The sequence below is a fragment of the Melospiza georgiana genome, chromosome 4, assembly GCF_028018845.1.
Source record: "Melospiza georgiana isolate bMelGeo1 chromosome 4, bMelGeo1.pri, whole genome shotgun sequence".
NCBI lineage: Eukaryota > Metazoa > Chordata > Aves > Passeriformes > Passerellidae > Melospiza > Melospiza georgiana.
Window position 1 is genome coordinate 52,425,070 of NC_080433.1, and position 144,179 is coordinate 52,569,248.

Below are 144,179 nucleotides of genomic sequence, written 5' to 3' on the forward strand. Positions count from 1 at the left end.
ACATTTTATTTATAATTTACAGAAGACTGCATGGGAAGCATAAAGAGATAAGGAAGAAAGAAATTGCAATAGAGAAAGACAGGGAAAGGTGAGGAAAATACAGAAAGAGAACCATAAGGTGATGAAAATGGCAATAGTGGAAGCTGAATGTGAATGCAGAAGGAATTCAGGATAAAAGGCCAGACACAAGTAAATCCTACACAGGTTTCCAATTGCTGACACACAGCATTCCTAGAGAGACAGAAAAAACTGTGAGTCTTGTAAAAGTGTTAGTTCTTTTGTATAAATGCTACATCCCAATTAAGGGGTCTTTAATTGCTTCCCTAATGTGTCAAGTCCTTTACCTACATTTTCCCTCTTTTTCCAGTATTTCTAGCTGAAATTTGTCTTGACAACTTTGCCTTCAGAAAGTTTCTCTGTTGTCCACTTGCTTAATTTTCAAACGCGTCTATGTTTTCACACACTTCAGTAAAACTCCCCTTGGGCATATTTTGTTCTCGAAATCTCATGATTTCTTGGCAATACATCAGTAATAGCTTTGGCCACTGAGATGCTGACCGGTATAATTTCATTGTCTGCTTGCATTCTGCTCTCTACCTGTGTCTAACTGCTGTCTTTGTTATGTTCTTAGGACATGTGCTCCTTGTTCTGTTTGCACAGCATCCTGCAAAATGGCATCCTCGTCTGTGAGTGGGCTCTGGTGCACCCTGATAATAGAGGTGATAAACACCCGTGTCCTGTCTGAGGTTGCTGTGATGCAGAACCACGCTGTACTTGCAAGCTTTTAAGTGCAAAAGTAGCACCGTGCACACAGGGACAAGGTAACACCTGGTTTTGTATTGGTACCCATGGCGATCTCCCTTGGCCTCAGGCCAACGGGATGCTTTAGAGCAACACTTCTAAGCAGAAGTTCGTATTCAGTTTATTCCCGTTTGTTTCTTACTGTAAATCACGGCCCGGAGCAATTTCTGTGGGAAGAAGCACAAGACAATCTAGAGGCTAACGCGAGCAACCTTGGGCGGTAACAAGGGCGGCTTTAAGGGAAGCGCCTGCAGGCCGGCCGCAGCCGCTCACGCCGCCGCTCTGCCCGGGCCGCCCGGCGCCGCCTCCCCGCCGGGGCCGCCCCCCGGCGCCGGTACCGCCCCCGCTCCGCCCGCCGCCCCCAGCAGCCCCCGCGTTGCCCCGGCCCCGCCGCCGCTCGCAGCGCCCGAGCCGCCGGCGGAGCGAAGGTGCCGCCGTGCGCGGCCCGCCGGGCGCCGCGGCCTGCGGGCGCCGCTGGTTGGCGGCGGCGGGACACGTGAGCGGGGAGGCGGCGGCGGCGGCAGCAGCAGCGGGAGTTTCCCCGACAGCTGGAGGTTGCGGCGGCGGCTCCTCCTCCCCGGGTCCCCGCTAGAGCCCAGAGACCCCCCGCGCTCCTCCTTATTGACAAACGCACAAAGGGCCGCGCCGGGGCCGGGCCGGGACGCGTCTGGAGCCGGCATGGGAGACAAGAAGAGCCCGACCAGGTAGGGGCAGCGGCGGCGCTTTCTCGTTCCCCCGGGCCCTCCGGGGGCGCGGGGCCGGCGGTGGCGGCGGGGGCGCCCCGGGGGCGGCGGGCGCGTCGCGGCCGGTGCTGCCCCTGGCGCGCGTGTGTCTCCGCAGGCCGAAGCGGCAGCCGAAACCCTCCTCGGACGAGGGGTACTGGGACTGCAGCGTCTGCACCTTCCGCAACAGCGCCGAGGCCTTCAAGTGCTTGATGTGCGACGTGAGGAAGGGCACCTCCACACGGTGGGTCGCCGGCGGAGGGGGAGCGGGGGCGGCGGGGGAGCGGCTGCGCGGCCGTGACAGGAATTGGGGCCGGGGAGCCGCGGTGCATCCCCGGGGCGGGAGGGAGGGCGGCGTGACAGGAATCGGGTCTCGTTTATCAGGGGTGGGGGCGGGAACACGCAGCCTCCCCCGGCCGGGGCTCCTCGGTGAACCTGACCCAGCGCTGCGCCGGCGTGTGTAGAAACAGAAATAATAAATACCAGGAAGGGCATAATTGCCTGCACAACGTAACCCTGGAGAGCTTGTGCCCTCTCACGAGAAAGAACTGTGCCCTAGGGTGTGCCTGCTAAGACACTCACCCTTTAAATTATTTTAAAATTTATTTAAAATTCTTTTTCTATGAGTTAAACTTTGCCTCATACATAACCCCTTTGTTTGATTATTATTGGCAGTATTAGTATTATTTTAATTCGATTTTCATCACAGAGCATCACCATGGAGGTTTCTGAGGGCAATAGGGGGTGGATTGTAACCCTTCAGTGTTTAGGGAGAAATTGTTAGCTGAATTGTGCTCTATGGAATTGTCTCCCTGTGTAACCGTGACTTGCCAGGAGGACCTTTTCTCTATACACCAGTCACAAAGCTGGCGGTGGATTAACTGGTTCCTGCGCCTGCCGGTGGCCTGAACATGTGTGCTTGGGGAATGGAGGCTTTTTACAAACCTGAGTGCACTTGTAGCCATACATGCTAAAGGAAGAGAAGGTTGCTCAGGAATCCTTTCTTACCCTTACCATGCCTATGGGTTAATCCCGTCAGCAAGAAAAGTTTAAATGGCAATCAAGTTGCAATCCTATCAAAAGCCACAATTACATTGTAGATATTGGTCAAAGCAGTGCTGAGTATGACTTGCAATAAATGTTACATGTTTGAAATTGTAAGTGCAGGGTTGGGTCCAATTACTTGACAAAAATGATTATTCTTTATTTCAGGAGCTAGTTTCCCTGACTTCTGAAAAACAGAATAAATATTGGAAGGACTTCTCATAGCTTCAGTTGTGAACATTAGTTGAATGCTGTGGTTTGTTTTTTAACAAAGGAAATCAGTAAGGTAAATGTGACAAGAGGGAATTACATCTGTCACATATATTATGGTTTCCAGTTATAACAATGGCATTATATTTATATCACAGAGAGATGTCTACAGATCAGTATTGTTCAGCAAAATAAAACTGATGAATTAATGCAATGACTTTAAAAACATAATGAAAGAAGCCTCTTTAACATCCAGTCAGTTTGATAAGAAAAGTCCGTTTAAAATTATGTTTTATTGCTTTGGAAACTCAGCTGGATAAAAGCATCGTAACTTAACAAACAAACAAAAAATGTAGCTCCTGAGAAACAAATATTTTCATTGTCTTCTAGTTTCCCTACTTGAATATTTCCTCTTTTAAATTATTTTGCAACAAAGTGTCTTTTTTCTTTCTTTGGTTTCCACCTTCTCCCTGACAGTGACCTGGTATGCAAGCTGTAGTTGATAGGTTGATTTTTTTTTCTCTACTTAAACTCTGTAACAATGTGTCCCTGAGTAGGTTCATGGGACTCTTTTTTCACCCCTAAGGTTTAGATGAGTTGCATCTTCATATGACTGCAAAATGCAGGTTTTACACATGACATGAGGTAGATAAAAGTTGAAGTTTTAGGCCAGGCAGCTTTTGTCTGCAGTTCTGATATATGATTTGAGCCAGTAAGTAGACCTTTGTGTCCATGAAGGGAATCATTAGGGTGCCAAAGAAACACAAAAGGCCAGCTGGGTGTTTGTTGTGTTTTTTTTTTTTTCCTAAGGATTTGGAGTCCAAGTGACCAAATTATTACCTTGGTAAAGTATTTGTTGCCTATGGGACAAAATGGTTTTCATCAACATGGGGCAGGATAACAATGCTACCGTGTTTTAATGGCACTGAGAATACATTATTTATTTATTTTAGTCTTCCATTTTGAAGCTTGATGTTAGATTAAGGTGGTGCATCAGCAGGGTTGTTGCTGTGCAATGGTTCTTACTTAAAAGTTTTAACTTTTTTAAGGATTAGAGCTTTGTCTATAAGACATTGTAAAATGCTACTTTTTTTTTTTTAATTTAGAGCAATCTCTTTTCTTGTGTTGAAATGTGTAATACTTGATTCTGCATGTTAAACTTCATTTAGTGTGACCAGAACTGCAGGTGGAAAAACAGCAATTAGATTGAAGCTAAGTGGGTTTGAAGGCCACTGGAAATTAGGTGCAAAGTTGATTAAAACTTTTTTTTTTAATACTTATTATGCACATTTACCTTTACAGAAATATTTTCAGGTATAGGTAGGGTTTGTAGGTGTTTTCACTGTTAAATAATTTCTTCTCTCTGAAAGAGTTATCTTTAGTGCCAGAGGCTAGAAGTGGATTATGTTCTTTAGTAATTGATAGAATTGTTAGGACTAGTGCAAATGTGTACAATTTCCTTATTATATTTTATTTCTAGACTGAATTTTCAAAGCAGATTGTATCATGGAGTTAAATTTACTTTTTGTCTATGGCAGTATTGCATTGAATGGTTAGACTGGGCTGTCCTTGGAGAGGGATGTCCCAAGGGAATTCCTGGATGCCACAGGAAGTGGTGTGACTGTTCCCACCTGGTACTAAAGGAATGGTGCTGGTTAGATGTGCCCCAAGTCAGATGGAAACCTAAGATCCTATCTGCCAGATGGATATCCCTCTACCTTCTACTCTACAGCTCTTGCCAGGCATTAGTTTGGTCATGCCACTGAGGATCTAAACCCTCCACGTACACATGGCTTTAGCATTTACTTTCTAACCTAAATTGTTCTGGTTTGTTGCTTGGCTACTGAGAAATTACTGTGTTCCTCTTGATGGGAGAGGAACTGAGGATAGTAATTTTCTACATGTGACCTTTAAGACATTTTGAAATCTTTCTAGATGAAAGATGTTATATAAGTGTAAGGAACATAGGACTGTAATAAGTACTCCTTTCTTGAACAAATCTCCTGCTGAAGTTCATTAGAAGCACAAGTAAGGAGTACTGAATAGAACCCTAATGTACTGTATTATAGAGGGAGCTAGTAGTGACTGCTATATTTAGATTGCCTAATAGTTTCCATTATAAAGAAACTGCATGACCTTTTTGAGAAGATTTGTTGTTTGCAAAAGCCATTGTAGTTTGGCAAGAGGAAAAAAGTCTTTAGGCTAAATAAGTGGTTTGATTTCCTTGCCCCATGAAATTAAGTTTTGCTGAGACTAAATCACTTGAAAATCTTCATTCCCTCTCTGTCACTCATGCTGTACGGAAAAGTCTGTGCTAGAGCACTAAAAAAGCCCAGACTGGAACTGTGTAAAAGCAACAGAGGCAATGATGGTATGCTGAGAACACAGAATTATATGGCTCCTGGGGAGGTTATAATGGGGTTGCTGGATTTGGGTTGGCTCTCACAGTTACTGCTTTGTCTGCAAAAGACAGTTGCCTCCACTGGCAAGCTACCATTTCTTGTTCTGTTCTCATGGCACTGTCTGAATCAGGAGTGTACCAATACTGGTTGACCTTCAAGAATTGGGCTGGATCCTTGGACAGACCTTATGGCAGCAAGTATTTGCTCCCAGTTTGTCTGTCTTTCAGTAGATGTTTGGATTTTGCTTTCCTTGCCAGCTAACACCATTAGTCACTGTAATTTAGATGTGTTGTAAAGCTGAAGATTAAGAGTTTGTGTTGCTGGGAAGAAGTATATAAGAGGATTGCCATTCCCTCTAAAGGAGTGCATGTTTCCTACTTGCTGCTGCCTTCTAGGAGGCTGCATTACTGCCCTGTTGTCACCTCTCTGCTTCAACTTCCTCAGAAGTGTTATTAAAGCTCTTGTTATTCAGTTAGCAATAGCATCCAGATTGAAAATTACCTGTCACTTTGCTTTCCTTCATGTGTTTTTTATGCATGTGGTGTGATCTCTAGTTGCAGGATCCTATTGTTTTTTCCATGCTGTTACAAACCACTTCTCCTTTCAGTGTGAATGATGAGTATCCAGGGCAGTGTAGTGAGAGCTACAGGAGGAACTGCAAATACTGGCTTTTTAAACTTTGAAGTGCTTGTAATGGTATTCTACTGTGTAAACAAAGCAAAAAAAGGATGCGGGGACATGCGATCAATTTCTCCTTTTCTGACTAGATAACATTCTCTGATTCTTAAATTACAGAAAGGGGTCACAAGTGTGGCTTTAAGGATAAAGGATGTTTTTACTAATAGTGAAAACTCTCTTGGCTAGTAGTAGGGGAAGATTTGTTTATACAAACATACAAACATATTTTATGATTGTTATGTTTTTATTTTCTAGAACCACTTTCATTACTTGCTTTGAATTAAAACAAACCAACTTAATCTTGTCAATGAATCTGAGTCTTAGCGCCTGCTGTTCAAGCTCTTTTTCTTTTGTTTGACTGGGGAAAAGGGAGTGTAAGGAGATGAGACAGGTACAAATGACTTCTGTGAAGTGTTGTGGGGTTTTCCTTTTTTTTTTTTTTTAATTTGGGTTTAGGGTGGTTTTGTAAGAGGTTCCTATTTGTTACACATGTTGAGTGAGCTCTTATATGTAATATCATTCATAAAATAGTCCCTGAAATTTGTAGCCAGAGTGAGAAGGTCTTGTTTAGTAAGGATGAATTTTTGTGGATTTGGGATCTATACCTCTTAATGTCCTTTACTGTTGAATTAGAGATAATATATAACCAGCCAAATGGGGGCATGGCTTCTGTGTCCTATGATCTATTGATCATCAGCACTGAATCATTCCTTTTCTCACAGCCTAAGGTATGAAAAGCCAAATTTAAATCCCATCAGAAACCTAAGAGTGTGAGATATAAGGAACTGGGATAGAATCTTTCTATATTTCCTTGGTATTTGGTCAATGTTCCTTGACTGTGCCTGAGAGTTTGGCCCTCTAATGTATTTTATCATGTCTGATGATCTCCTAAATATGAGATACGGGTCTCTGCTTGGAACTGCCGTGAGTTTGTTTTGTGCTTTGAGACTCATAAATAAAATGTTTAATTTTTTAACTTGGATATCAAGGTCATTTTTCTTCAGAAAACATGTGCAATGTGTTTAGTCATGTACCATCTGGATGTTTATAAGCACAAATCAGTTACATTTAATCAAATCTGGTATTTGTATTTCTGTTGAAGTGCAGTACGGCTGAGGACAGAGAGTTGGTACTTCTCTGGTATATCTGGTTTAACGTGTCTGTTTCACAACAGCTTGTTAAGGACTCTCCTGCCTTCCAGAAGCAGCCTCTGTGTGTGCACATGCGCCTGCGTGTCGGGGGGAAGGTTGGGAAGGAGGAAAAGAGGAAGAGCTGCCTGTCATGCTGATTTCACAAATACATGACTGAATCAAGCTCAACAGACTCAAGGGCTGTTCATTGCTTGTGGTAGTTTAGAGAAGGAAATATTTGTAGGAATGAAGTGAGTGGAAAATTCATACAGAGCTTGGTAAAATATGGGTTGTATATTGCAAGTTTTATGGTTTAGTGTTAATATTAAATTATGAAGAGAAGCAAGAATAAATAGTTCTCTTTTGCTCTGTCGATAGCCGTTGAGTAATCCAGTCATTCTGGACTTCCAGTTTTCTTTTTAAAGAGAGTTTTTTAAACTAACCTTTGAAATTGTTTAGAAATTTATTTTCCCTGAAAAATATAGTGAAACTTAAGAATTCTGCACACATCATTTTCAATGTTGTTATAAAACAGTGAATTAATTTTTATTGATTGGGTGGCTCTGTTAGATGCTCCTTGTAGGTGGAGCTTGTATGGGCGATAGAAAATGCAATGGGCAGCCAACCAAAAGAAAATCATGTCTGTATTTTAGAAAGGAGTAGGGAGAGTGTTGTTGACTTTTTTTTGAGATTAAATCTCATGTTAAATCTTTGTAGTTTTGAACCCAACAGATATTTTGATTTGTTGCTCTAAGAAGCTCATAAAAATTGTAATCTACTTGATTCACTACAGTCTGGTATCCTTTTGTATCTTGTTACTTAAGTAGGGCTTTTTTTCATGTCGTTGTGGGGCCTGCTGTGCTTTGTGCAGTCTTTTTTGGAATTCATAATTTTTAGTTTGAGTCACCTTCATGCAGGATTATCTTGTCAGATAGTTCTCACCACCTCTCAGCTTGATTCTTGTTCTATTCCTTATTCTTTTTCCAAATTATAATTAAAAATATTAAATAGTATCACTGTAGAACCTCACTATAAATGCTACCCCATAGATACATGTATATCTACAGCTGGTTGTTGGGAACTATTAAGCAAGCAGACTCAGATTTTGAACTACATTCTGCACAACTTTGTCCTCGTCATAATTTAGCTTAAGTGGGAGAATATATTTTTACTATGTTTCAAGTCAAGACTGGCAATGTGTGTTTCTTTTCTCCTACTCACCAGGGCTACTAGTCCATTAAAGAAAGAAACTACACTGCCAAGCCATTTGGCTTCATTCTTTATGCTCCCAATTCTTAAAGAGTTTCTTTCTAGTATCTTTCTGAAATTGAATTAGATTGAAATTTTTATTTGCCCATCGTAGGATTTTTTCCCCCTTTTTTTTCTTCTGTGGTACTTGATGACTTCTTTCACATTTCCTATATTCTCGCAACATCTTTTTCTGAGGGTGAATTTCATTAGAGGCTGTTGACTGCCATGACTGCCATAGCTAACATTCAGTGGTCTGTTTCTTTTATTCTAGCTTGAACTCATACTCCCTTGTTTAATTTGGTTATATGGAATTAAACTTTTGTGTGGGTACTGAAGCAAAGAAGTCTTTATGCCATCTGGTATTTGCTTTCTTTCCATGATTAAGTACTTTCCTTTGGGGCATAAGTAGTGTGTGTTTAGATGTATGTCGCTTTGCTTGCTGGTTTTTGTTTTGGTTTTTTGTTTTTTTTTTTTGTTGGAAATGTCATCTTTGTTTTTAGTGCTACCAGTTTTATTTTATGTGTCTTTTATAGGGAAAATGGTCTGTCCTGGACTAAAAGCTACTAGGATTTGAATAAACACCTAAAATAAGATTAGGTATGTTAAAAGAGAAGATTAGCTGGCAAAACGAAAGCTCTTGTATCACTTTTAAAGTGATGAGAATTTGCATTTTCTGCCCCTAACTTTTTATCCAATTTTTCCTTGATTGCTGTGACAGCCCACTCTGCCTGTTCCTGTTTAAAACTTGATAGAAATATCTGTACTTTTCATCTTGAAAGTCAGGTTAGAATGAACAGTATGCTTTGCAGAACATCCTCAGAGTATCAAATGATGTCTTTTCTTGGCTTATACCGTCAGCTACAAGATACTTTTGAAGTAGGCGAGTTAGAACAAAATACTGAGTGTTCAATTTTTATACTTTCACAGAGTGGCTTATCCTGGTTTAAGTAGGACAGAGATCCTGAGGATTGTCGGTTCTCTGAAGCACATTCCACTGGTATGCAGTATGCTGATGTAGAGCAGGCTTGAACTTGGAGAGTTCAGCTGCAGAATGTTGTTGGGAGGCTTTTGGCTGGCAAACTTTCCATCAAAAGTCAGATTGACGGCTAGAAGATATGACCTTGATGTCTACAACAAGTTTTTTCTTGTTTTCTTAGGAATTGAGGAGTGGGGAGGAAACAAGCAATTGAAAATTTTCCTATTCTGACTTACTGAAGATTTGGAACCTATCTTTAAACTTTTCCAAAATGCTTGACTATACTTTCACTGTACCATATAGCTCATATGACAGTGCCTAGTAGAAAAAAAATTGTGTGAATGAGTAGGGGTTTGAAAATTCACTATGGAAATAGAGTTTCCAACTCTAAAACAAAGAAAAAAGTTGGTTTGGCACATGCTGTGAAAGAAAAGTTATTTGTTATAGCTATCATTGAAATCTGTGGTTAGGGTTATGCACTAGAAATTCTGTAATTGAATAAGAAGGATAAAAGAGAATGTGACAACTCATTCTGTGGCATCTTTTTAGATTAATATTAATCCTATTCATGAAGAACATTATGGAGACTTAATTTTTTTAGGGAAAGCGTGTAGCCTTTTCCTCTACTTAAGGAGGGGTGGAGGAAATTTACCTCTTCTAAATCTACTTCAAAAAATCTTTGTGGAGCTGGCTCTGAGTGGAAGAAGTTTCTAGATTGCTGCCAGCTTCTGGGAAGATGACCCTTGCAGTGCAGAACAAATACAATAGGTCAGAAGCAAACTCCTTCCAGTCTGATGACAAAACTAACTGTACCAAGGATTGGCCCTCTCCAGTGCAGCAATGACTATGCTGCTGCATCAGTGTGAACCTCATATTTTGCATGTCTTTTTGCATAGGTGAGAGGTTTCACAGTTTCTGCAGAAAAGGGACAGAGGAGCAGCATGAAGGATCCAATCCTTTGTGGCATCAGCATTTGGAAGAGGTCACTTCCCCATGTATCCCAAGGATCTAGGGGTTTAGGAGACTGTAACCACTCCTTTTTCTGTAGGCTCCCAAATACTGCCTCCTCAGAGGATATTGTTAGAGGACATTGAGCTTCCTGACCCCTGCTCATATGTAACTCATTGTCATCTAGGAAATGTAAATTAGTTGATACCAATGTTTCTCTAGCAGGGTATTTTCAGTGTTGCTGCCACACTGAGCATTGGTGCACCACAGCTTGTGGCATATGGGGAAGAATGCTAACAACAATGTGCAAGAGGTTGGAGCCTTTTAACTGGCTGTTGGAGAAGTAACATTTGATGGCGGCTTTGAAAACTATCCATGAAGATGAACTTTGTCTTTCTAAAGGTCCTGACACAGATACTTCTTAGAGCAGGCTGTTGTGCACTGTACCAGTTGCTTCAGGAGACTTGCTGGCCTCATCTGTTAAATGTCATCTGGAAAATAGGGCATTCCCTTTAAGGGAATGATTAAACAGGGACACTGCCTCAAGGGGTAGTTTTCTGCACATTTTTACAGTGACTGATAAAACCATATGGGTCATGTGAGTCTCTTCTAATTGAATCAGCTTCTATTGAAAGATGGAATTGCTAGAAATGCACTGAATGGATGAATTCCAAGTAAATGATTCACACTGTAAAACAGCTAGGAATATGAAAGCACAAATCAGAGCTGTCTGAAAGTTAGAATTCAAATATACATAGGATGTGTAGAAATTGCATTGCTACTCTGCTATATGCAGATGGATCTGTATCATGTTTTTTCCTACAGACCACTGGCTCCATTGTTTGCACTGTCATAATTATTCACTTGCATTATTTGCAGAGGCAGTGAAATGGCCTGTTAACACTCTAGCATATGACAGAAGTAATGGTAATGAGGAAAAATAATTTTGGATAGCAAAGTGTTGAAGATGCATTTAATCATGAACTGCTTCAATGCAGCAATAAAGACTAGTTTCTCATAAGATGGCTTTGTGTGGTGATTAGTGAGGTCATATTCATGTGACACAGCAGGCTAAATGTAGTTTAATCTGATAGTTTTTATTCTATGAATAGCTTAATAGAGTACTGATGACTAAAGGAGAGTGAGCTGATCTGTGTCAGAACCCAAACACTGCTGTTCCTGGTAGCGATTTAATTTAATTGCTAGCAACTTGTACTTGCATTACAAGAACTTGGCAGTAGGAAATATTTTTTACTTTTCACAGGACTTAAACTGTTAGAAATCAGGAGTGGCATCACAACATGAGCTGCTTGCTTCTGTGTAGAACACAGGTTGCAAGATCCAACTGGCCACAGCATTTGCAATACTACACATTGTCCCTGATGATTTCCTGTTTGCTTTAAATAATATCAATGAGCTGCTTAATAGTCACTGATGTGAGCCTTTTTTATTAGGAGGCAAGTTGTGGCTTACTGGAACTTGATCTCAAAAGCCAGCAATAGTAATGGAACAAAGGTTTGTGCTGGATTTATAGTGAAGTTGAAAAAGCAACTTCCTTTGTTATGGAATAGTTTTGCAGAACCTGAAAGCTATTGTACAAGGTGCTGCAGAAAGAGATTGTAGACTAGATATGATAGTCAATAACAAGTTGCACGTAATTTTGAAAAGCAAATTTTTGCTTTTGTGTCAATTTTTTTGCTTGTGTCAAATCTAGAAGAAAAATTTAAGTTAGTTGAAAAATTGCCTGATAGAAGAAAATAGAGTCTGAAATGCTGTAGCTGCTAGTCTGCAGATATATGGGAGGATATATTAAAAGCTGTTGTACATTTTGTGTGTACAAATGCTTAACAATTCTCTAATTATTTGGGAATTAGTGTTTTACATTTGACAAAAATAGTCCCTCTACTATTGAAGTTTAAAAAACATTGCATGCTTTTAAGTGTTTACTGTCAAACTAACACTGGAAAATTTCATTGTCCTGAAGCACAAAGAAGGATCAGTAAAAAAGGTAGGGAGTTGTTTGCTTGGTTTCTGTGCCAGGCTGCATATACTCACACCTTAATGGTACAGATATAAGCATAAACTGGAATGAATGGCCTAAAATGTAACAGTTAAACTTTTACCTTCTTACTTGGAAGTTTAATAAGATTCTGCCACTCTCTAAATGTCAAATTGGTTGTTGATTGCCAGCATTTTTACTTTAGGACAACCACTGAAGTGCCTGAATACATGTATGCATGTCTTGGTTGTAGTTATTTTTTTTCTGTATTATAAAGAATTCAGGTAACAATTTCTTGACTCCTAGGAAATTCTTTTGCATTTTAAGCCTTGCTAAGATTATCATGCAAAATTTAATTTGGCCCTGTTTGTTTTACTTAATACTGACAATACCGTTTCAATGTCTATACAAATGTAGGCCTCAGCCTTCCAACGTTTTTTGTGAATTCCTAGTATTGAAAAGAAGAGCAGTCTGTTTGAAGTCAAGCTCTTCAGAGGCAGAGGTTAGCTCAAAGCAGGGAAGAGTCAGATAGCTGTGTATATGCTTAATTTTTAGGTGAATGTTTAGGTGAAGTTGCTTATGTTTTTGTCCTTGAAACCAGTTACATTGGGAGGGAAAAGAGACTCTGGAAGAGACATAGATACAAAAATCACTAGTGTTAGTGTACCTGTTTTGCAGAAAGACTTTTTCACTCTGATAAAGAGTGAAGACATGCCTGAGGAATTGGAAATGTTAATTGCTTGCTTGACACAGTAACTTCTTATCAGTATATGAGGGTGGGAGAAGGGAGGTAACCCTGAAAAAACCATGGCTAATGGGTGGGAGGAAAGTTTATTGACTTCTTAGTAAGGTTTACTTCAGGGTAACATGTGACTTGGTGCAGAAACTGAATTTGAAGTATCTTTCTTTTATTCTGGAGCCATCTAGACGTTCTGCCATCTGAATCTACAGCATTGATCCATCATGGCAAGTCACATTCCAAAGGTGCTGGTTGCAAACTGTTCTGTGATATGCTGAGTGAAACACTGTCTGAGCTCTATTACAAAGTTAGAGTTAAATCTTTGTATAATTAATGTCTTTTTGAAAATGCACAGGAAGCTTCATACTCTAAAATTGCTGCAATATTCAACCATAGATGTGCCCTGTAAAAGTTACTGAAATAAATACTGTAAGAATTGCTCAAAACATTCATAGATATGTGAAGGTATTCTAATATGTTACTGCAGTATTCATACCTTAGAAAATCTTCTACTTAAAACCACTTCTTCACATCCTTCAATTTGTTTAAAAAGCTGCTTACTGTACAATCATGCCTTTTTCTGTTTGTCTCCCTTTATATGTCTGCTTGCTTTCAAGATTAGGAACAACCTTTTCCTTTTTAATTAATTGCTCTAGTTACTGTGTTAAGAGATATTTGAGAATGTGGCCCTTAGAGAAATGAGGACGTGCTGGAGGAGTTTTTAGCAGAGACCAGCTAGAATATGATGAGGAAGTAGAAAGTATGTGAAGATAAGCTTTTCTTGACATTCCAGTAATGACTGGAAAAATGGAGATTAGAGTATTACTGTGGATATCAGATTTCTATTAGCCTCTTGAGACATTAATATTTAGGATAGATGTGAGTGGAAAATGATCTTCAAATAAATTATAAGATATTTAAAGTCTGTACATTTGTATTGCAAGATGACCCAGTGTAGTAATGAAAGAACAGAGTAGAATTTGAATGATCAACTTTGTTCTCAACAAGATTTTAATGCCCTTAACTGTATTCTGTTTAGACTTTAACAAGACATGTATGAAACAAACATCAGAAAATCAGGATTTTTATCAGGGTTTGGAATGTTTACAAGGCATTTCTGAAATCACTGCTAGATGAGGAGTAGCAAAAGCTGGTGGAGGAAGAATACAAGTATAAGAATCATGCTGGAATTCAATTTAAAAAAAAAATATTAGCTGAGTCAGCTCAGTTAGAAACAAAGGAGCAGATAGAAAGGAGAAAGACAAATCTGCAGGGCATCTCTTCTATTTACAGAAGGCTGCTTTTAAGCAAATGTCCTTCATAAGTAGTAAATGAAGAGGAAGGTGGGATTCAGGAGCACTTTAGTGGTTAGGAGCTGACTGACTTTCTCTGGAGCCCAGTGAGTAGTTCTAGGTATTTTCCTACAATCTGGTTGACCTTGGTCTTTTATGCTTTGCACAAAGGTACTGAATTGGGAATGCCTGATTGATTTTAGAGTTTCTACTACATTAGAACTATGACAAGTGTTCTAGGTTTAGTCCAAAATGCATCAACATACCCTGTCTACAATGCAGTTTTTGGAATGATCTCCAAGACTTTCCCAAGGATGCACCATAGAAAAAGTCATATGTGGAAATCTAAAGTCAAAAGCATTTCTTTTTTGTACTGATTTTATTACTTAGCAGTCAGCTTCATGAGTTTGACTGAAGATGGCATATATAAATAGATTATTTACCACTTGTGAGACCTCTTGACTGTAGCAATTTTGCTAATTCCTGTAAAATCCAGGAGAGTAAAATTCAGGGTGCTAATTGATTAGACTCCAGGTTTCCAAAGAATGAGTCCTGTCATGCCATGCTGCTGGGAGAGAAGGACACTGATGTTCAGAAACATGCTGAATTCACTGCCTAAGCCCTGTGCAGTGAGGGCCTAAAAGCAGCAAGAAGTTGAGGAGAAGATGTGGGAACTTGCATTTGCTTGGAAATATTTATTTTGTCCTCCTGAATCTCCTGAAAGGGAAGAAAACTTTAAATATAAAGATTTTTCATTTTTGAGGAAATGAGTCTATGACCAAGGGTAAGATGAAATCAGTCAGGTTTCTGTTCCAGATATTTCTAACTTCTCTTTCTTGAGGAATAAATCTGCTGTCTTGAACAAAAAGTCCATGTCTCCTAGCAGGGAAGATAAGTGTAGATAAATGGTACTGCTTAAGGATTAGGAGTGTCTTTGAATAAAACCTCTTTAAATCTCTGAAGCCAGATTTGGTTTGGTGGTAGGGTTTTTTTCTAAGTGGAGAAAAGGATGACAGTCATTTACAAAGTTGGAATTTTGAAATGTGTGTGATACCACAGAGATTCTACATTTATAAATGTGGAAACTTATGAAGAAATATCACAGGCTTTGTTTTTCTTGGGAGCTTTTCTTTTTCTGGGAGGGAAAACATGGTAGGAGATAAGATACTGCTGATCAGTCTTAAACTGTTCTGATGAATAGACAATTCCAGGTATATATAGTAGTTATCCCTTCTGTTTGATAGTATCATCATGGTCATAGAGGTCTTTTCCAACCTAAACAATTCTTTGATTCCATGATGTTACCTCTCTCATTGAGTCCTGCTGTCATCCAGAAGGTAATTGATCAGTATTTGGAAGAGAAATTTGAGTCCATGAATCCAGAATAAATCCATACCATCTTGGGCAGCTAGTACATAACATCCTTCTGTAGGAACAGTGTTTCACAGACAATTTCTTCCTGATTTTTAAGATGGGACAAGTTTAATAGGAAACCAGGAAGTAAGAGGAATTGAAATTGTATCAGATTTTTGATAGCTAAGTAAAACTGGACTAGGTTATTCTCTAGTTATTGGAGGAAAAGTTTGGCAAGTAATTTGACCAGAGCTCAGTAGCAGACCTAAATATCAGGCCTCATGTGCTGTTTTAAGTTTTTAGATAAATTGTGTGTGTCTCTAGCTTTAGAAAACAGATAATTTGCCATTTGAGACAGGATAAGCCTCTGGCCAGAGCTATTGGCCTGAATTGAAGCCAGGGGGTGGCTAGACTTGAGGAAAAGGAAGGAAAGGATCACATTAAAATGGAAGCTCTTCCATTTTAAGCAGAATTGAAGGATTCCAGGTTTTCTGTTGGAGAACATCTTTCATCTTGATTGAATGCTGAGGTGACGGCATTTCTTTAATCTGGATCCATTGTGTTTCAATTGGGAAATTGTAATTTTAATATTTCTGCAGTAGTAAAATATACAAAACAGGAGATAGAGCTTCAGGAAAGAGTGTGCCTTTGAGTAAGTTGCCTGCTCTTCAGCATGTCTGAAGCCTCTGAACTGCACATTATAGATGACAATACACTTCCCTCAACAGGTTGGAAAAAGCACTGGGATTTAATTATAGCATCTAGATTTCTGTGTAGAAAAGTATGGGTTATGTGCACCACTTCAAGTCCAGGGTGGCTCCTCCTAAATCAAAGCGAATGTGTTGGCTGCTCTGTTGGACTGTTGGTGTCTCTGTGCTCTCTGCAGCCTCACTTGCTTGGCAGGACTCTGCTGCTTGGCAGTCTTATTTGGCTGGCTCTGGCCATTCAGGATTTGTGGCACCAAATGGACAAATCAACTCCTGACTTTACATGCAGGGCTGCCTCATGCTAACACAGAACTCTCTTGAGATGTAGGTAGACTTGGGGATGGTTCATGGGAAAATTATCACAGTTGGCACCATCATGCTCCTTGTTTCCAGACTGTGGCAGATGAGCCCTAATGCTGATGGACAGATAAGTAGTTCAGGTCTGTCAGAATTGGAGCTTATACTCTGAGTAGTGCAGAAGACATTAGGTGCTTTGTGGACTTGTAATCGCTGCAGAAGCAGAATTGTGCAAATGTAGTTGTGCTCTATATAAATTAAATTCAGCTGAACACCAAGATACTTCAGCATTAAGCCAGTTTGGTTGTCTGCATGTTTGATGCACAACTCTGGCAACTGAGAGTTTATTGTACTTCTGGTGTCTGTGTTGGTCATCAGTATTGTATAGATATTTTTTGTTTACTTTGGTTCTCAAAATGGATCTGCTTTGCTGTGATGAGACCAAGTTATTCACCGTATCAAATTAGTCAAAATACTGTTAACACAGGCTATCGGTGAATAGTCAGTGAGGGAAGTCAAGGAAGCATTTACTGCTGTGAGATGTCCAAATTTTTTTATATGCATGAAGGTATTGTGTTGAGCTCTGAGTAATGGAAATTACTCAGGGCAACAGTTCCAGATATCATGTGGTCTTCTTGAGAATTTTTAATCTCTAGGCATGTAAATTTCTGTGCTACAAAGTTTTTTTTTTAAAAGAATGTCAGCAATGAAAACCAGTTCACCTTTGCAGTATTAAATATTTTACAATGTCAGTACTGAATGAGTTTCTGCATGGAAATGCTAAAGCAAAGACAAGTTTCTGCAGCCTCTATAAATATGCTTTCTCAACCAGCAGCTAGATCAAACCTGGTAAGATAAAATGTAGTTACATCCTGCAACAAGAAGACTAGAGTTAAAATTATGACATCCTTGTTTTTGAGCATTTATGGGAATTTAAGGGAAGACAAAAACTTTATCCTCGTATGTTTGTCTTAGTGACTGTTGGCTGTTAAAGGACCAAAAATGTTAGTTTTCCTAATTTTTTAAAGGAGACTATGAAGAGCCTGTCAAGTAGGACCTTGATAAAAAAACAGCATTGGAATTAGATAATTAAAAAAGTGTAATGGATGAGATTGGGATAGAAGTGTAGGTAGAAGTATGGCTGATGTCAACTTAGAAGCAAGATAACACTGTCTAAAAAGGAAAACTAGGTAGAGAAGGGGAGTGCAACATTCAGAGATGTGATGTTTAGAGATCTCTTGGAGCTCAGTAAATCAGTTTCTTGATATGGCTACAGTGCTTAAACCATGAAGTTCACCTCTGGAAAGAATTGCTAGTGCTTATCTTCTGTAATAGTGTATGCCTTTCTTAATGTTCTCCTTTGAATGACTGAAGTGGAATTACTAGGCAAAAAATACAAAGCTTTTATGGGCTGACTAAATAATAGGTATTGTTTTTATGAATATTTCTCCTTGTAGTTCTGGATTGTTCAGTTGTGGTGGTCCAATAGTTGTCCAGTGATAGAAGCAAAAATACTTGTAATCTTAATGCAGAAGATTATAGAGCTTCTTTCTAAACACCAGTTAGCTCAGGTGCTCTTGAATATTCCTTAAGAGCAAATGACCATAAATATAAACAAAAGGCCATGTTAACATCAGATCTACTTAATCTGTAGCAGCATATTGCAAGGAGTCTTTAACTGGCTTCAAAAATGACTAATTTAAAATGTTGTATTTTGGCAAATCATCAAAATCAATTTTCCGTTACAGGGATAGTTTCTCTTACTTTTATCTTCTCTAAAATCGCCTTTTTTCTATGAATTTATTCATGCTTGAGTGACATGATTCAGCTACCACTAAGCAGGAGCAATTCTAACAGGTTCAAGCCTCATGGATGTAGTAGCATTATCTCCTGACACCTGCATGGCTTGTGAAGTGCTTGGTTACAGTTCATTAGCTGCTTTTGAGTACCTGGGGAAAAATTGAGCACTTGAAAGGCATTCCTAGTGTTGAGAGATGAATTACTTTTTTTTCTCAATGTTTTTAATATAGCAACCTTGAATGCCTCATTTAATAAATCAGAACTTGAGAAAGCAGATAATAAAATTTAGAACAGAGATGTAACTGATAGCTGTAGAAAAAATTGACAACAAAGATATGGCTCTTTAATGGAAAGAGTCTCCTGTCACAGCAAAGCCACATATAACTTCTTGATTAATTTTTAGTGCATCTTCCAAAATATGATTTCTCTGTATTTTTTTTTTGTCTTTACTGACTTCTGCTCCTTGTTGCAAAGATTTTTTTTCAGTCCCACTCATTTTATGGTATTAGGAAAAAAGTTCTAAGACTAGGACTTAGAACGAAGCTTAATTTCCTATCTGTACTCTAACAGAAATTATCTAGTTTGCCCTCAGGAACTGAAATGGTTATAAATTCAGATCTTATTTGCTACGATTGTTTTTTCTCCTCTACCCCTAACAAGTTTCTGTAATCATGGTGTTGCCCACACTCCTGGGAAACAATTCCTTGTGTGTCGAGTTCACTAGTGTCTTAGTTCCTAAGTAACATGTCTGATCATTCTCTCAGGTCACTGTGTAGTAATGATGGGATTGTCACTTGACTGTCATGACAAACTGTATCCCTATCTCCTGGAGCAATCTTCAATTCAAGACAGATCATCAGTTTTCTGTATATATCACAACTGTCTTCCACCTGAAATTATAAGCTTGTGCATCAATTACACCTTGGTGGTTTTGCTCTGTTATGAAATACTGTGAAAAAAGGTTGAAAAAATTCTGAGGCAAGTTTTCTTAAAAATATCTTATGTACTATGTTAAGCTGCACATTTGTAGTCTATTGAGCCCATTTGAGTTGTTCACTGTGGGCTCACTACAGTGTTCTTTGCAAGGTTCTAGTGCTATAAGCTGGGGAGTTTTCACTAGAGGGATTTGTTCCTGTTCTTCCTCCCTCCATGAGTCAATGGAGGCTCAGTTCATGAGTGAGTAAGAGGTATCTAGTTTTTATCCCAAAGTTCTGTTGTGTTGACAATTTATTAATAGTTATTCTTTAATTTATTTAATTCATTAAGAAATTACTGTGAAGACTCATGAAATCTCAGCTGATTAATATTAACTCTCTTTCCTACACTTTGAGTTCCTGTAATTTGTTTTCAGTCTGTAACTTGAACTATTGCAATCATTACTGAAAATATAACTTGTTAATGGGAGCTGCCTTGATTTCCTGCACTTGTTATTTTTCTCATCTCTTCACCCAAGCAAGAAGTGCCAGTAGTGTGATCCTGTGAGCTGGGATAACTAAGTATGTGTGTGAGCTGATGGCTTCTGTTGCTTTGATAACGGTTTTGTATTTTCAGAGTATCACAGTGCATATAATTTGTGCTTTTTCTATTTTTAAAAGACCTAACATCACAATCCAACTAACAAAACCCAAGAGCTTGGCAGGGTAAGCATTCTTTTGGAGAAGAAATTTACATCTTCGAAGTGTTAATAACAGAAGCTTTTTATATATTGTGACTTGAAATTTCTTAATTCTGAAACTGCAGAACAAGTAAATACGCTTGCAGTGTAATGAGTAAAATGTTTCATTTCCAACTAGGATCATTGAATTCCAATACAAAACAGAATAAAAAATTAATCCACTTCAAAATAATATTTTGGAAAATGTAAAACTAATAAATGGTTGAAATTCTTTTGCCTGCTGTTGCTCTTTTCTCACTGGTTTTTAGTTTGGATCAAAACTCAGAAATGAAACCTGCACTGTGTATACTGATGGAATGTGGTCTTATGTTTCTGTTGACAGCTTTCAAAGTATATGTGTTCTGACAGCTATAGCCTACATACTAATTAGCAGTGTATTTTTTTCCAGTGAACAACATGATAAAAATTATACACAACAGGATTTATTATTGCCTCCAATAAATTTGTTTGAGCTGAAAACACTTGAATTTTATTCTATAAGCCAACAATGGCTTTAGCTCTGATACCTCAAAGGTCAGCCTTTTCCCTTTTGTGATAAGGATTGTCTGCTTCTGTATTGGAGTAGACTCAAACCAGCCCATTCCAACATTTGAAGGCGCTGGGAGTGGGTGGTAATGTAATTTCTGGAAGAATTGTCTTTTGGAGCTCACTCTGAACTCTCTGTCTGGATATGACAGCTGCAAGAAGAGGGTTCATTGCAAATATTGTCTCTAAATGCTGTAAAATAAGAAAAAAGAATCTCACTTGTTCATAATGCAAGTAAGTGAAACAAAAGGCTATACTGGCTTTAAATTTTATATGCTGTCTTAATGAAGTATTAGCAGCAAGATATGTTTAAACACTATTTCTTCTTACAGTGATGGTTAATGTTAATAACTGAAGTGTAGACAGTTTGAGACTTGAAAAGTCTAAGCATTATGCATGTCTGTATATATGTGCACACAGGAAACCTCGGCCTGTCTCTCAGCTGGTTGCACAACAGGTTCCTCAGCAGTTTGTGCCCCCTACACAATCAAAGAAAGAGAAAAAAGACAAAGTAGAAAAGGAAAAAAGTGAAAAGGAAACAACAAGCAAAAAGAACAGTCATAAGAAAACCAGGTAAAAAATTTAGAAACTTTTGCAATATTCGTAAAATGTCATTTACAAACAAAAATAAGAAAGTGTTCTTTGATTTTACTGGTTTCTAAGTGCTGTGGCAAACAGCTAGGTTATGTATTGTTGTGAAGTTTTTTGGTTTAGCCTGTCTATAAAATACGAAGAAGACCTGCAGTGTGTACTTGTGGCCAGAAGATGGAGATCAGCTGAACAGAGAAAGAAAGAAAGACTTTTTAAGGGTTATTTAGTGTATTGTTTTAAGAGTTTATAGAAGTGTTTTGCATACCATACAAAACTGTTGATAGGCAAATTGATGATATTAATATCTGGAAAAAAGAGAGGATGGGAGTGAGTAGTTTTCATGCAAAATAGTAGTGGGAGGAGAGAGAACCAGTACCAGACTACAGATGAGTAGGGAAAATAACTTAGTTATTGATAGCCTTGTAGAACCCTTCAGCTTTGAAGGGCTGAACTAGGGCATAAATTAATGTGACAGGATAAGGTATGTCAATTACCTAGTGATAGAACTCTCTATGCCACATCTGGGATGCTGAAGGACTCTTACAAGTGAAAACATGAAATATTGCAGTACAGACAAGCAACTGTAAAAGCCTTGATCTTGCTGTAAGGAAGGAGGGTGCAAACTGCTAAACAAAAGCAGCAGGTTTAACCCCTAATTCATCATAATCTAAACATAAAATTATTGTGGCAAGAATGCTGTGTCAAAAAAGCTGAAAAGTCTATAAGACATGTAGTCTAAGCAAATGTGGGAGGAACTATTGATTTTTTTTGGAAGCACTCCAAAATAGCCCAGCCAAGAAATATCCTTTGGGATTAGTTATGCAGGGAAGTAGCAGATGCTTCTGTTGTGCCTGAAATAGGATCATTAGGATCAGAACAAGGGAGAGACTGAGAGTCAGTAGAGAGCAGTCATTAGGAAAGTCATGGTTAGGATTAAGGACACTGAGGTGTTATTTCCTTTCATTTTTCTTTTTTAAATACTCAAATCTACAAGCTTACCTCATGCAGCTGAAGTACTTCAATTATGAAGCATTTGATGTTAGCATAGTGAGCTTTAGTTAAGCCAATTGTAAATTGAAATATTGAGTAAATTGCTATAATGCAGTATAAATGCAAAAAGTGAGACAGGGAAAGATGAATGAAATTTGAAAAAGACCTAAAATAAAATCTGGGGCCGAAATACCAGTATGATCTTGCATTAAGAATTGATTTTTTTTTTTTAATTCTTCAAACAGTTAATTTTTTCCAAGAATTGTTTTACTAGGTACAATAGTAAGTTAAGAATGCCTGATTAGTTTAGGCAGATTTCTTCAGTATTTTTTAAAAAAAGGATATCCTTTTCTTTTTGCCTTAAAATGTATATATTATTGCTGGAAACAACTACAAAAATCTTCATGCATACTCGGTATAATTAATAATCTCCAGGTACACAGCACTTGCACAAGTTGATAATTCTGAACTTTTCTCTCTATTCCCATGATGCACATCAGCAGATTTTCAATTTTTTCTGTATAACTTCAGTCATACTGCTTCAGCCTCAGGGGAGCATGATGTCAAAGCCTATCTCAGTTGTAGTGGAGAAAAGACATGAATTGTTTCAGCTGATGTGAATGGGAACAAATTCTACTTCAAACAAAGTTGATGGTAGGGTAGAGGTTAGAGCTGTGCTGTTATCACACCTGCAAACATGTGGTGTCATTATTTTATTGCAGCTTGAGCCAGTGGTAGCTGTGGAGTCAGTTAAATGCACAGATTGTGCTGTTCATAGCTGCTTGTGTGAATTCAGCTGTCTGGTATCAGTTTTTCATGGTGATCATGGGAAAGGACTAAATTGAAAGTATTTTGTGCATGTCACCAGCAAAAATATGATGTCAAAACAGAAGTCAAATTATTCTTTAGTTCTTTTTGTTGTGAAAAATTAAACAATTGAAAGATTGAATGAAGATACTTAGTCTGTCAACACTATGTATCATTCATCTCTGCATAATTTAAAACAGAGACTATACCAGGAATAACAGTTACACTGTGAACACAAAGTCCAGTTCAGATAGTATACTGGTGGTCCTACTGAGGTTTTGAAATGAGGTAACACCTGCCCCAAGTTAACACTGCCTGTGCTGTTGAATTCAAAAGACAGACACCAACATCTTCATTACTGAACATAATTTTCTACTTAGAATTGTTGCTTCAGGCTGCTGCAGGGATGGATGTTTCCCTGGATCAAATTTATATCTTTGCATAGTCACAATAAAGAAAGAATTGGGTTTTATAAGTAAAAACCTTCACATATTGCTGCATAGTGACTTTTTTAAAAATGTCAACTTCTAAATAGTTTTACGAGATGGTAATGTGTTATATTCAACTATTTCAATGTAAAACATACTAAGAAACACTCCACTGTTAATACTTATGGTACTTTGTTTTCCTACATATTATGTGTTGCAAAAAGATATATACACATTTGTTCTCCTGAGCTCCTAAAAAGTAAGAGAGAGACAAGATAATAAGATGGTGTGTGTGCTTTTAATATGATTGTTTCCTTTATTTAGGCCAAGGTTGAAAAATGTGGATCGAAGTAGCGCTCAGCATTTGGAAGTTACCGTTGGAGATCTGACAGTCATTATTACAGACTTTAAGGAGAAAACTAAGTCACCACCTGCTTCCAGTGCTGCTTCTGCAGATCAACACAGTCAGAGTGGTTCTAGCTCTGACAACACAGAGAGGGGAATGTCCAGGTCATCCTCACCCAGAGGAGAAGCGTCGTCACTGAACGGGGAATCTCATTAAGGTGTATTTCCTCCAGTTTCATTAGTCTCTTCAAAACATGCAAATACGTAAGTTCTGTCACCACATTTTCATGACAGATTAGTCATGCATAATTGATATGTTGACTAGAACATAATGCAGTTTAAAAAAAAGAAAGAAAAAAAGTGCAGTGATAGTAACAGCATGAAGCTGAGTCAGGGGAGGTTTAGGTTAGATACCACGAAAGGTTTCTCACCCAGAGGGTGTTTGGGCACTGGAACAGGCTCCCCAGGGAAATGGCCACAGCACCAGCCTGACAGAGCTCAAGAGGAGTTTGGACAATGCTCTCAGGCACAGGGTGTGACTCTTGGGGCTGTCTTGTGCAGGGCCAGAATTTGGACTTGATGATCCTTTTTGGTCCCTTCCAACTCAGCTTATTTTGTGATTCTATAGTAATTTAAATGCTATCAACAAATGCTTATGAAGCATCTTCAGACCAACTTTTTAATCTACATGTGTAAGGGTGCCATGAAAATGTGGTTTGAATGTTCATTATGCAGTGTTATCGGTATGTCCATTTTCACTTTTAGTTTAGTGAATTCTAACACAACTCTTGGAATCTCTACTATTGGCATGTACTGAATTTAAATTTTTATAACATAGTTCAAGCTGCCTAAATATGTATTATTTGAGAATTGTGAAACATAGTTATATGTATGCAAGTCAAAGATCAACTTAATCAATTATTGCTGCAACAGAATTTTCATAATAATTATCTTCTTAAAAACACCTGCTGGTACTTGGTGTGGTTAAATAGGAAAAATGTTATTAAAGAAAACATTTGTATGGATTTTTGCCAATGTTTGACACATTTTACTAGATTACTGTTACTGAATTATGTTGATGGTTTTACCAATATTTTTTGACACTTAAAACACTTATTGTAATGTTTACAAGCAAAATAGAAAACACATTCTAAGCATTGATTAGTTAACCTTGCAATTCAGGTAAAGTACTGCATTGTCGCTGTACACTGGTATTTTGTGTTGTGTAACAAATACTGAACCTCAGATGGTGATGCATTTGGCAAAAACTATTTGGAAATATGAAAGTTTGGAAAAGCTTTAAAAAGAACAGATCTGCAGTTCTCATTTCTGCTTAGTGCTGTTTCCTTGCCCCAGATTTTTCTAGTGTCACATAGTCACTTATCATTTCAGTACAGGAATATCAGATGTTGCACAAGAATAAGGAAATAATAATTCTATTATTTTTTTTGGTCCTGAATCAATTTCTTGAGTATTGAATTGGCCTGTTAGAATATATTATGTCATAAATCATTGGAAAAAGACTCAGTATCCTACCTTATGGCATAAGCTGTCAACATTCATGCACTTAGCAATATACTGATAAAGAGCAAAACTATTTACAATACCACCTGGTATTATGTAAAATCACCAATAAAATATTTTTGTGAATACAGATTTTGCATTTTTGTTTACAACCAATAAGTGTTTTGATACATACATACATACAATTCATGTATAGATTTTAAATTATATAATCTGGTTCAGTACAAAAGTTCATTTAGCTCCTTTAAGTGAGGTAGGGCACTTACACTCCCGTGAGCCTTTTCTTTTTCATTCAAAGTAAAAATTTTTAAGCCTATGTGAAAGTTGGATGGACCTTCTTGGTAGTGAATCCAGCCCCAAATTATTACCTACATATGATATGTCTTCTTAACGGCTTAAAATAATGGATTTTTGTAGCCCCTGACAATTGTGATGTTTGGTGGTTTCTTGTAGTAATGTATTTTTCTGTTTTTAATGCAGTACTTCTACAGGCACAATGGTACTGTTCTATTTTGTAAGATGCTAGTTGTGAAATATAGTTAGTTGCATAAAATGAGAGTCTGATGTGATATCTGAGAACATACATACCTCATTCCTTGGTGTTGCTGTTTAAACTTTTTAGACATCAAATGTTAATTATAGGCTGTTTCAGATGGTTAACTACTGACCTGTTTATTATGTATTCTGCTTTATCTTACTAAAAATAGGATGTCTGTTCATTGCTGTTACCTGGCCAAATTTAGTATCTGTAAAACATGCTTTTTAAGGTTCTTAAATGTTTTTGGGGCCGGGCTAGTGTTCAGAATAGCATACACTAGTTTTTAAAAGAAAAAATACATGCTTTGCAACTTTATTTTTTTATATTTTATTTTTAGATGGGACTATTTGCAGAATATACTGATGTAATGGATTACAAAAGAGCTGAAACTGTTTAAGCAGTTTAAGGATAGTAAATCTCATTGCAAGAAGTTTTATGAAATGTGTTTCTAATTTGAAATGTAATGAATTCTAACACATTTCAGAATTCCTTGCAAAGAAATAGTAATCTATTACCAGTATTTCACTAAATGGGAAATGTATTTTTATTTAAGTTTATGTGAATAAACCACCCAGCACTGCCAACAAAGGGACTCTATATTCAGAATTAAGTAGCTATTTGGTTTGAAGGGAAGGATGGAGTGGATTTTACTATGATTCAACTGTCTCTAGAGAATAATCTCAACAATGTGTTACAAGTATGGTTATCAAAAATAATGCAGAAAGTCTCAGTGTTCATTATGGAACAAGACACTGAAGAGCAATTTCTACAACAGGTGCTGCAGAAGTCAGCTAGGTTCTTAAAAGCTGTGGTGGTTTTAACTGAACAATTAGGTTGCCAGAGTTTTATCGCAATGATGCTCGTTTTAGCATTAAGCAAAGTTGAGTTTTTGCCTGTTGGTGATTAAAAGAATATGACAATACTGACAGCAGAGTAGACAAATTCTAAGCAAAATACTGCATTTGAATCTGTTCATAATATAATTTAAATGAACTTCACTTTCATAATTTCTAAATAATTTTGACTTGTAGTAATCCTAAATCCTTTTTTCTAACTGTAAATATATTTAAAAGCATCTTTACTCCATTTATAAAAAGTGAAAATTTAATGTTGTAATGTGTTCTGATTAGGTATTTTTCTCTGTGATTGCTCTCTGCATAAGAACTGTTATTTGTTAAATCTATATATGCATCAATCTTCAACAGCCATACATCCTGGGATGTTCATGAAATGGTGGCCCCACAAGGACAAGTGTGATAGTGTTCCATGTAAATGAGTTCCTTTATGTGCTGATTGATTGTCTGGTTTCAGAAAGGAAAAGGGGGGAGAAATGGGGGAAAATAAGTATAAATAGTTCATTGATAAAGTGTACAGTAATTCAGTCTCTTATCTTCCTAACTTTGCTATTAATTATCGGTGGTATAAGAAAAAGAACAAATATATAGTTGACTGAACTCTTTTTTTCATGAATTTAAATCTACGTATTGGAGATAAAAATTCTTCTACTCAGTAGCGGGTTGAATTATACCATATAAAATATTGATTCCAACAAAGGAGGTAGTAATAAATAAATTACATTTCAAAATTTAATATTCTTACTATTAAGAGTCAATAATTAAGACTATGACTGAAGTTTTAACCTATTATGTGTTTATCTAGATATTTATGTTTTGGGGCATAGATTGTAAAATCTCAAAAATAGTTTGATTTTATAATTTGTGCACTTTACTTTTTTTAATATTATGAATAACACATTTTAAGTAGCCATGTGAGACAGTACTTTCTATAATTTGTTCAATTGGTTCACTGTAGTGTTTAGGCAGGTCTTCTAAACTTCAGATGTTGCATCTTAAATTCTTTACTTTTTTCCTCTCCTGTCTCAGAAGCCTGACAGTTTCCTATGTTTTGCTGATTGATTTTACTTTGTTAACAGGATTGATTTGCCACGAAGCTGTCTAGAGTGTTTACTTTTTATCCAGGGTTCTTTAACTGTATCTGTTTGGGGTTTTTTTTCTGTAACATGCCTTTATTTGGCTCTTCTCCCTCCTAGGGAGTCTGGGTATAATTCATTCAAAATCAGAAACTGTAGGGAAATAGAAAGGCATTTACATTTAATTTCTCCAAAGGCAACAGCAGGTGCTATACTTATAGTAAATTTAGCCTGTGCTTACTCAGGAATAAGATAAAAAAAATAAAAGTTAGTGCTGGTTTTGGCTAGTGGACCAGTCAGTTAAATATGGCATTTTGAAAATGCATACTTCTATCTGAATGTTAACATTTGGGTGTGCTGGAAACACAGCTTGAGCTTTCAGAGGTTTTCTTAACCTGAAATTATGCCCCAGCTTATGTCAGAGTAGTCTCAGTTTGGAAGGTTATAACCTCAAACTAGCAAAAACTATACAAAAACTGTAAAATCAGTAAAACTGTAGAAGCTCAGATGGTTTTCTTTTGTGCTGTTAAAGTTTTAAAACAAGGAGAAACTGTTAAAAGAGACTTAGGAGACTTGTCTAAGACCACAATCATATTGAGCTCAGCTTGACATCTAAAGAACCTGTGTTTTAACAAGAATTAATTGGATTTAACCACTAATTAAACTTGGAAAATTACTTCACAAGTTAATTACAAATCAGTGCTCTGTAGAATGTCTAGAATGGAGTGAATGGTACAACAGCAATGGAAAACTGCATGCTTGCTGGAAAATACTATTATCCACCAGCAAGTCATGTTTACATGACTTTCCTAAGACATTATGCCAAAAGATTGTGGTACGTCTGTGAACAAGGCTTAAACTTAGTGATTACTATTAAGAATGATTACAAGAGATTGCTGTCCCATTTGGGGTTTTGTAAAAGACAAAATTGCAACCTTATCTAATTGCTCTTTGCCCCATATGCTTAAAAAGAAAATTACCACCAAAAATATTGTTCAGTAACAATAGTCTAAAAAGTAGTTCTAAAATTTTAATTATTTTCTAGAAAGTATGGCAGATCTTGGCAGATGGAGGACTATTTGAGCAGGACTATGTTTTCAGGATCTAGGCCGCCTGGAAAAGTGTAGTCTTTGGTTACACTGTTTCCTGTCATGGTTTGACCCCAGCTGGCGATGAGGTACCTCACAGCCCTGTGCATTCTCTCTCTGTGCACTGAGGGAGGGAATTCAAATTCAAAGACTAAATCAGGAAACTTATGGGTTGGGATAAGGACCCAATTTAACAGGTAAAGCAAAAGCTGCACATGTAAGCAAAGCAAAACATTCACCACTTCCCAAGGGCAGGCAGGTGTTCAGCCATCCCCAGGGAAGCAGAGCTCCATCACAGGTAATGGTGACTGGAGCAGACAAACACCATCCCTACAAACATTCTCCTCTCCCTTCTCCTTCCCTTGGCTCTGTGTGCTGAGCACAGCCCCACTGGTCTGGGGCATCCCTGTGTCAGCTGGGTTGAGGTGTCCCCTTACAATTCCTTGTGCACCCCCTGTCTCCTCACTGGTGTGACAGTAGAAGCAGAAAAGGCCTTGACTCTGTGTAACCTCTGCTCAGCAACAGCTGAACTACCTCTGTGTTATCAACAGTGTTTCCAGCACAAATCTAAAACACAGCCCCATGCCAGCTACTGTGAAGAAAATTAACTATCCTAGCCAAACCCAGCACATTTGTGTATAAATCCTGATCTTGTCAAAGCAAAGTGAACATGCTTCCTCAGGCTTTTAATACATGTAGCTGTAGACCAATGGAGCTCTAATTTACAGTGGAGTTACTGAGAAGATAGCTGAGGAAAGGAGACTATTAATGTATTTTTTTTGATAACTTGCTAACCACATGCATGTAATTTTCCTCTTCTGTATGAAGAAGCAAAAGGATGCAGAAAAAGGAAGGAAATGTGACCAAGGCTAATGAAATGTGGCTCATTACCTCTTTCCAAGATCATTAGATTCTACAAACTGCAAATTTTGTTTGGTTCAAAGACAGTCCCAGGTATTTGTCACTAAACAAGGATGGAGTTGTTCAATCACTTTGCATCTGTTAAGACAAGTGAGGGGTAAGGCCAGTTCTACTTTCTGAATACCCACTTGTGAACACGGAGATCTAATTTGCCATTTATATGCATCTAATATATAGCTGTCATCCATGAATAATCTATTTCAAGCTGATTCTTCTTTGCACAGGATAAATAAAAATACTTCAATGTCAGGCCCAGTTCCTGATGGCACAGATCTCTGAGCAGGAAAGTCTGGCATCTGACTGATCATCTTTCTGTAGCAGCCTTCAGCTATGAATTAATCTAGGCAAGGGAAATCTCTTCAGGTTACATGTATTATGTATCATTACTCCCACCTCTGAAGGAAGCACATTCTGATTCCTGATACCTTCTCTCTTTTGTTTCTTATAAGCACATTTATAGTGTAAGTGGATGAGTGAGTTTGAAATAATTTATTATGCCTACTTTTTTAAGTGGGGAATTTGACTGCTGTTCCCAATTCTTGAACTATATTTTGGTTTCTTTAAGATCAGCATAGTCATACAGAGTAATGGTATGTGGGAGCTTAGAGGTCAGTATCAATTTTGTCACTGTTGCCTTTGTTTCTATATAATTGACCACCTGAAGAGAGTCTTGCTGAGCAAACTTAGTTACACTGATTCTGTACCATTCAAGCACTCTGTCTGAGGTACCTGGCATTCTATGATGCCAATTATCTGCATTTCTGCAAATGGTATTATTCTGTGCTGGGAGGCTTCCAAATGTGGCAAAATAAGCAAAATTCTTTCCAGCTGATGGAGGCAAATGTTGTCAAGTAAAATGCTTTTAGTCCCCACTGGAGAAGGAGATCTGAGGAGCACGCACAGATACTGAGTGCTTTCTCTGCTTTCCTACAGAAATTCCAAGTAGGAAGCTTCTGTTTCTAAAATGTCAACACCTTCAAAAACCCTCAGTCCAACAAAAAAACCCCCACAAAAACAGAGTAATAAGGAGGGGGGAAAGAAGAACAAAGAAAATGTATTTTCAGAATAATCCCTAGAAGAGCCATATAATGGCTTCTTTGTCTTTTTTGTGTGTTTAGTGTTCCTTTCTCTGTGTAGTGTATTGGAAGTAGGCAGCACACACTTCTTAGAGGTGTGTCTTGCTTTATAATTCTTGATGGCTGGTGGTTGAATGACATTTGGCCTGAAGATGTAGGGTTTTGTGAATTAAGTAGTAAATACCATGAATATTTCACTCTTGCATACAAGTTATTTGTTGAAAGGGTGGAAGCTTAGATGAAAGAGTTAGGAACAAAATTAATTCCTCTCATACAATTAGCTACTACACAAGTTTAAAGGGTCTAATTCCTGGACTGCTAAGAAAAAGGATAGCTTTATGTTGCAAGGGTGATAAGAACCTAGACTAGAATGGATGTGGCTTCTGAAGAGTTTTGTGGCCAGTAATTCATATGGCTGTTTTCAGTGATTATTCCACACCTTAACCTGTTAATCTTGAAGCATTGTTAGAGCATCCTCACCAACAAATCAAAACTACCAACAGTACTGTCAGATGCTCTTAAAATTTACTAAGTGCCTTACACAGAGCATCACTGAGGCAATGATTCAATTGCAAGAAGTTTGATAAAAGATTTACTCCTCTGGTTGAAGTCACAGGTTGTTGGTTGTGACCAAGGTTATGTTCCCGGTTATACACGTTAGAATCTTACATTTTATTGCTGACATGAGTACCTAATGAAAAACAGTCCAGAAATTTTTAGGCTTTCAATTTGTAAAACACCCATTGTTTGGAGGAGACTTTTTTTCTTCTAGCCAGTTGTGATGGTCTACTGGAATATCACAGAAGTGAATAAAACTTGTGAGTATTTCTGGATGCTTTCACATTTCTCAGTTTCTCAGTCAAGGACAGTATTACCTTTCTTGGGAAGGGGGTACCTAAGTTGGTTTTGTTCATAGGCATTATGTTTATCCAACTAGTTTTTTAAGGATTTTATTATTAGAAAAAGGGCTTGTTATTTTGAAAACAAAAATCTTACCTGCCAGGTGTCTTCCCCAAAATAAATAAGTGCCTTTTATGTTCTGACTCTTAGAAGTATTTACTTTGACAAGATTGAATCTGAATGTCCTGGATGAACCAACTATTAAGTACCAAGTGTTACCAATGGCTTGAAATCCTTTCACTGAAACAACAGGAGACAGATTGTAAGCCACTTAAATTGTTTTGAGAACTGATGTTATCAGAAGTTTTATAATGCTATGAGTAGTATACTTCTAAGAACAATGTAACTTTTCAGGAACTTGATATTAATAGGAAATAAATATTTATTAGAAGGAGTATATTAAATAAATATTTATTTACCAATTTGAGTAAGAGAAAATGTTACACCATGGGGGCAACAGTCTTGCTGTTAGCAGTCCTGACTACTTAATGGAAAGTAAAACTGAGGCCCTGGACTCGAACTATTAAAAAAAAGGGTAGTATTTGGTGAGAGATTGGAACTGTGAATCTTGTGTCCACATTCTAATAAAGTAATTTTTCCTACCTAAGTTTTTACCAATTCTCAAGCAGAAAAGAAAGCATGAGCAGATATCAGTAAGAGGCCCTCTGGTTTAATTGGTGCTGCTTCCTATCTCTAGTGGATTTTTTTTAAATTTTTTTTTAAACTTTGCTCAGGACTGGTACAGCTGAAAGTATATTTTCCCTTCATTCTTAAGCCTAGACTTTGAATGGAGTTTCTCTGAGACACTTTTGTAGTGAAATCGTATTCCCTACAAACATTGAAGACAAAAATAAACGTCTCTGTGAATGAAAGATCTTGTGTGGTTGTAATTTTTTAATATACACAAATTTAATTCAAAAAATCTAAAGGTACTCTAAGAAAAACATAGTATATTGATCTACTTAAAAGGTCTCTGTAACACTCAGAAAGTACAGTTTGCATCATGAGATGCTACAAATTTTCTGTCTGATAAACTATGTTCAATTCTATCATAGCACTCCTTTAAAGATGACCATACATTAACCCATTGGGATACTGCCTCCAACTGACCTCTTCCTGACCCCAGTTCAAAGACTATTTTAAACAATTTAAAATTCTGAAAGCTCGGCAGGAAGGCTGAGGGGAAGTGTCTGGAAAGAAAGAAACAGAAGGAATCACAGTGCAAAGACTTTTTTTTTTACTATGATAAATGGTACACAATTAATGATAATGGAATTGTTTAAAAATTTACATCCCTATAGTTATTTCACACTGACGACATATTGTTGGTTTCAGAGGAGCATAAATAGATGTTTTTGATGCCTAGAATAATGACACACATTAAAATGCCTTTCCCAGGAATAATTAATACTTCTTGCCTGTGAACAATTTGACAAGGAAATATTTTTGATGAAAACTAATGTAAGTGGACTACAATCTTGACTGGCATTGGTGATGCTTAGGGTGTGTTATGATAAAATGGTAAATAAAATTATTAAGATGTTCAGAACCCCTCTCTGAATGTATTATTTATACTGTCTAGGAGAAAGTGCAAGAAGTACAAGTGGGGAATTTGGGGATAAACAGTAGACTTTGGGAATTTGATCTCAAAATGCCAAGAAGCCTCTGCTAATTTATTAGCAGAGATGATTCATGACCACTTTTGGTTATGATGGAAGTTGAGATATTCCTGGGAGTACTGCTTCTGAAGCAAGAAACTATGAAAGCATCAATGCTTGCAAATTAAAGTAACCAATGAGGTAAGAAACTTGGAGGCTTTGTTTAAGGCTTCATCTCATTGCATATAAAAACTGTGCTTGCTACTGAAGCAGCTTGTAAAACAGTGGTCTCTGTGGGTTCTCTCAGTTTGTCTTCAGTTCTACAGCTCCCATGTTCAGTTCTCTGAATTGTTGCTTTGCAGCATGAGGCAAAGGTCCTACAAGGCATTCTTGAAAGAAGCTGATTGTCTTGTAAAGACTGGTGGAGTTTCCCATTTGTGTAGCAGGTAGCTGAAGTGTTGGCCGGGGTATAGGAGCTCATCCCTGCTCCAAGGAGGCAGCATGTGAGGCTGGTCCCTCCTTGGGTGCAGGATGCTTTAAATGCCATCCTGTCATTATTGGGCATAGATCCCCAAGTGCAGGCAGCAAGTGTTGGGAAACTGTTGACATAACTACCAAATTTGGGACTAGCAGAATACTGACTAAATTGGCATCACATACCAGAATAGGGCTATTGTCACTAATTAAAGGAGTCCAATTTAGTCTTACTTACTCATCTATTTTGCAAGAACAGGAGGGATTCAAAAGAGGGGAGAGCAAGTTGTTAAGGCCTTCTATCACCCTTTTATTCATTTCTTTCAGCTATTGACTGGTTGGCAAGACTGCTACACAATTATGGGTCTGAAGATCAAAACAAATTTCTTAAATTCCACACAAATGTTTTGGCAGCCATGGGAGATCACAGCATTCCCCTGCAGATATGGGCCTGGTGCCTGGAGATAGTTTAGGACATTGTCCAATTTCATTTTACCCTTTCTTGTCCTGAAAAAAAAAAAGAGTAAAAACTGAATTTGTAAAGCTACAGATTAAAGATGGGCAAAGGAAGGCTGAGTTATGTGTACATACAATTTTGGGTGTTTCAGGCTCAAAGTTCAGCACTACACAATATCCCAGCTCCCTGCTGGCTCTGCAGCAGAAGGGTCTGAGAGCAATCCAGTGGACACCACAGATAAGGCAGTGTGATGGCTGCACACTCCGGGGCAGCACAGGGCAGGCTGGCTGCTCACAGCAGGGACTTGTGTGAGCTTCGGGCATCGCCAAGACTGCCACAAGTGTGAGGGTGCTGGGCACCTCGGGCACTTGTCTGCGATTTGGCTGGTCTATTCAGTGTTAAAAGTAGCAGCCAGTAAAATGGGCAAATATTAGTGTCTTATCTCTTCCTGATAATGGAAGTGCTAAGTGCTTTAAACAACTACCACTTTTGACTGCTTTTGAAGCAGTCATGGTTTTGAATTCATGTTTATGAAAATTGAGCAACACTTAGAGTAAAAGATGTAAATATTTTAAAGTAGGATTTTATTTCTCTGTCTCTGGCATTGTCTCTACATTGGTGTACATTTAAAATTCTACTTGAAGGGGGAGTAAAACCAGGGTACAGATGAACAAAATATAAAGGTAAATAAATTGGCAAAGTCAGTCAACACTTTACCTGGTTTGACTGACTGACCACTTTCCAAAACACCTCCTTCCTGAATGACCATCTGTTGTCTTTTCCATTCGAAAGAGGAGCTACTGGCTCCAGTGTATCATCTGGCTTGCAGTGCTAAATGGCTCTCAGAGACCTGACAACTCTCCTATACCTCTGTTTCCACTTATAAGGACAGCTGGCAGTTGTCATCTAATTTTTTTTTTTTCATTTTAGCTGTTTGCTAGGTGTAGTTTCACTTTCCAAGACATGTAGCCTTTTTTATTAGAAATAAAATAATAAAATGCATAAAATTTTTACATCAAATATGAAATAAACCCCACCCCTAAAATAAAAGGATGGTTTTTTGTTTATGGTCTGAATATTTCCTGGCCTAATGCATTCATTTTAAAGATCTTAAAAAAACTGAATAGGATAACATACTTAGTGCAAGTAGTATAAATTCACTGTGTGGAATCAGCACTTTTACTGTGAAATGGAAAAAGTAAAAAATACTTTAGATAACTACTTTCAGATTATTTCATATATTTAATCTTAAAAATTGAACTTTCAAGGCATAATGTGAAGTTACTGTTGTGCAGGGTTACGGCTAGTAAATATTTGTTCAATTAGAGATAAAAAAATATATTCTAAAAATTTAAAAACGCTGATCTGAGTATCGGGACTCAAAACACCTGATGCTGTAGCAAACAACAGCAGGACACAATAAGAACTTTTAAACTTAAATATAGTTATGTGTAAATAAACAAACAAGTAAACACCAGCCCTTCATGCCTTATTTCTATATTTATTGTATATGGTACATATTTGCATAAGTAAGTATGTTTGCTTTGACTCTTTGCAAAAGTATTTTAAACACAAGTCATAGAGTCACAGAATGGTTTGGGTTGGAAGGAACATTAAAGGTCACCTAGTTCCAACCCCCCTGCCATGGGCAGGGACACCCTCTAGACCAGGTTGCTCAAAGCCCTATCCAACCTGGCTTTGAAAACTTCTAGGGATGGGGCATCCACAGCTGCTCTGGGGAACTTGTTCTGGTGTTCCACATCTTCATAGCAAATTTTTTCTTATAATTAACCTAAACCTACCTTCTTTCAGATTAAGGCCATTTCCTCTTTTCTTACCAATTACATATCCTTGTAAGAAGTCCCTTTCCAGCTCTCTTTTTGGCCCCTTTAGGTACTGGGGGGCTGCAGTTAGGTCTCCCAGAGCCTTCTCTTCTCCCAGCTGAACAAGCCCAGCTCTCTTCACAGGAGAGACCCTCCAGCCCTCAGTCATCTTCACGGCTCTACTCTGGACTGTCTCAGCTGGTTCATGGCCTTCTTATGTTGGGCACCCCAGAGCTGGGCACAGTACTATGGGTGGGCTCTAACGAGAGTGGAGTGGAGGGGCAGAATCCCTCCCTCACTCTGCTGGCCACGCTGCTTTCATGCAGCTCAGCACCCCTTTGGCTTTCGGGGCTGCGGGCACACATTGCTGGCTCATGTTGAACTTCTCTGGTTTAGAGACAAGGATATTGCGTGGGATGTTTCAAATGTTTTGCACAAGTGCAGGTATATGGCATCTCTGCACTCCCCTCATCCATCAACATTCCAAGCCCACTGCAGAAGGCCACCAAAATTGTCAGGCACAATTTCCCTTTAGTAAAGCCATATTGGCTGTCACCTGTCTCTCCTTTATTATACCCATGCCAGGTATGGTCTTTGGAAAGTTTTAGATGACGCAAAGAAACTAAAGTCCAACATTGAGAATCCCTTCTGGACTGATGTTTGGGAGCTCCAAATGTAGAAATATTTTCAGGAAAAAAAGGACTTGACACAAAAACATTGAAAAAAAGCTAAAAAGAAAATTATCTTTGTGCTCCTAGAAAGTATTCATTCTGCTTTTTTAATGTAGTAAACTATTAAATACTGTGCAAGTCTACATATATAGATGCTTATTGATTTAGAGCATGAAATTTCAACTTTCTTAAGAGGAATGCTACAAATATTTTGACTAATGTTTAATAACTTACAATTGTTCACAAAGGAACTATTAAATAAATTTTGAAGTGTACTATTGATAAAGAAATAATTGATTCAAATTAGAAGAAATTAGGAAATTTGCAATCACACCACTTCCTAAACAGTTTACAAGGCAGCTTACTTAATTTTGTGCACTATTGTCCTCGATGTTTTTCCTGTTTCTATGGTCTTTGGGTGCTATTGTGATTATCAACAATAATTGCAAAATATTTTAAGCTCCTGCTTTAAGTAGGTTGAACACACTAAAATACTAAACAATGACAGCTAAATAGGAAAGTAATGGGGGAAGGTAATAATATTTTGGTTGTCAATGAAAATTGATTTTGAGAAGTTTTGTTAATATTTTTATATGTTAGGAAGGGGTAGATGCAATAAGAGTGGAAGCAGTTGCACCAAGCTAAGTCTTTTTCTTAAAAGTTAATAGGCAGGGAAAAAAGTGATTTCTGGCAGCAAGAGAACAGGGTCATTGCCCCAAGAAGTCTGATGATACCATATGTACAACACATGGCAGCAAAGCAGTTTATTCCTACTTACCCAACCTTGCAATCTATCATAGCCAAGTGCTGACACTGCAGCTTGTATGAAAGGGCACGTGAACATCAAAGGAAGTGTCTTTGCCTTTGAAAAACCCTTAACTGCTCTGCATACAGGGCAGTGTTGACATAAATCTATCAACACAAAATCTTATTGCTTTACCAACTCAATTAATGGTTTAATTTTGTGAAAGAACAAAATCGGGGGAATGATACAAATGCATCTGATTAGGACTGATTTTTTCTTTTTTAATTTAAGTTGATCTGGTTTATCTCTTTATCTAATGAGTTGTTAGAATGTTGGTTTCCTTTTCTGGCTCACAGTGACTGCTCTGACCCTTATGAACCCACTTGCAGAAATATCAGGTGCTGATTCTTTAAAAAAATTGTCACCTGTAGTTTATTAAGATAGTTTTTTTCTGGATTTGAGCTGCTTTCTGGAGGTAGTAAATAGAATTGAGTACTAAAGATACAAAAGATACATAGTTAAATAACTAAATTCTAGTCAAGAAAAGGATTAAAGATTTAGAATAAATAAAAGCAGATAATCTTGCATCTGATTGTAACTCTTCATGTTTTAAGATAATTAAAGACTAGCAGACCTTGTAGCATAAAATGTTACATATTGTTCATAAACTTTTCATGGTAAGTAATAAAGACATATAATTATTAATAAACTTTATTGGTAATTAAATACCATCTGATAATAGTTTTTTTCTCAGTGATACAATTTAGGTATAGCATTTCAGTAACTTTTGCTTATTTTCCTTATTCACAAGGCCAAGTTTGTAGTAAGAAGCATTTTATCTTTTATCAGACCAACTGATACTTAGATTAAATGGACAGATTTTGCAGTTTGACAAAAAGCCTTGTGTGTGTATGGCTTTTTTCTCCCCAATAGCAACAGAGGGCTTAACAAAGATGCTTTCTTTCTGACCTTGCCTTAGTTATATTCTTAGAACACTGCAGATATATTCTCATTCATTAATTATTCACATATTATTGAACAGCACTGAATGAAGTCCTTAAATTCATACTTAGGTAATGACATGGTTGATAATAATAATAAAAAAATATCCCTCTGTCACCTCTCTTTAGCGTTCCTTATTTATTTTCTCCTCTTAAAAATATAATTTCTTCTTCAGAAGCATGAGACCATGATTACTACCCATCTGCCACATTTATTCTTGGTGCCACTATAACACCCTTCAGACCTCATTTTCCCTGGCTGGAACACTCTTCCATATAAAAGACAAGTGTAACACCTCAGCAGGGAATAAATGGTCTCTGCTTTTAAGCTTGCTGTCAGTAAATACTCCATTATATCTCTCCACTCTGATTCTCATGTCTGTGTTACTCACACACTCACTCCCTGCCATATGGACTTGACAGTGTGTGCAAAGGGCTGTGAAGTGGGACAGTGCAAGAATTCGTGGCACAGGTCAGCAGGTGCAATGAGAGCCACGGACCCCATTTGGAGCACAAACACAAAATCAGGGAAGCTGAATGGCAGCCTGTGGCAGAAAGCACTAAGAAACACAGAACTGAGGGACAGAAAGTTCAGCTAAGACCTTTGGTGGTGCTTTCAGAGCTAGTTTTTCCTGCAATGCAAGCCAGTAACCTCCTTCCAGAGTTCTTTTTCCTAATCCTCTGCCATTTCACCTACGACTCCCCCTTCACCACCCTGCCATCTTTGGCCCTGATTTCATCCTCTCTAGTTCCTTATTTCCTTTTGAATTCTATGTTTTGTTTTTTTTCTCAGCCTCAATTTCCCTGCTTATATCTTTTGATAATCATCCCAATATCTTCACTGCAAACAGAGTTGAGTAGCCCATATTTTCTGAGTGCCACCTTTTCTCCTAATTTCCTTTTTATTTTGAGGAAGAGGTGATGAACAATTTTGGCATTACTTCTCTTCCAACTATCAGAGTTGCCAGCTGGCATCCTGCTTTCCCCTTCTTTCAAGCACAGGCAAGAACAGCAGTAAACTATGGCTCAGGTTTTATGGGCATTCACATACAACATTCATCCTTAGACCACAAAAGCTATAACAGAACTATTTTTAATGGTTTATTGGAAATCATGTTGGCACTTTTATTAAAATGCAGGGTCCTCAATGGGGATATTATCACTTGCTTTAAAAAGGATGTTTCCAGTCCACAGAAAAAATGTGAGCCAAATGCACTGTAAAGACAAAGAAGTAAGCAGAATTATTCCAAATTTGTATTTTTTAAAAACCAGTTCCAGAAGCTGAGGGAGCAGCACTGAATAATGATTTTAAAATACTTACCTTGGCAATAGTATAGGTTAGTCAAACTGTTAGGCCTTTGCTCAGTGGTCTGGGCTAGACAGAGGATGCACTACTGTGTTGGAGTCAGCTGAAACCCAACCAACACTCCCCCCATCTAGCAAGATGTACAGCTATTATTTCTTCTGCCACTTCCCAGACCTACATTTTGTTGTCCAGAAGCATGACTTGGTGAGTTGAAATATCTCTATCTTTGCTAGTGACTGCAAACAAATCCTTGAGGCTCAGTTCTCCAAGCTTCTCTGGCCCAGCATCTCCCTTGCCCAGCAGCACCCATCTGCTCCTCTGGCCAGGGTGCCACGCAGCCACCTGTGTGCCAAGGCCAGAGGAGGGAAGGGCCCTGCATCCAAAGTGATTTGCATTCTCAGACTGTGTCCATACAAGGAGAAAGGACATCTGTGTAACTTCAGCTGCCTAAGGAATGAGTGGGCATATCACAAAATGGGTAAAGGTTGAAAGGGACCACAGTGGGTCATCTGGTCCAGCCTGCCTGGACCAGAGGGACCTCCTAGAACACAGTGCCCAGGATTGTGCTCATATGGTTCTGGAATATCTCCAGTGAGGGAGACTCCACAACCTCTCTGGAAATCTGTTCCAGTGCTCAGTCACCTGCACAGTAAAGAAGTTCTTCTTCATTTTCAAGTGGAACTTCTTTTGTACCAGTTTCTCCCATTGCCTCTTGTTCTACTGCTTGGCACCACCAAAAAGAGTTTGTCTCCACCCTCCCTTTAGATATTTATATGTATAGAATATTCTTGTGCAGAAGCAGCTGTGAAGTTTTCACACAGGAAGTTAGTGCAACAGAAACATTGATAGCAAGGAAAGAGTGTCATTTTGAGGGAGCTTTAGCCCTTAATGCAGACGCACACCCTCTAACAGCTTCACATTGTTCTTATATTGAGGCTCTCAAAACTGCACACGGGATTTCTGTCAGCAGAAATTTTAGTGTGCCCAAGGTGAGGCCGCACCAGAGCGGAGCAGACCGGGACTGCCACTGTCTCTACTTTGGATACTTCGTCGCTCGACTTCTCCCAGGGACCAAGGCCTGAATGGGGCCGAGACCAGGCTGAGCACAGGGCCGCGATGAACAGGGGGATACAGCGGGAAAAAGGAGGCGCGCCTTTTTTCACTTTTGGGGCAAATAAACAGTGGGCGTTGCTCCGGCCCCGCCCTGCGGCCCGCCCGGCCCCGCTCCGGGCCCGGTCCCGCCCCTGGCCGCCCCGCTCCGGGCCCGGTCCCGCCCCTGGCCGCCCCGCCCCTGGCCCGGTCCCGCCCCTGGCCGCCCGCTCCGGGCCCGGTCCCGCCCCGCCCCGCTCCGCCCCTCGCACGCCGCGGCCGCTCCCGTCGTGCTCCCGCTGCCGCCGGAGCCGCGGGCCCGCCCGGCAGTGCCGCGCCGCGCCGGGCGGGAGGATGCGGCGCTTGGCGCGGGTGGCGCTGCTGTGCCTGGGCTGCGCCGTCTGCTCGCTGCTCTACGGCCTCAGCCAGCTGGCCCTGTCCCTGGAGCAGGAGCCCGGCGGCGGCGGCGGCCGCGAGAGGCAGGCCCGAGAGCCCGCCACGCCCGGTGCCTGGCGGCAGGCGGGGAGCGCGGGCCGAGGCGCGGCGGGGAGCGGCAGGTACGCGGGGCCGGAGCCGGGCGCGGGCGGCCGTTCCCGGCGCATTCCTGCGGGGAGGGCGGGAGGAGCGCGCCGCTCTCCGTGCCGGCCGCGGGCGGAGCGGGGCCGGGCGGGCGGCGGCGCCGAGGCCTGGCCGCGCTTTCGGGGCAGCGGGCGGGGGTGACTGCGCGCTCCCTCCCGGCCTCCCGCGGGCCGCGTACTGGCGGCTGGGGAAGCCTTAAACAAGCACGGAAAAGTTTCAGGAGTGGCGCTGCCGGCGGCCGAGGCCGCCCCCGTCCGCGTCCCCGCGGCGCTGAGCCCGTCCCTGGCTGCTGCTTGGTGGGACAGGGCGAGTGAAGGGTTGCGTTTCCTTCTTCCAAAAGGATAAAATTTCACGGTGCTCGTTCAGGTCTGAAACTTAGTAACTGTATGACTATCGAACATAACTGCAGTGAAGCCAAACTGTTTGTTATGGGATATCTTAATACAGCCAGTCTCACAGAAAGCAGTGAGTTCAGTTCTGTAATTAAAGGAGTGCATATCCGAGCATCTCGCACTCTGCAAAGTTCTGTTGCCCTCTGTCAGCAGAAATTTTAGTGTGGCCAAGTGGTGATTGAGACTATGGAATGGAAATTACTAGTTTTCCTTTAGATTATAGTTTCATAATCCTGTTTACCTGTGGCTACCGGAACCCTAAAGCCAGGAAAAGGGGAGTGACGAGAAATCTGTTACTGAAAATGGAGGAAAAACTAGGACCAGACCATTCTGGGCCAGTCTAGCTTTACATCTGGTCAGATTCCACAGCAGTTTAATGCAAAGTTCTTGGTTTGGCGATGGTCGCTGCTTCCCGGTGCTGCACAAGCTCTGGCGCCCCCCAGTCCTTGTCCTGCTTGTGCTCCTCTGAGCACACGAGTGAGCTGATCTGGTGTGGGGACCTGCTTGAAAACTACCGAGTTTTTGGCCAACTCAGCGCTAATCATGTATTGCCTCACCATGTAATTATAAAAGTGTCGATGCTGTTGTAAAGGACTTACAGAGGATGGCAGGATGACAAACTCTGACTTAATAATCTTGGAATACCATGAAACAGCATTCTGAGTTACTAAGGGTGGAGTCAGCTGAAATGTGAAACCCAGCTATCGACTGGTGTAACTACTTAAAAGAATTTTCCCCCCTTGTTTTTACATTAGTTCAAGTTAATGCAGATTTTAACGTGAAAAAGATGTAAGGATAATTGTGCCTCACTTCTAGTTTGTGAAGAACCACTCACTTCTTGTGAGTGGTTGAAATCTAGTAGTTCTAAATAAAAATACAATAAAAAAACATATGTATGATATTTGTGTTACTAAAGAAGACATGCTGTTTAAATGAAGCAAACTTTTGTCGGATAGAAGATAATAATGTAAATGAATGATTTATACTATTGAACACTGAAATGACTAAGCTGCATCATACTGCTAGTAAGCAAAAAATGAACCAAGTTTATTTTAAAAGCTGTACTGTTCTAGTATTCATATTAAAAGTGTAGTTTTTAAATTAAATATATGACTGGAGAAGAGCCTCAGCAAAGTGCAAGAAGCTTCTTGCTGCAGTTATATCAGATGAGATATAAATCTCCCCAAATGTGTCATCAAGTAGAAAAGTTTTACTAACTGACAAAGCTCTTTTCTAAAGATCTCAAATGCCACAAAGCATTCTGCTGTATACAGTTTTTTGGGGGTGCATCTCCTTGCAAAACCAGTGTGCTTTTTCACCTGTGTGGGAGTTATTTACTTATAAACTGCTGTCAAGCTGAAGTCTCAGGATAAACATCTGCTGTTGTAAGTTATTGAAACATGCTGTTTGTGCAAAAAGTGCATGTGCAAAACTTATTTGTGAGTGAGACTCTTAGAAAAGAGAAAAGGCTTTTGTTTAAGGAAAAGCTCTGTCCTGTGGCAGTTAATAAGTGTCCCACTGCATGTTCCTTTAGATGCATTTGTAAATTATTCTTGAGTGTTAAACTGCATTACATTCACTATCATAAGGGATACACACATCTTGCTGAATGTATTGGTGTTTTTCAGTTTTTATACATCAGCTACTTCTCCAGTAGAGACTGACTGAGCACTATGGCCACATATCAAATGGCCACTTCTGACTGTCTGGTGATCATGTGATATCCTGAAGGGTGCATAACCTTACAGAGTAAATTGCATTTAGATCACCTTCTAGTCCTTGAAGTTTAACATTTTGCATGCATTAATAGTAACTTTCATAAGTGAGTTGCTTCAGCTGTGTTCACTGATGGCTTTAAAATACAGTTCATCAAAGCAAATCTATCATCTGAAGGCATTTATACACTCAGCAGTGTTTTTCTGTTTTCTTTAGCCAAGAAGTGTTTTCTTTGCCTGAATAGTCCAGTTTGGTATATTCCACAAGGGCAGAAAGAGCTCGATCATGCTCTGGGGTAGGAAAGGGAGACATTGAATTTTCTGTTGGTTTTTGGAAACATGCAAACAAGAAAACTTCAAGTATCAAATAAGGCTTTGGAATACTACACCTGGAAGAATTTAGCAATGGTGGTGACATGTTTAAGAAGAAAATAACTTAAAAGGAAGTACCATATTGAAACTGGAATTACAGGTTGAGGCAGGGTCCTCCAATAAGCATAATAATTCACAGGAATTTATTGGGTAATCAGTTTAGTAAGGAATTGCTTGTTTCAAACACTACTCTAGCCTGAGGAACAAGAGGACTGGAGACTGAAGGCTTGTATCTTGAGACTTAATACAAACAGCTGAAGAACACTTTAAGAATTTAATAGCTGAACATCTTCATAAATGCCTTGGATGCAGGACTGGAAGGGATGCCAAGCAAGTTTGCAGATGATACAAAACTGGGAGGAGCTGTTGACTCCCTCAAAGGCAATATTTTGTTTGATTGTACCAGTCTCTTGCTCTCTAACTGTTCTGGCAGAGGGAGAGTTAAGCGGATTCCAGTGCATGGAAAAGGGCAGAAGGTATATCCACAGGCTTAGCAGTGGAGGGTGCTTATAACAGGTAGCTGGATCTTTCCTTGGCCTGTACACAGCTGTTTTCATCGGTATCAGAGCTTAGCCAGCAGTTTCACCAGCTTGCTTCTCAGACATTCTTATTTTAAGAATATTTTAAGAATTGGTCCAGAACCTGTCAGAGCGCTTCAAAATATGAAGTAGACTTAAAAGGATTAAACGTTCAATGATTTGAAGTTGGAATTTCGTTTAAAAACTGCTGAATTTGGCAAGCATTTGACCAGCAAATATTATTTGCATAGGAATGATGTGAAGCAATGAAACATTATCAAGATTTTTCCAGTTTAAAAATTGAGGTATTGGACATCTAGCATTGCATTGACTATCTCCTATCTAATAAAGCCATTGCTTCTATGACTAAATATGTCATAACAAATTTGTGGTATTGCTGCAAATGTTCAGAAAAGCTGTTGAGGAGAATTAGAAATTCTTAGTGCGTTTTAGAGTTGAATTAAGCATTTATCATCCCATTTTTTACTCCTGTGTGATTATGAGCAGGAAGGAAATGCATCCTTCCTGTTTTGCTGCACTTGCAGGCTGTGCTGTAGGAGAGACGTGAGTCTGTCTATTGGTTGGTTCATGCAGTTGATAGAACTTAGGTTGTTAATGAAAGGAATTTTGACAGGAACGTAGTCATCAGGGCTGCACCCCTCGCCATTTGGACATTCTGCTAAGTTGCTGTGGAGTTACAGTAGTACAAATATGCCACACAGATTGAAAAGTGTTTCTAACAACAATGATCTCCATTAACAAAAGGAGGTTACCACTGATTGTTGAGGGATTTCTTATGGTTAAAACTTGACTTGCCTGAGCTCAGGAGCTCAGTCTTCATGACTGCAATTTATGTGCTGCTATTTCACAAACTAATTTGAAATTGTCCTTTCATTCTAAAAAGTTTTCAGGTCACAATATAGACTTTTTCTATGTCTGCAATGCTAAAATTTCTGCTACCCAGGGATGTTGAAGGTAGATTAACTGATAGAGGTAGTTAAGAAATGGCTGGTTGCTTAAGGAAGAGATGCTTTGAATTGGCAAACAGATAATTGAGAATGCTTCTCTATGACACCAGTGAATTTTGCAACTTCATATTTCTTCCTTATTATATTTTTGACAGTGATATGTGTTAGGAATTGTCCAGCCCAGTAGTGTGATGGAAGCAAGGCTGCTGCATTTCCATGTTCCTGGATATCCAGGCAGTAGCAAAGTGGAGCATTTATTCCAGTGGGATTATAGGCTCTTAGTGCAAACACACATGGCTGGCCACAGAGATCAGCACACAGGAAACAGTGCTTGCACAACCACAAACAAGCGTCCTGATCCTGTTCCCTTCTCTGACTGATCAGGGTGAAAGGTTTTAATGAAAAATACATCAATGTATGTAAGGTGGATTCCTCCAGTAACTGGCCTTAGACACCTGGTCCACCCAGGAACAGGCTCCTGATCCTCTGGCCTCCACTGCTGCTGACCTGTGTGTGAATCCCTGAGGCTTGCAGACCCAATTCAGTTTCTGGTACTCACACCCTCTTGGATGTGCAGACACCTGTACAGGTGAATGTGCTGGACCTTTCCAGGCCTTAGCCTTGTGGCAGCTGCCCACAGGATTGCCTCATGAAAGGGAGACTTATGGATAGCTGGTCCTGACCACATTAGTCACTTCTCAAACGCCAGGTGGCCAGCTCAGACTTTCTGGTGCTTCAGTTGCCATGCCTCAGACCTTAATATCTCGTGGCTATGAGAGAGGTTCTTTCAGCAGCTGAGACTTGCTGTTCCCTGCAGTCTGGCTCAGTCTTAGGGCCTGTCTGACGCCTGGCTCCCAGCCCTTGCCCTGCTTGCAGGCTGCTCTGGTGGCTGGTGGTTACCAGCCATGCACGCGCGGTGCGCACGTGTCTCCAGTCCCTGGCTCTGCAGGCTCGTGGGCCCTTGGACCTGTGGCCATCTTCTCACCTGCAGCCACTCTGACCTCTGCATGTGCACATGGGATGGAGCCATTCCCACACCCAGGAAAACCGAACTCTTCACATGTGACTGGAACCTCTTATCATCTCTCTGTTTTTTGCATTTTCCTTCCTCCCCAGCCTGCCTTTGATCCCACAATGCGTCCTACACCCTTTCAGGCAGTAACTCCATTAGGCAGCTGGTAAACTGGCCTGGAGAGTCTCTCCTGTTACCTAGGCTGGTGCCTGGATCATCTGCCTGGTTCATGGGCTCTCTCTGCCCTTGTGAATTGGGGCTGTGTTGGGATACTCCGTGTGCCTTGTTTAGTTTGTTTCACCTTACATAATTTTCTGCTTTCTATTTGTGGGGACTGGCCTTTAATCACGTAACAATAATAGATGTGAGCAAAATATCCCTCTGTAATACTGAAGGTGACTATTCCTGTCTGACTAGTAACCTCTCTGAGGTAACAATGACTGTACCTGTTTGTGGACAGGCATAATGCAACTCCCTGGCTGTATAAAGCAATTGTTTGTAGTCCAAGCTTTCATCAAATTTCATTTCAAGTAAAAAAATAACTTAATCAGTGGCATTTTAAATGATCTTAATGTGAATGAGAAGAAGAAAATGTTGTCCAATTATCTTAATCCTTTAAATGAAAAACCTTTGGGGAATATGGTAGCATGTGGCCAACTGAGGGAGATTGCTGTTGACAGGACAATGTCTTGAGCTAACATTAGGTAAATTGCATGCATACGTATCCTAGTAACACTTTTGTTTTAAATATGCAGTTTATGAATCAAACCCAAGGCTGATAATCTTGTGCTAAATGGAATGTTTGAAACGCCTAATGTGTCAGAGAAGTGACAGCCATTACTTCAGATTTGCCTCTTGCCTTAGTAGTTTGGGTAGGGTAATATTCAAGGCAGCTAAGAAAACTCTTGTTGACAAGTGAAAGAGGAATCCCCTGTAATAACAGCGTAATAGTCTTCCAAACCACAAAACTCTTTTGGAGAGATTGTCTATTAATTTATCTTAAAAGTAATGAGAAACAGTTACTTCAAAAAGCTAGTAGTAGGGATCATAAAGATTGTTCTTCACATAAGTTGAAGACCTTATGTGCCTTAGAGTTTTTGTAAAACTACACAAGCCACAAAGAATAATGCAAAGAAGAATCTGTCAGAGGGAACTCGTGGTTTTATACTCTGGTAAAGAGCAGTGCAGATATCCCTGAAATAGAGTTGCAGTCTATATTTCCATTTTTGTATCTGGGTATTTATTTGTGGAGAGCATTTTTAAGTCATGAAATAAAATTAAATTGAAAATTCTTGTGAACACATTTATCTACAGAATACAAGGATTTCCTGTGATCTAGCAAAGAACTGCACCATCCCCCACAGCACTTAAACGAGGCTTTGTGAAATGCTGTGTTTATCAGATCGTTTTTCTCAAGTGTTACAAAAAGCAGAAATTACTAATATTGACATTCTTTGATGCTACATTCGGCTATTATTGTCTGGTATTTGCAAAACATTGGCCTTCACAGGTTTCAGATTATGCTACCCAAGATGGTACTGATTAATTTCAAACTTGCAAAGCCAACTTTCAGTAGAGTTCTGAGCTATAGTCCTTAAATACTGCTGATGAAAATCAGCAGCTTTTGTGTCGGTTTTCTTGCACATGTCTTTCATTCACAGATACTAACTTTCAAAGGAGAATAAACACTACTGGCTTTGTGTCACCAGGTCACAAAGCAGAGAAGGTCATGCAAGAGAGTATCTCTTGCTTTACAATATTGTGCTTACTCAATTCAGATCATAATTCTTGATGTTGATTTTCTCACCAGAGCCTTTGGTATACACACTTTCGTTTCTATTTAAAAATATTTCCTATATTGCTGTTGCATAAAATGTAATGATGAACTAGTAAACCCTGCTTTTTTTTAGCTGTAATGTAGCACTAGTAAATAAATTATTGGTCTTGATTTTAGTATGTAGAAAGAAAACTTGTGAAATGTTGTGATTATTTCTGTATTGCATTAACCAGCTGTTACAAAACAATGGAATTGCTTGGTGCTGCTAAGTCCTGTTTTTTATTAAAAATCCGATTTGCATGTTTGCACTGACTAGAGTAATGGGTGAATAGGGATTGTGTTAAATGGACAGTTTAACCTCAAAAATGAAAAGTTACAGTTGCTCCTCTGCTTTGAGTAACAAAGGTATTGAAAAGGTGAAGTTCTTTCTAGCAGTAAGTTGCCATTCACTCCTTACTCATTACCTGTGGGCTTAATTTAAGCCTAGAACATAGCAGGAGCCTCAAAAATCTCAGCCCCTCTGTTTTTCTCATTCTGAAAATACATGAAGAGGAAAGGCTATAGGATGGGACCATTCTACCTTTCAAAAATTCTGATTGGCTTCTAATACCTTCTCCTTTGTATTCAAGTTGCTTTACATGGCCTGTTTTCTGCCATCTAATTAACTGTTCAAGTTATGCTTGAGCTAGGACACTATCCATTTAAGTTTGCCATAAAATCAGTAACATTCATATAGGTTATTTTTGTCTTATTCTGTTAGGTGTAAGAATTTGTCTGTATCTTTCTGGAATTCCTATTGGATGCTGCCCTCTGATGTTTGTGGAATGAACTGCTTTTGGGAAGCTGCTTTTAGGTAGGATGTTGTTAAATAGTACTTTATTGTTTGATTGCAGACAGATGTAGCTGATGTTTTTTGGCTCTTTAGCAAGGTGGCAAAGCTAAATATCTTGATTACTTCACATGCATTTCACCTGCTTATATTGTGGTTACCTTTGTCTGGGGTTTTTCGTGTTACATTATGTTCTGGAATTGTAGACTCAAGTGTAACTACCAAGAGTAGATTTTTTTCAGTTTTATTGCTTAGTTAAATAGAAACTTGCTAACATCTGTTAAAAGCCTGTCTGAGTATAGTCTGAAAAGTTAATGATAAATTATTTTCCAAAATTAAAATTTGCTGCACATGAATACCCACGATATAACTTGCAATAAAATTGTATGCTTAGTAAGTACATGTGGATTTTTTAAAATTCAAGTTAAATGTTATATAGAATTTAAGGAGGGTACTTCATAGAAAAGCATTGAAGAGACAGTTTTGAATGTTCTTTAACAAAGTATGTTAAAGAATAGACTGTCTGCCTTAATGCTGCATCTTTAACAATAAGTTTAAATGTTTTGATGTGGTGGCTCAGATGTTTTAGGCTGTCACATTACGCAGGTTTCTTGAAAAGAAGTGAGCTACTTGTCAGGTAGTTCTCTGTGACAGTGTTCACAGGGGTCTTAGGATGAGGGAAGAGACGAGGATCTGACTCCATGTTTCAGAAGGCTTGATTTATTATTTTATGATATATATTATATGCAAACTATACTAAAAGAAGAAAGGATTTCATCAGAAGGCTAGCTAAGAATAGAATAGGAAAGAATTATAACAAAGGCTTGTGGCTCAGACTCTCTGTCCGGGCCATCTCACTGTGATTGGCCATTAATTAGAAACAACCAGCATGGGCCAATCAAAGATGCACCTGTTGCATTCCACAGCAGCATATAACCATTGTTTACATTTTGTTCCTGAGGCCTCTCAGATTCTTAGGAGAAAAAATCCTAAGGAAAGGATTTTTCATAAAAGATGTCTGTGACAGTTCTCTAAACCTTCATAGTTCAGTACATAACTGAAGTTGTAAGTCAGTTTTTCTTACATTTAAAATTTTGCTGATCATCCTTTGATATCTTTTATCTTGATATCTTTTGTTGTTAGCATGAAGCTTGAATATTTCTGGGAAAGCAAAGGGGAAGAAAAGCTTAGCTTCACAAGACTTACTGTTTTTTTGAAAATTATTGTGGGAAAGCCTTTAGATCCCTTATTCGTCTCTGCTTGTGTGTTGTCAGTGCTTTTTAAGCTCATTGGTAGTCAAGAAATTCCTTAAAGGAGTTACTTAGATTGATTTTTATTCTGTTAGTGAACTTCATCAGCAATTTGGGGCTGCTGAGTTTTTCTCATTGCCATTGGTAGCAATCCGTACTGTGTCAATCCATAGGGATGCACATGTTTTTGTTGTTTTCAGCTATCTGAATAGACAGAAATAAGTTTTTTTTCCTTATAGGTTATGTTGTGGGTGTTTAGCTCTATGAAGTTTTGTCCAGTGGGATAAATGAAATGCTGTTGTGATTGAGGGTGAGGGGGCTTAGCTTATGCTAGGTGGAGGGACAGGATATGATTGTAAGCTTCATTTAATCCTTGGACATCTGGGCCAGTCTTACACTTGTAGTGTTGAGACCAGGGAGGTTCTTGCTGTCTTCTGACCCCACTAAGCCTGAAGAAGTCCCTGGATACAAAGTAATGCACAAAAATAGCAGAAAATGTCCTTTCTGGATATTCTGTCAGGCTTCAGGCAGGTGGAACCTTGGAACCAGAAATGGACAAATCCCATGGAGTTTATTTACACATACCTTTAGCTATAACTTGTATTAATCTATTAAGAATTCCATATGTGGCTGTGAGGACAATTCTGTTGAAGTATGCATTGATTATGACTTCACTGGGTGAGTCCACTTTCATGATGAAACATGGTTAATGGTGAGCTCTAAGGTTTGCAGAATTTCAGGTTTATACATTTTGAAATTGAAAGAAAAAAAGCTGCTTAAATGAGTAAAGGGTGTGTGGTGTTCAGATTAAACATTTTACATTAAGCTGGATTGTTATATCTTACTATTAAATTAATCCCCATATGCTGTGCTGACTTCAGTGCTTGTTGAATTCCTCAGTGAGATGCTCTAATTTATCCCAAAATTAAAATGTCTCCTTTCCATTTTCCACTAAGTTTATAGAACATTGGGAACTTTTGGATTTTTAAGTATTTTTGTTGAAAAAAAGCTTGTTATCTCTCTGTTTCTAACTTGTAATTCCATTTAGCTTTTTTTCCTGGATATCAGGAAAATATATCCTGTATATTTTATATATATTATATGTTTACTCTTGAGAGAACTTAGCACAGACACTTTTGAAATGCAGCTTTCTACATTATTTCCTTTAATTAGCTCTAAGTGTATTAAGTGAAAACCAATGTATAGATTTTTAAGATTCAAGTAATGTTGGAGACATATAGAAGAATCTGGAAAATTTTTGAGAGATGTGTGTATATAGACTTCAGTATGAGTCATGCAATAGTTGAAGAACATTTGAAATTGATGACTTCTGAACAGGGGCTGGTTCTAATAAGGAATAGTAAGGATCTTCAGGTTAGTCAGTGTAGAATCAATTGCTTTTGCTGTATGTGGGAAGGATTTTGTAGCTATTTTGCACCCACATTTTTTCACCACCAATCTGATGATTAACTTTATTCTGGCACAGAGTATTTGTTAGCTTTCACCTTGACAGAGGAAGCATGAGATTGCTTTTGCGTACAGTGGTATAGATTTTATCAAAATTTTAAAAATGCTGATAGAGATAACATGAGGCTCAGATTTTGCATGGTCTAGATGATGCTTTTCTTATCTAGTACACCTTTCAAGGTGCTCAGTATTGTCTAGCTGGTATGGCTGCTTGTTTCCTAATGGGACTGACTAGGAAGAAGTTCTTAATGGTTGTTACTATGGCTGTCTGACCAGGCTGATTTCAGTTGTTGGATGTTGCAACTAAGTGGGTATTAACTTGTGTTGCTTGCTAAAGTGGAAAGTTTCACTAAGTTTTTGGGTATATTGAGCTTCATGTGGTGTGACTATATTGAAATTAATTCAGATAGTGCTGAAAAAAGGAATTTCCCTAAATTAGCAGGCTCATAGGAGAATGGGGATTCTATTTTTATAGTGAATTAAAAATTACTCGTATATTGTAGCTTCAGACCTAATCTACTAATTGAGTTGGCATTGAGTAGATTACATTTGGACATCATATGCTGTGGTATCATTAGTGTATTTTTACAAAATAAGCTCTTGATTATGACATGTTATACCTGCAGTGCTGTAGTAGAACGTTAAGCTAAGTAAAAACAAGAATTTTCATCACTTTCAAATCCAGATAATGTCTGTAGTTACCTTGATCCTACTTGTAATAAGTGTGGGAGTGTTTAACAGCAGGATTTGAATCAGTGTAGCTTTGCTGCCTTCTTACTCTATTTGCTTTGTTTTTCTGGTGGCTAAAGGCTGCCAGGTTAGGCTTCTTAGTGGTTGATTGATTTAGATCAAACAGGGCATTAAAAGGAAAAAGGATGCAATAAGCCATCTGTATTGTACTTACATATCTACCATTTGATTCTCTCAGGCATATTGTAGTGTCAGCTTTGAAATAATACAGTTTGATTATGTGAAAATACTTTCCCTGCACAGTTTAATGAATATAATTAGTGTTTTTTATGCTAATGATGAAAACCACTTCTATTACACCAAATTAGATGGAACTGTATACAGGATATTCCTGTGGTTTTGGTACCCTCTCACCTGTGCTTTCCATGTATTATGTGAGAGTAGGAGAACTTTACCTTATATAAATAAAGGTGACCTCTACTGCAATTCCTTGTGTCAATTCTAAAGGACAGAGCTAAGCTTTTTGTGGAGCTGGTGGGTATTTTAGTGCAAACAAAATTTGTGTTGGTTTTTTTTCCCCAGGAAATGCAGCTGGGGTGCTGTGAATGTTCTAGAAAAGTATAACTTGTCAAAACATACCTCTGTAGCCTACTATCAAATTACAGCTTCGTAGCTGTAATTGACCTAGAAATGCTACTTTAATATACAATGTGTCATGGTAAACATCTTTAAATATAAGGCAGTGTCTTGACAGACAGGCTCTGGAAAACCTTGTTACAGCAGATTCACTGAGGATGTCCTATGTTCTTCTCTCAGAGGTTGTTAACAGCAGAATTAATCAGTATAGAATGAAGGACTTGGCACAGAAATACTTCAGGGCAAGGCTTGTACCTGGCCTTTTGCTGCTGCTGAGTAGCATGTTTTAACATACATGTTTTTTACTCACATTGGCAAAAGTGGATTGTTTTAAATGTGTTTCCTAAACTCATGGGAGTATGTGCAGAGGTTTGTCTCTAGTCTTTTGTTTATTTTTACTGTCCCTACCCCTCATGTGTAATTAGTATCCTCACAAAAATTAAATTCTCTTATTTCTTCCTAAAGACTCAAATCCTGTCATGGCATCCTACGAAGTATCTTTTACTGCATTACAGGTACCTTCTTTCTCTTCTATTTTAATTACCAGAGGTTTTTTTTTCCCTGCGGGAGTGAGGACTGCCACAGTATTGGATTTTTTTTTTTTTTAGAAATTAGATCTTTCAAGTTTTCTTTGTTAGTCTATCCAACATCCTTACTATAATACAGTTTCTATTTCACTCTATTGTTGCTTTTTTCCTACTTTTCCACTAGGTTCTCCCACATCAAAAGATGGAGCTATTATTAATTAGAAATGTGCATATTAAAAAAAAAATATTTTTTTGTTTTTCTGCTTCTCAAGAAGGTTTTTGAAAGTATCTCCTCACTTTTGAAAGCATCTTAACCCTTTCAGAAAATGTATTTGATTTTCACTAAAGGTTCATACCAGAGCTGTGATTCCTGATACCAAACCTGTTTAGCTTCAGACAAGTTACTATTCTTGTAGAATAAATTTTATTTCGCTCATTGTCAACTCAGCAACTGAACTGCTAAAAAAAAATGTATTGCCAAAAGATCTTGTATCACTTGGTCATGACAGATACCAGACCAGTTATCTAAATGAGCACAGTTTTCCTTTCCCTGGCTTCTGGGGAGGCAGCTGCAGGGGAAGAAAGATGGGGAGAGGTGGGAAAAGAAGGGAACAGTTGAAGGCAGAAAATTTGGGAAAAAATCAGTGGAAAAACTGAAGCCATGTAGATATAATACTGAAGAAGGAAGTGAAAAAAATAATGAAAAACATAATTGGCTTTGTGGGTGGAACACATTCACATTGAAGGTGAGGCTGCAGAGCTCAAGCTGATAAGCTCTGCTGAGCAATTTACACTTCACACTGCCTCTCACATGAGGAAGAGGAAAGAAATGAAAGGTGCTGGCAGCTGAGGGTTTCAGTAAATAGTGTTCCTGGGTGAAGGTGGGGATAGGACTTCTCCCTGGGAGTGAGCAGAGGTGTGTATGAAAGGGAGAGGAGCAGCACTGAGGCCTGCTTGCTAAAAGGGAGGCTGTGGTTCCCAGTGGTCTGTATGCAGGGAAGTCAAATGCAGCTTATAATCACTAAAGGATGTCTTTTCATGGCATCTGGAGTAAGGACCACACTTCTGAATTCTCTTACCTTCTGCTTTAATACATTTCTGAGATCTAATATATCTCATTCCCTTTGTAGTGGGTAGTCCACAGAGGGAATGGTGGCCCGTTATTTCCAATGGCTTCTTGCTCCATCTGCTTCAGAGATAAAGCTTTATGTTGTGAATTTATGGATCTGAGTCTTGCTGTTTCCCATTTGGTATAAGCTGAAATTCAGTTTTTGTTAGCTCTTTCTAATTTTTCTTTTTGCATTTAAAGAAATAATTTTTAAGCACAGATTTAAAAATATTGAACTCAATAAGTCTGAAAGTTACAGAAGAGGTTGTGTGAGCAGAGTGACTGTAACTGTGTTATAACATAATCAGTTTTTTGTTGTGTGGCTTAAAAATCTTCTTTTATTCACAGAGGTCACTAGATGTAGAAATAATAAACTACAGTCTTTGAATCTTTGTGCATTTTAGAGTTTCTTCAGCACAATTTTTGTCATACTTTATTCATGGAAAGCTGTGTTTTACATGTGGTTCAGGAGCTTGGCTTTCAGCTATGCAGTTTGTGTAGGTTTTGCCCTTATTTATCACACGACCTTGTAATATCACTGTAGGCTCTCATGACTTCAGGGCTTAATTATTGTAATTCCCTTTTCAGTGGATTAGTGATGAGGCTAATCTGCTGCTTGCAGCTTCTTCACACTGTGGCAGTGTACTTATTTTTGGGTTTCAACTACCCTCATCATATTCAGCTTGCATTGTGTGTTTTACAGTACTACTTACTACATGGTGTAATATTTAAATTAGCTGTATGTATAAAGGTCTGAATAGGCATGTCTTGATTATATTTCAAGATTCTTTTTTTGTGTGTCTTAACCTAAACTAATTTTCAGATTTTGCTTCAAGATTTATAAAAGGTTTCAATCTGCAGATTAAATAATCTGAATATAGATGGCTGCATATTGGTGTCTACGTCACTTAGGTCTTAAACAGTGACTAAAATTGAAAGGGCATAGAGGATGATCCGGGTGACCAGCCATTTAGCTGCTGAGATGTGAGTGGTTGCTGTTAATCAGGAAGCACTTGGATATCCTAGACATCTTTTTAGGAGTAGTAGACACAAAATGATCTTTGAAATACTCAGTCTTTTTGGCATCTGGAGATCAAGTGGGATATTTTAGAACTTACTAAATGGCACTATACCTATGTTGAAAGCTGATTCAAGCTGATTAGGTGTTCACTTTGAAATAAGGTGGATTATTCTCTATACTCCATAACCTGTTCATCTCTGTTGGCTTTAATGAGGCTTCAGACACAGTTGAGGTTAGCATCTTCATTTAGGTGCCCTATTTTGGATCTAAATCTGACCTATGAGGTCTTTCATTCATGAGATTTTTAATAATGCTCCAGACCTTCACTTAAGACTGGCTGCATAATCTAATAAAATTTTTTTTGGAAAAAAAAAACCCAAGTTTTTTTTATTTCCAGGGCAATAAATTCTTTCAAAACTTACAATATTTTTTAAGTGCCGTAATTATTTATGGCATTCAAATTCAGTAGTGTTACAGTGATAACTTTGCTTATATTTTACCTTGTGGAAGTAAAAATAATGTGTGTAGCTTTTCTGTGCCTTAAAGAAAAAAGGCATATTTGAATACTATCAGTTGTAAATTTAAAGGAAAACTTGTATGTGTTTACATGGTTGCATAAATTGAGCGGAGATTATATGCTAAGAATCGCATCTGGTAATTTCTCTTTTGAAGTGTCTCCAACAAGTTTCTAAGAATGGATGATTTATCAAGCATTTCTCTATTGTTAGTAGTTTGGTAAAATCTTTTCTAACTTCAGAATTGGTTTTGTGTTCATAATTTGGCATTAAACTTGTAATTTAAACCTTCAGATACTTTTGGTTCTATTAGCCCCTTCCTCCCATGGTCTCTGCAAACAGCTCAAGTGCATAATATTGTTTTCCACTTGGGCTTTGAGTTAATGTGTGTTTAAAAGCTTTGAAAGCTTTTCTGAAAGCTTTTCTTTCTAAATCTGTGAAATCCAGGAGATTTTTGGTATACCCACTTTGTTTGCCACCAAGCTACTGGTATTTGCCTGATGACAATTTTAGCCTATTGTACTGAAGTATTGAAATACCTTTAGAATGTGCCCTGTGTGATACATTCCAGGCACATCTCATGATAACTGTTGCACAGGCGTCTTCAGGAATAAAAGATTTCCCAGTCCCCACTCCTTGCAGTGATTTATCCTCAAGGCCACGGGCAGTGTGTGTGCTCAGTGTACCTGAGGGGTTTCCAGGAGCACTGGGAGCCCCAGGGCATCCCCCAAGGCCATGGGAGCTGTTCCTTTCCCCCTCATCCAGCCCACGTCGTACTCCTGCAAGACAGAAGGACAGGAGAAAGCTTTCTGTGTGTGAAGCGCTGAAGGGTGTGTTTGAACAGAAAATGGACAAAACCTAGATCAGTCAAAAATGTTCTTAACAGAACTTCTTGGAAATAGATGTTATCTCACTTTTGTTGTTGAGTTCAGCTCTGCTGTAATTGTCATTATTTTCCTATGTCTGTATTTAGTGCAGGAAGGGGGGAAAAACCCAAGTATAGACTTAATCTACTGTCAGCCTTTGACATTTTAATGTAACTTCATGTAGTCTTTCTTTTAGCATAGCTCTTTTAATGAATTTCCTTGCTAGTAATGAATAGTAAGATTGTAAACAATAAATGTTTGTATATAGATCTTCTGGACCTTTTTTTTTCCCTTGTAGGCTCAGGTGGTGGGAGTGATTATGAGAATGGTTCAGGTTAAATGTAAGCATACATATGAGCATGTTCTGTGGGGTTATACTTTGCTGGTTTAATTGTGGTAAAGGGTATTTTGTTAATTACTTACTGCAGTAAATAGTAGAGTTTTTCTTTAAGCCTGTGCTAGAAATAATGTCAAATGAAAAAATATTTTTCTATCAGATATGATTATATGAAAACACATCCTTCTGAGAAAATGCATCTAGCAGTGGTGGCCTGTGGTGAAAGACTGGAGGAGACTGTTACTATGTTGAGATCAGCCATTATTTTCAGCATCAAACCTCTCCATTTTCATATTTTTGCTGAGGACCAGTTGCATGAGAGTTTCAAAGACATAGTAAGTATTTAAAAATGTATTCAATCAAATTGTAGCACATTTTGTAGCACAATATACAGCAATTTTACATGTTTGATAGAGTGGCAGAAATGCAGGAGTTTAAGGTAATAAGGCATTTGTAGTGTTGAATGGGGATCTTTGAGATTTTTTCATGTGTAAGAATGTCAACTGCTGATACCAGAGTTTCTCCTAGAGACAGACCAAAACTTTCTCATCTGTCATCTTGAATCTGTTAGAATACAAGCCCGATGTTCTGATCACAAACCAGTTACCTTGTATGAGCTTATTTAGAGTTGGCTTTACAAGAAAAAATTATAGATGTCTTTTTTTTGTCTCTGTGCTTACAGGATGAGTCAGTCTTTTATTGTTTAGAGAAATGGAAACACCTGTTTTTGAGTGTGGTAGATATGGTTATGCCTAATTTTAGTAAATTTCAGTTAATTAAAATTACATTATGACTGGAGTAGCACTTGTAGAAGCTGATGAAGCTATAACTGTGGAGGGTTTTACTATTTTTTGTGCTTAAAATGTCATATCAACAGTGACTTTAGTATGTTACATATGCTAATTTATATACACTGTTATGTAAACAGTAGCTGTGGCAAAAATAGAGTAAGATTAAATTTGGAAATACTTCATTGATATTTGTTCCATGGTAAGTAGTTAAGAGAGGAAGAGTGTTAATTAATATACTTACTTTTATAAATAGTAATTTATTTTGCTTCCTCTTCCTTTTGCATGGGATTTGATGTGATGTGTTTTCTTCACAGTGGCTTGTAGGTGCCACTTTTTGTTCAAGTCTTTTGATTAGCTGACAAATTCTTGGATTTCTGTTGTAGAAAAGAGGCATTGTACTTGTGTTCAAGTATCAGTTTGAATAGTGATTTGATTTTTTTTGTTATAGAATTGAAGTAATTTTTGTGATTTCTTATTTTCACATAGCTTGAAGAATTCCCCTATGAAGGAAAAGTTAATTACACAATATATCCAATAACATTTCCATCTGAGAGTGCAGCAGAATGGAAGAAATTGTTTAAACCATGTGCTTCACAAAGACTATTTTTGCCAGTAAGTTACTTTGTAGTAGGACAGTCCAGAAGTCTGTTTATGAAGCATCAATGTCCTTGTTAATCTGATTTCTGTTTGGTTTTAAATGAAGAACTACCACTACTCCTAAAAGTTACTGTTTTGACATCCAAAAAAGTCCTCTGAATTTAACATTGTTCTGTGGCACTAGTCCCCTATGGCATAAAAGTCCTTTTCTCACTTGATGCATTATGGCACAGTAGCCTCAGAAAGAGGTGTAGGTCATGTCATCATCTCAGAGGTGAGATGGATTTATCACTCCTCATCTCCTCATTCCATTTGAAAGTCTCCTGTATGCATGGGTCTGAGAAGTCCTAGGGCAAGGGAGACAAGAAATGGGCTCTTGCTGCCAGTGTTTTGTGCGTGTGCTCATCTAGGACACTTCAGAGGAGGGCTTCAGGCTGGGGGGATGGAGCCATGGCAGCTGTCTCCCAAAGGAGGGCTCTTAACCTTGTTTGATCCCCTGCGTGGGCAGGAGGGAGCAGGAGCCAGAGGGGAGCTCCTGTTAGGGTACACCTGGCCTCCACCTACTCCTAAGGAGCCTTGACATATAAAATGTACAATGAGTGCCTTTGCAATGCTGTTCTATGTGAAAATTATTTCCCTCTACAGAAATTCTTTAAAATGTGAGAAAAAGGAATGATACAAATTTATTGACTGCAAGCTGTCAGTGTGAAGTGGATTTATTTGCATATGACAAAAATTTGTTTAACTTTTTTGTGTTTTATTAAGAGAAGTTCAATAAAACTTAAAATTTTGGTTTTAAATTTCTTTCCCTCACAGTTAATCCTCAAAAATGTGGATTCACTACTGTATGTTGATACTGACATCTTGTTTTTGAGGCCTGTTGATGATATTTGGTCTTTTCTGGGAAAATTCAACTCCACACAAATTGCTGCAATGGCACCAGAACATGAAGAGCCTCGTATTGGGTGGTATAATCGATTTGCTAGACATCCCTATTATGGAGTAACTGGAATTAATTCTGGAGTCATGCTAATGAATATGACACGTATCAGAAGAAAATATTTCAAGGTATGTGTGTTGCTACAATCGCATTTTTGGTGAATTTCCATCTTTTAATTCTATTTCTGTTTCATATTCATATGTATTTTTCAAAATGTTTTTTCTGTAATTGTAATAATGCTCTGAAAGTACACTGTGTTTAAAATAGTATCTATTTTTTAAATGTCATTCACTGTAAGACTTGAATTTCAAGTGTGCTTGATTGATTTATTTTTTCATAGTTCTGAGAGATCCTTTGACGTGATACATTTTGCTGTAAATTACTTTTGCCAATACATATGCCCGCATTATTTCTTCACTACAGGCATCCCAGAAAAGCAGTTGTTGTAAATTTGTAAAATGTGTGTGGTTGTATGACCAGGAGGTGGTGCTAAAACATTTAGTAAGTTGTTGAAAAGAAGATTTCCAAATTTTGATCATTTACATTGTAGCCAGGTGATTATCACCTTAAGTATCTTTTTGTTTGCTTTGAAGTCCTAGTTTTTGTAGACAAAGAAGTTTTTAATGAAAGCAGCTGCTACTACATGCGTGGAAGCAATGCACACAGCAGTAGAAATGGCCATTGCTTCTCAGACTTGAAGTTTTTTCTTACGTACTTGAAGCACAAGTACAAAAGCAGTGTTGTGTGATTATGCTTGGGGGAAAGAACATCTCTGTTTAAGAGAAGTTTGATTAGGGAAAAATAATCATGCAGTCAAAAACTTCTGGAAGAAGCATCCATAGAGGAGCAATATAAATTTGCAGAAGACATTAATTCTCCCCAATTTCCAGTGTGATAAGCAGCTTTCATCCTAGCATTCTTGCTGTGTATTTTTCTTGAAAAAAAAAATTCAGAGAATTTAGGAGAAAAGGAGAATGGATTATCTCAGTTGTAGTTAAAAGTAGAGTTATAGTAGCTGTAGTACATGGCTGCAGTTTCTCCAAGAAAACTTATTGGAGAAGAAGTTTATATCTTAATCTCTGGCAGTGCATTTCTGTATAGTGATTTATTTTCAGTGTGGTAAACACTAAGATAAAGTTGGTATTTTATTCACTCTGTGCCAGAATTCTGGTTTGGCTTCTCAGTACAACTTAGTGTATCTGAGTCTATACACAGTGGGCCTGAGTGTGTACGACTTTTGCTTGTGACTGATAGCAAAGGAATGACTGTTCTCAAACCTTTGGAAAAGAAGTAGACCAAATTGAGGGGTAGGGACTGTCCTAATACCCCTTGCCAGTGACACTGCAGATGCTTTTGGACCTCACAGGTAACCAGTTCCATGTTGTGTCCCATTAACTATTACAGTGAAAGACTGTAGAACTAGAAAATGCTTCCCTGTGCATGGGAAGGCGTGAATTTGTTTATATTCTTTCAGGAGGCTCAACAAATCCTTCAAGGAGTTCTGGGAGTTTATTTATCTTTTTTAAAATACCCATAGACCTTTTTGCATGCTACTGTAGAGCTAGAGCATTTATCTAAAGTGAAGGTTTTGGACCAGGATATTCCTCCAGTGCTATGGATTTAAAACTGTGGGTTCTTTGTCTATTGTAGCCCAAATTACAAGCTGAGCTGCTTGAGGCCTTTAAGCATCTTTCTTCTGTTGTCACATTGATTTTTAAGAGTCAGGAGGATCCAGAAGATGGATAAATAAAAAATAGAACCAGAGACTTTAGCCACTGGTTATAATGTTCATCTGGGTAGCAATAACCTGTAGTTCCATGTACTGCTCCAGGATTAAGTAATCTTTTTTCCACTTACCTATTTAAGCCTCCTCAGTCTTCTCAGGAGTGTCAGGCCATTTCAGACAAGCATCCCAGCTCCTGGGCTGTCAGTGGTGCCTAATGGATGTTGTTCCTTCTGGTCCTATCTTATTTGTCTTGTGTGTGGAGTTTCTGTAGGGCACAAATGCATGCACTAAATGCACACGTGTGTATGCTTGTGCACAACTAGAAGTGCATGCACAGATGTGTTACTGAATATTGCACTGCATTGTAGTGCTCATTATACTGCATACCTGCACATGACATTAGAATTCATGATGAAGCTTCTGATGGTTAGTGTCTACATGTTGTCTCTGCTAAGCAGCAGTTAGAAAATGGGAATGTAAAGCAGTCAAGACTGTTTAGGATATTGAAGAGGTAATAGTAGGTGATTCTTTCTGTATTTGTATACGTATAGATGTATACAAATCTCTTTTTTTTTAAAGAGATATAGCAAATGCTACAGGTATGGTGCTTTTAAGCAAAAAGACCAGTGAGGCAATGTGAATAGAGAGGAATGACTTCAATCACATTTATTGAGAAGGTTATTGATGCTTGAGATGCAGGCACTCAAGGAAGGGAACAAGCTCTTAGAAAATCAAACCCCAAATAAATTAACTTCAGATAGAGTGTGCAAAGGTTCACGGGTATGCTTTAGAAAAAAAAAAACAAAGTTCAGAGAGCTTCTTGTGACCTAAACCAGTACAAATATTTTTTTTTTCATTCATTACTGCTTAGGGCTGTAGTTTCAAGAAATATGGTGAGCCTGCAAAAAAACAAATTGCTTCTAAAAGGAAGGTTCCTGTCTCTTAGCAGCTTCTTTTCCCTACTTTTCTTATTTACTTGGTTGTAGCTATTGGTTTTCAGTCCTTTCTGTGATTCAATTCCATTTGCTAACAGTAGAAAAAAAGAAATCCTTCTGCTGGGTTATTGAAGTATATCAGCTTACATAAACATGCAGTAAGTGTCAGCACTACATTTTTAGTGTAAGAACAGGGTAGAATCATGTAAACAGAAGGCAAAGGACTGGCTCTCCCTTGGCATTAAGGAAGTTTAAATTGGTCAGCTGTTTGTGGGACACAGCTGCAGTTTGTTTAGATACTGCTGTGTGATTTGAGTACCTTTCCTCAGCTTTATATTTTCTTAGAATTTAAAAAAAGTAAAGGCTAAATGTGACAGCTTTTTTAAGTTTGACTTCAGCCTTTGCCACGCAGAAGTTTTTTGGTACAGAAATGAGTAATGACCAAGCTAAACAAACAAACAAAAAACTGACCCAAAGTGTCAGAAAATACTTTGATGTTCCTCCATATTTTTTCTTCTTGCACATTTTCTTCTGCTCAAATAAACTAGAATTTGAGAGTTCTTAAGAACCTGGCTGTATCAGTGTGGTGTCATCACAGAAATGCCTACTATAATTTGGGAATTTTTTTCTCAAATTGCTAGCATTGTTTGCATGTTGTGGAATACTGGAGAGAAGGCTTATATTCTGGACATTTTAAAATTAATGTAATATTTTTTCTTTGAGTTTTTTTACTTGAGTAACTTCCAAAAAGTAGTTCTATCAGAATCCTACTTCTCAGGCTGTTTCACCTTACAATGGAATATTTTAAAGAAGGGAAACAAGTAATTATTCAAGTAGTTTCCCTTGCTCCTACACTGGTGTCATTATATATCACTGCTATTTTATTAATATATAGCTCTTTTCTATTTATGCAAAGGTTATGGAAATATTACAATTTCCAGTTCTTAAATCTGACAGCACTATTTGTCAAGTAGTATTGCTTCTAGATATCTGGCTATGTGATGCATGTTCTTACCTGCTTTGCATCTTCTTGGGATATCCTCTGGATTTCTCTGCTGTTAAAACTCTGCAAGTAGAAAGAAAATTCTATTAAATAATTACTTAAACAATTTAAATTTCTATTTCTATGTGTTGCTCTAAAACTGAATTTGTCATTGTATATTCTTGTACCATGATTTGCCTGGTATGAATGAGGCAATTTAATTCTGTTTTTATTTCTTAGCATTTTGTCTAAACTTAGGTCAGTATTCTGGGAATTGCAAATTTCAGGTGAGGGAGTAATCTTTACTGACTGTGATTCAATCATATTTATTTGCTTTTTTGGAAGGGTTTAGCTTAGTAATAAAGCCTGTGTTTTATTTGATTTAATCACTTTGCATTGAATCTAATGATAATTCTTACTAGCAAAGAATTTTCTTGTGCATTTCTTATGCCTGCACTCATTGAATACTTGCAGGCAATCGTAATCATAAATTTTTTAGGAGAGGAGAGACTGTAATATTCTGTTTGGCTTCTTGCATAATGTAAGGTATAGATATTTTTTTGTATTAATTCTTGTCTGAAATTTTGTAGTATTTCTTGGTTTAGTCTTCAGTTCCGAAAGCCCTTCATATTTGATGGCAGAAGGGATCTGAGGGGAGAGTAAAAGCTGAACTGCAATTTTATGCACTTTCTACTTTGTCAGTGTCAAGCACAGAGAAAGAAGTCTTTGATACTGTAAATCTCAAACTGATATTTTGCTCCTGTCTCTTAAAATGATATTCCTGTATGCAAATCTGAAACTGTACTGGAGTTCTAATATCATTTTTCTTTTGGCAACTTGCTTAAAAAGCAGCAAGGGTACAATGCTTGTTCAGGAATTTTCTCTCTATGGGACTTACTGCTATTCCATCCACACTCTCGAAACTGTGAAGTACAGAGTACAAAGTGAGCAGCCTTGTTCCTTTTCTAGTAAAGCTTAAATAAGCTGTAAAGATAAGAGATTAGCTTTAGAATATGTAACCATTTAAACTGCAGATTTGAATCCCTTTGTTAACATGGAATTCAGTGTAGGCCAATGTACTCCAAGTAGCTGCTCCTCAACCAGAACCTTAGAAGAACTCCTTTTCATTTGAAGTGATTCTGCTAAATCAGGAATTCAGGAATTTGGTATCAGCTGTTGTTTTGGTTCTCACTGACTTTTGCTAGTGAAAAGTTGTCCTGTTGATGAGGAAATTCAAGTTCAGTGACTAAAAAAATAAGTTCAACTTGATGAAAATACTTCTGAAAACCTTTGAAAGATTTCTGTATTTTTGTACACTAGTTTGTAGCCAGTATTTTTTTCTCTGTCTGTGTTTGGACCTATTTAAGAATTAATTTTATATTGAACTGATTCAAATTTTTGCAGTTAGCATTAGAACGTGTGTATATTATAATTCTGTGAAAAAGAGAGAAATTGCATGACGTGTGGATATGTAAATACTCCCATCTACTCGCTGCATGACTTAAACACAGTTTTGGTGTTAGATCCTACTGCTGTGTAAAAAATTCCTTGCTATTCTTAGAATTCTTGATTTGAGATGTTAGAGGAAAATTTTTCAGTAAGTTGATCATTGAGAAATAAAGCATATTGCAAATGTCTGTAAGGAATTTCCTTAGAGAGGCTTGTTGGTTTAAAAGGAAGAAGTTATCTATACATTTGAGATTTGTACCTTTGCAGTGCAAGCTACTGTGATTCTGTAAGGCATTTCCTTCCCTATAGGTGTAACTGTCCTGAATGTGTGTGGTTTTGCTTTGTTCTGTTTAATAGAATGACATGACACCAGTCCGGTTACAATGGGGAGAAATTCTGATGCCACTACTGAAGAAATACAAGCTGAACATAACATGGGGTGATCAGGATCTATTGAACATTATGTTTTTTCACAATCCAGGTAAATCCACGTTGATTTTCAGCCTAACACTGTGAAGTTATCTTTTCCACGGAAAAAAATCTCCAGGAAAAAAATCCAGGAAAATATTCAATAAGCAGGCTTTTGGGTAAAAGCCTTCAAGGGATTATTCACTTACTTAGTTCTCTGAAAGCATTTGAGACAGTGCTGGAGCTTGCTACATGTAATTAAACTGTTAGATTTCAAAACAACTGTACAGAAATGTATAAAGCTGTCCTAAATAAATAAAGAAAATATTGATTTATTTCCTGAAACAATTTTGATGCTTAACCCAGAGCTCTCATTTTTCCACACAGAAAGTCTTTATGTTTTTCCTTGCCAATGGAATTACCGGCCTGACCACTGTATCTATGGAAGCAATTGTAAGGCAGCTGAAGAAGAAGGTATATTTATTCTTCATGGAAATAGAGGTGTTTACCATGATGATAAACAACCAACTTTTAGGGCTGTCTATGAAGCAATAAAAAATGTAAGTGATTTTTGCCTTGTACTTGGTATTCTTTCATGTATGTTTATCTATAGTAGTAAATGTATTTTGTAGGCATGTTGATATTCACCTTGATTGCAACAAAGTAATTTTTTCACTTTTAAGGAACATCAAGTGTTTTACCATTTTTTTCTCTTTTATTGTTTGGATGGAGTTCCAGTAAATTCCCGTTTTGATTAACATCTTTTGATACAGAGTGTAGACTGTATCTAGGTTAGGATTCAAGAACCATGCCTGTAGTTGTCAGTGTTTATTTAAAAGGCTTTATTCTCATTTATTTAATAAATCATCTGGTGCATTGTTTCTGTGAGCTTTTGGACATCTTAGAATATCTGAATAATAGGAAGGGGCCGACAATGATCACTGAAATCCAGATTACCTGGCCCTGCATGGGGCCATCCCTGAAAGTCACACCGTACACCTGAGAGCATTGTCTGAAGACTTCTTGCGCTGTGCCAGGCTTCATGCTGTGACCACTTCTCTGGGGAGCCTCTTCCAGTGCCCAGCCACCCTCTTCTGGAACCTTTTCTGAAAATCCAACCTGAACATCCCCTGACAAAACTTGGGGCCATTCCCTCGGGTCCTGTCTCACACTGGTCACCAGAGAGCAGAGATCGGTGTCTGCCCCTCCTCTTCCCCTAACAAGGAAATTGTAACTGCAGTGGAGTCTCCCATCAGTCTCCTCCAGGCTGAGCAGACCCTCAGCCACTCCTCACATGCTTTCCCCCAAGGCCCTTCACCATCTCTGGTCCTCCTTTGGACACTTATAGCTTTGTATCCGTACATTGTGACCAAAACTGCACACACTGCTTAATCAAGGTTAGGCCACACCAGTGCAGCGTAGAGAAGGACAATCTTTATCTCCAGGCTGAACGAGCCATCACCAAAAACTTCATTTTTTTTTTTGAGATTTTAAAGTGCAGAAAAAAATCCCTTCTTCCCAAAGTTTGTATATATTTACTGCAACACTTTAATACCTAAATGTATCTAGATTTGGATTGTAAAAAAAATTTTTTATATGCTATGTTTTGACCTTTTCCAGGAATTCAGTGTATTAATATGTTACTGTTCCTTTAAATACTAAGCACAATGACTTCTTTTCATGCTGCAAATAAATAATCTAATGAACCATTTATCACTACATCAGTATACTCGCTGAAGAGCTGTAAAACTTAGCACTGATGCACATTTTAATGCAGCAGGCTACTGTGTGTGTATAACCTACAAAAATCAAGAGTATATTTTAATGTTGCTTTATTACGCATTGTCATATAGGTATAAAAATGAAGAAAAGTACTTTTGGGGGTCTGAGAATACATTGCAGGGAAAATTATTGTATTTCCATAAAAATATTATTTCTTTGTTTCCTTTGAGCATTGTCTAAAATAGAAGAAAAAATTATTTCCTTTTATTTATGATCCCATTTCATATGTGGATGCATCAGAGAAAGTACGTAAACCACTACTGATTCAATGGTAATAAGATGAACAAAATTATGTTACTTCAAAGTGCTGTTTTAACTTAGCATTTGTTTATAAAAAACATTGCAGTGTTGAGCTAATGACAACTTTATTTCGTGCTCATGTTAAACATAATATGTGTTTGACCATCATTCAATTTAATGAAACGTCAGTACCACTTTTTATACTGCTGTTTCATTATAATTTGATAAGACTTGTATTACTTAAAGGTTATATGTCATTTGAGAAAGTCACCATACAACAAAAAAAAATCCAGAAATCATTTTAGAGTTGTAAATTTTTAATTGGGTAAGGTAATTTTAAAAATTTCCTCCTTGCTTGTCTGAATACGTTCATTTGCCTAGCATAAAAAAAATCTTTTTTCTTAGGTTTATTGAAAGCATGAGAGTATATACTTTTGTAATTTAGAGTTGTTTTTAAATTATTGCATTCAGAAACACTCGTGAGTTCTTGAAAGCATTTGATAAACCTATAGACAGCAAATGTGATGCTGAAAATAATTTTTCTAAAACTCTAATACCTCTGAGTAATGACAATCTTCCATATTAACCTTAAATTTTCTTAACCTCTTTACAGTATTCATTTGGAGATGACCTGGTTCATTCGCTGCTGCAGCCCCTAGAGCGGGAGCTGCAGAAAACCACGCACACATACTGTGGAAGAGTATACAAAGTATTCATAAAGCAGCTAACAAAAAGTGTAAGGGACTTGTATGCCAGAAGATCAAAGGGAAGGTGATTTTTGACTCCTAGCTTTTACATCAAGAGACTGAATTAACTTAGCTGGTCAAAAGGTGCAAGAATTCTATTACGGCTTGAATGGGATCTTAATGTGCCCAGAAAAAAGTTTACTAGCATAGATAAAAATGAAGAAAATATTCATGTAATGAAGAACAAGAACTTTTTTCTGCAACAGTGACTTTCTGGTTTTTTGAAGTTTAATCAGTGCTAATGTTTGTCTCATATCTGATGATTTGGGTATTACTGGCTCCGATGGTCAGTAATTTTAGTCTGCATAATTCAGTTATCAAATGATGAATGAACAAGGAACAAATGAAGATGACTCTGTTTGGGAGTGTACCTCATATATTGTCTAAAATTCTATTAAACTGTGAATGTAGCAATAACTGAGTCAGCAGCACTAACCTCACTTTAAAGGTGTGAGCCTTTATGTAAACAAAGTTGTTTACAAGTGCAGAAAATATTCTCTTGTCAAAGAAATGTGTTGTAATCATTGACAATCTGTATGTGCCTTTATATGTTCATCTCTTACATGTTGAAGTACTGTTTTGACAATCTTGTTTCGTTTCTCTCAGATGTAAACTGCACACTATAAATATGATTTTCTGAGAAATTAAGGACTAGTATGTGATACTAGTTTTCTCTGTAGTAAATACGGAGACTTTATATTAAAAAGAATTTGTTTCAACATTATAGAGCCATTAGCACCAAAAGGTAGAGCAGAACTGAGGGGGTTTTAAGTAAAAATCCAGTTTGAAGTTGCTTGTCTTACAATACTTTAAAAAAATTTAAAAAAATTTTGCAGCTTTATTGGGCATTTTGGAAGTAGAAAAAAAGCCCAGTAGTGGAAAGCTGTTGCTGTTGTATTTCCATACTAGGAATTATTACCTGATGATTGTTATAGAGTATGTAGTACCTAAAAGTGAAGAGCTGTAGTAAGAGTTCTGATGCTTCATCAGACTCTGTAGTAGATGGGGTTTTTTAGAGAATATATCCTGTTATAATATTTTTTTAATAAATGGCTTTAAAATAGTTTTGGGGCAGACCCTCAACTACATGAATGCATTACTGTGGATAGGGTGATAGTGATTTGCAACAGGAAAGGATTAGATTTCCTCCAATTATCTTAGTGAAAAAATAAAACCTTCTGTTTAAGTAATAAAAACTTTTTCTCCTGAGAAAACCATGAAGAAAAGGGCTGAATTCTAGTGTTACAGTTAAATATTTAAACTTGCATGGTATGAAATGTATTTGTAAAGTATATATGAACTTAGATAACCTGTCTAAGTGAGATGAAGTCTTCATAAAGTGAGCTTTTGGATTCCAGGACAGTTCCTGTGTGTTGAACATGGAGGATCCACTCACTGATTTGCACCTTCATCCCAACCCCATTTTAGAAGCTTAATTTTTGTAGCTGTTTCCTTGTCAAAGATAGGCTGGCTCTGACTTCCAGATCCATGTGAGCTGGACAAATGCTTTAGCAGTACAAGAACACACTCCACTGTCAGCAGAGTTTGTATCCTGCTTCTAATTTCCCTGCAGGCTCAGGGCATAAATTTATGGGATGGAATCTAGGAAGCAGTCTGCCTCTTGTGTACATCTCTTCTTGCTGTGTAACCTTTTGAAGCCTGAAAATGTAGAAATCTCTGTGAAGGTGAATACTGTAACTGACTGATTTTACAATATGCAGTGCATTATTTTTTTACATAAATACTGATTTTTGTATCAATTTGTCTTCAGCTTTTCTTTTTACTTGTACTCTATGTTTGTATTTTTTTTAAAAAATCTTTTGACTTTTTGTGTTTGTCTTTGCAGAAACTTTCAATTTTGAATTTATTTTAAGTGTGTTGAAGACATGTCAAGATACTCTTAAAACCTAATAGACCATTTAAGAAAAAAAGGGGAATGTGGAGCTTAGCAGCAATATTTCCACTTAAATTTCAAATTTTATGGCAGAGTAGAACAAAAAGAATTAATATTGATGCTTATTGTAGCACAAAAATTCTTACTTTGTGCTTATAACTAGAAATGTTTACTTAACATATTACAAATGGCAGAATGGTCTTGAGCCGTAGGTTTTGACTAATTTTTTTAATAGAAATGAAAAACAGCTCATCTCAGTTCACCTCCAGGTAACGCTCATGAACACTTTAGAAAAGTTTTAAAAAATGCAAAAAGCTTCCATTAAGTAATTCTGCAGAGTATTTGTCTGTTTCAAGCACACTTTTAGTTGTCTAATCCTTGTTATTTTAAATTTAGGAAAACAACCTACTTTTACAAACAAAACCCCAAATCTGGCTTCTAAGGGAAACATTTAGAGACACTAAAAAGACTGGGAATCCAGATAATGTGATAGAAACCTGTTATGCTCCCAGACATTTGGATACCTGATTTTAAGTTTAGATGCTTAGAAGTGTAGAGCTTACATCCAGCTTGGGAATTTTTGTCTCTCTAGTTTTACAAACATTGTTTTTTCTACAAACATAGTGAGTACTAACAAATTACATACCTTTAGGAATCAAATTTTTAATGATTTATTTGTTATAAAGTTATTATGAAGTGTAAAGTTTAATAGAAAAATATGATCATCAGGAACTATGCATTCAGTTTAACTGAAGATAAATCTGTCTTCCTCATGCTTGATTAGTCTCTATGTCATGGTACCATTATTGTCTCTTCCAAAGGGATCACAGTCTCATGGCAAAGAGATCTGTGTGAAGATGTTAATATCTTATTTGGATGAACTTCTGTCACTCATTGTAGACAATATGAAAAGCAAGCTGTCCCTTCATGGGACTGAAACACCCTTGTGTGTGGTGCTTGGGCCACTGCCAGTTACTAAGGTGCACAAGCTTTATGAAAATGTCTGTCCAGTTATTTGTAGTTTTGCTGAAATTTAGGCTGTGGTGACCTTTAATGCCAGTTGAATTGGTTTTGGAAAGCTTTTGGTTTAAGCTTAGAATGATAAAGAAAGCAGATTGGAGGGGGGGGGCAAATATTTTTTATTATTCTTATTTTAAACATATTTCAAAAGAGAATGGAGTTGCCTTGTGCTGGTTTTGACCTAAATTTGGTCAAGCTGTAAACTTCTGGCAAAATGCTGATTGGAAAACTGAGCTGTCATTGTATTTCCTGATTTGTACCAGATTTCTCTCCATACCAGACATACTCCAACCATTCAGGCTTTCCACACTTCCATCTGTACATTTTACAGAAGAGGATGACTAAGAAGCCAGCTCTCTTCCTTTTCCTCCTCCCAAATTATACTTTTATCTACACAGCATGGAAAAGAAAGTAGCTACAATCTAGTGGTGGGAGTAGGATATGGTCTGGGTCTGCTTGGAAGGTTTGGAAGCACAACATGCAAGAGGTATAGCTGAAGGTGTAATGTGTTAGCTGTATGTGCATTCTTGGGCTCTTTTTTGGAGTGGAGATACAATGAATTACTGCTTCTTATTAATTCACATTTATGGCTGTCATAGTGTTTGTGGCAGATTAAATGGGGTGAAACTGAGCACTAACTTCAGCTTATCTGTAGGAAAACACTAGACTTCTGGTTTCTTCTGCCTGGTTTATAAAGGTGTCTCCAAATGTGTAGACATATGTAGAACTTCCACTCCTTAGAAAGCTTAACATATTTTTCATTGTCTGTTTTCTGGTTCAAAATGAATGATTTTCAACTAGCAAACAGGTTTAACAATATCCATTTACTGGCAATGTGATTTATTTTTTTTTACTTGACTAAGTGGAATATTCATGTGTAATTAAAATGAATGTAGAGGCTTTTTGTCAAGATTTTTAAAGTAAATTATCAATTTTTTGAGTAGTTACTATTTTAACTCTCTTTCATGGTAGCTAATGTGATTATGATAGTTACTGTGGCTTTCCTGCCCACTTTCCTATTTTGTGAATGGATAACAGTTGAAACAGCTCCAGTGATTTTTTGTGTTAAAATAAGTTGCAGAGAACTATAATGTGAATGTGTGACTTCTATTAGCAGAAAGTGGATTCTTCTGTAGCAGGGACAATAGAAGTAGGAAGTAGTGGGAAGGTACTTCTCATCACCATGGATCTTGTGAAAGATCTTGTATCTGTCTTATGGCCTTTTTGCTGTCAGTCTGAGCATTATTCTGTGCACAGGAACTTAGAAGTGATTTTACTGTTTTCTTTCTAATCTCTTTGAATATCTTCTGTTTCTTTTTTGGAAGTTCAGTTTTGTCCAGCTGCATTTTTCTGTACATTTGAGAAGAATAACTGAAATTCCTACAGAGTTTTACACAAATAACAGCCAAGTTATTTGCTCAAGTTGTCCAAATAGGCAAAGCATGAACCCAGTGAGTAAAAAATAACTAAACATGAGTTTAGTTATGCACCCTAGGTTCCCTTGGGAAAACAAAACATGTTTGATCTTTCTAACACTACAGAGAAACATTTGACAGCTTGCTTTCTGTATTCAACTGCCAAATCTTAAATAATGCAGGATAATTTCCTATAGAAATGCAGGTTGCCTCACAGTTGCACTGTAGTCCTAGTAGAGTATTCAAAACTATTACTCAGGTTTCAAAACAGAAGATGTTTACAGAGGTAATAGTGAATTTTCCAGTTCAGGAAGTGAGGAGGAAATCTCATTTTAAAGTAGTTCTCAAAATCTCTCTCTTGTAACCATTTAGTGGATCTATACAAGAACAGCTTGTCCTGCAAAGTTGTCATGAAATTTAAGATATGTTTGTCTCCTGTGCCTTTTCAAGCCTTCATGGGCCTATTAAAATTTTAAGTTTCTTGAAGGGATTTTGAGTAATTGGAAATTCTTGTGTTAAAATTCAGTTGTGTCTCTTCAGTTTTGTGGTTGCTTTATGCACAGCTGCAGTCAATTCTTGAGAGAGTCCTCATTTAAACTTACGAATGTGCATCTTCCTGTATATTTGCTTGCATATTTCTGCAGGGCTTCTTTTTGCTCCCTTCTGCCTTTTCCCTGCACTGCTTTTAAAAGATAATCACTAAGCTCTTCTTTCATTTGAATGCTCATAAAATTGCAGGAGGTATTATTACAGGTCTCTTTGCAGAAACCTGTAATTAAAGGAGGACCTGTATCCCTGCTGTGGTTGGGTTTTATTTTTTCTTTTTCTTCAGACTGCTGTTTGATGATGTTCAGGTAGGAGGAAGTTTGCAGCGATCAGTAAAGTCATTATGGTCCTTGAGTGATCATCTGGTAGTTTCTTCCCTGAATATCTGTTCTCTTGGGGTAGATGAGTGGCTGGTGCCTGCCTACTCCATGCATATGATTGCAAGTTTCTTTAATCAAAGCAATGACCATCAGTTCTGTTAGATCTGGATTTTAAATGCTTCTCCTATATCTGGGTGCCACCTTAGTTGCACAACCCAAGGACCCAGTCTATTTCCACTTACAGATTGTACAATCACAGAATGGTTTAGGTTGGAAGGGACCTTAAAGCTCATCTAGTTCCAACCCCTTCTCCTGGGCAGGGACACCTCCCACTAGACCAACTTGTTCAAAGCCCCATCCAACCTGCCATGAACATTTCCAGTGATGGGTATCTACAACTGCTCTGGGCAACCTGTTCCAGCATCTCACTACCTTCACAGTAGAGAATTCTTTCCCTCATACCTAATCTAAACCTTCCCTCTTCCAGTTTAAAGCCATTCCCTAATCCTGTCACTAAAGCCTTTGTAAAAAGTCCCTGCCCAGCTCTCCTGTAGGCCCCCTTCAGGTACCAGAAGGCTGCTCTGAGGTGTCCCATCTTTTATTTAATTTCCTTGCTTTAGTTTCTGTGGAGGGATAGAATGTAAGAAAATAAAGATAGTGCAGAAGGCAGTCTCACACCTGAGGAGCTGCAGCTGCACCAATCACCAAAGATTAGGAACAGGCCTGCCCTTAACAGGCCACAGCTGTGTCCAATAAGAATATGAGTGCCACAAAAGAGTGGGATAGCTGGGTGGGGAGAGAGATGGGGTTTGTTGGTTGTGCTCTGAGGAAGAAGGATTCAGTGCTGTGAGGAGCTGCCCATGAGAAATTACCGAGAAGGTATGGGAACTTTACAATAAGATGGCAACAAGTTTCCAGGTAATCCATAGGAATAAAATAGAGAGATAACGAGGAATGCATAATTTTTCACAACAGGAACTAGATAATTACAGATTTCTGAGGTACAGTTAACAATTTTGAAATAGTTCTCTAGCCTTGAACTTATTTCTGATTTGATGGATGTAAGGGTTAGTATCCTTTGTTCATCAAATGATTTGACTTTTCCCTGTGTCAGCTGCTTATGTGGAGGGATGGGCAGATAATTCTTAAAAAACCGATTCTTTGTTTACTGTGGATTACAAGGAAAAGAACTGTAACTTGTCACTGTAGATCCTTAGTATCACCCTATCTAAACTCTCTGAAACTAGGAATAACTTCCCCCTTGCTGCTGTATTGTACTGGTTTTAGTTGTTTCTTAATGGTCATGCTAAAAGGGGAGGGGAAATAATGCAGTTATTTGTATCTCCTTGTTAGTTCCTGGCCTATTGTTTTTGAATTCCACATGACTCTTGAAAACCAACTACCAAACCTAATTTCAGAGTCTGGGTCAAAGCCAGAGATTTGCACTCTAACACCCTCATTTAGGAACACGGGTCACGGGCCATACTCATAGATTAGACATCAGGACAGTTTCCTTGTTCTGTTTTACCAAAGCAAATCTACAAAAGCAGGACTTCTCAAGTCTGATACAGTTTGTTGCTGTTCTAAGAATGCCAAACTTCAAAAATACAGGCATGTTATATTCTGAAAGCATATTAGAAGCCTTTAAGCATATAATATAACCCTAGAGTCTGTGTTATGCCTACTTTTCAAGGTACCTGTTGAACTAATATTCTCACTCAAATTCCCCTTCCCTCTTTTCCACAGATAATTTATTGATTTGTCTTCTTAGAGCAAAGCAAACATTTGGGATTTTGCTTTAATAAATGTTCACCTGAAACCAAGCTGAATTTTGCAAGGGGAGAAAAGAGAGTGTGAAGTTTGTTTCCTAGAGGTTGTTTCTGCACTTCAGACCTCTCTAAGGCCACAGAGTGCAAACTTGGGGCTTTCCTGTGGCTTTCTCACCACTTGGAGAAGTGCTGCTAGATTGTGCTGTCTTTAATTTTCTTATTACTGGCATAGAACTCTGATAGCTAAAAATGCTTTTTATGCCTTCCTAAGTGGCCTTTCTACTTTCTCCAGCTTGTGTTAAATTATTAAACTGAGATGAGCAATTCATTATAATTTTCTACTACCTTCATATTCTGGGAGGTCACTTTCCCTCCTGTTCTTCCTTTGGGTCATTTAATATCATGCCCTCATTTTCAGAATTATAATCTGGGTACAACAGATCCATATCTTCCTCTATGTCTTATGAATGTTAATGTTCTGCCAGTCATTTCTGTACACATTTTACTAGAGTAATTCGCATTCAATCAGTCTGTAATATTTATAAGAATAGCTTTGGAATACAAAAGGAGATGTAGAAGTTATCCTAAAATGCAAATCTTTGTGGTTGAATTAATGAGTATTTAGAGCATGATTTTTAGGCTTCCAAGAAAATTAAAGCTATGTAATCCGTTTCAACTAATGATTTAAGACTAGGAAATCAAATTTAGTTAAAGCTAATGTTTTAGCCTTATAATGCTGACCTGACCTATTGTGTCTCACTGGGCAGCTGGTGTCTAAGAAATTCTGCTTCCCTATTGGATTTCATGAAACTTCAGAATTCTGTTTTACTTCACTCTTTTGTTTTACATTTTTATGCCATGAATATTCAAGGTGAATTTGGATTGCAGATCTAAGCCCAAGAAATAAAAACCCCCAGTTTTGCTACCCAAAGTGTGTTATGTATGTTTTTCTTTTGATTTGGTATTATTCATCAGTCTTGGGTACAATTGATGTATTGGGGGTTTACTCCCTCTCGTCTTTTCTGCTTGTTCTTCCTGGTTTGTCCCCTTTCTTCACTACCCCTGCAGTCTACTTGCTGCTTGTCTTCTCCAGGAGTTGGTGTCACTGTACCTCTCTGATCTTTCTGGATCTCCCTGGCAGTTGGATGTGTTCTGCCACCAGGATGCAGAACCGTGCTTTCAGAACCGTTTGCTGTGCCAAGGTGACTGTACAAGTTCAAGCCAGACTGTACAAGTTCACGCCTGGAGCAGGGGTGCTGCTTTGTCCACAGTGCTGGTGCGTGAGCGCCGTGTCTGGTGCACACAGCTACTGCACGAGCACCGTGTCTGGGCACCTAAGCGTGTTCTTGACCCGGCGTAGTGCAGAAGCAGTGCTGTGTGTTTCTTCATTGTAACTTGGGGAATAAATTCAGTTTCCCTTTCAGCTTTGTATTGACTATTACAAAATTGTAACCATATTTATTTTGCTGTAGAGATAAAGGCTTTTTACCAGAGGTGTGCTTTCAGGAAGAAAGCTTGGCTGCTGGGGCCATTAGGATTGAGAGGAGGTGATCTGAGCCATTCTGCTCGCCTGGGGCAGGCAGACTCAGCTGGGCTTCTGAGAGCAGCCGAGCTCCTGGCTGCCAGGGCACCTGGTGTCAGAGCAGGGCTTGGTCTGTGCCCTGCTCCTGTACGTGCTGCGTGACCTCCAAGGAAGAAGCAGTCTTCAGTCAACTCTTCTTTCTGTGAAGGTACAAGGAAAAGAAATTGATTTATGACTTCAAAAGGCTCAAACAAAATTTTAGAGGGATTGCTGAATGCGATAGAGTGTGCAGGGTATAAAATGTTCCTGGCTGAAAAATTAACAGCTGCAAATAGCCCATTGAAGCACACAGGGTTTTGAGAAGTACCTTCTTCACTAGTCCATAAAAACAATGAATAAACTGAGCAAAAGTTAGTGATGGTAGGATACTGCTTAAAAACTAGATCAATATCTTATTTTTGCAGTAATCCTATTTTGCCTATTTTGATTAATCTTTGCCCAAAAGGATAGGGTGTAATTAATGAAAATTGATTTAACTTGAAGAATAAAGCATTAACAATTTTCTATTGTAAGAAAAATGAAGCAGCTAGCAAATCCGCAGGTTTTTTTATGTGCTAGACCTCAAGAAGTCTCTAATTACTTATTAATTATTATTTCAATTAGACTCACTTTATTAGTGTACATTTGTCAAATAATACATCAAGAATTTTTATTTATTTGCACAAAATAAACTTAAGTATTTTTATAAATTTTAGAGTCCAAGGGCAACTAATACCTTTTTGCAAATACATATGTTTTGAGAACACCACATCCTACACCATAACTTCATAACTCTTAGATGTGAAAGTGCTTGTTCTCCACATAGAATAGTATTGTGTCTCTGAAAAGGTGTAATTTTTAGAGGAGCACGTTTGTGTGGTGCCTTGTGCATACCAGCACTCTTCATTTTCATCTAAATTATGACTCTCTGATGATGCAAATTTATTTTTTTTGTATCAGTAAAGCAAGTATCCATTACTCTAAACAGCACTGGAAAATGCAGAGAGTTTTGTCGTGACACCCACTTGCACCCTGGCAGGCAGTAGAGGAAACAAACTGAACCGAGTTTCCTAAACAGAACCAATTAGCAGTACTGTGCCTGACTGAATTCACTGGCTCAAAATATGCTTCAAAATATCCCATAAGCACAAAGGAAATACAATAATACACACCCTTCAACAAGAAGGATAAATACAGACCTTCTGACCTCTTCAGAAATCCTCCCCTAATTAGTTTTAGTCCTGAAAGTAGATGTGTCAGAAGCTCCTTGAAGTCCATTAAGCATTTTCCTATTGATTTAGTATGAAAGTGTTCAGATACCCTAGCAATGGATGGCAGCATAAAGCACTGATAAATCAATTAATAAAGTTTGGCCATGGGGGGAGGATGATGGTTCATCTAGTCTCATCAGTCATAAATCACAGGCCATCAAATTTCTCCCTGCTACAGCTGTAATGAACCCAGTAATTTATTTGACCAAGGGATAACTTGTGTCCAGCTAGCCCATGCCTTTCTGAGAAATGTCCAGTCCTGGTTTGTGTGCATGAAGAAAGGAGATGCTTCCGTTTGGCTGATTGTTGCAATGGTTCATTGCTCTCACAGTGATCTGTGTTCCTCAAGTCTCATTTGAATTTTTTCTGGTTTTAGGTTTCAGCCATGGATTCTTTTTATGCATCTCCCCACTGGGGTAAAGAGGTTCTTAATATGCTGCAGTTTCTCCTTGTGGTGATTCTTAAACGTAGCAATCAAATCACTTCTCAGTTTCATTTTGGATAAGTCAAACAAATTGAGTTCATGAACTTTTACTCAAGCACATCTCTTAGGTTTTATGGCTCTTTTTAATATCTTGATCAATTTTCCAGAAGCCTCCTTAAAATATGGGCACAGCATAAAATATAGTATACAGGATTTCAGTATAGTTAAGGATTTGGTAATTTTAATACATAGGTAAAATTTTCCTAGTACTTTCTAAATTTGTACATTGAGTGCTCATGTCAGCACACTTTCCATTCCTGAGCTTGGATCTTCATTCCGTGCTGTGGGGGCATTTGTCTTTGTTGGAGTGAGCTCAGCCTAATGCTGTTTCATCACAGTAATGCAGATTCAGCTGTGGAATTGCTGCTGTTATCATTGTTTATCATCTTACCAGGTGTTGTCATCTGCAAACTTCATCAGCTGTGATTTTATATTTCCTTCCAAATTACCAGTGAAAGCTTTTAATAATGTTGTCCTTCATAACTTCACTTGAAGCAGCTCTTTGATAAAGATTTTCTATCAAAGATTATTTGTTGAGAGTGGCCAGTTAATCTTGCAGGTTTTTTGTGTTTCTGGTTTTTGTCTGCATAATTTCAGCTTCATGCAACAACAGAATTTATTCAGGAATAAATATCACACTTGTTTGACAAGCTTTATTTTCCTGGAAAGCACATTGATTACTTCTGATTGTAGTATTTTGTTTTAATTTCTTTCCAGATAACTGTGTTGCAACTTCTATGATATTTTTTGTGTGTGTGTGTGTGAGACAATAGTCTCATAGCAGTCTTAACTAAAATTACTCAGTATTTTAAAATAATTTTAAAATTATTTGGGTTGTTTTGTGGAGTTTTCTGGGAATTCTAAGATTTGTTGAACCTATTAACAGCAGTATTCTTCCAGAAATTCCTTCATGATTTCCTACTGTCAATTGTCCAGATCTGCTGAATTTGAAATGTTTATACTTGGTCAATACAGGCTTAACTTTCTTCTGGTTTGCTAATGGGCACTAAAGTATTTCAACACAGACATGTGATGCAAACATATTTTATTTCTGAATTCAGAAGACTTAATGCCTTCACATTATCAACAACATTAATTAGTAATGAACACTGTTTTAATTTCTTTTGTTCTTAATTTATTCCCAAAAGTACAGCATAATATCCCGCTTAATTGGGAAGGAAGGTGGCGGGAAGAAGTGTTGTTTTTCAAATTAATTCATTGGTAAGAACAAATACCAATCATTTTAGAGCTGGTGTCTTGGAGATGTGTTGGAGTGATGTCTTGCTAAGAAAAAGGAGATATCCTAGTCATTTATCCCTAGTCATTGCTTTGGGATCATGCTACAAGGTTCAGAGAGGCTGTGACACAGTATTGACTCAAACAAAAAATCAATACCCTTATTCCTATCTATCTTTCTCTCTCCCTTTCTTTGTTTTGTGCACAAAGTTGCCTGTACATGTATAGTACAGAGACACAGGGAGGAACATTCCTTACCTCACCTTCCAGATTTTTTAATATCAGACTGAACATAGGAATGGAAAAGTAATGAACGATGGTTGTTGCATTCACTTTTCACGGATGTGAAACAGCTGGTAAACTGAATAAGAGTACACTTTAGAGCATTAGCAGCAGAACCCAAATACAGAGTGGTTTCTAGATCTCCTAGAAACATCTTAGAATCACAGAAGGATTGAGGTTGGAAGGGACCTTCAACCCCACTGCCTAGGCAGGGCTACATAGAGCTGTTTGCCTAGGACAGTGTCCAGTTGGCTTCTGAATATCTCCAAGGACTCCACAACCTGCAAGAGCAAACTTTGCCAGAGCTTGGTCACCCTCACAGTAAAAAAAAAAAAGTTTCCTGATGTTCAGAGGGAACCTTCTGCATGTCAGTTTGTGCTTGTTGTTAAAATTACTGAAAGTCAAACTCCTCAGGGAATGTACACAATGCCCATTCTCTTCAGACAACAACAAGAAGATGTTTTGCAGGCGAGGCCAGTACCTGCTTCAGAACAGAGTTTGTGTCTTGCAGCGTATTTTCTCCTTAAAGTTAACAGTCTAGTTGTATCACCTCAGCAAATTACTAGGAAATAAACAGATGACCAACTTTGAAGGAATTGAGATGTTTTTCCATGAAAACATTTCTGCTATTATAGTACATTCAGTTTATTTCCATCAGAGTGTTTTAGCTTTTGTGGCTGGTGTCCTTGAATGGACCTGTAAGTTACTTTTTGTATGGCAATTCTTTGAGTTGCAAACTTGAATTGATACAAAACCATTATTGTATTGTAATTATTGTTAATAGTCTCATGTATAGTTATATTGGCTAACAGTTCTGAAGTAGTTATTTCTGTTGCATTCATGTAAAATTTAGGTGCAACTCAGTTCTTTTTTTATCGCTGTAATAATATTGAACCTCATAACTTTGTAATGGAAGAGAAGGATTTTTGACTGTTGTTTATACAATATACCAGGTACTACTTTTCAAATATTCTTTGGTGCTACCTGCTAGGATCCACCCCTGAGGCCGATTAGAGCACAGCATCCTGCTGCTTTTGCAAGTGGCCAATTGTTTGAGTCATTAACCTTTAATATTTCAGTGTTTCACACTGCCTTAACGAGGGACTCATGCATCAGGAAATTTATAGCTCCTTTACTGAAAACATATATTGGATTCATAACACCAAATTCTCTGAATTAATGGTTCTACACCACCATTTAAAGGAAATTCTGTAGCTTGATTAATCTCATCCAAAGGTAGACATAAAATGTAAATCAAAGAAATTTTACTCTAAAAGCAGGTTTTTTCTCCTGCTGATAGAGATTAGGAAATGAGCTTAGAATCAAGTGCCAAAATGCAGGTTCCTAATGTGAGCTAAGGTGCATCCCAGCCAAAGCTGGGATCCATTTAAGTTTTATTCCTTGCTATTCCAAGTATTTGTGAATATGTCCAGGAAATAATTTTTCTTCCTGAAACATTTTTGAAGTTATTTAAGTCTAATTATTGGTCTGTGGTTAAAGAGAAATCAGTGATACGTGTTCCACTTCCTGGCAGGATAATATCCTGCATTAGGGTTCCTCATGCAAATACAAATGTAATTTTTTTTCCCCCTAGCTACTACATCTGAAAAATCCACTCTGTGTTACTCTTGTTAATTACTCTTGTTAGTAACCTCTAAGGTGATCTAACAATGATCAGTGAAGTTCAGATTGGGTGTTAGAAAAAGGTTCTTCATGGAGAGGGTGGTCAGTCACTGGAACAGGCTCCCAGAGAGGTGGTCACAGCCCAAGACTGCCAGAGCTCAGGGAACATTTGGACAATGCTCTTGTCCTTTTGGTTTAGTTAGTCCTGTGAGGAGGAGAGACTTGAGCACAATGATCCTTATGGGTCTTTTATGGCTTGAGATATTCAGTGATTCTAGAGAAGATTAGCTTCAGGTCAACTGACTGTTGTAGCATCTACACATTACATCTGTAGACTATTGCTGATCTGAGAGTTTTGGCTGATATGGGAATTATGGTAATCTCTGTCTCTGCTCCTCAGTCAGCATTTCTAATTCCGGCTGCTGGTTCATTTCCCAAAGTCCTTTTGATCACAAAAGAAGGCCTTTGTGTAGGTAATGCATAATTAAAATCAAAAATACTGAACTTCAGAGACTGGTAGAAGACCCTTATGCCTTTCATTTCTGGGAAGTAATCCATCTCTGCCAACAAAGCCAATTAGGAAGTTTCCACAAGTTACTGTCTTTTCATTTGTGCTCTGTGTGCGCTCATAAGTACTGGCTAGACAGCAGCTTGAACAAGTCTCAGGCAAATACTCATATTGGAGATCTGGATTCATTTTCAGCATTTTCAGCATGCAAACCATATTCACCATGTTCCCACCTACTGTGATACAGGGTTGAGTAGACATAGAAGGCCCAGTAACTAAATTTCTGGGCAAAGGTAACTGCTGAGGTAGTTCCAGGGAGCTACGAGCCTTCAGCCTGACCTCGATGCCAGGGAAGGGCATGGAGCAGAGCATCTTGAGAGCTGCCATGCAACATGTACAGGACAACCAGGGAATCAGGGCCAGCCATCAGTCGTTGAGGAAAGAAGGTCCTGCTTGAGCAACCTGAGCACATTTTTTGACAAGGCAATCCACTTGGTGGGGGAAGACTGTGGATGTAATTTCCCTGGACTTCAGTAAAACCTTTGAAACTGCCTCCCGTGGTGTTCTCCTGAAGAAACTGGCTTACCATGGCTTGGACAGCTGCAGTCTTCACTGGGTTAAAACTGGCTGGATGGCCAGGCCCAGAGAGTGGTGGTGAATGGAGTTACATCCAGTTGGCAACTGGCACCAGTGGGGTTCTCCAGGGCTCATTACTGGGGCCAGTTCTCTTTAATATCTTCAGTGATTTGGACAAGAGGATTAGTTGCACCCTCAGTAAGTTTTCAGATTACACCAATTTGGGAGGGAATGCTGTTCTGCAGAGGGATCTGGACAGGCTGGATCAATGGGCTGAATGTGACAGTATTGAAGTTCAGTAAGGCCAGGGCTCCCCATGGGTCACACAATGCTAAAGATTGAGGGAAGAGTGGCTGGAAAAGGACTGGGAGTACTGGTTAACAGCTGACTGAACATGAGCCAGCTGTGCCCAGGTGTCCAAGAAGGCCAATGGCACCTGGCCTGTATCAGGAGCAGTGTGGCCAGCAGGAGCAGGGCAGTGATTGTCCTCCTGTACTCAGCACTGGTGAGGCTGCACCTTCAGTGCCATGTCCAGCTCCCCCTGAGAAGGAAGGAGCAGCAGAGACATGTGAGGAACTGACTGCAGCCCCCATTCCTCATCCCCCTGTGCAGGGACAGATGAAAGGGAGAATTGACCTTTAGCCTGGGAAGAAGGGAGGGTTTGGGGGAAGGTGCTTTTTAAGATTTGGTTTTATTTCTCACTGCCCTACTCTGATTTTATTGGTAAGGAATTAATTTTCCCTAGACTGAGGCTGTTTTGCCTGTGACAGTAACTGAGTCAGTGATCTCTCCCTGTCCTTATCCTGACCTACAAGCCTTATGTGCTATTTTCTCTCCTGTGTCCAGCTGAGGAGGGGAGTGATGTGGCTTTTGGTGAGTACCTGCTGTCCAGCCAGGGTCATTATACCACACAAGGTTTAGTGACAATAACTCTTCCTCACTATTTCCAGCCCTGAGTTTTATAAGGAGATTTTGGGAGTGGTTTATGAGTGGATTAAATACTTTGATACTGTCAGGCATTTTCCCTGGGGCTGGCTCCACTGAATTCAGAGCTTCCTCTGCCCCATGCCCACGGCTCTCTGTGGCAGCCCCACACACCCAGCACACCTTGTGCCCCTCTCCTCTCCCCATGAATGTGGGGTGAAGCTGCAGCATCCCCCAGCTCACCTGGCTCTGATGACTGCCCAGTGTGGCTGCGCTCAAGCTGCAGTGAGGCAGGCTGTCAGCTCTAGCCCTGGATTGGGGATTGGTGTGAAACCCCTGCAAATCATGGCAGTGGGTACTGAGGCTCTGGCTCCTGGCAACCTCAGGAAGAGGCAGGAATGCCCACCAGATTCCTTCTCATGGTCCTGTTTATCTGGTCCATCATATGCTGTTTCTTTTTCATCTGGAGATTGCGATACAACACCAAGGGTTTGTTTGTATTTTTTTTTTTTTTGCCTCTGGAAGATGTAGCATTTACTGCAACAGTCGTTATCAATGCCTATTTGGTCTCTCACTGCTGGTCTGTTGAGTGTCAAACCAGCTTGCTTTTTAACAGCTTTTACATTGGTATCTTGCTGCTCTGAATAGCAGGATTAATTTGCTTTGCATTTCACTAATGAAGTAGCTGAATGTCACCTTTAGTATTGTACTTAAAAGTAACTAATCTTTTGATACCCTAGGGCTTTGAATCAAGGGTTTTAAATCAATATTTTAGCTTTAAAGTTACTGGTTTTCTTCACCCTGCAATCTATGGACTGAAAATTGTTGGGGTACATTTGGGAATTGTAGAGAACATGGGATAGGCAAAGAATTAGGTGTTGTGTTCTTTTGGGAAATGCATGAAATTAAGAAAATTAAGTAGCACTCTTCTCAATAAAACCTCTAGTGTTATCATTGTTTTCATGCTGTTTTGTTCCTAAATATCTCTTGGGCACTAATTGAAAAGGAAACAGAATTTTATTTTTCAGGAGGCAGTGAAATCTCAAACAGCAATTAAAACAAAGAATGGTTTGGCAGTCTGTAATGTAATTGGTTCTGTGGACAGGAAGAGCTCACAAACTGCTTTGCATTTCCTTCACATTCGGTCTTAGTTTTAAGAGACCATTACTGCTTACAGTCATCTTAGGAGCCCTAGATTCAGCAGAATCTCAGGGGACAGTGAGCAACTTTAATAGCATCAGATGTATATTTATCTCAAGCTTTTTAGTTTGCTTTCTAAATCTGTTATATTAGGAGTACTACTGCAAGTTGTGTTCTTTGAACTTCTTCATATGTATATTTTTGAGAGAAGTTACTAGGTGCAAAACTGAGTTTTCTAAGAAAAAAAACTTTAAATTAAACATAAAATTAGTTTCAGTTTTCTTGTGTGTGAATTCAAAAGTTTCCTGTGGTCTGGAGTAAAACAGAAAGAACATGGCCGTGTTTTTGATGCCCAAAGCCTTGTTTTGTTAAAGAAGGTTTTCATGATGGGTTGGTTTTTTTTTGGAAAGAGATGCTGTAGACCTTCAGCTGGTCACTCACTCCAGTAAAGTGATGTCAAGTCAGAAAAATGAAAAAATACATGTAATTCATTAGCTATAAGAAATAGTTATTCTATAACTGCAGAATAAACTGGATGGTACAGTTTTGATTTTGTTACTTCAGCAGATGAGAAAAAAAAGTTCACCAGATGTTTTCACCCCAGACTAGTGTGAAGGATCACAGTACTGTATTTCTCCAAGGAAGGAGAATGACTTCCTGTATTCTCTCTTGGACTTCCTGAACCCTGTGTAAGTGCCCAGTGAAGGGCGAGAGACAGAGGAGTGCTGAAATTTATATATTGGGGTCTCACTTTTGGGGTGAAATCTGCCTACTTTTGGTGGTGTTCTTTTAGTCTAGTTGTTTTCACTAGTCACTGACAGCTTAACTGTTAAAGTAAAATCCAGTTGGTAGTCTCCCCTTGACTGTTACTCTTTTTAATTTCCTCTCTGGATTTATTCCCTTGTTCCCCTGACTGACGGGGGCTGCTGGCTGGGCCACTTCCACAGCAGGCTGCTCTGTTGGGCCTCGTGGTGCTGCCCTGCCAGCATCCACAGCTCGCTCCCCCTGCCTCACACCTCACCCTACACCTGTGTGTCCCCGTGAGGTCTGTCCATGGCCTCCAGAGCCACCATCCCATCCTTAGGGACACCCTGGTGGGAATGTTTCCACTGTTTGCTCAGCCCACAGTGTGAGAGGCTGTGATGGAGGCTGCAAACCCACCTGTCTGCTCCCCTCCGCTTCTCACTTGTTTCAACCTCTCCTCATGTGCTGCCATCAGCCTAATTCACCAGTTCGTGGCAAGAGACAGCTCTTTACTGCTTTTTACAATCTCAGCTGCTGGGCATCAATTCTGAGATAAACCAACCATCATATAAATGGTATCTTGACACAGCAGCAGCCCACAAAGTCCAAATGAAATGCAATGACAAAAGCAGCTCTGTCCAAATTAGGATGATGATGGCAGCTCCATCCAGTTAAGGATTCCCTACAGACCAGACCGTGACTACCCTTTCATTCTGGGGTCTTATCCAGGTGCTTTTGTAAGCTGGACCAAACCATGGACTGTGGATCTCTGCAGGCTATTAATAGAGCTGTCTGACTTGGTAATGATTGATACGAAGTAAGTTATGCAAGGAACTCTGATTTCTTATTTACACAGGCCTGTAGAAGGGCAGTGACAGTGGCAAAGTACAGCTTTTCCTTTAAGAGAAAGAGTCAGATATGGCTTGTGTTTCTTCTGGCTTGTTGATACAATAAAATATCCTTACACATCATGGACATGATTCAGAGCTCAGGGGAAACAATCAAAACATTTCTACTGCTCTTAAAAGTAAGGAAGGGTTGAATCAACCTTTTTTCTAATAGGTTCCACTGAAACCATGCTAAATGAATGACAGGGCTGAAGTGAGCAGGACATTTCCAGACTTTTCCAGCAGGTCACACAGATGTTTGGTCCCTCTGCTTCCTGGTTTGCATTCATTGGCATCTATCACCTTAAAAGGTGCTTAGAAAGTCCTATTTTCTTCATTCTAGCTCCTCTTGTGAAGCTGTAATAAATATGTAACCCCTCTCTATTTATATCACACTGTTAGGTTGGTGTTGGTTTGGGGATTTCTTGTGAAGGTTTTGTGCAACTCTCACTTTGTTGCCTTTCTTTGGACATGTGCCAGTACCTCAATATTCTTCTTGTAATGAGCAGCCGAAAATTAAATGCAGGATTCGAGGTGTGGCCTCACCAGTGCTGAGTACAGAGGAGCAATCACTGCCCTGCTCCTGCTGGCCACACCATTGCTGATACAGGCTGGGTGCCATTTGCCTTCTTGGCCACCTGAGCACACGCTGGATCATGTTCAGCTGCTGTTGAGCCACACCCCAGGTCCTTTTCTGGTGAGCAGGTTTCAGGCACTCTTCCCCCAGCCTGTAGTGCTGCCTGGGGTTGTTGTGACCCAGGGGCAGGACCTGGCACTTGGCCTTGTTGAACCACATACAACTGGCCTTGGTCTATTGATCCAGCCTGTCCAGATCCCTCTGCAGGGCCTTCCTTCCTTGCAGCACATCAGCGCTCCCACCCCGCTTGGTGTCACCTGCAAACTCACTGAGGGTGCACTTGATTCCCTTGTCCAGATCATCAATGGAGATACTGAACTGAAGGACTCCCCCAGTTCCCTGGATCCTCCTTGTGGCCCCTCTTGTAGATGGGCATCGCATTTGCAAACTTTCTGTCACCTGGGACTCCCACATCAGCCATGACTCCTGATACATGATGGAAAGTGACTTGGTGACTTCCACCGGCTCCCTCAGCACCCTTGGGTGGGTCCCATCTGGTGCCACAGACCTGTGTGTGCCCAAGGGGGGTAGCATCTGCTACAATATTTCTTTTCTGTTCACAGGACAGAAATCAACCACTTTTCATCATTCCTGTGCTGATCAATGGTTCATATTGGTTGTGCTGAAGACAGGTTACCCTCAGGCTTGCTGGGCATTTCAGGAGTCACTGGCACCACTTTTCCTAACTCTCACATCCTCTGCAGCCTGTGATGTGCATGCCTAAGCCTGATTTTCTTTTTGAGATTCCCCCAAAGAACTTTGGCAAATAAAGGCCCCTTAAAAGCCTCATCTTCAAATGGCTACTGACCATGAGCAGGATTTGCACAGAGATGTGGGCCCTGAGCATATTAATTTTCCTGTTGCTGAGGTGTAGGCATACTAACACAACTTCTGAGTGGTTTATCATAGCAGTGTTTTAGCCTGAGCTAGCGGGTCTGCCAGATGCCATGCCAATATAGTATCACATAGATATAGAATGTCAAATTCTGTACTTTTAAAAACCACAGCCATGCTAGTCCCTCCAAAGAAACAAAACTCCTTGCTTTGCTTTCTCCTTGTAGCTTTTCACAACTTACTGTGAACCTGGATCTTCATATGTCTCTCTAATTTTGGACTCTCTCCATCCAAAGCTCATGGTCATGCATTGTTGGATGACAATGACCTTCCATATTATATCCTAACTATTTGCAAAACTTAAGGTAAAGATGGTTTTCTTGCAGCTTTTGTTCTGAAACATTTGCAGGGCTGTGCAGCAGGTGGTGCTCTGTTTCCCTTTCTGCTAGAGGCTGTTGTCGTTCACTAAACTTTTCAAACTGAAATTAATAATGTTTTCTGTACTGGCTGAGAAATTGGAGCCACATATTTTCAGGGATGGTTTACTTAGCCATGCACTGGTTTTGTTTAAAGGAGCAAGAGAGCATAAAGTCTGTTTGTGGGTTAATTTACAACACTAATCTATCTTCCCAGTGCAGTTAGAGCAGAGAAGTGACTTACATTTATTAAGGTATTCTTTTCATGTTTGCAAAACCAGTACTTGTTTTAAATGGGTAATTATTCACTAAAATGAATGAATCACAAAGGAAAGTACAGGTTGAATTTAAACATCGAATCACTAAAACTATCAGAATCTCTAAATCCAGCAAGGAATTTCACAACTTAATTAACCAAAATGTTTATCCAGGTACCTGAAGTTGGACAAAATAAAAATGTGTTCTTTGTTTTTATGCTGAATAGTTGATTTCCTGCTCTTTCAGCACAGTAAATTCTGTTTTCTGGCACTTGGCGCAGTTGGCCCAGGCTTTCATGGGCTTGTTTCACAAGTGATAGCTCTTAGATGACTAGAAGTGGTGTGGAAAGTCAAATCCTTTTTGAGGATTTGGAGAGATACAGCTCCATAAGCTTTGAAATATTGCAGACTGCAGTAATACCATAGTAATCTTCAACGGCATTAACAGCTTAAACAGACAAGCCTATATAAATTGGTTTAAAATCAATCAGGTAGAGAACTTCACTAATTCAAATTAATAACTCTATGGGCTGTACTGTGAATGATCAGATTTTGCAAATTAGAAAGTAAAAGCATGATGCAAGGCTCATGGAAATCAAAGGAAATACTTCCACTAGCATTTCTGCGCTGACATTATCCCCTTACCTGGATTTCTGCAACAAAGACACCAAGAATACTGAGGCACAATAGGTAACTTGCTCATAGGGACAATTTTGCTTTATTTGCTATCATTTTATGATACTACCTATTTCACTATGTGACTGTGTACTTGATAAATAATGTGTTGCTCTTTGTGTGGTGTCAGAGCTGGGAACAGCAGTCACTCACCTGAGCCAACAGCAGCTCTGTGCAAACATGGACTGGAGGGACAGTGCCCGACCTCACTGCCCAGCATTTTGCCATTGGAGGCTGCCTTGTGAACAGCCTATCAATAAGACATCTTTCTCTGAACTTCTGTGATTCTATATATAGTATTTCACACAGGGATCTCTACATTTATATTTCAATCAGAAAGAACAGCCTTATAAATTTATTATTTTTCTTCTTCATTCAGAATCTTGGAGTTGGTCCACCTATGAAAAGATAAACAAAATTCCATTTCTGTTGGTTGATACCTACTTGTTAGCAAAGTATATATCTCTTAAATAGATCCAAAGTGTCTGTTTCTCATAGAAGATTTATTTTATTTTATTAGGACCATTTATTTTCTAAAAATAAATTTATGAGTTTTTGTCTTTTAAGATGTGAGGAAGAGTGGTACGAACATCATCAATGAGAAATGAATCAAAATCCATATCTGTCTTTTCAAGAAAATAAAAAAAAATGATATTTTTTTTCTGACTTGGAGAGCATTTTTTCCAAGCTGTTACCTAAGAAATGTGTCTTCAGATGGATGCAAAGTGAACTATTAAATATAAGTGTGGTTTATCCCTGACTTAGAGATATGAGGAACAAGACATACAGAAGAAAAATAAAAAGAGGACATCAATTTCTTCTCCATTTTAACATGGTTCCATGTAGACTTATAATTATCAGGTGATGTGTTACAGCAGTGTATAATTTCCACATGGAGAGCCAGGACAGCTGACTTAGACAACTCAGATTAAGGTAAAATCAATCTGGACTGGCAACAGATGGAACATGGGGAAAGAAACGTGGCACTTCAGAGTGCAGGAGGTGGCAGAAATTAGTCAGGCATTGAGTTCATTGCATAGGGCTTATGACTGGGACCAAAGGGGCCTGGATTTTCCCTGAAGCTTGGCCTTCATTGAAACCAGCTGAAATACAGTAAAAGTGGCACATCTCATATACAACCTGTACCACGGCCTTCAAAAGAAGTGCTAAATGGATAGATTGCCTCTGTCACCCACAAAGGAAATCTTGTGGACAATGAGAAGGGAAATCTGATTCCCTCTGAGGCCCTTTGAATTCAATGCCAATATGTTTTAATCCAGCAGAAAATGGTGATAACTATATTCCTCCTTCCTCAGTTGATTTGATGAAAATTAACTTCCAACATCCACATCTGATCAAATCACAGGCTAAAATTATGTGCAAGCATGAAAAAGATGATGGCTTATTCCATAAATACACACTTGGTTGTAACTTTCAAATTATGTTAACAGAGTTCACACAGTATTAGTCAAATCCCTATCATTAAGAAATGGTATTTCATAAGAAAGCTGATAATAGGATACAAAGATCCTAAAATTATTAGATGATGACTTGCTAATGGGAATTCCTTTTTGTCATAACCAATGATTTTCAGTTTACTCTAAGATATCTCTCTCTGATGGGAGATGGTAGTATAATAAAAATCTGGAAATTGTGTAAAGAAAAGAAAATAAAGATTGAATAATAGATTCAATGATTTTGTGGAACCAGGATGATTCAATTTTAAAGACATTGTTGGGGAAAATAAGGTAATTCTAAGGCAGAGCCTGTGCCACTGCACAATGCAGATCTGTCAAAGCCCACCTCCTACTCTATTCTCCTGTGGGCGTGCAGTGCCTCCCTTTCAAAGCAGCACTCAAACCCAAAGAAGGCTCTGTACAGGAAGCTTTCTGTCCCCTCTGGAGCAAGAGCTCTGGCTGGCAGTCCAACCACACTTCAGGCAATGGCAAAGGTCTCACAGAAAGGTCTCTTACAATTGATGAGAAAACTTTATTACAGTTATTAAACTTTATTAATATTACAATTTTTTCCAGGGATTGAAGGATCATTTTCCACCAAGTCTAATTATTTGAGCTGACCGATATATCAGCATACCTCTCTCATCAACATTTTAATTTTGGCTTTGTAATTATAGGTCAGAATTTCTGGGTCTTGCCTTTCTTTGTTTTGGGTATACTACATTATCTAAATATCAAGAGGTCAGGTTTCACTGACAGTTTTTGTGTGTATTTGTGCACTGGTAGCACAACACAACGTTTGTGAGGACAAAAGAAATGCACCTTTGGATTGCCACAGGAATGCTCCCCTCTCTGATGTCCCAGCAGCACCATCTGGGGCTCAAGCTATGGGTTAGGGAAGGGCTTTTCCTTTGCAGCCTGCACACACAAACAGCATTGGTACCTCTGCCTTCCTCAGGGGGACTCACCTGCCCTCCTTTCATTAATTGGCTCTAATGGAGGAGAAGGAATGTCATCTAAATGATTTCGGCTCCTGGCTGAAAACCTGTATGATTCCTGAAAGAAAAACACCGCAGTCACTGAATGTCAAAGCAGTGATTAAAAAGCAAAAAGCTGACATGCTGACATGGATACCACTGTAATAGGGTATGTCTCAGTGGGAACCCACTGCCACCATCAGCTTTTCACGGTTTTTGTATTGCTAATATGAAACGAAATGCACCACTAGGAATACTGTTGCATATCAGACTATCTTATTTCATAAATTATTACTATATTACCCTTTAAATGTCCCAGTGAGCATAGCAGCATCAAAATATGATGTAAAAACAATAAAACCAAGCAAAAAGCTATTATTGAAGTGTTAGGTATGTACAATAGTTTGTTAATTCCTTTCTCTTTGTTTTTATCCTGAATAAATTAACAGTTTGCCACAGATAGGGTCATTCAACCACCTCTGTGGTACCCTTGTTTCTGAATGGAACAGGGTGGGTAATTACTACTGGGAATGTGTTGTGACAGGCTTTAAGAGTGGGTAAACTGGAGAATGACTTTTGATATTCAAATTTCCTCTCGTTTCCATATTCTGCTGCTGGCACTTACAAAGGAAGATGTATGATGTGTCTCATCATGCACTTGGAAGGGCTGAGAACTCACACATCTTCTCCCTTCTCAGCTCTCCATCTAGGAGCCAGTTGGAACAAACTTTAGGCAAGAAAGATGAAAAAAAGTATATATGAAAAGTCATATTTTCTCAATTTCAGGAAATCATGGAGGATAGGTATTCATAAGCCATAACCTCTGTGGGAAGAAGGTTGATCAGTCAGCGACCTCATAAAACCTGGCTATTCTATTTCATGGGAAGCTCTGCAATTTGAAATAAATTCCTAATCAGAGCAAATATGTCAAAATAAAAATTCTGGATCATTTATTTTTCACTTGTTTCTTATGTAATTTTACTTCATGCTGGGTTATTAAGTCAAATAAGTTTTCAAATATTTAAATATTTGAAAAGAAGTTCATTTAAAAAAAAAGTTCTTTTCCAAAAGATTGAATTTGTTCTGTTGCTCCTTATCAGAAAGTATTTCCAAGGGAAATTAGTCAGGTACTGTTGAAATAATCAATTAGACCATTCACCAGTCAGCATTTTCCATGGAGAAATACTGTATCATAAGATCTATGAGTGTATCATTCATTCAGAATAATTTCAATAAAAACAGGAAGGGTAAGATTTATATGATTTGTCTGAAGGTGAGAAGTTCTATTTAAAACTGTGTCAAAGTTCATTTGGAAGATACTGTCTGATCTTTACAGATAGACCAGAACATAAATAATGTTCTGGCAAACAGCATTAATAATGCCTTTGACAGAGATACCATTAATAATCATAGTTTATATGGCTACAGCTCCAAAATAAAAGGTTATCATGGTGCAATAAACCAAAGAAGTACACTCAACTGGTTTATGGCTTCATTAAAGTGGTAAGCTATAATTGCTACCTTGCAATCAGCAAATGCAAATGGTCTATTTGTAGTGCAGTCAGCTTTATTTAATGTGTAACTTTCTCTTCAGAGAAGGGAAGCTTATCATATTTTTCTTGGATTTCAGTACACTGAAAGTTGATTCTTTGGCAATATATTAATAAGCCAGAAATGGAATTGGGATTATGAAGTATCTGACGCCCTTTTTGTACATTTATGGTGTGCCTCAAGCAAGAGCACAGCTTGTAAAATACAAAAGGGCTAAAAAGAATGTAGTTGTCATGACAGTATATGTGTCCAGATTGCAAGCCAGAAAACTGTCACTGATAGTTGGGATATAATTGACCACAGTATATGATAAGCACATTATTGATTGATTAATGTGACCTGGTTGTATTTGAAATGTCAAAGAGGAAAATTGAGTTGTCATTTTATATCATGTTCTTTTTCGAGTAGCAGATAAATACTATAATTAATGACTTTTCACTAAGGTTATCTAAAAAATTTAGGGAATATTAAACATCACATTATTCACAGTCACCATGGGTGAATATATTATTGATGAATATTGATAAATCTTTGCTTATATGAAACAGGCATCAAAAGAAGTTAATGTACTTTAATACTGCTTTTTAATAAGACATCTTTTCTGATTACAGTTTTTCAATCATTTAACTAGGTGAATTGACTCAATTTGCCAAATTACTTTTACAGTTTAGCAAGGCTTTTTTGTCTGTGGCAAACTGGAATATTGAACTTGAAGGTTTAAGTTTGCCTTGTTGAAATCCATTGTGAAACTCCTGTTGTCTAGAAAAGGGTTGAGAGTTGACACATGCCTTGATACCCTTTTTCGCTGTTTGGAGAAAAGAGCCCTGAATTTTCTCAGGTATTTGAAAAAATGTGCTTTTGCAAATGAATTTCCTAAAAGCTTTCTCAACCTTGCAGTAGATCTCAGATTGCTCCAAGCTGTTATGGATAAAACAAAACCAAAAAGCATTTGCAACAAAACACTGAAATGTTGTCACTCACCATTTGCCTAAAGTACACCTGTAAAGGGAACTCTGTGTCACTAGGGGACTTTTTGCCAGAAAATGCAAAGTCTACAGCATTTTGAAGAAAAAGGAAAAAAAAAAAAAAAAAAAAAAAAGAAGAGTCAGAAGTTTAACTGAATTGCTTCAAACTTCATATTTAATTTTGGCAAATTTGGACTTCTGTCATGTCTTTCAGGTTTGGACTCAGAGTAAGATGATAAATTCAGTTGATATTTATATCTTATGATGTGCTTTGAAGTCCCTGAGTGCCCAAAGTTTTTTCAATGTTTTGACTTCTTTATATCAGTTCAGTTGTGTAAATTCAGGATTCCTGTGTGACTTCGAGTGCCCCCGCCATGGATGTGACACTTGTGACAGTTGTGACACTTGGTCCCTGGGAGATGTGTACCCTCCAGGATCAGCACCCAAGAGGCAGCTGGGATCCCCCAGGGCTCTCAGGTAGCTCTGGGCACCTGCATTCAGGTACAGAGCTGAGCCCTAACGTGGCTATAGAAAAGTGGGCTTAATCCTGCTTTTCTCATGCGGGTTATTGACTGAAACTGCAGAGATGGAATGGAAACTTGGCTTGGAATGGAAGCTTCACACATAAATATGTATTTGTAAGTTCACATGTAAATATGTATTTATAGGCATGCAGATTCTCATGTTTCAATCTGGGGCTGAATTCTAATCTTTGTTATGTGAGCAAACATTTTTCAGACTTATATGAATCACTGGAAGAGTGTTCTGGTTTTTCTGGGATAATTTTAAAAATATTGGGTTTGTTTTCTCTGGCAGTATCCTTGGGAAAGAAGTGGGTTTAATCAGAAGAGTGAGTGCATTAGAGAATAAGCCAAATTTACCACAATACATTTAAATTTTCTTTGATTATCCATTTTCCAAAGCAAAAAATAGCAGGTAGAGGCTTGCTAAGTTGTTCTCTAAAAAACAAAGCCCAATCAGTCTGCCTTCTCAAATCCTTTCAGAATTTTGACCTGGCAGGTCACACTCTATCCTCAAGTCCAGTATTACACAGCCAACATAGTTTTGAGTTGTGCTTCTGGGAGAAACTTCATTTTTCACCTGAGTTAAAATGAGGAAAGACTGAGCAAAACTTCAGCCTGTCTCAAGCAGTGCAGCAAGCACGGCCCCTCTGGAGTAGAGGTGCCACGGACAGAAGGGTCAGGTCATCACTTCATCATCATCCCTCAATCATCTGCAACTAAGTCAAAGGGCCTTGCCCCAGGATATTCTCCAAAACAGCTGATTGCATTTTTACTTCTCTGTTTTCTCAGTAGTGGGATGTTTGCACGCAAGCACGCGTGCAGGAGTGGTCAGCAAGGGGAGCACAGGACCCCTTGGGTGGGAAGGAGCATCAGAGGGACACCTCACACAGCCTCCTCCCAGGTGAGCTGGTGAACAGGCTGGTGAGAGCAAACAAGGGCTTATTCTGCCTCTGAACTCCACCATCAGGAGCCAACCTGCCACAAAGCTCCTTAATCTTCCAAAGAGTTGGGAAACAAAATCATATCTTTCTAAAGGACAACCAGTTGTTTGACACAGTTATATACTCTGGGTAATGTTTTGAGCAAATGTTTAATTACAAAAGGATGGTACCTAAATTGCCATAATTAATCTGAACCTGTGCTAGAGTTCACAGCAGCCAAGACTTTTTACACTGCTGAATCACTCTCATTGAAATACTCAGTCCTTAAATAGCAGGAAAAGCTGCTATTAGAAATCTCTCTAATAGCTTTTATGAAAGCTATGGCTAATTTAGAGCCCAATTAAACCCAGAAATCCAATTATTTCTGAATAACATAATTGCAAAAATGTAACTAGCACTGTAAGTATGCACTAGCTATTATGGAAGATGCTTTAATAAAAGAAAATCAGCTCTGAGCCACTGAAAAGATATGTTCTTATCATAAGGATGGTCAGCAAATTCAAAAATTCTTCTATTTCCACTGCTTTGCATTGAGGCTATGTAAACCTTGGTGCTGGGTAACTGCTATTACATGCGTTTTATGGGTCCAGTTGGAGAGCAGATAACAGATGCTAGAGCAGAGCCATTTATACAGGTGCTTGAACAACCTCCGTTGAACGAGACAGTAATTATTAATTAGCTGTGGGTGTGATTGTGAGTCTGGCCACTACACACACAGAAAGGTTAGAGAAAACAAGGCAGAGCAAGCTCCTGCCACGCTCTGGCAGTTTTGCTCCTGCTGGGAAGGAGGGTCGCTCCTGGGCTCCCCTGGCTGTCCTGCAGGGCCGTGGTGGAGCCCAGCCCTGAGCTGCTCACCTGGGCCCGTGGCTGCGGCTGCTGAGCTTGTGGCACCCTGGGCACGCGTGTCCCAGCCCTGCAGGGCCTGGCAAGGGTGGCACTGTCACACCCTGCTGCTGCTCCCCAAAGCCCTCCGGGCAGGCAGGCAGGCAGCACAGAGAGCTGGGGCTTTCTCAGCACTGTGGGAGGCGCTGCCTGCAGCTCCGTGCCCTCGGAACAGGCATGGCTTGCAGGCATGGATGAGTGAGGACCAGTTATGATGGCTTTGGAAAATACTTCATCAACTCAGGGACAGACTTTTCCTTTGACATTTCCATGGAGGCGAGTGAAGCAGAGGTTCACTTCACCTAACATCTCTACTTGCACTAACTGTACACTTTTTTACCTCCAGAGCAACAGTTCAAATTTCAATTACTATTTAGCAGAAATTTCACTATTAAATCAACTGGTGTTTTGCTGGAGTGAATATATTCTAGTTAAAATTTACTTAAAATTTACTGATTTCATTGCAATCTGTGTTGTGAAAGACAACATGAATAAAGGCCTGACCCTAAAGGAAGGCAGAAGTAGGAGAAACAATGCCTTGCTGAAGGAGTAAGGATTTTCAAGTTGCTATATATGTTAATCTCTCATCTGCTCAGTCATATGCAAGGAAAATAATATTTCATTAAATGATTGAATTCTATTACAGAAATACTTGCTAAAAAAACCAAATAACTTCAAATGAGTAGAGGGCTGGTGCAACAAGGTTATCAGCCCAACACTGTACATAAAGCTTTACACACCATACCTCCTAATTTGATGGAGTTCAAGGTCATTCAAGATAAAATAGTTGTTTTAAAGACATCTGAGTCATGAGCATTTAAAAAGCTATCTGAACAGAGCTGACAGAAGGAATTTATTATTTCAATTCTGGAAACACAAGAAAAGAAATGAAATAAACTCTAGCTCCAGAGTATAAGGTAAGAAAAGAAAATGCTCATTTTCCATATAAGCTCCCATCAATTTTGCATGCTTAGACACAGTAACTTTGCTTAATATGTGTTGGAAAATAATTGCCTTAAAGGGAATCAGCTATATAAAATGTAAGGCACTAGTTTTACATTTTGATTTTAGAAGGTTAGTAGATGTTTAGTATTGACAAAAATAACTTACTGTGTACTATTCAAGAACAGAGCTCCTGGTCCCAATTTGAGACCATTTTAATGCTAGAAAATTACATTTTTGCTAATGATGGTTTTAGCATGAGGGAACCTTTGAAAGCTGCATTTGCCAATATCATTGTTAGATGAAGGATTTCTTCAAAAATTATCAAATCAGTGATCAGGAAAAGATTTCACAAATAGAGTGCATTAGCATTGTTGCCTTGTAAAGTCTGCTAAAGAAACAATCTCAGAGAAATGGAATGATTCTGCTACTGCAAAACATAATGATTTGTGTGGCTGGAGGAACTCAGCCAGAATCCAGTTTGAGTGAATTATAGGTCTTTATAACCAAGTACTTAGTTGAATTTTTTTTAATTTGGTTTTGCCATCATGTCAAATTTACATGTTTGAGGTATAATTAGCCAGTCTGATTACAAAAAAAAAATTTACTATAATTTAAAAATATAAATTAACATAAAATGACAAGCATTAAAAGTTAATATCAACTCAACGTTCATTCTTTTGCATTCAAATGAGTCTTATTAAGTTATTATGTCCATCTAAATATCAGTATAACTTTCAAGCAATACACAATGTGTTTCATAATCTGCCTCTCCCCCTAGCCCTCCATTAGCTGTATTGTTTCTCTACAGTTTGTTACTCTAAGAAACCATTTTAGAATTACATTGTTTCATTTTTTACATAAAGTGCCTAATTTGAGCTTAGAAATATAATTTTGATGTGCCCAAGACCTTTAGTGACCATGTGTGGGCTCTAAATATACTGGTACAGGCAATGGCCTTTTTTGAAATGCACAGAAAGGAGCAATAACTGAATTTTAACAAGCAAATCAACCCAATTGGTTTAGAATTATGATGCTTGGCTTTCTAATGCATATTCAGAGTGGTAGAAAAGAAAGTATGAAATTTAATTGTACCATAAAACTGTCATAAGAAAATATATACTGAATATCAAGCAGGATTACATTTCTTCAGTAGTGATCATCTGTGGAAAACTACTTAAAGAACTGCTGCATCTCTAATGCTGTATTTCTGGTCAGAGAACTGTTCTAAGAGCTACATCACTGAAAAAAGTGACAAAATATGATTCATTTGGTTCATCCTCTAGAGTTTAATGTTTCTGCACAAACTCTGGTACTAATGTCTGTTTGGTACAAAAGGCAGAATAGTGAAAAAAGGTCAAGCAGCTCCTATAGTGTTTTCTGGTTTTACATCACTAGCACAAGACCAATAGCAGTCTGGAAGCTACAAAACCAGAGAAGTATTGTCTGATATCTGCAAGGACTCTTTGAACAATTTGTATTATTTTTTTGCCAGACATCCTACTAATAAAATTTATACTGTCCCTCATTACATGTGAAAACACACCTTATCATAATTTCTACTACACTGCAAGCAATTAATTTTATGCACATACATGAATTCAGCCATTGAAATTGTTGTTTATCTTCACACCTCTTTAAGAAAGTAAAATGAAAGGCTGATGTACACAAAATAGAATCAATGTATAAAACATGGCATGAGTACATGTATGTATGCACCAAGATATCCCTGAAAAATGAGATTTCACATTTTAGTAAAGTGTTTTTACATCTTTCAATGGCCATGCTGCATGAAACGGTCTCAAATGTCTTGGAGTCCAAGGAAACAATCCTGACCTAACTTGGATGGCCTTTACTGAGTCCGCCTGCTGCTACTGATTTGACCAAGCTGAAGATAGAGATGAGCCCATTAGGAAACCAGTAAATTAAATTTACTGATCATACTTTCTGCTATATATATTTAAATGCATAACTAATTAGTGCCATCTACTATGATGATAACTAATGATCCAAAACCATTAAAGAAAAATAATATTAATGATATTGTGCCTTGCCACTGCACCAGGAGTAAGTTTAAAGAAAAGAAGATACTGTTCTTATTTTTTCTCTAGTTATTTTTTTATCAAGCAAGAAACTCTGTTATGGAGTTAGTATTTGTAGCCTACTTGTTTTTTTTTTATTTTTCTTTTCTTAAGAGACAGATATCATTCCTGTACTATTTTATGTATGACAGTATTGAGAAGATGTTCTTTACTGCCAGTACCTTAATCTCAAAAGCACAGGACCCAGTTTGGAAATCTTCCTGAATAACCTTTTGTTAAGTGATGCATTCTCCTCTTTCCAATATGGAGACTTGGCAGTGGAGAAGTTGTGTTTGTTGTGCCCAGCTCTGCTTCCAGACCCGATTGAAAACAGGAGGTGTGGGGGCACATAAAAACATTCTCTGTGCTGTGCACAAAGAAGTGAAATCTGAATTGAAGTCTTAGGTCCAGCTGGTGCAGACACAGCAAAGTTTTCATTGGGCAGAGACAAAAATCCATCATGAAAAAGATTATGTGAATTTGCAGGAAGACACTTATGAGGAATTCTGTCACCTGTGTCCAACTGAGAAGTCTTCTCATCACCTGCCAGTGGCCTTGTCAACGACCCCTGTGAGCTGTGGAAAATATAGTGACTATCCTGAAAAGCAAAATTGGCTGGCCAATAGAAAAAGAACAATTTAGTCAGTGATGATCTTAACCTCACAGACAGAGATCAGTGTGTTCATAATAAGTGACTTAACTAGTTGGCACAACTTTCTCCTTGCAGTGATTTGCATTACTTGAACTTGAGGGCTGGCTGTGCCTAATCAAGTGCCTTGGGTCTTTGCCCCCCTGTGGGATGTGTCCAGTGGTGAAACTTCTCATACAGTCTTTGCTTTTCAGTGTGCCAGACCAGAGCACAGCCCCCCTGTCAAAGCAATGAAGAATAATACCTAACACTAGGACACAGGGGTGCTTCTACCCTCAGGCCACTGCTTAAAATCCAGCACAGTGTCCAATCCTATTCTGCTCCAAAGACTGTTACCAAGTGACAGGTGTCTGGTAGCCTGGTTTCACTGAGAAAGTTGTATTGGCCTTTTCTAGGGAAAATGTGCTTGCATGGCTGCTGACATGCCCTTCTCACAGCAGAAATAGGGATTACCTGAGGGACTCCAGAGAGTAAATTGCCATTTCAACCCCGAAGCTAGTCCTTCCACAGCATGTTGGCAGCACAGGCCTGTGTGCCCTAGTCTTGGTTGTCTTATGTCTTTTTTGAATGACAATAGGACTCCTTCCATTTTTTCCAACGCATACCAAGGAAATGATATCATATCTATGATACCTATGCAATTCACCATTTATATTTCTAATATCCTTTTGTCAATATGCTGTCTCAGGGGTTTTGAGAAGACCTGTGGTCTCCTCCAAGCAGTTGAGAATCTGAGAGAAACAAGAGGCACTGTGAGAGAGCTGAGGAGATCTGGGAGCTGGGGCAAGACCAAAGGGAAATAATCCACTCGTGGTAATCTGTTTTGATCACATGTCCTGTTTCTTACTGTGCACAAGGTTTGGGGTTTTTTCTTCAACATACAGACCATTAGCAAAGCTTCTCTCATCTGACAGATGGAGGCTGAACCAAGGAGACGGGGGGAGAGGATATATGGAAAAAAGGTTGCAATGACATGGTGTGATGTAGTAACATACAGAGCATGTGTGCTAACAGAGGTGTGCGAGAATTTCCTTAGTCCCTCCCCAAAGAAGGCAATTCCTGCACAATACTTTCATTCCTTCACTCCCCATGTCTGTGGGAGAGGACACACACAAATACTCATTTTTCTTCCCATGGTTGGAGTTGGATGCCATTTTTTTGAGCAAGTCTTCAGGAGTCTGAGCAGACTCAGGACAATGTGGTGTGCTAATGAGCCAGCACCCTTGTTGGCTGGGAAAAGGCTTCCCTCAATCTTCCTTAAGAGCAAGCTACAGACCATCACCTGCACAACAGAGCTACAGAAACTGCCTTACTTGTTAAAACTATGGTGGTGTGCTTGATTACATTTACATTCATAGTTAATTGCTGGCACTGCTGAACATATGAAAAGATAATTATGACAATGGTGCTGGTTATTTTTAAATGGCTATATGAATATACATTTTTAAATTGACAATGTTAAGCACTTCTTTATAGAATGAAAAATGTATGTCTGCTATTCATTCATTAGTGAAAAATTTGCATCCCCAGTAAAATATTTAGCTTTGACTAAAAGAAGGTTTATTACTTTTCTAAAGCAAAAGCACAGAATGGAGTGGAAATAGTCCCTAAATTTTTGTTGGCAATGTGCTAGAACAGTGAGCAACACAGCTGGGAATGCTGAGGACCCCAAAGATTCCTAGTGCCTACGACCCAGATGTTGTTCATGCCTCTGCTACTCCCATCAGCAGAAGGTAAATGTGTTTGTGTAAGGAAAGGGCAAACAGACCACTGTGTGTATTGAATTTTTAAAAATATATTATTGAAAATATACACTGAGACCTGTTTCAAAGCATACTAGCAGGACACTGGAAGCTATGTTCTGAGGCTCTCTTAAGCTCCTTACTTCTTAATCACAAGGATTGCTGACTGTCCTTTCGGGGCAAGGCAAGAGTTAGAAGGCTGAGTGATAGACTCCTGATCTCTCTCTCACAGATACAGACTTTGATCCAAAGGTGAAAGGTGTGTGAGTACCTAGCTTAGGAAAAGAACTTCATTGTCCAGCAAGAAGAAATGAAGAAATCTGTGAATATGCGTGCTTCAAAGAGTGTCATTGAGTATTTGTGACTCTCAGGCAGGCAAATTAGCAAAATAGGGGAGATGAACAATGAGAGCGTAGGGTGGGGGAACTTCATGCTGGAAGACATGATGGAAAGGATCTCCAGCAGTGTGATCTCTATTTGCAATGCTAATTTCCTACTCTGGAGACTCTGAGCAGCAGTAACTTAAAAAATGTTCTTCAAAAATCTCTTTCTTCTTGTACACTGAACTGACATGGGGCAGGGAAAGTGAAAACCAGTTGCCCTTACATAGTTACTGCCAGCATGCAATGCACTAGCACTATTGTCCAAGAACAAATGCCCTTCAAACCTTCAGTTATTTCTTGGTTTTGAGTAGTTCTATGAAAAATTGTATGCTGGAGGAGCTTTTGGCAAATTCCAATTAAATATTTCTCTTTGTGATTTCTTGCTCCAGACAGTCCTATGATGTACTTGGTGAGGCAGCAAGGCCCCAACACTGAAAATGTGGGTTTAATTAGTAACAGTGAACTTCTCCTGCATGCTGTCACTAAGATCTCTCTGTGGTGTTTTATTGGTGGTAGGACTGCTTTTATCACCACAAGGATATGTGCAAAGCCCATTGAAGTCAGGGCATATTAACAGGCATGGTGAAGGCAAAATTGACATCCCTTGAAATGGGAGCTAGTAAGACACTTCTGAAGCTGTCATTCTGTGTTATTTGCTGAAAGCTGGAACTTCTTCAGACTAGGTGACAGTCCAGAGGGAACACATCTTTTTCAAAAAGTTCTTCAAAATTCATTTCTGTATCATGTAATGATAACAACAATAACCTTTCAGAGTGTTCTGGCTAACAAGTCACTTGCAGTTTTACTAGTGAAATTCAGTGGCAATTGGATCAGCCTCACAGTGAAGGAAACCTTACAATAGCAGCTAAGGCAAATAAGAAGAATGAACTCTTCTGGTGCCTAAAGACTTTAAATCTTCCAAGCATTTGCTTTATCCTTGTTCTCTTTTGGAGGTGACTGGAATTCATCCTCGTTCCTGGACTGGCAGTAGAGCTCTGCTGCATGGGTGATTGCACGAGGGATTTGGAGATCAGTCAGGATCCAAACCAAGCCTCAGCATCTCAGTCCCTTTCTGCAGTAAGTGCTTCTTTTGTATGAAAAGACAGAAAGCTATACTGTTGAAATAAATGACAAAACTCCTGCTGCCTTCATAGAGGATCATTTTCACTCTAAAAAGTGATGGTATGTTTAGTGCTACTAAACAAAAAGTTTCAGTAGGAATCCCCTAGTAAACGACATGTTGATTGATCCTGGACACAATCTTGAATAAAAACTTATTTCATGATTCAGATTGCAAAGAAAATCAGGTGAGCTTAAAGATCCTGGGAATTTTAAAAGTAAATAAATACATGCCTTAGAGGCAGTCATCTCCTGGCACTGGAGCTCTTCAGACTCACATAGTTACCTGCTGAGAATGCCCCCCTCACTCAAGAGAACTATAAACTTGCTTATCCTACAGAAATAAAGAATTTACTTTCCAGCAACAGCATGAAGAACTAACACTTTTAAACTAGTGATAAAATTGTGATGGCTGGCAGGTCACAAACCCACAGGTAACTCATTTAGCATGTGCTTTCAGTTGTGTTCCTGGGTGCAGGAAGGGAGTAGGAGCATTGCTTCTCTGCTCCCAGAGCTGATGCCTGGCTCTGGGGAAGAGGAGGAGGACTGTGGACTGGGATGGTGGGAACCAGGTCCCTCATGAGGAGCAGGTCCTGGAACAAGGCACCTGGACAAGCAGGATGTGCACATGAGATCCTGAAGGACAAGGATGGCTGTGAGTAAGTGTAAGCCAGGGCCTGTGGGTATTAGCAGGACAATGGGCTTGTGAGGGTGTGGGGAAGCAGGGCCTGGAAATAGATGGGACCTAAGGCCCTGCTCTGAATATTACAAGATAATGAACACACAGATGCCAAACTTGTCAGTTAAAGCAAGAGAACTCAGAGATGAAGACAAAGATATTTAATAATTGAAAAAACCCAGGCAAAACCACGTGATGCAAAGGCAATAATCACTCATCACCTCCCACCAGCAGACCGATGCCCAGCCAGTCTCTGAGCAACCTCAGCCTTGGAAGCCAAAGCCCCTGCACCTCTTTTTTACTCCAACCCATTACAGCATGATCCTGTATGGCATGGAGCATCCCTTTGGCCAGTTGGGGTGAGCTATCACAGCCACATCCCTTCCCAAATTCTTCAGCCTACCTCTGGAGGGTAATGAGAGGGCAGAGCAGGAAAGAGATGGCCTTGATGCTGTGTAAGCGCTCCTCAGTAATAGTCTAAACATTGGTGAGTTCTGGACATTTTTTAGCTACAAATCCAAAGTTTTGCACCATACAGGCTAAGAAGAAAGTTAACTTCCCTTGGGGCATACCTGTTACAGTATGACATGATGTTTAATTGTATTATGCTGGGAGTGTGAAAAGCCTTACTGAAGCGTTATTAATTCAGGAAAAAAAAAGAAGAAAAATGATCCCTTCCTTTGTGGAATAAATAGAGGAGACAATACTGTTGTACCCCAGAGCTCAATGCTACCTTCAAATCTGGCAAACATTGAGCCAGAGCATCTCAAATGTGGCTGCTCTGTGTCTGAGGGATTTCATGGACTAAATCTGTGCATGGTTACTCTGACACTTTCAGTTCACATCATACTTACTGTATGTACATGAACCATCTGTGTACCACATATGTCATTAATTTGGTAGACCCTGGGGCTGCCAGATTTCTGGCTAGTCAGATGAAGCTACTGTGTGGGTATCCCATAAGTTGCCATATACCTGGAAGTCCAGCAAATGCAACAATCTCTTTCCTTCCTCAAATTCTTCCTACTTAAATTTTCAGAAAATAACCAAATACAGCTGATCTGTACAATATAATCTCATACATGGTACCACACTTGCAAGAACATCTTCTCTTTTACAGTTTACTATTTCAGGGGAAGGGATTTATGAAAGACAGGTGAAAAAAATATGTGTTATTTATACATACAAACAGTTTTTACTCCAGTGTTTTTTAGTTGATGTGCCCAGTATTCTCAACAGAAATTTTTGTAGCAGACTTTGGTGAATGTTGAGAGTGCATAATGAAGGCTTGAGTGAACAATACAGTACAAAATAAGAACAGGACAGATTGCTCACTGCAAAGATAAAACTAAGAAAAGGAAACTAATTATGTGCTACGTGTTCAAAACCAGAAAAAATGGCAATAATGTCGTGTATAGCCTTCCAATTTTCTCTTGTGTGCTGCTTTGCAGGTGTTCTATGGTTGTCTTTGTGAGCTTGAGTAACTAGTGAAATCTCTCTTATCAGCTACTGCCTGGACACACCAGAGCACAGTGGCTCTTTTGCACATTTATGTAACTTGGGGGTCTATATGAAAGACCTGTTTCATTCAGTTTTAACATAAAGAAGAGTGAAAGCACCCAATTGTACAAAAAATTCCCATCACACACTTCACCAGCCTGAGCACATGGGCACTGGGAATTTTCCTTTTCTCTTATGTACTGCTTTTACTGCCTGGGCTCCCTTGTGACTGTCTGAGCAGCTTTGGGAACAGCTGGGAAGCCCTGCAGAGAACTGGTGTGGAGATGCCATGTACTTCCAGCTCCTGTGGGCTGCACTCAGAGTTGTTCCTGCTCAGTGCCAGGGACAAAGCTGCACCAGGAATAGGAATGGGTGGACCTCACTATGCCCAGTTTAAGGAATGCCCCCACAAAGGAAAAAAAAAAAGACAAGTTAGAGTCAGCCAGTAAAACACTACATGACTGTGGTATAAAATTAGCAGTGATATTTAGGGAACACGTTGCAGAATGGAAAGCAGGCTGGAATATATGTTTGATCATGCATAAGACAAAATAGGACAAAAGTATTTTTTCTTTCTTGTTAGAGACACTTAGACAAATACCTTTCCCCCTCTTTAATTTCTTCTGCTCCTAAGAGAAACAATCCACCAAACCCTTGAAAACTTGCTAACAGCTTAGGCTAACAATGACACTGTCAGAGGCAGGGCTTTTTCCAGAAGGCCCTGAGTCCATGCAGTGCAGAGGATAATAGTGAATCAAGGCAAGAAAGAATATACATTTTGCCTGAAAGGGCTGTGGTTCATTTGTTAGTCTGGTCATGCTAGACATCCTGTAATGCAAGTATGATCCTTACTGTCAGCTTCAACACCTTGTCTGCGCTCGCTGGTTGATTGATCTGTAAAACTCCTCTTGGCTTCCAGGAGCTGGAAAAAATCATAGAACAAGGTCTTGCAATTGTAGCTTGCAGCATGAAACACAGGCAAGAGCAAGGATAAACCGGGGTTGCACAGAAGTATCATAAATCTCTTGTTTTCTAATGTCTACAATTTTTTTTGTTAACATTTTTCTAATGTTTTAACACCACTAAGGGAATGGAAGAGAAGGGGAGAAATGATAGACTAAGAGTATCCAAAAGTTTGGAAAGGTCATTTAAGAAAATTTTATAAACAGAGTTTAACATCATTGGGAGCAGATTGAGGGCCAACAGTGGACAGCATGATTTTTTTTTTTTTGTGGGTGGAAGTCCATAAACACTGCTCATATAGCAAACCAGTGCTTTACTAGATGTCTGCATCTTTGTTTTTTGCATGTATTTTTCATACTGCTCATGAAAGTTCCATTTGAAACCACTTTTCAGAAGGATTAAATTTTGTGGCCATGGATTACTACTGCTTCATACCCGGTGAGACAGTGTTATTGATTCATAAAATTAGGCTTTTGATTTGATTGAATGTGAATGTGTGTTGATTAATATTTACACACTCCTCTGAGGTGCATGGTGCTGTGCAGAGTGTAGAGATTACAAGATCCCTGCCCTGGGATGCTCACAAAAGAGACAAAACAATTAATTACATTGGCTAAGAAGAGTCACAGCGGGGGTGAAAGAGGAAAGGAAACAACAGAAAGCAAAAAAAGGGAATTTGTTTCATGCAATACTCATTATTTACAAAGCATGACCATCAGGTAATTTGATTCCATTTAGCTTTTATTTTGGATTTGTTTTTCACTTTGTTTTATTAGGTTTAATGATCAGGCATGGGTGAGATAGCATATAACACTAGAGCTGAGATTAATGATGAAAGGCCAAGAGAAAGCTGTGGCTCTTGAGGAGGGATTTCAGAAAGAAAAGCATTTGGTTTTGCACTCATTAGAAGCAGGCAGGCTCAGGCACAGAAGAGTTTCACACTTGTGTGAAACTTTAAATTAACCACATGTGTAAGTCTTTGTGGGAATAGGGGACTAATTGGGTAGATTAGAATACAATTAACTGTGAAGTCTGGCTAGCACTAACTGACACTGTTCAAAGAGTGGAAAAGCTGATAAAATCCTGCCTGGTTAAAAAAATAGCTATGAAGACATCTGAGGAGGGAAGGGGACTCTTTGCCATTACAGGATGAGTGCCAGCAACAGAAGTACAGATGAACTTGGTGCTCTCTACTGTTGCTGTAGCCTTTCTCAGCTACACTGATTTTTCTTCCAACATCCGTTTCAATTATCTCATGTCAACTAAGCCCACTGCTGACCTATAGAAACCTTCAGCATCCTCAGTCTTCACAAACAGGAAGATACTGTGCTGCCCCAGAGCTGGCAGGGTTGGGATGGCTCATAACCACCTCCTCCAGAATCTAGCACCACTTCATCACAATGTCTCCTGAAAAGTACTAAATCCTTTTAACTACTACTTTAAGACATGATCACAGTTATCCAAGTGTTAAAACTTTGTGGGTATATTTCCTGAGCATTCAGACATCTAATAAAATATAGATAAAAAGTCCTGCCAGAACTTTCTGAGAGACACCAGGTAGTTTATTTGATTCATACATAAAATTTAGTAATACATTAAAAAGGAGTCTCTCTCCAAGGTACTCATATTCCACCTGTCAAAGATGCAAAAACCATTCTTCATAGTTTTGAATTGTCTCAAATTTTATGAATTCTTAAATGAAAGGCTGACTTTCCTAAGGTCATCCATCAGATAACATGATTTATAAATACAGTTTATATGCCTGGTATCTGCAGAAACCTGGACTTCATGCTGTTAAGTCTTAAATAATTTGCAAAACACTTGAGAAAAGTGTTTAAATATTTTATCTTTTGGAAAGATAGTATGGAAGAGCTGGACCCTGTATTTGAATCTGTTCGACCTGCAGTGCTCAAGTGCCCTTCACAATGCAGTGTCTGAAGGCCCTTGTGTCTAAATGGGATCCCCGACTGAAGGAGGGTGTTGGGTTTGCTTAGCCAGGTTTTGATGTGTGTGTGGGCTGTGGGGTGGCTTCTGTGGGAAGCTGCCAGAATCTTCCCCATGCCAGAGAGAGCCAATGGCAGTCAGCTCCAAATGGATCCACTGCTGACCAGGACTGGGCCCACCAGCCATGGTGGTAGTGCCACTGGGATAACAGAGTTAGGACGGGGAGAAAGCTCCTGCACAAGAGTAGCTGCCCCCAAAGAGAGTACTGAGAATATTTCACAGAAACAACTGTGCAGGCACCAGGGTCAGTGGAGAAGGAGGGGGAGGAGGTGCTCCAGGGGTCAGAGCAGAGATTCCCCTGCAGGGCAAGGAGAAGACCACGGTGAGTCAGGCTGTCCTTCTGCAGGCCATGGAGGGCCATAGCAGAGTAGTGATCCACCTGCAGCCTTGGGGGGCCCCACACAGAGCAGGTGGGTGCCCAGCAGAGGCTGTGACCCCATGGGAAGCCCACACAGGAGCAGGCTCCTGGCAGGACCTCTGGCTATGTGAGAGAGGAGCTCATGCTGAAGCAGGTTTTCTGGCAGGATTTGTGATCCAGTGGGGGACCCATGCTGGAGCAGCCTGTTCCTGGAGGACTGCACTCCATAGAAGGGATCCACAATGGAGTAATTAATGAAGAGCTGCAGACTGTAGGAAGGATTCATGTTGGAAAAGTTTGTGGAAGGCTGTCTCCTGTGGGAGGGACCCCATTCTGAAGCAGGGAGTGTGAGGAGTTAAGGAGCAGCAGAGACAATGTGTGATGAACTGATCCCAGCCCTCATTCCCTGTCTCCTTAGGCCATTGAGGAGAGAAGGGAGAGCATTTGGGACTGAAGATGACCCCAAGAAGGGATTGGTGTGGGGAGATATTTTAAGATTTGGTTTTATTTCTCATTATTCTACTCTGATTTGATGGGCAATAAATTGAATTGATTTCCCAAAGTTAATGTGATGCCAGTTGCTGGGTGATCCCTCCATTTCCTTATCCTGACCCACAAACCTTTCATTCTGTTTTCTCGCCCTGGTCCAGTTGAGGAGGGCAGTGATAAAGCACTTTTGGCAGGCACTTTGCACCCGGCCAGTGTCAGCCCCTTGCAAGGAGGAAGGCAAATGTTGCAGTGCCTCCAATGGTGGCAGTGATTGAACTGAGAAATTTATCAGCTCAACACTGGTGAAAGTTTAGATGCTTGGAGTTGAGAAAGAATAACCTATAACCTACTTTGAGCACTGTATGTTAATGGCAGTTTAGGTATTATTTCCAAGATAACAAAAATAAAGTAGTGCATATAAATGTCTGACCAATACAACTTTTCTGCTTCTTATAGATAAATAATTAACCTTGATGTCTTTTTTGGTTTTCTTCCTAAATATTGCATTCAGCATCATACATGACCTTACAGATGGTCATATACACAAGTGTGTGCTCAGGTATGATCAAAGACAACCATCTTCCATTCTTATATCCCGAGTCAAGGTCAGGACTGTCATGCATCTGAAGAGAGGACTATATGCTCCTGCACAGAACTGAGATCATGTTCAAAACAATAGTTATGACACGTTTTATAAAGCACAAAAATTGTATCACCTGAGATACAGGATCAAAATTACTTCTGTTGTCTCCTCTACCCTCACTGGAAAACTGACCAATCCATGAAATGTTTCAAAATTAATCACTCCAGTTTTACTGTGGGTGTTGGAAAAGTTATTTGAAAAAATATTTCCAACAGAGTTTCTATTGTTTATGAAGATTTTTCAAAGAGAGTTAAAAATTTGGCTTTGTTAAACTCCCCATTGGACAACAAAATCTTTTGTAGAAGTGGAGCCCTGAGTGTTCTGTATTAATGGTGCTTCATGCTGACCTTATTGCATGCTGTCAATAAAGGGTCAATTTCAAGAACTTCTTTGCCCTGTCAAGGACTTACCCCTCTAAGAAATGTGAGTGAAACCAGGGTGCTTCCTGCCTCAATACAGGCTGAGCAGTAAAGATGAGAGCTCCATGATCTAGTCCTGAAGACTCGTTAAAAAACATAGAGGAAGCAAAGCTTTCTTCTGTGTTATCTGAATTTTATGATAATGTGCTTGTTTTGCACACCATCTCTGATGGTTAAAAATCACTTAAGAAGAGTCACCTCTGATTTTTATGTACAAGATATAAAGAAGTGTGGCAATATGATTATGTTTGTATAACATAATATAAACACGTTCATGAAGGCAATATCCGTAAATGTGAGCTGCTGTTGAAGTGAATGCTCTTATTTTGGTATATTTCTGTTGCTGTGTGTTTTCTATTTCCTTACTCCCATTTGAGCCTGCCAGTCTTCATCCTCTATGCTTTCCAAATTAAAGTAACTTCTTCTTTTTGCCAGGATCTTTATTAATTACTTATCATTAGGCTGCCTGGTATTATATTGCTTTAAAAACACTCATACAAAAGATTAATCTGATATGACTTTGAATTATACTAATGGTGACAAAAGGCCTGACTATATTGTGTATGCTCTAGAATATAAATCCCTATGTGCAAATATTTCACCACTGGATTCAGCTTGAGTAACTTATATACAGCCTGGGTGCATTCTCATTTTAAGCACAGCTTTTCCATTGCTGTCAACAAAGGACAAGATGTTTACAGTTGAAGTGAGTAAATTTTTTGTCCCTCAATTTTTCACTAATTTAAAATATGCTGAAATTATTTTTAAATACACCTTTTCACAATAGGCATTAAAGAAATCCCCAAACTCTGACAGTCTTAAGTAGGACTTTTTTTCTTTTTGCTGATATAAACATCAGTTCTTAATGTGGATTCAAGCATTTGACTAATTTAAAATTTATTTTTAAACTGCTGTGAAGTTATATTTGCAAACAGCTGCTAAGCATGGCCCTGTAGCTACCTTTAGCAATGTTTTATTATCTTGACTAAGCTTGTAATGGTGATTCTCTGCTCTACCACTGACATCTTAATGGCTGCCTCACCAATACTGATGCTGAAGGAAGTATGTGGGACTGACTTTTACATCTATAATGATATGGTAATGTGAATCATTACACTGTCAGTGGTGGTTTATTGGCATTATGGTTTAAGATTATGAGGGTATTACAATGTCAGTGCAAACAAATACTGCTGCTTTTAAAGTAAGCAGATGAAAGACAGAAAAGTGTTAAAACAGTTGTAATATTAAATTCACAATAGCAAGATAGTGTTTGCTTAAGGCAGCCCCTACCCTAAATTCATGTGTTATCTGCATAATTCAGCAATGCATACTGTGCAGTCATCTCCTGGTGATTCCACAGCATCAGGCAGAAATAACAAATGACCCAGGGTAAATATGTTTGCCCATTTTGAGCATTATGGAATTCACCCTAATTTTAGACCCTATCAACTGGAAGATCAGAGCCTGCAGTCAGAAACTGTCTGATATGTGGAAGAATACCTCTGAATTGCCAAAGCCAACAGTGTATAAAATAGATTTGTTGTTGTTGTTTTGTTCCTGACTTTTCAGTTCCAAAAGGAGGCAAGTTAGAAGAAATAAGAAACAGCAGATATCAGATAGCGCTGTCTGATAAGAACATTTATAGATCTAAACATCAGATCTATGAACACAAACTCTGTAAGCTGATCTGAAATTCACAGGTTGAGGTTTCCAGAGGAGGGTTTTGAAATGCATTTGACAAAAGTCTGTTCCCATGGAATCCCTATTTGCATGCTCCATCAAGCTTTCTTATCTAAACTCTTCACACAAAATAAAATTTAAAAGTACAATTTTCTATAGACTTGATAGTAAGTACTTTATTAACACTTTGCAGGATATTTGTAGTAGGCATAGTAAAGAACTGCTAAGAAAGGACTAAAAAAAAATCAGTTTTACATAGATTTTGTGTTATGAAGGACATGGTAATTTCTATCTGATAAGAATAAGCAGTTTTATCTACATAAGCAATACTGTGGTGCAACAGGAATAAATCTATAAAGAAAATCAGTTGGTGCTGTGGATCCAACACCCCAGCCCCATTCTTCACATTTTGGGGATTTGCTGCAGATTAGTTTGTGTCTGGCTCTTCTGGTCTCAAGGACTCAGCAGTGGTTATGATGGGAGAGGGTCCATGTACCTCTTGATTGCATCCTCTGGGTTAGTTTTATCTGAAATGAATCCAGTTCATGCCTGTACAGCTCTGCACACAAACACTTCTAAATTGGTGCAGTCAGGAGGTTCACTTCATGGATCTGTTACTGATCTGTGCTAAACACTAACAGGGATCTCAGAATCACAGAATATTCTGAGCTGGAAGGGCCCCACAAGAATGATCAAGTCCACCTCTCCAGTGAATGGCCCATACAGGATCAAACCACAGCCTTTGTGTTATTGACATGCTCTGACAAGCTGAGCTAATGCCAGAGGATGTGCATCAAGGGAATCCTGTGCTCCTCATCCAGTCCTACCAATGTCAATTTCTTGTGTAGCTCTGATGATTCTTTTTCTCAGTGTCCTCCTATCTCTGGTGAAATACAGGGGGTGTGGAAAATGAGAGCTGATGAAACTCTCTCAGCCTTGAATTTGAGGACAGGATCACTTCTGCAGGGTGTTCCAAGTGCAACAGGACTGAAGGCAGCAGAAGGCAGCAATTGTGTGTGTAATGATGTACAGACCAAGGGGTAGAGGACACAGACAAACATCTGATACTGATCCTAATCCCCTCTGATTGCTGACCTTACAGAGCTCTGAATAATCCTGCTGTAGAAGTGGTCATTGCATCTTAAAAATAACTGAGGTGTTTATTATTTCCCCTTCTTTCACTCAGAGGTGATACCAGAAATCCGCTCCTCTCACAGTTAGAGGCCTTTTAATTTCTGCATGTTTGTTTAGGTAAGTGTATCCCCATTTAGTCCTGGGTCAGCCTTGTGTCTGTGGAAAAAGACACTGGTCTAAATCCACCAGGATGAATTTTCCTTACTGGAGCTTGACCTTGCTGGAAAGACTGGTATATCCTCAGATCCTTCTGGGGTCTTTTTATTGCCATAATATACTGTCACTTCACAGTCACTCATGCACTCACCTAGTATATCCAAATTTATCTATTTTCTCTTATTTCTAATAGGGGTGATCCCAGCTTTTAACAGAAACTTTTTCTGTAATATAATATCTTTGCAGGCATGACCTTTCTTGTCTTTTATTAAATTCTCTGCATTACTTAAGTCTTCAAGGTTACACAGCCCCTATATGACACTCCACTCTGGATCTTCTCTGCAAAGAATGCCTTGGCAAATTTTAGCAGTGTACCTTTTTTTTCCCCTGTATATTTTTCACGCATAAGAATCCTTCTAGCCCAGGGTTTAATTTTTCCATTACAAACAGGATCATCTCTCCTTCTGCTAGTAAGCTATGCAATGTGGAAATCTCATATTAATGTTCATCTTTTAGTCTTTAATAAATAATTCCTCATTTGACATTGAAGCTTATAATTTCTAAATACTCTATGAATAGCTCAGTTTAATCTGTCTCAAAAATAACACACAATATCTAAGAGTTTAACTTGTAAACTTCTAAGCAGATTATATTAACAAGTTGAGCTACTTTCAGTCAAGCAAAATGCTCCAGAAAAACATGAGACCTGTGCATAAATCCCCAGTTCTAGTCATGTATCTGTTAGGAAACATATAGTCTTCCTCTTAATCAAGACAACATGGACATTTTACCACTGAAGTTTTTTGGGCACTCAGAAAGTTTGAAGAATCTGGAGGCCCCCAAAACCAGAAGCAATTTGTGGGCAATCTGGTCTGAGGTTGAAGGAGACGATGAAGAAGTTTTTGCATTATTCACCTGTGTTGTCAGGATCATTTCAGGTTCTGTTTTTCTTCTAAAGTAGATATCTGATTTCCAATTTTTGGTTTATAATATCAAAGGTATTTCCACATGACTTACTACAATGAAAGTAACAACAGCACCAACAACAAACCTCCCCAAAGAATTAAAAACTTTACTGTTGTACTAAGCTCACTGTTCATATATTAAAGGTGGAACTGTTCTTTCAAGATCCAGAGTAAACATCTGGCAAATAACTGCAGAATTTCAAGAGTTCTCTACAGCCTGAAGGACACAACAGTTCAGCAGCTGCTTGTTGATCACTGTTAATGCACTCAGCAGTTGGTTATTTGCAGGTAATTTTCTTTAGGAATAGTTTGCCACCATCGAAAAGGTTTCATTAGTGAAGAACCAACAGTAGGGCTCAGGCTTTGCCCAAAGGTGAGCTAACTGTATTGCCTGAGCTGGTGGCTTGGGTGATATCTGAGGATGGCAGCTTCCGGATTGCTCTGCAGGTTCTCTGCTTTCGTCTTTGCAGTCATATCTAAAAAGGAGTTTAATTCTAGGTGGAAATCTGTGAGATGGCACTGAATAGTTAATTTTCATTGTTAAAGCCTAGATGAACTATGATTGGAAAGTAATCCTTGACACTGGAGATATGGAAAAAGTCTGTGAACAGACATCGTTTGGACATCATGATTTTCCTTTTGTCTCTTCTAGTGGTTCTCAACTCTTTAAAGGTGCAGACTGACCAGATGTGTGAACCTCTGTAGACATTTCTCATATACAGCCCCTTCTATAATAAGTAAAGTTTAGCTTTTCTTAATCACCTTTTGCAAACTCTTCAGAAGCTGGGCACAAACTCCTATGGGTCTCTCAATCACTGGCTGAGATAACTGTGTTTGGTAATGAAGGTATTTTATGTTAAGGGATCCTGTTTTCAGCTTGGAAGGTAATTAATCCCATTAAAAGCCTGGATACTTATGTGGCATAGATAATAATGAGGATTGCAGTAGGAAAGGGAGACTGTTTGTGTTACTGCTCCGGAAGCAGGAAAAAATTGAACATGGAAAAAATTGGACATCTGAAGCCAGCGAAACTGGACTGGGACCTGCTGTGGGAGGATGGCAGAAATGCTGTTCCAGGTACCATGCATCCAAGAAAGGAAAGCTCAGGACAAGGGCAAATTATGAAAAGTAAGATTATAGTTATTGGGAGGAATCAGACTAAAAGAGGAATGTGGAGAGGAGCATAAGGAGATAGTGTGTCTTTTTTCAGAGATGTGAGAATCCAAGGGTCTTCTTGTCAAGAGGTAGAAAACAATATCTATAACAAAGCTTTGTACTCTTTGATTAACAGTTATATAATTTTTAACAATTCATTTGTGAAAAGATTTATACAGCAAACCTCCAGGTAGGATCTATGGAAACAACAGAGGCAGGTGCCAGCAAAAGGGAAAAGAGAGGTTTAGAGGCTAAAGTAGGAAACCTACAGAGTGGCATAATACGCCTGGCATGTAGATACATATGTATAGCTCATCAGGTCTTTCTCTTTGCCTCTGTCTCAGCAAGGAGCAGCTAGTTATCTCACCCACTGACCTGTGTCTGTTAGCAGGCTGCTTGGCACAGGCAGCCAGGAAAACTAAATCTTCACTGCAATGGGAGAAGTGGGAATGCTGTGAGGGACTGCGTGACACAGTCAGATAAAATGCACAAGTAGAGTAAGAACCTGTCTGCAATGCCTAGAAAAATTGTCACCATTTTCTTCAGTCATTGTATCCAGCTGAGAGCAAACAGCCCAAGCTCTGTCAGCTCAGCTGGGGGAAGTGTTCAGCAGAAATTGCAGCATAAAGTGCATGGGACAGGGAGGAGGGCACCACCAGCTCTAATGTGCCATGTGCGTCTGGTGTGCCACAACACTGGCCTCCTACTCATTTCTCAGAGAAACAAACTGAGCTTGGGAGCTTACAGTGTCCCTTCAAAACCCCAAGTTGTCCCTAGCACACAAACACAGGTTTGCAGAATCACTTGCACCTGGAAGCATTGCTCTGCAAACCCATTGACATGATATCACAGCCAGCTTTAGGAGAAAATTAATTTTCCCTGAAAGACCCAGCTACCATATCTATTTTTACAGAGTGAGTCAAAGAAGGAGACATTAGTAATTTTCAGACCTCTACTGACTCTGAGCAGGTCAGACTGACAAAGGCCAAGCTACTTCCAGGGATCCACAACCCTCACCAACAGGATCTAGGCTGGGGAATCATCAGGTCATTTTGCATACCAGGAGGCCACAGTAAAGTCATTGCACACCAACAATTTTCAATACCTAATATATTTGATTATATGTCAACTACTGAACTTAAGTTTAAGTGCTTTTGCACTCCTCAAGGTGACCCTTGCTCTTATTGCTCTGGTGGACATTGTATGCATAACTGTACACTCACATGGATAGGCATGCACAAATGAATCAAGAGCTAATAGTGCAGGATCAGCACCACACTTCATCCAGTAGATGAAGCATCCCTCCATCTGGGACAGTTATCCTCCTCTGCCAGACCCTAACTCAGCCCAAGGAGAGATGCAGAGGTCAGGCTGTGATGGTACACTGTTTGCTTGGGCATACTGATTAAAGAGGGAGCTGAGGATTTTCAATGTAAATCTTTCAAAGCCTTCCAGAGGGTAGGGTGCCTAATTCTATATAATTCTAACAAGGAGTGACTTTCCAAATCCCTCAAGATTACAATGTTCCTAAACTTCAAAGGAAAATCCATTTATAGTTTACTCCTGAAAGCTGTTGAGACGGAATTTTGACGTGAGTTGTCATTAGGTTAAGAGCATTCAGAAAAATTTACCAACATCATTGTAATATCAAGCAATTTTTCTTGCTTATATTTTGCACAGGAGTCTACTCATTGTTTCCAATCTACTCCATAGCATTATTAGGGGCTTCCATTTGGGACTTTGGATATTTTTATCAGTGATCTTCCCTTGTATTTAACTTTGGTGCATTCATATACCTCTGGTCTTTTAGTCTTTAGTTTGATTACAGAGTTTTAGTTTGACACAGAGTGCTGAGAAATAATTTGTTGTCTCTGGTGAGCAAGGCTTTGTGAGACAGATATTCCAGGAACAACAGACCTAGAAAGACTAGAAGCTTTCTATAGTCCTATACATTTGTTCTATGCACTCAGTAATTATTCTGTATTGCTCTTGATTGCTGGGAGCTTGACTCAATGATCTGTGTGATCTTTTGCAGTCCTGTGCTCCAGTATTCCCATAAATGCATGAAGCTTTTAAACATCTGCTTCTTGCCTGAAACAGCAAACACTTACTGTCCCTCTCATTTCACTCTATGAATTATGACTTTATCAAATACACTGTCTTATAAGTCAACTGGCTCAAAGCTCAAGTTCCATATTTCAGTAACAATATTAACCATTAAGCTGGTGCTTAGTCTGGATAACGGCTGGCTAGTGAAATCATTACAAAGCTGTGGCAAATTTCCTTAGCTCTAAATATCCTGACAAAAGACTGCTGATAATGACTGCTTTGTCAAGAATTATTGATAAAAATATTTTTAAGGAATAAGAAAAGGGATGTGAATGAAGATGGCTTTTTTTCTCCCATTTTTCTTCCATATCAGTAGTGTTAAAGTTGATAGTGAAAAATTAAGAAGTGGGAAGCTGGCACTGACAATCAGTTTTAAGGTTACTGAGTAGAGCAGTAGGTATGTAAGTGCTATGGAAGGTGGTCTGTTATTGTAAAATCAGGGCACCCCTGATGAAGGGAATTATTGGCATCTGACTCTACTGATTCAGAAGGCTGAACAATTGCTTTATTAAACTATGCTATATTACATTAATACTATATTATATTAAAAAGATTATACTATGTTATGCCATGCCATGCCATGCCATGCCATGCCATGCCATGCCATGCCATGCCATGCCATGCCATGCCATGCCATACCATACATTACATACTAAAGAAAACTTGTGACTGTCTCACGACAGTCAGGACACAGCTTTTTCTAATTGGCTATGGAAACAAAACAATTTTCAGCAGAACCCCATTGATAAATCACTTCAGGTAAACAATCTTCCTAACACATTCCACATGTGCAAAAATAACAGGAGTAGCAAGTAGAGATAAGAATTGTTTTCTTTTCCTTTCTCTGTGCTTCTCCAGGAAAAAACCTGGGAGAGAGAATTAACTATCTCTCTGTTCAGGGAATGTGAATGCCACAGTCTGTGTTGTGTCACAGCTGCACAAAGCTCATCCTCTTCCTTCTTTTCTCTAACACAAAATTAAGAATGGTAATTTTTTGAAATGAGAAGTTCAAATATTAAATGTGCTGAATTGCTTGAAAAGTTATGCTCTTCACTGTAGCTGCATATATCAAGAAGTCATATTTGCAGAATCACAAATTAAGGCTGAGATGGAAGGGACCCACAAGGATCATTGAGTCCAACTCCTGGTCCAGCACAGGACCATGACCAAGAGTCACACCATGGTGCCTGAGAGTGTTCTTCAAACATTTCTTGCACTCTGTCAGGCTGGTGCTGTGACCACTTCCCTGGGGAGCCTGTTCCAGTGCCCAAACACCTTCTCGGTGAAGAATCTTTTCCTGATATCCAACATAAACCTCCCTAACACAACTTCAGGCCATTCCCTCATGTCCTGTCACTGATCACCACAGCAAAGAGATCAGTGCCTGCCCCTCCTCTTCCCACAGAATACCTGTGCTGACGCCCAGAGAAGTCTGTTGCTGATACACAACAGTGTTTTTGTCCCTTGGGGTTTTCAGGAACAATGGTTAAATCAGAACATAAAATCTGTCTCTAGAATTCAGCTGAAGGGAGCAGAATTGGCAGCAAACCCAGATTTTTATTTTATTGATGTTTTCCAACTCTTTCTACATAGTTTACTCTTCTGGATGACTGCGATAATGTATTTTTTACACAGAAAGATATAAGATGCTGTCATGAGCAAAAAACTACAGAAATGATCCTTGCAACTATCCGGACAAATCCTTCAAGCTGGATGTGGTGGGAGCTTTGGACAGAGACACATTGGAGAGAGAAGAGAAGAAGAGCAAAGCTCCTCTCTTTGAAAGTTGTTTTCCATGACACAAGGACTACAGACAGAAATTTGCAGGAAGCTGCTGGCCCCCCATTGGTGTCACTTCAGTGGCCCAACACACCAAAGAGCAGTGCTAGGATTTGAAAAAGTACTTTTTCCAAGAAATCAAAGTGGTGATTCCTCTGTTTGATCTCTTTGATTGCTTTTCACAGAGAGTAGGTTAGATTGCACTACAGGAAAATCAGATTACATTACAAAAATAACATATTTGTATTTGAGTGAAATTACTATAGATTGCTTAAATTTAGCAAAGACCCGAGTAGAGGTTTATAGCTGTTATTCACCACAGCAAGTTCTTGCTGTCTGAGAAATAAAGTTTGCATCCCTAATTTTTTTTCACCTTTGATAAAGCACTGGGCAGCAGTACTAGTGGGAATCCTTCTGCCAAGACATTTGTTCAGAATCTGTCAGCTGTAACAATCCAGTCCAATGATTGAGAGGGACAGGGGAGCTGTGCTAAACAGTTAAATCTCTCTCACATCTGAATGACACTTGGCAAACACTGACACATTTTCTTATTGATGTGCTTACTAACTTCCTTGAATGTTATTGGAAAAGATATATGCTCACTGAGGAATGAAAAAAGACATACCTCATTTAAGGCAGAAGCCACATTCTTGTTGCATGTATTCTAACACATCTTGTCTTGCAGCCAAGAGCCACAGGCTTGCCCATCTCTTCTGCACTGACAAACCGTGACTGGGTTGCTCAGGTAACATGTTGCCTAAAGTTGTATCTCACTAGGTTTCCCTGCTTTTTCTTTTCCTGCACCATAGGTTAAACATTACTAATTCAGTTTTCATAAAATTGCTTCAGTGCTCTTCTTTTCATGAAGGTGTCTCAAAGATAGCTGTGTAATATTCTCTAGCAGTATGTATGAGCAGAGATTGACTGGACTGACCGTGATCACAGAGGAATTGGAGGTGGCTTTGTTTGCTTTCAAAAGGTTGAATTGTAGCCATGCTTTTTTACACGACCCTTAATTTTGAGGCTAATGGTTTGCTATGCTGAGCCACCAGACTACATTATAAAGTGGCACCTCAATCCTGGGAGTTGCCCACCATCCCATAGCCCTGTCTCCTGTTTGAAGCAGGTTGTAATCTCTCTCCCACTCTCACACCCAATGAGCCAAGCAGTCATGCCCGTCAGTACCATGATTTATGGAGCATCTTTGAATTGTGAGCCCAGTAGGCCCAGATAAGCTTCAGGATATGAAATGAGCCTCCTCTCTGGTGGCTGCAGTGCCTGTGGTCCTTGGGGTCTGCCTTCTTCCCTCCCACAGCTGGTAGGAGGAGGAAAGGAATGGCAGCTTCAGCTCCAGTCCTGCATCCAGCTGCTTGGGGTGACGGGGGAATGCAAGAACCACCAGAGTTTGCTGCCATTGCCACAGAGACAAAGAGAGGTGTGGGACGTTGGGTGAGATACAGCCTTGTCAGGAATGCATTGTCCCCCCAGGCAGGGCAACTCTGGAAGCCACAGCTTCCTCCAAGCCATGGGTAGGTCTCAGTCTCTCCCCACAGCTGGTGTGAGACACTGGAGAGGCACGTTCCCAGGTTCTAAGTCTCAGAACACAAATTTTCAGTCTAAAATGGGACTCAGATGAGGTAAAAATAAATGAGGTAAAAACAAATAGAATGAGTGCACAGGTGAGTCATGGCATCAGACTGTCTTTGGGAATCTGTGTTCTTGCAGAGCTAATTCCTCTCAGTAATATTAAGGGCCCTGAATCTTATCTGTATATTGACTTATTCATTAACAGTTTGTGTCTATGAATAATTCACCATCTACATACTGTAGCTCCACTTTAAATGCATTGCAAAGCATATATTAGACAGAGATTGACCTCTACTGTGGTTAACATCATGATTTATTGTTCGAGGAAGCTTCAGATATATTGACTTGAATCAAAGCCTGAAGGTTCAATTAAAGTTGATACTGTATTAACAAAAGGCCACAAGTCACATTTCTTCTGTACTCTGCTTTGTGAAAGATGTCAGTTCTCTTTCTTTAATTCTTTTCTACTGGGGCTGGAGTATAGCTGTGATCATAAGCTGCTTGCCGAGCTCAGCCTGGCCTTCCTGTTTTATTTAGCTGCCTCTGGGATCCTTGCTAGAACATTATTAATGGGATGTCTTGCTCTAGCCTGAAAATAGTATTTGTGTTTTCATCTACACTAGTAAATGTTTTTCTTTCTAAAGCCATTATTTCAGTGTAATGTGGCAGACTCTCTGCCTTTTTCACTTTAACCCAGGAGCAAGCCTACATTGAAAAAAAACACAAAGAAGATCCTATTCCAGTGTGTTGAAATGGAATGGGATTGCTAACAGTAAGGCAGGACTGGGAACAAAACACTTTGAATTTGCCTCTGCTTTTGTCCCTCAGAGCTGGAGGTAAATGAGAAAAGAATATTTCACAGACAGGCTCAGGAGTATGACCTCCTCTCTAGCTGCTGCATCTGATAATGTTCCCATTTCTCTCATGATTATTAGTGTGACCTTTTTATCCTGTTCCTTTTTCCTTTTCAAAAAAATGCTCTGGTATTTTTGCACCATCACCATGTGCTGCACATTTCATTGCTAAGCAACAATCAGCAGGGCACAGCCTGGGCACCACATGTGAACTTTTACTTTCATCTCCAAAGCAGAAAAACTTTCACTCTGTATTGCTGAAGCTCATCCTTGAAGGATGTGCTCCTTAGGTGGGGTGTGTGGGGAGCCAACCCTAAGGAGTTGATGTGTGTGCACTCCAGCTCCACAATGGTGCTCTCACAGGGAAATCTTCCTTACTTAGACAGGAGCATGCACACTCCCACCATGCTTCCATTTGGAAGAGATATTAAGGACTAGAGTCACATCCAAAGAGCCAAGATAACCCAAATTTGAGGATGGAAACTGTCATGGAAAGAATATTTATTAAAACCAAGGAAGAGAGAAAAGTAAAGGCACTTCAATTTATTTCAGTCTAAAGCCCTCCTAAAGGTGCCAGCTTGGATTTAGCGTGAGACCTTCCTGTACTCCCAGCAGCACAGAGCTAAAGCAGGAAGGGGAAACCAAGGAGTGTTGAATAAGAAATAAACTGAGCAGGATCTTAAAGTTATGGAAGGTAATGATGAGATTTACACTTGTTAAGGAGAATAGATTTTTTTTTAGTGCATGAATATAAGCCTCCTCAGAGACAACTTACTCCTAGACACAAAACACACAAAAAGGGGTAAGGAGTAGCATTTTCACAGCAAATACTTGTTCTCCTTGAAGAATCTACTGAAAAAGCCCCCAAACTACAGATCACTCAATGCCTTGAACTTTCCTAGATTTAGTCCTGGAACAATAGTATTTCTTCTGATCTAGATTCTAAATCTTCAAATTTATTGCACCACAGAGAGGACACAGAGAAGAAAACCAAACTGACTCTCCAAAGAGACTGTCACAGCCTCAAGCTCTGACACCTGATTTTGGTCCAGAGACTCCAACATAAAATGAAGGCGTGTGCTGCATCAGAGGCAATGTGGGCAGATCAAAGTAAAGCAAATATAATATAAATATCTCTTACCACACTGGTGGCTTCTTACATTGTTATGCATATGTTATGCAGTGACATGGTGTTAAAAATATTGTCCAAGTAAAAGGTAGCCAGAAGTTGATACCAGCTAATAGGAATGGGAGAGTTGCTGTAAGCAGTAGTTAGTTATCTACATGAGGTCACTCACCATTACACTTAGCTAGAGTGCCTGAACATATCCATAAATCTTACTCAAAGTTCAGATCCTGGTCTCACAGTGGATGCTTATGAGTCTCAGTGGGAACTGGTGTAAGATCCTTTGTATGGGACTATAGGGAAAAATTCACCTTCTTGCCCAATATAAAGCAAGCGGGAGAAATTCCAGTACCTGCAGGACAGATTCCTGATAATGAAGGGTGTCTGATATATTGCTTGTTGTAATGGATGGCTCCAAGCAAAGTGTACTTAGCCTGCTTTTAAGTATCTGCTTTAATTGCTTCATCTTGCACTCAGCTTGTGGCATATGTGGCATCCCCCTGATTGTACAGAACTAGGAGTAGATAACTGCAAACCACAGGCCATTATCTACAGCTTTTCTTCATGTTGAGGGCAGATGGGAACTTTTGAATCCATTCCTTCTCTTCTGGCCATGACATGTCCTCGGAGAGCAGGTGTTTGCACTGTCTCAGCTGGAATTTAAGGGTGTGCTAATGGTTCTTGCTTAGTACACCCACATGACATGTTCTAGAAACCTGCCCTTCTGAAGGCAGTGCCCCTTAGTGCAGGTGGAACTGTGGATACTCTTGTTAACAGAAGAGGCTGCACAGCAACTGTTCCGCTCCTGTCCTTTCCTTGAAAAAGGGAATGCTTTGGTGTTTGGCTCATTCTTTAAAATACGAATTCCCATCTACTGTGGGTGTGCCAGTACTTTAGATGTGTTCATAAATATCCCAGAAAGCATGGCTTTTTGAGCGGCATGATGCTGGGTCTACAAGAGTATAGATGGCCATTGAATCTTAGTATGTGTTGTATAGGTGGCCTTTGAGCCATAGTGAAATATATGTATTGTATAAGTGGCCTTGTCCTGATCCTAGTTGTTCTGAATGGGCTGCAGCTGTGATGTCCTTAACTGGGCAGCAGCTGTGGCTAATGAAGATAACTGGGGTAAAAGGGGGTGGGTTGGCTGGTCAGGGAGAGCCTTTGAGGAGGTCTGATGAAGAAGCAGGAACAACACTGCTGTGAAGAGCTGTGTGTGAGAAAATCACCCAGAAGGCATGGGACTCTAGAAATATGATAACAACAATATGATAACAACACAAGAGCCTATTAGCAGAGTGATGGTATTTTTTCTATTCCTAGTAACAATTTGGGTAAATGCTTTTGTGAGAAAGAAGGCTCATAAATGATAAAATCATGTTTTGTTACTTCAAATAGGCAGCTGTCATAGCAGTTTCAAAGTCACCGCTACAGTCATATCTGGCCCAAGAACACTGTTGGGTTCTTCCCTGTTCAGTTTTTAGATGTAAAGAAAGACTGCTCTCACTAAAATCAAGGCACAGGCATAATATGAGTTACCTGTTACCTTTGGTGCAAGTGGCACACACCAATAATCATTCTTTTATCATGAACAATTAGTTGTGCCTTGCAAGCCCCACTCAGGCTTTGGCACAGCACACACTGGAGACCACCTAACTCCCAGAGCTCCAGCTGGGGGGAGACACTGGCACTGCTGGCATGGGCCTGAGACCACGGTGGCTCATTCAGAGATTGCTGATTTTATTAGAAACAAACCAGGACCTAAATATCCATCTGCCCATGGCTGTATGGGCACTGCAGAATCTCAGTTTAACATGCTGTTGGTAGGAAGGTAGCTTGTTGACCTCTGAAGCCAAAATGAAGTTTGTCTATCAGGATGTGTCTGACAGGTGCATTAACCTTTCCCAGTCCTTTCCAGAAAGTGTGAGCTATAACCTCCTGCTCTGAATGTGCAGCTGTGCTCTGTGATTTCTGTATAAGATGAGAAGCAAGGGCAGAGAGCGTAAGGATGCCACAACTCTTCATGGGCTGAACACACAGATGAAAAAATGTGTACTACCTCCAGAGCTGCCAGCAAACAAAAAGCTTTACAAACAATTTGCAGGCTATTTTTTTCCACAGGCTCTGAAAAAATTGAGGTTGGAAGATATCTGAACTAAAATTGTCTGATATCATTGTTTGTGAAGCTTTTCTCTACACATCTGGTTTTTTGTATTTTTTACTTAGATTTCTGAAATAAGAAAGCTATTAGAGCCCTGACTTCTTTGTTTATATAGAAATACTCACTGCCCCTTGACTGCAGAGGTGCTCTTGCTGCAGTAAAAGCCAGGCACACCTAACATATGTGCAATCCAGGAATGCTCTGGCTCCTTGCCAACAGTCTACTTCATGCCTGGTTTCTAATAGTGCTATGGCTAAAACAGTTGGGGAATTAGATATATTGTGAGCAGTTTTTCTCTTTAGTGGGCATGTGTGTATCTGAAATGCTCCTTATTTCTACATTTTAATTGTTCCAAATAAGTGAAAGTAATACATTTACTTAGCTCTTTTTTATTTTTATTTGTCTTTCTAAAGCTTTTTAGTACTAGTCTGTTCTCCCCTAGAAATTAGCAGGAAATCTTTCTCAAGACATGGCAAAGAACGCCTGGGAGCTCCTGTCTCCAGTGAAGCTGGTGGGAATTCTGCCATTGTCTTTCATGGAGACAGATTTCTCCACGGGACTTTTCTGCCCTGTTTGATAAGCTTTTCAAATCACTGTAGCTTAATACTTCTTTCTGGCTGTGTGTAATGGTGTGTCACTTAGGGTGAGCTGATCTAAATGGTTGGTGTCTCTCCGTCCCCATTTCCTGGTTTCAGGGTGTGCTCTCTTATGGATTCCCAAATAAATAGACCAGAAAAGGGACAATACTCCCTGCCATCCAGATTCTGTCAGTTTAGTGAGCTGAATGGTCTTATAGAGGCATCTAAAAAGTGCAAGACACAAAATCAGGAGCTGGAGAGTAAGTAAGTGGGGCATTAGGGATGCTCTCTGAGAGGCCCCTAGCCATAATGGCAGCTGCAATGACCCATGAAGCAGCATCATTCAGTACAAATAAAGGCATTTTCACTGCTCTTAACTCATGTGTTTGTATAGGGAGTATCTGAATATCCTTAGCTATGTGTCCTTTTTTAGTTGGCTGCTTGAGACCTGAGGTCTGTGCTCTGGGTGTTATGCTCCTCTCAGGTCTCTTCTGACCCACAACCCTGCAGTGGGGGGCAGCTCCTGAGCTGCTGTGAGTGCTGCCCCTTCTCAGCACTCAAGAGTTCTCATCCTGTCTCTCATTTGTGTGGCAGAGCTGTGCACTGCCAGAAATGCATGGTGTGTAAACTACATATGGGTCTAGAAGCTGGCAGGTGGCCTGTGCATTCAGTACCCTCAAGATACATCTGGGACTTCAAGAAGAGCTAGGTGCTGGATCTGGGTGAATTTCACCCCTTTTAGTGTCTATATGCACCTCACATTCCTTCTCCTACCTTGTATCTGGAATTATGCATAAAAAGGTCTTTGATTGTAAGGGAGAGATCTGGATTGACTCTCAAGGGTTTATTTAATGAAAATTTTAGAAGTACCTCCTTGATTTTGTGACTGTTTTACAAATGCTAAACACATTTTCAACCTGGCTGTGAGTTTTCGGATATGTTGAGATTTTCAATCCTTTCCTTTGAGATGAAGAAGGGTTGCTGGTTTTCACCAGCATCTAGACATCTGTAGTTTCTTTACCCTACCCAATCTTTAGCTTTGATCTACAAAAATACAGATTAAATACTGTTCAATCAGAATACATAAAAATACCTTCTCCCCTAGAATTTGTAACTGTCATAATGACCTCAGCCTTGGACCTCTCTTGAAGTTTAATGGCCAGTTGGGTTTAATGGCCCAAAGTTCCACCTCAGGCTATTAACACTGTCAGCAGTCGTTAATTCTCACAAAATGCCCAGGGTCTTTATTGCTGTTGCTAAAGTGATGCTCAAATGACTGTGAATATTTACACCCCTGCTGTGGGTGTAAGAAATAGGCCCAGTGCACAGTATTTCAGATTTCTCACTGCTTAGAAAGGTCTGAGTACTTGCTTGTAATCTCTTGCATATCTGAGGTTAATAAAGTAACTGTCAGCTGGCCATCAAAAGTAAGAATCTAAAATTGTAGTTACTTGCATAGATGTGTACTTTGCTTTAAAGAAAGATAAATGTACAGGCAGACTCCTTGCCTTGAACAGTTTACATGCCAAAGTCTGTGTAAACATATGCTTATCTTTGTTCAGAATACTTTCAAGGGGTTACAGGCATGTTCTTGTTTATATACAGATGCTTCTAAATATAAGTCAATGCTTGCAAATTTATTTTTGTCATAACACCTTAAAGGTTTTTCTGAGATGAGATGCAGGACTGAGCTGATCAAGCTCCTCACCACAGCATACTCTCTTCTAAGAAGAAATCATAGCATTGCTTGACAAGTTGTTTAAACAGTCAGTTTTTGAAGAGAAAATGTTGATTTATTAATATTATTATTTAGGAATTGGGACCAACCTTGTGGGACATGAGTCAAGTTTTTGTTCTCTTGAACAGTGATGTTAGATCACTGTTAATAAATGGACTGAATTCAGCTTGAAGAGACTCAGAGATTTTCATTCAAACAGCCTTCTCAGTGCCTGTTTCAGATACTCACTGCTTTGGGGATTGGACATTTTCTGAAAATGCCCAGTAAAAATGTATTCATAGCCAGTTTGGGTCTATTTGTACTTGTGCCAGCGTTGGCTTTTAGACTAAAGAGCTTTTCCTTTCCCTGGTGCTTTTACATTGGATGTGCCTGCAGAGAGGCATGATATCCTCTGTCAGCTTGTATTTCCCCAGCATTAAAAGACACAATTTGGCTTTCTGTTCCCCTGATTATGATCTGCACTTGCTCCTGGCTGACACCTCCAAAACGGTACACAACAGGCTGGGGAGCTCTTTCCAGTGCTCTGGGTAGGGAAGCTACAAAACCAGGTGAAGGGAGAGGGCAGTAACAGAGGCAGCAAAGCTGCCTGAACACAAAGATGGAAGAAGTAAGGTTTATTGATGACATGAAAAAGGATATCAGAGGGATAACAGAAACATGATAGAATACTAATTGCAACTGGTGTGCAAGTACTACAGGGTGCACACTGTGAAAGGAATGCAGGAGAAAATGAAAGATAATGTGGTAGCATTATACATGAAGAATATGGCTGGCAGTAAAGAAATGTTAATTAATGGTATGGATAAGACAGGATCATCTTATATCAAAATGTTTTGGGAAAGGGATCTGTAGCGGGAAAAGTAATGGGTTCTACAATGAATGTTGAACTTGGGTTACTTTAGCATCATGAGAGAAGTAAAGCTACCTGGTGATTGTATCATTACAGGAGAGTTTAAATTCCACATTTATAGACTGGAGAATGGATGTTACATCCACAGAACAATCTAGTAATTTTTCTGAGTGGAGATTAGAAACTCCTATTTGAAGAAACTAATGGAACTGCTAAGAGTTTATAGTATTTTAAGGTGGTGATGGGCAAGTTGCAAAGTTATTATGCAGAAAGTAATAGAGAAATTAATGCACTATCAGGAGCTGACAGTACTGACCCAATTCCAATTTAAATGAAATAACAGTATTCACAGACAAGTTGGTAGTTGTGGTGTTAGGCTGTAAAGGCTTTAAAACTATATTATAATAATTCACTCTGAACAGCAAAGACTCTGAATTGGGGTAGAGTGCTGGTCTGAAATTTGTATTCTTAGGCAATGGAACTCCAGGCCTCTCTAGAAAAATAATCCTAAAATATCTGCCGAAATCTGTCAAGAGATGTTTGAGACCAGAGTCAGAAGAGATTAGCTCAGAAAAAGAGACCAGAGCTTGGAGGATTGAAAGTGAAAGACCAGAATGTGAACTGTGGACTGCAGGGATAATTTAGACCTGAAGAAATCAGAAATAAGAGTTAAAGATTCTTCAGTCGTAATAGATAAAGAGCTACAAAAAAAAAAAAAAAGTAAAGACACTATCTAAGGCTAGTGTAGGGATGGTGCCCAACAAATAGTACTTTTTCTCTACCTCTGAAGACAAGCAGGTGGAACAGAATTGTGACAGCAGGACTGTTTATGGGAAACAGGATAATAGAAAATGGAAAAGGCTCCACAAAAGCTGGCTCAGAACTCCCCACGCTGATGAAGTTGTTATGCCCATCTGAATGGAAGTCAGCATGAGTCAGTTACAAAAACATGCTAAAGGGCAAACTCAGCAGCCACAGACCAACTCTTCTGATGTGCAATATTTTAGGGAAAATGAAAGCCATGGGTAGTAACAGACAATTTCCTAAAATACAATAACAGCTTACTAATGGGGACCAAGTTTTAGGCTTCTTTAAAGACTATTTTTTCCCCCCAAGGAAAAAAATAGCAACAGAGTAGCTGTAGACTACCTGTTCTTCAGTAAAACATTTTATATAGTGGTTCAGTATTCCTTGACATGAGAATTAGTACAAACTCCTCCTCAAAGGGCAGACAGTGATGGATTATGCTGAAAGAGAAACTAGCACTATAAAACCAGATTCCAAAAGATGTTCCTTAATTAGTTTTATAAGTGATCAAGAAGTCAATGTTCAATAATTGAATTTGTTGAAGGTACAAAGCATATCAACAGGGCAAATTCAGTAGAAATCTGGTTAACTTGATGCCAGCAATTATAGACTGGAATTAAAAACCAAGGCGATTCTCTAAAGAAGGAATAACAAGAATGGTTTCTACCCACTGAGAATGGGTAGGAAAAAAGACAAAAAAAGATGGGTTTGTATATTTCAGCCACAGGATGTTTCTGAGCCACTGGCGTGACAAAAACAAACAACAACAACAGCAACAACAAAAAAAAACCCCAAAAATACAAAATCCCCAAAAAACTCCTAAAAACCCAGCATACACTAGGCAGTATCAGGAGAAGTATTTCCAGTAGAGAGAGGAAAGCACCCATGCACTGTCATGTGTTACTTGGAATCACTGTGCACATTCATGTTCACCAACATTCAAGAAAGAAAAATTCAAAGAAAGAAGTACAGAAAGGTGCTGCATCACAATATAACAGGAAAAGAGCTCACCACACAGGAGTAAGGGGCTTTTGTTGGGTTTGGTTAATCAAACAAAAGCAGAGTTAAGGAGATAAGACCACTGCCTATAATGCATTGATGTGGTAAAAAAAAACGACCAGAAAGCTGTTTAGCTGAAATGAAAATGTTCACAACACCCAGCTCCCCAAAAAATCCATAAATAAATTTATGCTACACATTGAAAGAGGGCTACTATTTACCAGGTGTATTTGTGGTGTACAAAATCCTGTATTTTTTTTTAATGGAGCTTGACAAATGTGAGGAGGTGACTATGTAGGTAGCCAGAAATATCAAAGGACTGGATATATGACCCAGGATCCGCCCCTGCCCCCCAGCTTATCCCTGGATTTCCTAAATTTCTGTAATGAATAAATTCTGTACTTGGAATCTGCACCAGGTCTTTTGACCTGGGGGACAAAGTTATTAAGGTCTTTATTTAGCTGAGCTTGGTTTTAGCCACAATATATACACACAGGACTAAAACTTACTTGAGTTGTTCTAAAGAAACCATGCAATGATATTTCTCTGTGCAAGGCTGAAGTCAGAAGAATTCCTCCATTAGAAACCACAGTTTCTAGCTGCACATCCCCTCATGTGCAGATGGAGAGCAGAGCACTGTTTCCTAGCAACTACTAAGGACCACTGGCTTTATAAAAATCAATCTCTGCCAGGATATCACAGAAACCACGAAAAATAGGAAACATTTAGTAGTCAGAAAGCTTTCTACTTCCTTCACTTTCTGGTCTGCACTGAACAGTCTTTTCAAGAAGTAGATAATATCAGCATTTCTTCATAAGTGGACTGAATTCAAATCCTTGTTCAGGTGACTTGTTTTTCAGCTCCCTGGGGTACATGTTCTCACATCCATGGATGGTTCTTCCTTAAAAAAACAGTTGCTGGCCCTTCTCAAAGACAAAATTATATGAAACTTCATTTGGGGAAAAAAAAAGAAGAAAATGAAATGCGGATAAGGAAGGAATGAATAGCAGTAGAAAAAACTCTAGATAGCCCTGGGAAGATGGGGTGTGACAGCAGTCAGTCAAGGGCTGCAGATGCAACTCTTCTGTGTACTAAATTAACTTTCAGTGTCCAATTCATCTATAAAATTCAAGTAATATCTGATTGACTGCAGCATCCAGTAATTTGATTTTTTTTCACAAGTAAGAATTTCTATTGATTTCTCTGTTTGTTTATCCTCCTCATTTTTCAAGCTTCCAGCATTCTCTGATGCAGCTAACCGTGTGAACTGGAATGTTATTACATTGGAAAATCCCATTTCCTTTTTGTGTAAAGCACAGGAGAGATGGCTCTCTGTTCAGCAACTTTCATTGGGGATTTTTATCAGAAATACACCTGTGGGTCTTTTCCACTCTGGTAAAGTCAGGGTTACAAAGTCCTAAGAAGCTCCCAGCAATATGTAAGGGGAGAAAAAACCTCTTCTAGTACATTTAAAAAAGAAACATTACTGAAGGGGTCATTAGATAGGCAATTAATATTTTAGTCTATAGTTTGATGCATGTTTTACCAGCCTGCTCTGCCAACCTCACTTCTAATTGGGTAACAGTTCTGATTATTTAATTTCTAGCATAGAGTGATGTCCATTGTGAAATCATAGCATCAATCTGAAAATGCTCTGTATGTCATATTTTTCCATGGGCACTAACACAACAGGAGCAGTAGGTGAGTTAAAGATTAGTTTCAGAAAAAGAGTACTCAGGATACTAAGCTTTGTGATTGGTGGTATAATTTGAGAAATCTGATGCTTACACTGTGAGTTCTTTAAAGTCAAAAATTGCTTATATGTCACAGAAAAGAAGCCATGCACTTCTGTGATGTCATGTAAATAGTGTGCACTCTTTCTGCTTCTGAGAAGGAACTAAATTTAGGAAGGGCTGACATTCTGTGTTTCAACTTTTTTTCTTCTGTTTTTAGAAACATTTTAAAAGTTTCTTTTCACTGACTTATTTCTGCTTCGTTATTATTAGTAATATATTGTAATCACACAAGTTATTTCCTCTTTCACTTGTATGGTTTATTACTTTGGCTGAATCAATCTATTCAGAGATGGGTTTGTGTTATCCTACCATCTCAGATTATTCCTTGCCTGTTTGGTTGAGTGCTTTTGAAGAAGACGGGCTTATATCCCCACTGTTCAATCAACAAAGTATGCAATTACACATTTTTGGTCTTCTGGTGTGTTTAGCAAATCTTTTCAGTGTATGATTTACCACCTGTGGCTTTTCTTCATCTCTTGAAAATGCTATTATCTTAAATGGCCTATTTCTAATTGCAGTGGTTTAATTGCTTGGATACACAAGGGTCTGTGTTGGCTACTGCTGTTTTCTGGACATGTTGAGAAAAAATGGGTGTCTGTGTACAGATGTTTCCAGAAGGGGAAAGAATTTTAATGCATGTTTCCCCTCAATAGGAATGGATGTCAGCAGGTTTACAACAACATTCTTTGGAATTATTGCCCTCCTGAGAAGAATTTCTATTCCAGACCATCTCTGTTGGAGATCTCTATAAAGATGCTGCCCTGGCCATATTTCTTGTGCTTGGTACTCTCTTTGAAATGTATGGTGGCACTGGAAAACTCTGTCTCGAGCCAAATGCTGCTGCTGTTTTCAGGAATGTGTTTGACAGTGGCATATGTGGTAGTATTTATTTTAAGAAGTGAGATGAAAAAATCGTTCAAAAGGGAGAAGGTTTGTTAGCAGAAAGCACCTGGACACATGTAAAATTGAACAGTGCATCTATATATTCTAATTTTTTTCCCAGAAATGTATGGTGTCATCTTTATTTGCAGAGTTATGTTGCTAATTTGCAAACATTTGGAGAACTGTCAAATGTTTTTGTGAATATTTATGAGTCCTCAGTGTTTCACTGCTTTTAGCACAGGTGGTCATTTGCCCAATAATTCCTCTAGGAAATGTACTATTTACTGTTCACCATTCATCTTTCTATTGCTTAAAAGGTTTGTCATCCAGTTAGGGAACAAAATAAGTGGCCTGTGAGGCAGGACACAGAGTAACACTTGCAGTGGACAGCTGAAATAAATAGCTTCAAACACACCGTACACAAGTGCAGAATATTATTTATTTAAACAACTAAGCAAATATTTATCAACTGTATGGCCTCCAGGGCACACATTATCTTTTTCTTTTCCTATTTATTCACCATCTACTACAATAGAATTGCAAACCTTGTAAAAGTCTTTAGGCATTAATATGATAAAAATATACAATAACAAAGATAACAAATGCTATTTAAGAAATCTTTGTTGATAGTTGACAATTCAGAAATAAAGCTAGATTAGAAACAAATTTCCTCCAAGTAGGCTTACTTCAAAATCAAAATATTGCCAAATCTTTCTTGTTTTACTCACATGAGTCCTCAAGCTGAAGAAAAGCTTCTAAGGCAGACTATAAGATTTCACTCCATAGACTGAGAATTTGTATTTTAACAAATCAGAATGAAGTTTTCAGAACTGTAAGCTGTGTGAAATTTGCTCCAGGAAGTAATTTTAATGATCAAGAAAAAGAGAAAATATTTCAGAACCCAGACTAAAACCTTTGAAATTTATTTTGGTGTAATATTTTAATTCTAAGTTTTGATTTTCATCCAGCCATTAACATTCAATAACTACAAAGAGGAGCAGAAAAATATCTAAAAATATTTTTTTTCTGGATGAACCTAACACAGGGGGGTCAAGTGCATAAATTGTGCTTGCATTGTAACTACTCACACACTCTATGATGACAACCAGAGATTAGGTAACCCTAAATGTTACATCTTATTGTTTCAAATGTTGATGCTTAGCAATATTTACTGAATTAGTTACCTCCTGCAGCTTATGAATTGTCATCGTTCTTTTAGAACTATGCACGTCTTTGCAGCAAGTTAAAAAAATTAATATTATTTTTCATTTTGCTGTTAAAATTCCAGGCTCTTGTTACTCCAGGTTGATTTAAAACTGTGGAGAAATTTTTTAATCACACATGGCAAGAGTGATCAATCAGGCTTCTATTAATTTTCCAGAGAGCCAGATCCCCCAGACAAAGATAAATAAAAATTACTTAAAAGATAACTAACTTCAACCTTTGCCTTGGCAATCTCCCGCTCTTCCAAAGGAACCTGTGGTATGCAAGCCTTGTCCTAACTCCATTCAGAGGAGCTAACATTCAGAGATCTTTGCTTCCTTTCTTTCAGATGTTGGACTGGATGACAGATAGTACCTTCGGTAAGGTCAAGATCTTGAGCCCCCCTGGGTCTGGTAGATGTCTGGTTTTTAGACTTTCCCCACTCCATCCAATTGTGAGGTGATATCCCAAGGGATTTCATTAAGTCAGTTTTTGTAAATGAGCTGGGTTTGTGACAGAGACAATGTTAGTTGTGCAAAGTCCTTTTCTGGCATGTACCTGAGAGTAGCACTGAGTAAAAGCCCTCATGAAATGCTGCTTCTGTGTTTGTTTTTAGTTCCTAGGGATCCTCTGAAACATGAATCAATTCAACTGTGTGATCACAGACATCTTCTTGAGGCACCCTTGGGGGTGCCGCAGGCATTTGCTCAAGATGGCACCTGTGACAGAGCCTGCTGGGGACACACACACTTCTGGGGAGCAGCGACCACCCAGGCCATGCCAGGCACCACCAGACACTACGGAGCTCAGGCAGTCCTCATCCGCACTAGGAAGGGAACCAGAGAGGCTCTCTCTCTTGGGTTGGGTTTCTGTCAAATAGTCCCTGAACTCATGGGGTGTCTAGAGCAAACTCTATCAGTCTCCAGACTCCCAGGGTCTCCTGGCTAAATCTCCAGGGACGTCAAAAGGAATTTACATGGAATTTACATTTACAAGGCACAAACAAATGCTCCCCATTCCTTTCCCCAGAACCTGCTCTTTGCTCTTTTGACCACTTAAAGTGTACTTTGAGATCATAGAATCATTAAGGCTGGAGAAAACCTCCAAGATCGTGAAGTCCAACCTTTGACCACCCATGCCCACTAAACTATACTGTAAAGTGACACATCTACTCAGTTTTTGAACACTTTCAGGAATGGTGAGTCCACCACCTCACTAGGCAGCCTGTTCCATTTAATTCTTAACCACTATTTCCCTGCAGAAATTTTTTCCTAATATCCAAACTGAGTCTCCCTTGGTGCAACTTGAGGCCATTGCCTCTTGTCCTGCTGCTTGTTATCTGGGAGAAGAGACTGAGCCCCACCTTACCACAACATCCTTTCAGGTAACATGGTAGTACAACTGTCCATGTCCTCACAGACACACATACATAAGATCTGTGAGTTAGGCCTGTAACTGTGTTACTGTTGTGCTTACAGTAAAATCTATAGAAACTTTAGTTACATTTCAATTAGGCTGTTGATTAAATGTTTAGTTTAAGTGCTGTTAAACCCTGTCAAGTCCAAGGATATGTTTGGCAAGAAGGTTCACCCTGAATCTTGTGACTCAACAGGAGGGTCTCTCTTATTCCTTTTTATCCTCATTTTTTTCACATGTTTATCTTTTTCTATTCCCAGCCTCCATGTATATAATTTTTGACTGATTTTAGTTTTAGATTGATTGATTGATTTTAGGTTTTAGTCCAATTTTTCTCTGTAGCTTTGACCATCTAGTAATTAGAAGAGTGAACTTTGCCAAGAAATCTTATCACACTTTCACTTTTATATCAAGCCTGCTTTGCCGATACTTTTGCTGGTGATTCTTTGAACAACCTAAAACCTCATTCATGGCAGGTGGCTGTAGAGAGAAATAAAGTCACCCCTGAGCTTCCTTTTCTCCAAACTAAACAATCTGAGTTCCCTCAGACACTCCTCATATCCTGGGTGCAATTGGTCCCTGGTCACCCTGCTGGCTCATGTTCAGCTTTACTGAAGTTCAGGTAGACAACACCCACAGCTTTTCCCTCGTTCACTAGGTGGATCACCTGGCCATGAAAGGAGAGCAAGTTAAGTCAAGCAGGAGGTACTTAGAAAAGGCACAGTTTTACCTCAAAAGCATAATATAATCCTGTACTCAGTTGTGATGTACAAATTGGCCCATCAATACCTATTAGGTGCAAATGTCTTTTAAGACAATTTGTCTTTCATGGCTTCAATTCTTCCACATCCAGTTCCACATCCAACCAGCACTGTGAGAGTCTTATGAGCACCAATACCAGCAATAACCTTACTATTACTTAATGTGCCTAGTTCTCCTCTCCTCCCTGTTCCAGGTGTCAGAAGGTGATGTCTGTCAGGCTGAGGCCAGCTGGGAAGGCTGCAGGAGCATGCTGGGTACTAGAAATATGCATGTGGGATGTGCAGGTTCTTCATTCAACAATACTGTTGTTCACTAAGGAAAAGGACATCTTCTAGGGGTGGGATGGCATCCTTGGCATTGCTGATCTAACTGGTCTGTATGCTGTCAGGAGATGCGCATCAGCTGTGTGAGATACTGTAATGCTTCCAGAATAGCTGCTGCTTCTGTGCAGCCTGGGGAAAATGTCGCCTTTCTCACTAACTTCCTCACACTTCAACATACAGAGCCAGCATGAGCTATTTTCGTTGAAGCTTCTAAATCCTACTTTGCTTTCGTGTAGCCAGACTGAGAGTAGCCATTTTGTCCTCACTTCTTCTCAGTTTCAGAGACTACTGCATACCACACTGTGGTTTTGCACAGAAGTGGTAAAATTCAAATTTATTTCTTTTTTAAGGGCAGGGGTGGAAAAGCAATTCAAGGATGAATTTGGAATACATTTCACTTGAAGGTTGCACAAAGACAGGGATGGAAATAGAAAAGATGTAAGGCATTTCTTACATCTCAAGTGTGATCTCAGCCCCACTGAAACTGATGGAAATCTGACTGTCTTCAAAGCTCATTGAACCTGGACGTACTGAAGAGCAATTAAAGCTCAATATTTTTTACAGAAGAGGATCCTGCCCTGAAGCCAGCAAACAAACCAAACAGAGGCTAGTAAATCCTCTCCTCTATAACAATGGCTCTTTGCTTATCAGCCCTTCAGAATTCCTGTTTATCAGCACCAGGTTGCTGCTGGACTTTTTCGATTTTGCTTGTTAGTGTCTGATCAGTGACTGCCTTTGTCCAGCTTTAATTATGCATGAAACCCAAACAAGGATGCCATAATGGGTAGAATTTCTTCCATTGTTTTAAAAAGGTTTGTATAATCTTGCAGAACAAGAGAAAACAACAATTACTGCCTTACGTCAAACATAAGAAATACAACCAGGTTTGGCTATAAAAACAGATGTCTTTCCATCTTTTTAAATTTTTTTTTCATGTTGTTGCAGCTTCTGTTTTTAACAATCTCCTGGTGAGGCAGATAAGATCCTAATTCTATTCATGTTGTTATCAAAATTTGTAAGGCAAGTGAAGCTTACAATTTAGTGGTTTGTGATCCTAAGAAATGTCGGTAGAATATATCTTTAATGTTTTATAATCAGCACTAGAAAACATTATACTCCTAAGGAGAAAACTTTCTGTTTATCATATTTACTCGCACAAAATTCTTGATCAAACAAGCAAAATATTTCTCTTCGGCTGAGATCACTTTTAAATAATAAAGAATCTAAAAAAATATATATATAAACATGGACTCCACTGATGTCCTCTTGTGTTGATGCAAGGATCTGACTCTTCTGAGAAGTCAGAAATGCATCAGATCTAGAAAATACTGCTAATGCTTAAAATTTGGTCACATCACATTTTCAAGCTCCCCAGTCTGAAGCAGGATTAGAAGAACCAAATCCAAATCTCCTTTGTACATGCTTTTCAATCCTCTTGCATCAGGCATTTGTTAATATAACTCCACTGGTTTTACAGACATACGTTAGTGATATTATAGGAAATAAGGAAGTGTTCTTAATGGATAGCTCTACTGGGCACTCCTGAGGGACTAAATAAACTCCAGGAACTTTAAAAATCTTTTATTTAAACTTCAGTTATATGGAGAGAGAATGCTAAGGTCTAAAGATTCTCACAGACCTTGTGATATAGGCATCATAGTCTACAAGAAAGGACTTTGGTTAGAATATTTTAGTTATGCATGGTCAGGTGTGTGATCACGTCAGTCACAGAATCATCATAGAATTATTAAGGTTGGAAAAGACCTCCAAGAGCATCAAGTCCAGCCTGTGAGCAAACACCAGCATGTCAACTAGACCATAGCACTAAGTGCCACGTCCAGTCAATTCTTAAATACTTGCAGGGACGATGACTCCACTGTTTCCTTGGGCAGCCGGTTCCAATGCTTGACAACCCTTTCAGTGAAGATTTTCTTTCTGATGTCCAACTTGAGTCTTCCCTGTCACAGTTTGAGGCTACTTCCTCTTGTCCTGTTGCTACTAGGGATCCCCACCTTGTTGCAAGCTCCTTTCAGGGAGTTGTAGAGGGTGATGTGGTCTCCCCTGAGCTTCCTCTTCTCCAGGCTAAATAACCTCAGCACCTCCAGCCACTCCTAATATGACTGGCTCTCTAGACCCTTCACCAGCTCCGCTGCCCTTCTCCGGACATGCTCCAGCACCTCAACATCCTTCTTTTAGTGAGGCAGCTCAGAAGTGGACACAGCACTCAAGGTGTGGGCTCACCAGTGCCGAGCACAGAGGGACAATCACTGCTCTGGCCCTGCTGGCAACACCATTTCGGTACGGGCCAGGATGCTGTTGGCCTTCTTGGCCACATGGGCACTCTGCTGGCTCGTGTTCAGCTGCTGTCAACCAGAAACTCCAGGTCCTTTTCTGCTGATCACGTGGAGATTAGTCAGATAAAACTGTTATTTGTAAAGGATATACAGTGCCTGCCAGATTACAGGAAACAAGTTCTGATGGTAAATTCTAAACTCATAAATTGGATGTTATTGATACTTGGCATTTTCTCTGGATTGTTGTAAAGTTCAGGAATATTTGTTGAGATCCTAGTGCAGTTACAAATATAATCACAGATATTGCCTCTAGATATTGATTAGCTGCAGAACCATCTCTTTTTTTTTATGCTTCTGTTATGTGATGAAGCTGTACTAAATCCAGCTAAATTCATACTGGTGCTTCCTGCACATGTTGGTATATGTGTTTGTTGACCAAGTTACTCAAAATGCACATGGGCACACTAAATCTTTGTTTCTCAGCAAGGAGTAAATTAAAAAGTCAGATTTTATAGGGTTAATTCTCTTTATAGAAGGATGATATTGGCTGATTTTATTTATGTCTATAATTCATACAAGCGATGCCTTAGACATCGGATATTTTTTATATGCAGGAATCCAACCTATGTCAATTGGAGTAGATGTAAAATATGATCCCCACTATTTGTGGTCACTAAAGGACCATTTTTTATAAATCTGCTGATGTAAGTTTCTCCTTGGCTTTACAAGTGGCCTGCCTTAACTGTACCTTTCATGATCACAATTTTCTAAATTATTTCCCAATATTCTCCTTAAAAACTCTGTGGCGGTATTTGTTACAGCTGTCCCAAGTATTTTGATAATAATCAGAAGATTTCTGTACATGTACCAGTTTGGGACCTGTCAGATGGGAGGTACTTCAATAACAAAAGGCAATATTTTTATAACTGTTTATGTTTTTTTAGGGGAGTGGTATTACCATTTCAGAAAGTTCTGACTTTTTACATGCAATATGATCACCTTCTGTTGGTATATTATATTAAATAAAACCACTTTCAAGTCTATAATGCATTCTTTTTTTTAATGGGATCCACATCAAAATAGAAAATGAACACTTTAAGAACAGAGAGGAGGTAGTAGTACTTAGAAAATTGTTGTCATAATTCTTATGACATTTTTTTCTGTGTCTCAGTGAGTTGAATGCAAAGATGAAATTATCTTTTACAATCAGCATTACTTAGAATCTTGAGGTCTATGCTATATTTATTCCACTGTACCACCAATATACAATGATTTAAACATTTGTTTTGGCTTTTAATCTTTGCTCATATATATACACCTGCAAAATAAAAATCAGTGGAGTATGCATACCCATAAATCTGTCCAACCTTCCACTCTTCTGAGATATTTCACTAAAGGCTTGACGCTTGTAATCAGAACTAGGTTTGGATGCTGCCTTCAATTCATTCAGCAAACACCCTTCCCCCTCTTCTCCATATTCCAGCCTCCTTCTTTGTTTCATTTTTAAACCTGAAGGTTTCAAGGAGCAGAGAACTCCTTTGAAGGTGCCCGAGGAAGAAGCCTGGCAACAGCAAGAGGTGCATTCTTAGGCTAAACATCAGCTATTTTATTTTGCACCATAAGCATGCTGATTTAATATATTTAATGTACTTGTACTGTAGTGAACATTGCATAGTTTTTACTCCTCAGAGCTTCCTATCTCTAAACACTGTGTGATGCCTACTCCATCTTTTCATCTACTGATACCCCATTGTGCCTTCTTAGCTCTGCCCTGGGAGACTCTGCCAGGCTGATCAAGTCTGATGAGATACTGAGACAGCCCAACAGCTGCCCTGCTGATACTTGAAGCCAGTTTCGAGAATGATGATGATTTCCTCATGAAATGGTTAATGATGCAATATGGGGCAGTGGCCACAAACCACAGCTCACAAGGTCTGGTCTGGACATTGTGAGAAACATCAGGAGAACATCACAGCACTGACCAGAGAGACTGTGGAATTACTACACCTTGTCTCTTTGTACCATAAAGGAGCAGCAATATGAGCCAGTGCCTTAGCACAACACCCAGCTCTGCAGGCAGGAGGAGACCACCAATGTCTCCCAGGGCAGCTGGAGACACACAGCCATGCCAGGACAGTGTGGTTAGTGGTAGAAAGGGTAGTCATGGGCTTATGGGGATCATTCAGACCAGGCGGGGGTTTGAAAGCTATTGGATGATTCAGACATGTATTTGTCTGGGAAGGATGGGAGGGTTTATTTTTTCACAGGACTCTTCCTTGCAGTCTCACTTCCTTGTATTTAAATAGCATTGAAACCAAAACAGGAAAAAAACTGTATTCCACACAAAGAAGGACAACATTTAAAACAGTATAGCAATTGGTCTGGCTAGGCAAATGCTCAGGTAAGCCAATGCTGTGTGTTGTGTTCAGTAAAGAGAGCATGGATTGAAACATGAAACTGACCTCTGTGTAATCTGTTTGTGCAGCTCCATTGGTCAATAATTTCTATTTAACCCAGAGAAAATGTCCCAATTGAAAGGAATTATTTCAGTTTAGTCACTCTGGATTTGAACAGTGTATCTGAGATCAGAACCTGGCCCAGAGGCTATAGGAATAAATGGGATTGGGAAGATATATTGTTTTAAAAAGGAAAAGGTAATTTGATATACTGGGCAGCAGGAGAACTATTACTGTGATTAAAGGCATTTTTCCTTCTAAGTTTGTGTTTGCAGGATATATTATTTATTGCTGGGATATGGCAGATTATTAGATCTTTCAAATCATTTTGGTATTTGATTATGGAGCCACGTTTTCCTTTTGAGATTTTATAGTGCTTTTTTGTTCAGCACAGAATTTTCATTGGTTTGTGCTCTTTAAAAAAATAAATAAATGCCTTTTTGTTATTATTTCCAATATTGGAGAATGAAAGTTATATTGTATTGGGAAATGTTTCCTTCTTCTAGGATGACATATTCTTACTCTTTGAAAGGTGAAAGTAAAAAATAAGCCCAGATACCATTTTTTCTAGTTCCCGAAAACTTTAAGTGCTAATTAAGTAAATTATCAAGTGTTAAAAACTTTCTTCCTTTCATGTTTCAAAGCTGTAATTTCTTGCCTCATAATTTTTTCAGATTACTTATTCCATATCTCATATTTTTCTTGGAATTTGGTCATACAGCAGAAGATTCTGCTGTAATGGACTAAATTTAAATGATAGCTTAAGAATATCCCTATATTTTAGTTGCCATCACACAATAAGCCTTTTAAGTTCTTGCCACATGGAGCAAACAAATCAATAGAAGTTACCTGGCAGACACCACTCTCAGACCACCATAGATTTGTCTCTTTCATTTGCCTTTGGGTAAAAAAAAACCCCACAGAACATTTTCTGTCAAAGCCTGCTTTGACAGAACTGGACAAAAACAGGTTGATGAACAGTCTTTTCTCAGAGATCAATTCCATTCCCACTGAAACACTCCATGACAACTCATCCATTTCTAGTGTTTCTTTTTGTGGGAAAATTTTGAAATTATGAGGTTTGACTTCACCATTTCATTTTGTGGGGATTTTAAGCTCGTGCATTTTACATTGCAGCTGAAGTGGCCTAAGAGTGTGCATCCAGACACGTATCATTTCTCATCAGACACACAGCACCTGGTTAGGCAAAAGGAACCTGATTGTGTGCAGTGATCTCAGAGGCTTTGTCTGTGGTTTTGGAGGACAAGGGCTTGAACTGGTCTTTTCAGAGCTCCCAGCACTGATTGCCCATGAGTGTTCAGGACCTGAAGTGCTCTCTCTCTCTAGGAGAGGAGATGGGCAAATCCTGTGAACCTGGGGAAGGGGCTTGGCCATTTGCCTTGTTTAATGTCATACTGCTGCTTGGTGCTGGAGCCAATCTCTTCCCCTATTTGAGAAAAGCTTTACTGGCATGTGTTCCTTGGTTTTATCTTGTGAAATCGCCAAGACACAACTTGGGACTTTAATTAACTTCGACAGAAGAGAAAAACTCCTAAACCCCAGTGTTTGAAGGGCAGTGGTTAAAGCTGATACTGAATCAGTTGTGCCAGCCCCAAGCTGCCTGCCTGTGCCGAGGGAGGCAGGAGAAGGATGCTGGCAAGCTGTCCCAAGCAGTGAGCTGGTGGCAGACTGAGACTGTGGGGACAGCTGTGAACAAACAGGCCTGGAGGGATCCCACATGTTGCACTCTGGAGAGCCTCTGTGATGCTCCTGTCACTTGGTGCCATGGACTGAGCTGCTTATGTGGTTAGGCATGGCCCTGAGCCCAAGTCCCTAAATCCCTGGCAAGGCCTGGGAGCATCTAGCTAGACTGTTTTCTCCCCAGAAGCAGACTTTGCAATCTGTTCCATGTTCTGTGTGTGTTTGGAGAGCAAATGGAGTGAGCAAGATAAAGGAAAGCAATTAGATTGGGCTAAGGTGCTACTTGCATGCAATGTTAAAGAGTCCTGCTATCTCTTTATCTATTTCTAACCAGACACAAATTCATGCAATATTTAAAGGAGAACTCCTAACCTTTGATACAACAATAATTTAATTTTTCAAATATATTTACAATGCAAGTTTAATCTGCCAATAGATCTTTTCCAAGAGGCAGAAGGTAGGGAGAAAAAAGGAGAGATAAAGTCATTGGAAAAAGATCACAAGGTTGATAACAGAGAAAGCAGCAGTCAAACTTATGTGTTTACAGACTGAAAAAACAGGAGTGGCATTTGTTCTGTATGCTTCAGAGATCCTCACTGTGTCTTTGTCATTTCAAAAAAGAAGTCTGTGTCGCTTCTCTCAAGGCACATCTGCAGCCTGCTCTTTCACTGCAGAACATGAAATCACACCAGCACAGAGCAAAAGAGTAAAGGGAAGCTGAAAACTTGGAAAGAAAACATGGGAGAGGTGAACTGAAAAAAACGAGCTTCCGTATTTTCCTGATTCTCCGATCCACAGTTTTGTGGTCCTTCAAGCCCCCAAACAGACCTGTGCCCAACTCAGTTGTGGTGGTTAACCACCTTCTGCTTTACTTTTGTCTATATTGCTCCTAGAATTAGACCCAGCTGTTGGGTGCTTGAGGTGCTTGTCTAGTTGCTAATGATGGTGTTGTGTCAGGGTGCTGGGGAAGGGGGCAGAGGGTAAACAAAGCAGAGCTGTGCTTATGCCTGCATCTGCCTCTATATCTATATGTGTAGTTGTCTATTCTTACTTCTATAAGTATTCAGATATCCATTATCTATGTCTATGCTTATATCTCTATCATCTAAATCAACATACCTAAGCCTTTATGGAGAGCTAGATGAGATTAACCCTGCTTGTTATCAAAATAACAAAAATAGATTTGCCAGCCAATGCAGAGAAAAAATGATGAAAGCAGGACCTGCTTTGGATGGCCTGAGAGGTGGGACATTTTTCATTCACCTCTCAGTACTTAGTAGCAGTACTGCACTCACTCCAGTTTCCCTAATCCAAGACTCAGCTCTCCTCTGAGTGTGGCAGAGTAAGACTCTCTG

General features: G+C 39.0%; 2 protein-coding genes across 2 annotated transcripts; both read left to right on the forward strand.

Annotated features, from left to right (window-relative positions):
• The first annotated feature begins 1,311 nt into the window (after nucleotides 1-1,311).
• YAF2 (YY1 associated factor 2) lies at nucleotides 1,312-32,559 on the forward strand. Its single transcript, XM_058022322.1, has 4 exons — nucleotides 1,312-1,505; nucleotides 1,642-1,767; nucleotides 20,970-21,122; nucleotides 23,690-32,559. Exons 1-4 carry the CDS (start codon nucleotides 1,480-1,482, stop codon nucleotides 23,925-23,927), a joined length of 543 nt encoding a protein of 180 aa, XP_057878305.1. The 5' UTR covers nucleotides 1,312-1,479; the 3' UTR covers nucleotides 23,928-32,559.
• Nucleotides 32,560-41,205: 8,646 nt separating this feature from the next.
• On the forward strand, nucleotides 41,206-69,740 carry GXYLT1 (glucoside xylosyltransferase 1). Its single transcript, XM_058023606.1, has 7 exons — nucleotides 41,206-41,408; nucleotides 57,591-57,765; nucleotides 58,708-58,833; nucleotides 59,635-59,886; nucleotides 65,208-65,331; nucleotides 65,646-65,818; nucleotides 67,894-69,740. The coding sequence occupies exons 1-7, from the start codon at nucleotides 41,206-41,208 to the stop codon at nucleotides 68,053-68,055; spliced, it is 1,215 nt and encodes a 404-aa protein (XP_057879589.1). The 3' UTR covers nucleotides 68,056-69,740.
• The last annotated feature ends 74,439 nt before the right edge of the window (nucleotides 69,741-144,179 follow it).

What these genes read in the sequence shown, in the direction of transcription:
- GXYLT1 (XM_058023606.1), top strand. Translation starts at nt 41,206, where the DNA reads ATGCGGCGCTTGGCGCGGGTGGCGCTGCTGTGCCTGGGCTGCGCCGTC. An exon ending in TCAGAAGAAAATATTTCAAG is followed by an intron (nt 59,887 to 65,207) that starts GTATGTGTGTTG and finishes TCTGTTTAATAG; the next exon opens with AATGACATGACACCAGTCCG. An exon ending in TCTATGAAGCAATAAAAAAT is followed by an intron (nt 65,819 to 67,893) that starts GTAAGTGATTTT and finishes ACCTCTTTACAG; the next exon opens with TATTCATTTGGAGATGACCT.
- YAF2 (XM_058022322.1), top strand. Translation starts at nt 1,480, where the DNA reads ATGGGAGACAAGAAGAGCCCGACCAG. An exon ending in GACAAGAAGAGCCCGACCAG is followed by an intron (nt 1,506 to 1,641) that starts GTAGGGGCAGCG and finishes GTGTCTCCGCAG; the next exon opens with GCCGAAGCGGCAGCCGAAAC. An exon ending in AGGAAGGGCACCTCCACACG is followed by an intron (nt 1,768 to 20,969) that starts GTGGGTCGCCGG and finishes ATGTGCACACAG; the next exon opens with GAAACCTCGGCCTGTCTCTC.